Below are 110,677 nucleotides of genomic sequence, written 5' to 3'. Positions count from 1 at the left end.
GCAGTCAAAACACGAGGCATTGCAATTGTTTTTTTCAGCAGTAGGGAATGAGGCAAATGTTGAATTATAGTAGGATGTTTTTGAACAGTGGAGAGAAAAGTTTTTTTTTTCTGTGATTGCCTGCTTGTGTTGTATTTGTTGATTTGTGATTTTTTTTAGTCTTTTTGTTTTAGAATTTTGTGGTCAGCACTTGAACAGGAAAAGGAGGTCAAAATTAGAAGCTAAAATGGAATACATTTAGAATGCAAAATAGGAAAATATTATTTTATTTGCACAAAGATGGGGGTGTCCAACACTGGCTGTCCAAGCAGGTGATGGAAGCCCACTGGCTGGGCTCTTTCAGAGAGAGACCGGACAACATTTTAGATCTTAGAACTAAGCCTATAAACTACCATTCAGAGTTTATCTGATGTTGTTCACAGCCCTGGCTGTTTAATATTCATCTTAATTTCTGTTTTAAAAGATTTGATGGTGCCTACAGTATGAGGACAAAAATAAATTACTTGTTGAAGTTTCATTATTTTTTAATATTTATTTGTTCAGCAGATGGCCTTATCTGGAGTGGCTCCATTAAGTGCCAAGAAGAAAAGAGAAAAACCAATATGATTACAAGTAAGAGAAAGTACAATATCACGACGATAAAGAAAAGTGCCATTCTGGAAGAATAGAAAGTGCAGCACAGGTGTAAACACAAGAAATAGAGTAAATGAATTAGAAAGTATCATATCTGCAGGCATATACATTATAGGAATATCAACCATCAGGTAATATGCAAAGGAACAAGTAATAGGTTTATTCCATACTGAAAAAAGAGAAAACACAACGTTTCGGCCGTGGAGACTTCTTCAGGTGTGTCATAAGGTAATATGTGTTCTATGTTAAAAGATTAAGAGCAAAATATGAATAACACTACTAAGCTGAGGCACATGCAGTGCAATAACAAATGGGAGCTGATAACGACAGTTCAGGAGGGGTGGCAACAGCCAGCTGTGGGTAATTTGTAATCAGTCCTGATGTCATTTCCTCACCTAAAACACTATACATACTGTTTGTGATCCCCTTTTCTCCCTCGTCTTTTTTCATCCCATCTCCACCTCTGCAGCTGTATGGGGGTCCCAGCCACTTCGTCCTCTGGCCAGGAGGTAAGCCTTCAGCTGGGCAAGTTGAGCCCAAATCGTTTTGTGGTTAAAACACTCCAGAAACCTTCCAGTACACTTAATTCCTGGGTGTTTTTACTACCTGGGTGGGGTTTTGGGCAGTGTTATGTGTTTGGTGAAGTGGGGGAGGGGGCTATAGATGTACTGGGAGGGGAGGTAGGGTTGTGATAACAGCAGAGGGACTGACAGGCAGTGGAGAAACTGAAGTTAAAGAGCAGCATGTGAAAAGAAGAGAAAGAGAAGAGTCGATCAGCCCCTTTGGCCTCCTTACACAAGGCATCCAAACTAATGAGGCTGAAACACTTATTTCCTTTTTAGTTTCACAGCCCCAGACACCAGTGTCCCCTTCTCTGCATTCTGTTTGCACCTTAGTCATTTAACTGCCCTTCAGTGCCCTTAGTTTACTTTCATTACTCCCTTCAGAATCCTAGAAAATCCTTTGTGCTTTTTAAGCTTTTCTAAGGTTTTCAGAATGCAGCGGAGAAAAGCAGATTTAATGCAGATGTTCTGAAAATCAACTGATTTGCTGTGTAATCTGACCAGCTTGAAATAAATACCACTCAATAGCACTTGCCTCAGATTTATATAGGAACTTTCCCCAGGGGGAGCCATGATAAAATTGAGATTGAACTTTAGAGCTTTTAGACTATGCAGTTCGCAGCCATATTTCCTGTGAGGAGGTTGTTTTTTGTTTTTCAGTCATTTAAAAAAGAAATCCATCTTATAAAGGTGCAAATAACATTGTTATGCATTACGATACTACCAACTTAATTGTTAACTGCTGGTAGCTCTTGTAAAAAACAGTGTTTATGATGCAATGTAAATGAGAACTGATCCTACAAGACGATGTATTTTTTAAAATTTATTTTATCCAACATTACTAAGAATATGCTACTGCAAAGGTCAGGTATTGAACTATAGGATCATAGTAAAATAATTTTTTGTTGATTGTTACGATTCAAGGGCTCCTTGTTCTTTATGTTTCGGTTCCTATAACAGTTCTAGTTTTATTAAAGCAAAAGTAGAACTGAAGAAATGTGAAATTCCTTTCGGGAGCCATTCATTTGGCATTAAAAAACAATAATTTTCTCAAACTCAAACAGATATGCCAAGATTGTTAGTGGCAAAAGCATTTCTGGCTATGCATGAATCTGAAAAAAACAATTTCAGGACAGTTAGTGGTTCCTAACAACACCCTACCTTTACTTTTACTTTCTGGAGTAAAGGAAGGAAAGGGTATATTTCTAGGGATCGGGCTACATCTGGAGAAATCTTGCTTCATTATTAGTTTGTCATTTTGGTAAGAACGTTCTGCTGTGCTACAAACCGCACTCAGGCACTTCCTCGAAATGACGGCTCTGCTGAGGAGGTGCCACAGATGCTGTAAGAGCACAGATAAGCAAATGTGGTTTAGTAAACGCCCTTGAGCCCAGAGGAGGTGCTTCCTGAAGCTGAAGCTGTTGAGCTTTCATATGCCCGAAGGTTCAGCTACCAGATAATGGTGGCTGAAGAATGGAAAAATAATTCCCAGTGGCAATGTGTAAGCCTGTGTGAAACCTTGCTCACAAAATTGTAGATCAGTTCAGTCTGTATGACCAATACAAGTGAACTGTTTGGAAGCAAACAATGAGGTACAGACTAGATCCTGACATCCCGTAGAGAGCAAGATAGAAAAGCGATTTTAGGCTGATTGCACATTTAATATGTTGAATTCCTTTTCTTTAGACATTTTCACCCATCATATTATATACAAAACCTTAAGGGGCAATTTTTGGCTAAATGGAAAAAACACATTTTCTCCGGGTTTTAGCACAATAAACATTATTCAATGGAAAACAATGTCTTCCTATTAAAATAAAGCTGTATATAGCTTAAATACGCATATGCAAACTTTGGTAAGAAAATGTATCTTTTGCTGAGCACACAATAACGTCTACATTTAAATGGATCTTACAGTTTCTGCTTTGCACACACCACATTGTTGTTAGACTTGCACCATTAAGTGCTTTAGAAAGCTAAAGTTAAGTGTTAAAAAAATCTGTTTTCTTTAAAAGACAGTATGTTCAATTATTCCATCTAAGTCTTTTTCGACAGTCTCTAATCCATCTGCAAAGCCTGGACACTCCTGTAATTTGCCAACAAATAGCTATTTCAGATTGGGTCTTACTATTATTAAAGGGCTTTTGCTGACAGCCTGTAAAAAAATCACTTGTCTTAATCAACCATGTGAAATAATGCATTACAAAACCCTTTCCAGTTTGGTCCAGTGGAGAGCAGTCATTAGTCATTAAGTCTTGCAACAGTCCTGATATTTTGCAAGTAATATGGTTTATGATTCTGGCTCATCTGGAACATGACTGGAGCATGTCATAATAAAAATCATGAAAGCTAAAGCTAATTATTGGATTTTTATCAGATTTTTAAATTAATACGAGACAAAGTATTCTTTACAAAATAACTTGTTACTGTTTAGCTGAAAGAATGAGGCTGAGACTTTTATAGTACCCAGTTTTTTTTTCCAAGAGCACTCTATTAAACATGACAGGACCAAGCACAATTTCATGGGTCATTAACAACTTCCAAAACAGATACTTGCTTGGTCTGAATATATTTCATTTGGCAACTACCTCCCATCAATTCCACCAGCAGATCATTTACAAGATTATAGAATGGGCTTTTAGAAATCATTTTGCTCAACTTGGCAGAAAAAAAAAGTACTGTGCTGGAAAATTGCAAGAGATTAACAAACGACAGCCCACAAACATTTCTTCACAGCCACATGCTGAGGATTCAGTCAGTTAAACTCCTAAACCAATGCACAGAAACAAATGTGTCTTTTCTGGATGCATGAGAGTATTTTCTTGCAGGAAATGCAAAGCAAAGCTGTACTTAAAAATAATAAGAGGGGATGCATGGTACACAAATTAGCAGAAAAACACAGTTTGGCATCAGAAAAACATTTTGGTCATAGTTCATTAAATGACTTAATTAGATGTAAAGGGGATTAAAGAAACTAAATGATCAGAAACATTGCTAATGCCATTTTTAACCCCAGCGAGTCACTGTTTTGAGAAGCAAATATTACTAAAGTAAAAGTGGGAGAACTTGGTTTATAGCAAACAAAGCCTTTCTGTCTGTGCATGTGAGAGTATAATGTAACAACCAACTACAAGAGCAAAGAGTTCTCTTCTAGCCAGGAGTGTGACTCCACATTTATTAAACGAACATTCAGATTGCTTTATTTTAGACAGAATATTTTGATTTAATAGTAACTGATGAATCAAAAACATTCCAGGACCAAAACAAGAAAAGGATGTCTTCTATTCTACTGTGTGCACAATTCTATGCGATGTCTCATTCAGAAGTGAGTGACATACTCTCTTGTCCAGTTAACACTACAGACCAGGACGAACTCTGGCTTGATGACGCTTAAGAGCTCCTTGTCTTTACCATGCACATGGAATTATGGCTTTGCTTCTGCATTTATAGAAAAGATCTGTACAAAAAAAAATGTGGTCTTATGCAGTCATAGAAAATAAATCATGATTTTGTGGACGGCGGTGAGTTAGTCATTAGTCATTTAGCAAAAGCCAAATGAGATGTTACTAACTAAAAATAACAATTATTATATACACATACCATTCAGATTCACTTTGAACTCACAGTTAAATTATTCTAGTACAATAGGTGTACTGATTGTTTACTACTGACAAGAGCTGCCTGGCAGATAGGGACGTAAATCTTATCTGAAAATGGACACACAGTCAAACATAATCCCACTCTCTCCGGACAACATGACGCAGGAGAGTACTTAAACTCCATACAGCTGTTCATACAGCTGGGTGGGCTGGAGCAGCCGGGGTGAAGTACCTGTCTCAAGGCACAACAGCGGAGCCTTGAGGGGGGACCTGAGCTCACAGACCACCAGCTAAGCTTCCAGAGCTAGTCCTGAGACTTACCCACTGTGCTACACAAAACATCTCCCCTCTGAGGAGAGAAAGCAAAAATAATTAAATCATCAATTCAATGTTCATTGAATGAAGAAATCATTAATTGTTTAAATGTTGCTCAATCTGAACTTCTGTATAGAGAAAGAATACAGGTAAATACACACCAAATGGGCTTCTATGATATAGATTTTTTTAAGCTTTGAAAGTATTAGTTATTGAGTTCTAACTAGATCACTTAAAGTGTTATTCTAATGTGGAAAATTCTGTTTAATTGTAATCGGGCATTTATAGGGAAAGGATTGCCCATTAACGGTGTGTGGGTGGTAATATATAGTCACATGGTTATGTACTTATAAACGAAATATATACAGTACAGATACGGTGGAATAGCTGTGTAACAGGAAAAGGTGGGTGTTCAGTCTCACCTCCTCGTACAGAAATAGAGAGATTCCCCTTCCACACACTGCCTCTCATCTTCCAGACACTTGCAGTCGGGTCACCATGGTAACTGTGCAGCCGCTAGCTGGGTGTCTGCCAGCTCTCAGTGGGACTACCTGCTTTATGGAGCCATGTGCCCATCCCCAGCAATCGGAAGTTTTCCACCAGGTGCTCATTGATACTTCAATTCTAAATTTCAAGCATTTCTCCAAAGCAAAGCAGAGCACTTGGTCAGACAGACTAGTGTAGTACAAGTCCAGGCGGGGAGCTGCATCAGCATGCGTAGGCTGCAAAGGAACAAGTAATAGGTTTATTCCCTGCTGAAAAAAAGAAGAAAGAGAACACAACGTTTTGGCAGTGGAGCCTTCTTCAGGTGTGAAGAAGGCTTCACGGCCAAAACGTTGTGTTCTCTTTCTTCTTTTTTTCAGCATGGAATAAACCTATTACTTGTTCCTAGTGTAGTACAAGTAGAGAGTAGGCTTTAATGCATACCTTACTGTTCACCTGCGTCAAAGTTTCACTGCAGAGATAACAATACTTGATTCCTAAGATGAATAGCTTGCACGTTTAGCTCACTGATACATTTTCAAGTACGTTCATAGCTAAGTGTGGTTTCTAGGTTTGTATGTAGGCTTCCAATCAGAATTTCATGAAAGGTTCACACAAGCACACAAACTTGACTTTTAATCCCCCCTCCTCCACCAAATCAATGATAAAAAGCTACTTAAAGCATTACAAAACCATGCTTTAAAACCCAGCAGTGAATACATTTGAAAAATGACTCAGTGAATGACTTAATAAAATCCTTTGTTTGCATCAAGTTGACCACTGGTTAATTTTTTTTTTATGAAAAGACTTGCTTATTTTTAGTATTAATCTGCTCCTATTGGATTCATTGCATGTCTTTCTTTGAGATAATATAAAAAAGGAAATTAGTCAAGTATTTTGTTTTTCCAGAACTGCCTTTAATCTGTGAATTAATCGGTCGGATATATAAACGGGATTAAACCAATCCGCATTGCTTTCTTGTTTCTTGAACGAGTAGTCTTCAGCAAGCTGAAAAAAGGCATTTCATTCAGTATTTATACATTATACAGTAAGGAAATTGAAATTGTCATGATTCAGAGCATTGAGAATATTGAATTCTAAAAGGCTTTAAAATATTTACATCATCTTCATGCATCCTGAATGTTTTCAGGCCAAGGTAAAAGGCTTTGGAGAAGGCTAATAAGTCAAAACAGCATATTCCCTCTATAGACCTTTAGATATCCCCCTGGTGTGTCAGTTACTGACCTATTTTCTTGAAAACTCGTGGGAGGCATAAAAGCTTTAAAAGGGACTTTATAACATTTAAGAATGCAAAAATTCCATCCCACAGCAAGAGCTGTAATATAAATAATAATAATAATAATAATAATAATAATAATAATAATAATAATAATAATCTTTTGTATAAAATATTATATAACAATAAAACCCAATGATGGTCTGAAATATAATAATCATCTTTTAAGCACATGCTGTGCTTGATGTGGGCAAAAATGTGTGATAATCTGAGAATTGTTAACAAAAGCTCTGTGAATTTCTGTCTCTACATGAAATCTCTGCAAATCTTTATCTCAAGGTGTAGCGAAAGTGTTTAATGTGTTAAGTTGAGCTTTAGACTCCCAGAGGAAAAGACCTAGAGTTTCACTTTTTAATTGAACACCAGCTTTTCAGGTATTTTTAATTCAACACTAACAAGCCTGATAAATTGGACCTGCTCATCCACATTCCCAGCTATTCTCTGATAGCAGATGCTGTTTCTTCATGTAATAATCAAATGTTCATGCGTCACATCCACTGTTATATGTTTATCTCGTGGCTTAGTTTTAGCCTCTGGGAGCAGTCAATAACTCTGTGGGGGTTACTTTAAAAGCCTAGCATGTGGTTTTTAAGCAAATTACAGTCTTTTATCCCTTTCAAACAGAAAATAGATATCTTCTTTGATTCTCCATTTAAATTTCAGTCAAATGTTTGTGCACAAGAACACAATTCACCGTGTTTTAAAATAGAGCTTTATTCATCATTGGTCTACCATGCTTCAGAGATGCCCGTGTTCCTATGTATCAAACTGGCACAGCTGTCCACTTCTAGGATAAATTGAATGCACTCAGAAGCCCCTGATTATGTTCTGTTTACTGCAGTTTCTCTGTGTTCTGTGCTGTGTGTGTCATTTTGTAGACAAACTAATCCTTTCCCAGGTAATGCTGTGGGTATTATCCTTAGGTTCTGGTGACACCGCCATTCAAACCTTAACTGCTATTGATTGGTATTCAAGTGGTGTCCATTTATTTAGTCATTTCAGTAGCATGAGAGGAGACGATGCCCTCTTTGTGTTGAATTGGCCATTTCAATGATTTCTGTGGGCATACCCGTCTAGCCTCCAGAATCTTTTTCAGGAGTGCACATGGAGATCTGATGACTGCTTGAGCTTCCTAGATGGTAAATGCGGAACTCTGCATCAGGTCTGATTAACATAGTAACCCATTGCCCATGAAGCAAAATCATTCCAGAGGCATGCAAAAACATTGTAAGAAATTTTGAATTTCAATTCTGTATTTCCTTCATATTGGTCAGTACATCCTGGCACAAAATTACTTCATTCTTAACTCTTTATTACATAGTAATTACACATCTCTTTTAAGTACGCAATGCCACAATCCCCCTTTTCATATCTGTGCTATGAACATTAAGCGTTTGGCTCATTTCTTCAGTCTTTATCTACTTTTCCACAAAAAAAAAAACTCAGAAAATGTTCACTTCAACAAGAAAAACAATTAAGGGAAACAGTTTTATGCAACAAGTCGAATCTATTATTACCCTCATGAATTGCAGAGATACCACTCACAAAAAGTGAAATTTGGGCAAGATTAATAACAGCGTGCAGATACTCATGGCAAAATGCCAGCTGCTAATGACAATTGGAACAGAACAGGCAGGATCGAAATTCTGAAATGAATGATGTCGTGTATAGGACGCAGAATACATAATATTAGTAATGGGATTAGTACGAAGGAAAGTTGAGAATGTCAGCTTAAGTTATTGAGCTATAAACATTTTCAGCATTTTTGTAGCATTACAAAATTAAGAGTTTTCTAGTCAGAATGTAAATAAATAAACACCTAGGACACAGCGGTTTAAGATCCCCAAAAACGGCTTTAACAGATCCTTATTTGTGCTGTTTCTTAAACTAAAGGCCAAGGCATTTTGTCTCCATTTTTGTTTAATAAATTCTTAAAACTGCAACAATATTGAATCCACATCAAGTTAAAGTACCGTTTCCTGCAAAACAGAGGAACGAGACAAGCCGGCAGTGCAAAGATGTAAAATATGATACATTGAATTCAAGATTTGTGTTCAAAGCTTCCACATCTCTCAGGAGGAAGACTTTTACTGAATCCCAGAGACATTTCACAAAGTTAGGTTTTTCAAATACTATTAGGAAAGAAGGAAATGGCTCTCAAAGCTTTTTGTACCATTATCATCTCTAAAAGATTAACAACATCCCTTTATGTCATGTGAATGCTGGCTGAAACATACTAGAAGTTTGGCAAAATGCTATTTTACTTACTGATCTAATAACATTTTGGAAATCAGGGGCTTTGGAGCATTGACCTATCTGATTTTTGTTTTCTCTTTGTGTTCCAAAATGTATTGTTAAACTCGTGCAAATTCTCATTGACCACAGCACAGCAGCGATCGGCCACACAAAATCCTCATCCGGGTTTTAGTGCTCATTGGAGAGACTGGGGGTTGCTTGTGGTGACATTAACCTCCAGGACAATCCCAGCAGCTCTCCTGGAGTGAGAATCAAGTTTCTAGGCTCTAGGTCAAATAACCAGGACAAAGTTGGTGCAGCCCTTTTCACTTTATAAAAACACCTTTGTGTAGCCAATCACTTGAACTGGAGTGACCACTTATAACATTGTGTAATAACCATTTGTTTTGTAAACATCGATGTTTTTCAATTAGTTTTCTGAATGTCATGATAAGCCGTTAACTTAGTTCACATCAATTTGTGGAAGCCTTGAGGATAAAAATGTACTGTAGTACACCTCCTGTTCTGATTAACTTTGGTCTGATCTATGTCCCCACTTAACAGGTGTCCCTTATCACACAAGTGACAGAATTAAATCTAAGCTCTTTAGCAATTCTCAGAGGACTACAGTACGTTGCATTATGGTTTATAGGATCAAAGGATATGTGCTGTCTGTGGACCATCTTATACTAATAAAATAATCTACGACTGCCTGAACATTTTATTTTAATATGTCAGCAAGGAAGCAATAGTCAGCATATACAATGCTTACAATATTTCTGCTGGGGCATTTTAGCACACTAATTATAGCAAGTGTAAAGTAAAACAAATACAGATTTTTGTGGAAATGCTGATGTCATGTCTGGAGTTTAAGCGGTTTGTGCGTGAACAGTATATATTCTCTTCCTTTTATTGAGAAATTATTTTTGTGCTTTCCTGTAGTCTTTTTTTTCTGGTTTTACAGCACTGGCTTTTACATCAGTCAGATTTTTAAGTGAATTTGTATCAGAAATCAATGGGACTCCATAGCTACAGGATGATGCTGTGAGCCCAAACTGTGATGATGGAAAACATGCTAACATGCTAAAGGAATTTTAGTGTTGCCACTAGCAACCATCTCAAAATAGGATCTTACGGTGTTGAAGTCGAGCCTAATCTTTGCTGTTGTAACTTCATAATATTCCATGTGCCTGGAACTAGGAGCATCTCGAGTGCTAAGTCATTTAAAGTAAGATTCGAGGTGTAATCCTTCCTCTTGATAAATTGGTGCTCATGGCCATAGCTTCTGCATTCCACAAAAAGCATGGATTCTTCTTTTGACAGGTGTTGTTGCAAACTGTCTCTTTCTCCCTGAGGGTACGCCATCTGGAGTACCTTCATGCTCCAAAGGAGTACACAAGGCACATTGAGTTTCCCTTCTGCAATAATAGTACTTTTCTGGATTGGAATAGATTAATTTAAATATATTTGTAGGGACCCACTTCACCCACAGTGCATGCACACTCTTTTTTTTCAAAAAGAGTAACATTTCGATTTTTTTTTGTCTGTTTAGCATCCTGATGTGCAGCAGCTGTCCGGAACTTTTAATTCAGGGTTTTGCCATTTCTCACGGAGAAACAAGGCCAATAATTGAAGCCATACCTTACCTTAATACGTGGCTGCATTTCAGCTCTTCTTCCTTGTTTCCAAACAATACATACTGTACTACTACAAATAAGAATGGAAGCCTTGCGTTTGTCTTATATGTATTTGAATGCATACGAAACGCATTTCAGTGGAAAACTGACGATATGAGCTTTTTTGTTTGTTGATTCACAAGTCACCCTGAAGTCAATCTTACATGGTTCAAGTACAGATTTCTGGTGGGGCCAGCATGGTGGTGCTGTGGTTACCATTGCTATCTTGCAGCACTTGGGCCTCGGGTTCACTTAGTGGGGTGCTACCTGCATCTGTGTGGAGTTTGTATGTTCTCCCCATGTCTGTGTGGGTTTCCTCCGGGCACTCCGTTTTCCTCCCACAGTCCAAAGACATACTGGTAGGATCTGGCTTCCATAAAAATCGGTGCTGGTGTGAGTGTGTGTGTGTATGTGTGTGCCTTACAATGGACTGGTGTCCCATCCAGGGTGTGTCCTGCCTTGAGCCTGTTGTTTACTGACTTAGGCCTCGGCTTCCCGTGCAACGCTGTACTTGAGCAAGCGGACTACAAACTCAAGGATGCATGGGTTTTCTGTGTGCCATGCTTTTAAAAAAAAAGTTTCACAGGGTTATCCCAAAACTTGCTGCTAAATTTCTAAATGTGCAACAGAAAGAATGCCCAGGAACTCCGAGGGTTATCCGGCCAGATGGCTTCGTGAATTGTAGACTCATGGAATCTCGCAGCCTTGTGAATGTAGTGTCCGGGTAGAGGCCTAAGCCAGTTCTGCTTCTGGGGAATCTGCTGAATGTTCCCTCGCCTCCTTCATTGCCACGCCAGCAACAATGCATCGGTCTCTGATTTACAGGATTCTGTCCTGTATATCACCAGCTGCTCGAGCCATTTAATTTTCTGCAATGCCTTCAGAGGCAATCCATCCTGTGGTTTACATGGAGATGCTGAACCCTGGCCACACAGCACTATTTTCACCCTCCTCTTCAGGTTAGCACGTGAGAGACCTGGCGCTGTGACAGGGCTGTGTCTTGAGTTATCTGCCAAGCTCTTTGTGGTAGTGTTTGTGTCACCTTGAGCCCTCAGCAGAGGAGGCAGCATCCGGTATTTGTGTACAAAACCTAGCAGGCCTAACTCATTTATTTTCTTTCATTTGAAAAGTCAAAGAAAAAAAAAAGAACGGCAAAAGAATGCAGATGATAACTTAGAATCTTCTGTGATTTTTTTACATTTAAGAACTATAGATGTCTATGTACAGCATCAAATATTTTTTCTATATGATTTTAGATGTGGTTCACTGTAGTTATCTAAATGTGTAAATAGAAAATATGTGAATTTTGCTACAAACTTTATACTGTATGTCTGCCAGTGTAATACATATCCTTATTGTTCAAAGAAATCATTAAACTAGAATGCATATTGTCAGCTTTAAAGGGAAGACTGCAATATTATATATAAAAGTAAAAATAATAATATTTTTTAAAAAAACTTAAATATGCATTAAAAACATCTGCTCTCATGTCTCTGAACTAATACATCTTGCTCCACTTCAGATTATTTTGCTTTACTTATTTTTCCTATCTGTTAACAAGATACAATTAAAATGAAAATAGCCCTTATGTTCACTTCACTGCAGAAAAAAAAAAACAAAGCCATGTGTTAGATTTTAAAAACGCAAGCATCATTTATGGCTATTCCACAAGCCTTTCTAGATGGCTGTGTATAAATAGATACCATGTGATGGAATGAGCATTTCTTACTTGAAAGGTTTAGTCAAAGGCAGGAATAAACCATTAGATGAACTGAAATAAACCACATGCACTTCCCAGAGTATTGATCCAGAAAACAGCACTGATAATTCAAAGAGCAATGAAAAACCATAGGGAGTGAGGGAGCAAGAGTAGAAAATCACATAACAATAATCCCTAGAAACACTATCATTTCTTCAATTAATCCTAGAGCCCTTTGGGATTTGTTATACACAAATACTTAGCCATGCCTAGTACTTTTTGTGGTGTGAAAAAAAATATAAACCAAATCGTTAAAGCTACTCATTTTCAAGCTCTCTTTGAAACCACATACACACATAAGTCAACCCACTAACCTCTCCAAACAGGTCATGCAAACATTAACATCGATTGAAGGTGCTAACATAAAACATTAACACCTAATTGTTAATGCCCCAACTTACTTATGGTCTTTACAGAAAGATTTCAATTTTATCAACCAAACAATTCTGCTTTAATGAACTTTAGACCCTTGGAATTCAGAAAGTAATACATCTCAGAAAACAAACAACGGGAATTTTAATTCCAATTTAAAAAAGAATATTGTGTCTAGCAAAGCAGGGAGGGATCTCTGGCACTGAAATGTTCTGTGTATGAAAGACTACGGCTTCTTATCTAAACTGACATGTGCTCACGTGCTTTTTCTGGGACCGCCTTCATCATTTTTGTGTGTTTCGAACACTCTGCTGTACTCAAACAAAGTTCATTAAATCAGGAAGAGAAAGAAAAGGAGCTGACATTTTGCAAATCTCTGTGATGCTCTGAACATAGGACATAAGGTTGCAAAAGTGATTTCAATGGTGGCACAAAATGTGTACAAAATAAACCATTCTACACTTTTAATTAAATTATACTATACAAACTAACTGGACATAAATATAAGTATGATGATAAGAGGGGTATGCACCAAAACTCCTTGTTATCATTAAACTAATAGTTTGTTTCTAATGGTGCAAATGCCAATGCCATTGTCCAGTTTGATGATGGATGCCCTGGGCTGTCACCTTTAGATAAGGCTTGAAATATGGTTACATGTGTTTGGTTTTGCTCAGAATATAAATAACATTTGTTATAATCCAAGTGGCTCCTATGAATGAAGCATGGCAGAGTTAACTACTCAAGAAGCACTATGTATCCACTGCTCGGATCATTATATTATGCTAAGATCTGCCAGCAAACTTTAAAGGCTGGTGGTATTATACTGTACTGTGCACATTGTTCACACAGAGCCTGAAAATTGGGGTCTACAGCCCAGTCATTTCGCACAGTGAATCATATCCGCCATTATCGCTATGAAAGTGTGCCATTAGTAAAGCCTGTACAGACAATCTGATAGAAGGAATAAAAATACTACAATATGAACTGAGAATTCAAAGACTAGGCTTTACTAGATACTAGGCTGCATCTTACATTTCTGGTCGACTCATTGGCCATGTATGTTTGTGTAATTTATTGGAATAATTTAGTTTTATTACATGTCCCAGACATTGTGTGTTGAATAGGATTAGATGGAGATGGGACTCTAAATCTTCTGTTCAGCCACTGACTTCAGATAAGCTTCCTGCCGGTTTATTACAGAGAGTCCAGCTTACAACCTCTGTTGAGTTCAGTTCATTGACATCCCTGGTAAGCCTCAGGCTATGGCAAATGTTCTCCACTACTGAAGACCATGAACCTGAACGTTATATCAATCTGAGCACAAACGTTCAACCCCAGATCCTCTTTTGCAAATGAAAACAAATATTTCTTCATGAATGGACATGTTTCAGTGCCATGTTTTCCCTTGGCATTCAAACAGGCAGTAATATTACAGCCTAAATATGTCACTGCTGGCCTGATGGATGCAGCTTTCATCTCCTTCATTGTATTCTCTAAATGTTAACATTTGGCAACAGATTTTGGTTTTGAGTTAATGTGAATGTCTGAATGAACTGTATCACTATATGCTTGTGCAGACAGCCTGAAGAAAAGAAAAGAAAGAGAAAAGCTCCTAGGACAGAAAAGAGGAGGCACCGTTTTACAGCGTTGTGGGTGTTTGTTACGAAGTGCCCAGCCACACTGTTTCAACACTTCAGGATCCTTCAGGAAGCAGTTGGTTGCTTTTGAGACTGATTATGTGGTAGTTATTAAACAGCCTATTTTTGTGTTCTCATTTTCCCTAAATGAAATGCAATACTGCAGAATACAGCCTTGAATAAATAAATCCCAGTTCATCATCAGGCCGTTCTTAATGTTATCAGTAAAATTTCCCGTATCTAACGACAAAGCTGTTTTCCATATAAACACTGCCTCGCATTTTATTGTGCCAGAATGCAAAACTATTCTACCGGATGTTTGCTGAATCACTTCGGAATTTCTTCAGAACTATTAGTGTACCTTTGTCTAAAGCTTTGCAAATTCATTCCATGTGGTCAAGTTATCAAGCACAAGGTCTTCGGTAAAAGGAAGCCCCTGTCAATAAACCAACACTTTCACTTATACTTTACATGTGAAGACATAAAATGGGGTTTCCAGTTGAGCACTGTAAAAATCATAACACATACAGTACTTGCATAATTTTAATTTTTTCTGTCTGTAATCTAGTTTGATTTGAAATGCTAATAAATGAATGTTAATTATTCTTAAAATTAGTTTAATTATGTAATATACATAGACTGTGTCTAACATAGATGCCTATAATGTTTATTTTATTCATTGAGCTCTTAACAGATGTGTCAGTTTTAAACTACTGCTTCCTAATATTATTTCATCTTTGAGACTAAACGGTCTTTACACTCTTGTTGTGTAGTTTTTTTAGCGCAAAGCCTGTAGAAAACTCAGGTTCTTCTCAAATAGTATCTAGTGGTATTCAGTAAAATTCCATAAAAATGGAAAGGAAATTATGTAGCAACCACTTCAATGTGGCAGTTTGGATGAGTTTGCACTTGTTTCGTTTTTAATCTGACAGAAAAGACTTCAAACATTTCGTTCCTCTCCTGTTCCGTCACTAAAGAGAGAGGATGGAAGAGAGCAGCAACACCGGAGCATGGAATTCTCTTTTCTCTTGATCTAGAGGAAGGCTTGGAGCAGGAACATGCAGCAGGTTTGTCTGCCTTATAAATAATGTAAGAAAGACATTTTTTATTCCTTTGACCTGTTCTCTGGGAACAGAGTCTTATGAAATTTGTGTGAAGGGACTAAACCTTTCTTAGTTTTCAGCTCCTGCTGAATATTGAGTTGAACACAATCTTTGCATTTTCAAAAAATAAAAGATAACCTACTGTACCATTTCTGATAGCTGTACTTTATATTTTGCATATAAATTAACCTTGTGTTTTTAGTTATATATCCTATATACTGTACATAAACATTTACTGTATAGTATCATCCAGGTGGGGCTGCATATTGGTGGTGGTGGAGGGGAGTCCCTATTACCTGTAAAGCGCTTTGAGTGGAGTGTCCAGAAAAAGCGCTATATAAGTGTAAGCAATTATTATTATTATTATTATTATTATTATTCAATTATTATTAAATTATTAAGAACAATTCATACTGAAACCTTCAAAAGTCACATTTTCATATACAGTATGTCATAGTTTGAAATATATAATTTTAAATTACCCTTATTAAGATTAAATAACAGTGATGTATTGTAAGTTTGCAATAATTAGCCCATTAGTATGGCGTTATGAATTTACGTCATTTTAAACAAGGATATACAGAAGGGAAGAACAGTGGTTATATTTTCAGTTTCAGTCAATTACTGTATGTTGATGTGTATCAGCTTATTGGCCTGCTCAACGAATGCGAATGTCATGTAATCATATCATTCTATTAAAGTAAAGAATAAACACTGAACAATTCCTTAGAATGAAAATTGTCATGTAATGCCTCATTTCAATGCAAGAACACTATCAATACAAGAGAAAAGCTTTGATATTTCTCATGAAAAAGGTCAGTTGTGGGTCTACACATGTAAACTTATCGTTAATATTGTTATAAAATACAAAGCATATCTACTTCTCAAATCAGATTTCAGCCATAGAGATTAAACCCAACAGTTTATGCATGATTCTTACACGAAATATGTTTTTGTCTTATGACTGCTCCAGTTCCTATTCCGTTTATAGTTGGCAAAAGCTGCTCATCAAAGAAATGTATACTGTATAAAAGAGGTCGTAATTGTGAAGTAATATCTTTGTTCCCACTGTATAATTTAGTGGCTTCTCTACAGCTGGTTGACTTACAGTGCAGATACAATAAAATCTCGACAGCTCACGGGGGACACGATTGATTTGTGGGATCAGTACTGAAATCTCCAGTTTTATTGCAGCGGTTGAAATCTCCAGTCTTCTGTAGTTAACATCTCGGTGTTCAGGCCTAAAGCTGAAAGTAGCCAAAATTTTAACTTCAACATCAGCGCATTTTCCTTGCACATACTTTACTAAATACAGGAAAATGTTTCTTAATTCACGTATTTCCCCCTCAATATGGTAACTGCTTTTTATAATAATCCAAACACTTTGAAAGACTTGACATTCTGTCACACGGCTGAGCGAAAAACTGTTGGATTTCGTTTGGGTTAAGTCGGACAAAGCGTCTGTAAGGTGTCGAATAGTCCATTTTGAGTGAATCTGCCTGCCCTAAATCATTAACGTGGGAATTATTTTAATAAAATACCTTTGTAAGCGACATCTATCGTTTTTTTAAACACAGTAGGGCAGCAGTGTGGAGCACAGTGATCAGAGTATTGGAATGGTAGTTGGAAAGGTGTAGGTTTAAAATATCCCAGGTGTGGCACTGCTGATATACTGTCCCCTTGGGCAAGGTACTGCACAGTACTTCACTGGACGTGCTCCGGTAAAAAGCCCTGCTGTGTGAATATACATCGCTTTGGATTAAAAACGCATCATCTCAATACAACTGGAATTATATAACTCATCTTCAGTAACTCCAGAAACAGAACATATTCTTTGTTCGGCAGTGAAAGAGAGAACGTTTACAGGAGGACAAAAACTGCAAGAGGTGGAGCAGGAATTTAATGTCAAGAAGAGATATACTCTACCCTCCCTCGCCCACCCTCTCCCCGCAGAGCAGAACTAGTGCATATATGCTTGAAACTAACTAGAGGAAGTACTGTACCAGGCAGTAGTTGTTTGTCTCGCTTCGGAAACGGTGTCAGTAATGGGGGAGAAAAGAATCAAATGACTAGGAGCACATGGACTGACGGTCACAGTTTGATGAACAGCTTAAACGCAGAAGAGGATCATCTGGGACATGATGCCCCTTTCTGCATCGTTAATATATTGCCATTCAGAAAGAGGCTTGAGGGATAATTAAACCCCGTACACACGGCAGGGCAAGGGAAACCATAGCAGTCTGTCAAACTACAACGTGAAAAGAAACACCTGGATCTACGTTTTCTACGCAAGTGTTTTATGCCTTTATTTTTGATTTTTGGCTGGGGTTTTTTTTTCTATTCCTATTTCAAGAGAAAAATCAGGAACCCGATTTTTCGGACCGGATATGTCAACAGTAACTGCTTCGGTCTTTGATATTTCAAGGACGATTTTAGCTCCTGAAGAAGATGGCAATCGTGTCCGCAATCACACAGGTAAGCAATCGGCTGATGTCAGTGTTTCAAGTTACAGTTTGTGCTGAGATAGTGGTGATTTCTAATACCTGTTATATCTCGCCATCACCAAAGCAAAGGAGCTGTTGTATCTTTCACCTCCAGTTAAAAAGACTTAAGCGATGCGCGGCCAGGATGAAATCGATAACAAGATGCATGCTATCATACTGTACATCATGAACATGTTTATGATAAATTTGGATTTTAAACCTGTCCTTTATGCTTCAAGCGCCTTTTCTGCCTCTTTTTTTGTAGAATTTAATAGCAAACAACAATTAGTAAACTACATAGCTCCATAATGAGCAATAAATTGAAATAATTAACTTTACAATGAAGCGCAGGTGCTGGACAGTCATAAATCAACCGTAATCCTGATGTCTGGATCGGCCGGAGGGCGGCTTGCATTTTTAATGTAGGTTATTTGAAATGTAGGAATGGGGTATTTTAGTCTCATTGAACTACGGTCAAGCATCGAAATAATGTCCGTCTGATTTACTGGGCAAAATGTGTTTACATTCTCTATAATGAAGTTCATTCTGAACTTTATTTGTATATTAAAAATACGCCACAATTGTAATCGTTATTTATTCCAGCACAATGTAGTCAAAGTCTTTTCCCCTTAATCTCTACCTGTTAAATTTTTCAAAGGCAATTTAAACGGGAAGCATCGCAGAGCTTTTTAGATAAAACTTAGCGTGTTAAGGGCTTTTTTAACAACAGTCTAAGTACCGTAACTTTATATCAGGATCAGCAGTCAGTACTTAATACAATATAAAAATATTTCAATATAGTTCTGCAGTATTGACGATACCCTGTAGCATTCCACTGCACTGTCTGAAGGAGTACTGCGGTACTTTTAATTAGACTACTAGTTAATTCACCATATTTCTTAACCAGCAGTTGTTAGGATCAATGTTTCTAGCTGAATAGGGAAATTATTTCAAGTTTAAAAACATCATTCCGCTTAATAAATAAGTGAATAACCCTGGTTTTGATACAGGAAGCGCATACTATAGTTGCATTTGAAGCACACATGCATATTGAATACATAAATATATACTTTAGATACTGTACATACAGTACTTGATACTGTATATTCCACGTATGTATACGGTTAATGTCCGTTTGAGAGCATCTTGAAGTTCTTTAAGTGAAAGTTATAGCGTGCTATGTACTGCTCGACTATAATGTCAACGTTTTTGTTGTTTACTGCCATCAATTGACTCGGGAAATAAATGCAAATAATGTCTCGGTAATGCTTTTGAAACATAGTTCATGACTTGCTATGCAAAACCTTAATTACTTGCAATGGACTCGTGTCTATTAACATTTATTTTTGATTTCACTGGTCTGAATAACAAAAACAGGGGAGTCATTTGAATTCACAAGTCCTGTCCCCACCTAAGCATACCGAGAACACAAGAGGTGTACTAATTACAGCAGGCAATGTGTAGAGAAGGAGATGCTTATCAGCACAGAGAAGCTCTTGATTGTCGTATACAGTCGCGAAATTTAAATGTACACTTGACAAAAATGTTCATAACTTTATTGTGGTATTTTTTCTGTAATGTATATTGTATTACTGTAACATATATATATATATGATTTTGGGTAGGATGTAAGTTAAATCTCTTTTTACATATACTGTAACAAGGTGTTTCATTTGTCAAAATGAGATGTTAACGTTATATCAACGCAAAATATGCCAAATACAGTGAGTCCATGCTGTTCTGTTTGTGTAACAGCAAAGGATGTGACCTCTTGTGGCTTTTATGGGAAACTGCGTTTGTCGTGTTAGGAGTCTCAAAAACTGTTTGGTGGCCTGATTTGGACTTCATGAAACAAGTAAATACTATAAGAATCATAATGAATCATTGACTTAATGCTCCATTAGTGCTGAGTTGTGCGAGTAAAAATGTAACAGTTTGAGACCTGTGTTTTTTTTTCAAGGCACGGACAGCTGTTAAACAGTGACAAACTTTCTAAACCTCAGCTACGCAAGCAATTCTTTCACTTTTAATAATAAATTACCACCGTACACTTTTCTGTCCATTAAACACGGTGGCAAGTATTGAGATCATAAATGAAGCTGGAGCAACTGGAGGAAACCCACACGAACTGGAGGGAGAACATACAAACTCCACACAGACAGCAGCCCAGGAATTGAACCCGGGGCCCCAGCAGTGCCGTGCTGCCCCCACTGCATGACAAGATGAAGACATTCTTTGACGTATCTGCTAATATTGGCCCCGCTTTCTTTTCTTTTTTGTTTGTACCAGGGCAGTGCAACCCCATGCCTTTGCCATCACTGGGCACCCTGAAGCTGATCCAGGGTGATGGCACCAGCGTTGGCACAGTGATCTCCTTCCAGTGTCCCAGCAAGCACCGGCTCATAGGAGAGGGAGTCGTCTCGTGTATCTGGAGGAGCAACGGCACAGAGTGGACAGCAGTGGCCCCCACCTGTAAACGTAAGGAAAGGTCAAACAGGAGCCCTGTGAAGCTCGTTTCAGCCCCATTTCTCTTTGCCTATACGCGTGAAGAAGTATGTTACCCACCGTTTAAGCTGAATCGGCCTTGCAGGTCACATTAAATGGAACGTTGAGCCAGTAAAGACAGGATGTTTGTGCACATGAACCAGTTGTTTGGTGTCTACCATCGTAGTCTTCACTCCCGTGCTCGCAAGCCACAGGCAAAAGGTTCTAGCTTGTTCACAGCAGGAACAGATTGTGACGCCTGAGCGATTTCTCCTGACACTTATTCTGATCTTTCGGGTTTAAATGCTGCTCAGCATTTCCTGACAGGCACTGCAACTTTTGAGGTGCTTTTTTTATGTTAAAAGCCAATCATGAATGCACAGGAACGCGTTGGGTTTGCAGTCTGTTATGTAAGACCCCTTATTCTGAATGCTGAAAACGTCCAGGCAACCAAGTGAAGTTTCAGCAGGAAACCTGTCTAAGCGGATACTTCTCTGTGATTTTTAAGCAAAACTCAATCTGGCCGATTGCATTTAACAATACAGCATTAAGGATCTTATTTTCTCATCTGCACACAGAGATGGATAAAGAGTTCATATTTTGTATTTGCAGTTTCACAATCTGAAATATTCTGCCTCTGCAGGTCTCTGTCAATATCATGGGTCATGGAGTGTGTGCAATGTGTACTGAGTAGCTTTATTGTTTCTTGTTGTCTTCCATTGACTCAGAAGGCAGAAGCTTTTCAATACTTTCGTTTGAGGGCTTTTAATTTAGAGTCTTTTAGACAATTTCAATGACATCTTGACAAGCTGAAAGCAACGGAATGTTTCCTATAATATTCTGTTTTGACAGACTGTCAGCTCTGTTTAATTCATCTAAAGAATCCTTTTTAAACATATAATAAAAGTAATAGTTTGTATTTTGACATTTGTATAAAATATTACTACCTCAGAACAGATGAATCTGAGTAATGCTGCTATTTTCACCACAAACATAGACACATATTGAAAGGTTTTATGTCAGTCTCCAGATTTTTGTCAAATATAAAAATCATAACCACTTATAAATGCTGACCCTCAGATATCTGTATACTTGTGAATTCTACTTAACACCAATCTTGATAAAGTGGACCACTTTTTGTCAGATTGTAGATTTGTAATACTTGTTATATTTGTTATAAGAATGTTATACGGTAATTGTGGTGATGCAGATGTAGTCAGAACTACATCTGTGTTACCATTAAAAGTATTCCTTGACTTGCAAAACAAATTCAAAAACTGTTTTTATTTAAAATTTGAAAAATCACCCACACTGCTCAGGAGCGTGTGATTATTGATCAAAAAAGGCCAGTCCAGTTGATCTGGGGTAAAAGGGCAATTCACCTTAATGATCTTACTGTTCTTAAATTACTGAGAAGATTTGACATTGGTCCCATCAGTATTTTGTTTATCTTCTAAGATCCAGGCAAATATTTACTCTAGAAATCTGCCCTTGTATAATGGCAGGGCATCTATTTAATAATAACTAGCAATAGCTGTACTTCAGTTAAGAGGTTTTCATAGTGATAAAGGTCACTGCCCCTCAAGGTCACTGTGCCTCTCACAGAACTAGATCTTGGATTGTACAAATAACATTCAAATAAATCTAAATGATCTGGGAAAAGAAGAAGACAGATGTTTTTGAGTTTTGGATCATCTGGCAGGAGCACACGTTTAGTCGAATAGTTGGAGGAGAGAGTATTTTTCACATTGCCTTTACCAAATACATAAGAAAATAAATAGCTCTTTGCAGACTTTGACTTTTGAAGATTTCACATTCCTTTGAAAATAATGTGACAAAACAGAAATGTGAAAAAAAGAACATTGGCTGTTGAATCAATCAAATGGTATTCACTTCATTCATGAATAATGTATGAGTCACTTTGGAGGTTATTGGAAAAAAAAAGTCAAGCTTATTTCCCAACCTTTGTTTAATCAATATTCTAAATTTTAGCATTGCACGCAAGGTTTTAATAGTATGTAGAGACAAACTGTGAAGTTAACATATTTGTTAAGAAGTCCCCCTAAATTATAACCCTAGTCTCTGTTTCGATTGCTGTACAAAATAAAAGTAAGCAGAGAAAGAGGAACAATGCGTTTCCGGAATGGTAGACACCAAAGAGTTTCCAAGTTGTATCATGCAGGTGCAGAGTCACAGTCAAATGCAAACTGAAATATGTTGCATGCAGTAGCCAATGTCAGCTGAACAAAGATGGCACAGATCTGGAGCATCTGTACTTTCTGGCTACTGATTAATGATAGACCATCCCAACTTGCTACAGTACAGTATATGGTTAGAGCTTCTACCACTCCAGTGTTTTTGTGAAGCCATTTATATTTTTTTATGGTTTTTGTGGTTCTCTGCTCTCAATTCTGCATAACTGTGCCGACCACCTACTCCATTATAAAAAAGCTGGTGAAGATTTATGTGTGGGTGAAGGCAGTTATCACACCACAAACAAAGGTCTAAGCAGTTAGCAGGCTAGCTAAACTATACTGTACTTCACCATCCTTCTGTACTTTCTGTGCTATACAGCTTTGAACATTAGATTATAATTTGAGCAAAAGAATAAGAAAACGTTTTGGAGGAGATGTACATATGTGCAAATCCTCTTGTAGTAAATGGAAGCTATTTCTTTTTTTATTTTTGAGTCTTCTCTGTATGTATCAACATTTTGTGAAAATTCAGTCTGGTGGCTACAGTCTTTTGGATTTTGTTTTTGGAGTTGCTGGTATTATTACAGTATATAATCTACGTAACGAAAACTATCACCCTGTCTTTTCCCCATTACTTTTGAGGGAATAATATAATAGTGACATGGTTTTGTTGCTTTTTTAAAAGCTTTGTCTAGGTATGAAGATTTTGGATTTAAAGTGGCCGTGATTGCATCCATTGTAAGCTGTGCTGTCATCCTTCTAATGTCTATGGCCTTTCTGACCTGCTGCCTGCTTAAATGCTTGAAGAAAAGTGAACAAAGAAGACAGGAAAGGTGAGGCATTCTCGACTTCGGCTTTGTTTTCTTCATAGAAATTCTGAAGAACTGTCTGTTTGCCGAGGGCCTGCTTCAGCAGTGTGTTCAGTAATACTGTATATCCTTGTGAGAGCTCTATTACAGTATAAGGTCCCTATGTACAGTATGCTCTTCCAGTGGAGCTACTGTGACTGGAGCTGATTCTCATACATTGCTGGGTGCCAGAAAATAATATTATTTCTTCTCCATCGGAACAATATATAATTAATATAAACCATACAAATAAGGAGTATATAGTTCAAGTCTTCCTCCTCAGATCCTCTCCATTTTCTCTTGCTGTCATTAGCTGTCATTGTCGTGTAGCCCTTATTTAATCTTGACGTTAATTGAATTCTGCTCCTCAAGCCCAGGTTTGTACCTGTACATATTTTACAGACGCAAAGCTGTCAGTGCTGCCAGGCCCCTATTCTTCTAGACAGGCCCTGCTAGGACAATATGCTTTTCAATGTGCCATGGTGCAGCGGAACCAGGGGCAGCAGGAAATAAAATACTGTGTTTGCAGGGACATGCAGTCACGGTGCTCGATGAATTGCGAAGACGTGGAAGATACACAGTCCTACCATTACCGGCACAAGGGAAGAAACAACAACAACAACAAAGCCGGGGCAAAGACTGTAAGGGCCGACTTTAGAGACACAGGATATGACAACCAGGGTTTCTGCAGGTGAGGTTTCCGAGGAAGTGAAACAGACTTTCACCCACCCTTAAGTTCCTTAATGACACAAACAACTCTTGCTGATGGAAATCTGAAGTTGTGTCAAGTACTGTGGGTCTGGAAATGTTTTGAAGTTGCATCTAACGCAGACATCATTCTCTTTTTTTGTTATTGTCTGCAATGAATACAGTCATGGTTTATCACTAACTTGATTTGCAATAATTGGTTCATGTTGCTCATGCTCAAGGGCGGCACTGCGCACAGGTTGTATTGGGTACTTTACTGTTAAGTCAGTACTGACCCAAATTCCACTGCCTGTTGTTCTCCTTCTCTCATCACAGGAACCTTATTATTCATCATGAGATCAGGAAATGCACATTCACTGTGACTAGAATACTCCGCAGTTGCTGTTTACATTGTTAATATGCATGATGTATTTCATTACTGAGAGGTAGAGCCTATTTCAAACCTGGGCATAAAAAAAAGATTTTTATCTTTCAGAACAAAAACACTATTTGGTAAACCCACACACACACTCTCTCTCTCTTATCTTAATGAAGGGATGACAAAAATAGTTGCTCTTGTGAGCTGCAGAAAAAGGTTAGACGAGATGCAGTCCTTGCTGAAAATTAATGAGCTCGAAGGGAAAAACCAGCACCCTTCGCTAGTAATGAGCATACAAGCCCAAGTGGTACATAAAAAACACAACAGCACAACACAGCTACAATGAGTGGTCATCGATCTCTTTGTTCTGCTTCGCTGAAAGCTTGAAAACGTGCTATGAAAAAGTTTTTTAATACACAGTTGCTTAGAATAGTTGGTGTTTCTGTCTAATCTGCACTGTTCTTGTCCAGATTATTTATTCTCAGTTTCATAAACTCCAAGAGAACTGATGATTAATAACATAACATTCTCTGATTTCTGTTTTCTTGTCACATAATAAATATTATCCTTAATGAAACAAATTGTCATATAATAGATATAGCATAACTGAAACCATTGGAAAGTATTAAGTCATATATACAGTATATTAGAATTAGTTGATACGCTCATTAGCCTGCCGTGTCTGTATGTAGTAGAATGAATGGCAAGCAGTTGGTTCAGCACTACTAACAACACTCATTGTGCTGTTTTTTGTAGGTGTCATGAATGCCCACGTGAAGTCAGTGTTCCTGTCCCTTATAGAGGACATGAGGTACCTGTCATTTGTAAGGCAAAGAAAACTTGGATTCCAGGCATGTGCAATCCACCAGAATGTGACTTTGCAGCGATCAGTAGGAGGTCAGGCGAAGAACTCTATGGGACTTGCTGGCATCCACTTCACAACAAGGAGCACCACGTGCATGTCATGTCTGTGTGAAGCTGATCGCACACTATTTATGAGACCAAATTAGCCACACAAGTGCCTTAAACTGGATTTAACTTGACTCCAAGAATTACAGAGAAGAACAATTTGCACTTTTAATGGGAGGTCATGCCTAGTTGATAGAGGTCTCTTTTTCAAAATCTTTTCATTGTTAAGTTTCCTTTGAGAACTCGGCTAACTACCGCACAACGATTGTCCTTGTGTGTGAGGAGCGTGGACATTGTCAAGTGTTGAAATGGATTGGTGGTCTTTTTAGGGTTTTTAAAGGTTTTTTAGGGAAGAAGGTGCACAGAAAATAAAATCAAGTATAAGTGAGACTGTGAGCTAAAACTGTTTTGTGTTGAAGGTTCATCCCACTATCAACACCAAATGGAAGTGAAAGTCAAACTAGTTATTGCTGTTTGGTTATTTTGTCATTGGGTATGCTGGTTGGACAAAATGAATTATAAAGTAATTTGTAACTATAAAATATATCTAATGACACTGGATATGTAAAGGTTTCCACAGAAAATATACAAAAATAAGTCCTCTGACTAAGCAAAAATATTCATGCAGGCGGGTTTAACTGCAATAACCACAGTGGAGGAGAGTCATTTCTTCAATATTTACTGGATAACATTACCAAATTTAAAACTCTGTAACTGTAACTTAAGAGAATTACAATTTCAGAATTAACCTTGTTTGAACTTCTTTGATACCAGAGATTGGACTATCTTTAAAACAAGTGTAAGATGTATCATCAGTGGTGCTGTACAACTGGAAAAGGGAACGTGTGCAGACTATTGGCTGTATGACCCAGTTAAAAACACAAGAAATGCTGACTTTCCAAATTTTGAGTTTGGATTGTTTTCTGTATTTACCGGTTTCTGATCTCCTGCTGTTATATTACACTATCACTCACCTAGACAACCATATTGCTCTCTGTGGTGTCTGTAATAGGGAGTCACAGAGTGTGGTCTGTTCTCGGTATAAAATTGTATATCAATAACTGCATTAAGCCTTTCATTGCCGTACCCTGAAGTCCTTGATTTACAATTGATCCTGGATGAATCAGTCTGATTAAAATCTAAAAAGCAGACAGCAGAATCATAATATTTACAATATGCCTCGGAGCTTGAAGGCTCCCTTTTTAATTTCTGTTATAATCTCTTTCAGGCTGAAAAACATTTTGAGGTAGAAGTGTGCTTTTCACCATTATTTAGATTGCTTTTCAGACCTGTTCGTTCATAGCCCTCCTTGTTTCTATGGCATATTTTCTTTGTGGCAGCTACATCCATAGAAGAACAAAAATACACTTTATTCATGTCTTTACCTTTCTTCTCATGCAATAAATTGTGGTACTGAAACAGATGTCTTATTTTGTTATCCTACTAGGGTTTAGCTGTATATGCACTCGTAAGAGATTGGATGTTTTCAATGAAGGAACACGCACTACCCCCTACATTGACAGCAGTTATAGCACTTTTAGCTCGATTTTCTTGTCAAAACTCAGAAGTTAAGCTAAACTGGTCCTAGTCCATACTGGGCTGGAAGACCTCCAAGTGAAATGAGGCCTGCTGCTGTAAAAGATATACTGTACAGTGCATGAGCAGGAGGTGCTCTTCACTCTGTGCCACAAGGTGGTGCTGTCATTTGGACAATTCAATTCAAAACATACATCCCCAAGGCTCAATTGAAGCAGCACGCAGCACAACATGCAACACATCAAAGAAAAGCAGTAAAAACCATTTCACACTATTTCTATTAAAAAAACAACAACAGCAAAAGGTCCATAAAATGTTTATGAGAATGTACTGTAACAAAGTGCACGTGCATTTACAGAGGGGACTCTGTCCAAGAGAGATCATATTGCTAAAACTTTCTTTGCACTCATTATTTGGCAAGCTTCAGAACCACTAGAACAGAGCTAAATTTACTCCCATTGCGCTGTGGACAGAGACAATGTCTTCCTGCAGGCAAAAGGTCAGAAGACTGATGAAGGATATGAGATGGGTTTTCTATGATGGCACAGGCCTTCCTCAGCATCAGATGGGCATTAAGCTGTGCCAGGAGTCTTAAAGGCTCACCAATGACTTTGGAATTAAGGTTCATGATCCAACAGATAAAAAGAAAAAGTTGAAGTAGGAGATTAGCCAGGTTTTGGTCACTTTTTCACTGGCATTATTTGTAAGTGCCGGGCTGCGATTCCCAGTGAGCTAGCTCCATTCCAACCCAAACCACCACAATCTGACATGCTGCCTGTAACGAATCCAGGTGTTGAGGTATGAGGATCCTATACAGACAAAGGAGAATGTACAGTGGATACTGAAACAGGTGTCCAATCCAAAACGCAAGGCGAGTTCGTAGTCGGAAGCAAAAGGTAGTTCAAAAGCTGAAAGAAGCATCACAAGAGGGTTCCTAACAAAAGGCGAGGTAGGCGCTCTGTAGGAGAGGGAATCAATACCGAGCTGCGAGAAGCAAGTTAGGATGGTTTAAATAGCGCTGCGTGCCGCACGGTAGAGTGGGTGTTGATGGATTAACACGTGCAGCGGCGCTTGTTATTATTAACCCGCTGCTGGCACTGGTTAGCTCTTCTGTGGGTTGATCTCTGCTGGCTGGCGGTCGTGACACTGCCTTACTGTAAGTGGACGTCTACAGTAAAGTCTGCTGGATGTCACCCAGCAGACTTTGCTGCACTTCGGTAATGAATGAAGAGATTTTTCCTGAATCCAAAGCACTAGCCACTGAGATGAAAAAATACTGTGCAAATTCAATTCATTGTGATTATTTTTATGTACCTACTCCCATCACTCTTGCTTTGCTTTGCTATGAGAGCCTGCTTTCCTAAAATGCAATTATTCTGTCTTTATGTTGGGGGCGCGGTTTGCTCTAGGCTTTTCAGAAAACATTTCAGAAATGCAACGAGTCATAGGATGATCCCCTTTTGTACAGGCTCTCCGGCTGTTAAACCTATTTTAAAGCAAAGACTGTGTAACGAACCTTATATTCTGTGGCTCTAATCCAGGAAGTGGATGATGGGGTGGCCCAGGAGACATTGAGATTTACAGAGGACAAAGATTCAAAAAAAGGTATTTTTACAGCTGTCACTTAAATGTAGGCAGTGTCGGAGCACAAAGACAGTATTTTAGTTTGTAAAGGGAAATTTCCTTATGTTATATGTCGCCCATGAATGGGGAAGAGCATATCATGCCATGTTCAGAAAGCTCACGGATAACAGGGAAAAACCTGTAGGAAAGCAGAGAATCCAGCAAAAACCCACGGAGAGAACATGTAAACACACGAACAGAATCAAACCCAGAAATCTAGAGCTACCCAACTACAGAACTGGCAGCCACGGTCTGTACTGCCCTCAGAAGCAGGAAATGAAAGAAACTTTCATGTAGAATGACGCACTATTTTATTGAAACTTCTCGAAGTCTAGAATTAGGATCTACAGCTACAGGGTTTCGCGTCAGATAACTTTCTTTCAGTAAAGGAATAATAAAAAATAAGTCATGTCGGAAATTTGTTCCTACCAAAAACGTTCCTAAACGTAGAAAGGTCCTTTCTCGTTTTCTGCTGAATGTTCTGGAAGAATCCATGAATGTAAATGAAACACACAGTACCAGCAAACATTTGTGGACCTTCCGCTGGATACAGCCTCTCTCACCTCACCTCTCACCTATGATCTGAACCTCACAGTGCCTTCTTCCTTTCTTTCTTACCAAAAACCCAAACACACATTGAAAATCTACCTCTACCATACTGTACATGTCAAAAGATCACTCCCCATAATTTTGTATCCCTTTATTTTATTCTGTTGATGCATATTTTTGCACATAACCTGTTACCTTTTTGTTGTTTTGCACATTGCCTGTTGTTGTTTTTTGCACATCGTCTGTTCTTGTTTTTTTTGCCTGTTGTCTCTGTCTTTCTTTTGCTACACAACTGTATTGTTGTTGTTGTTTTTTTTCTCTTTGTACTACTTATGTCCGAGAGCTAGCTAAATAGCATTTCGTTATACCATATACCATGTATATGAGTGTAATGACAATGAACTTGAACTTGAAAGAGCAGGCATGGTTGGTTAGATCCCTTCTTATATACTCCAGCCATCCCATGTACCAAGAAGGCGTGCAATGTCATGGCACGTCAAGCAATGTGCGCAAGGCAGGGTACACCCTGGACAGGAAGCCAGTCCACCTCAGGGCCAGTGCAGGCCAATCACACATGGGGACAATTTGGAGGCCACGGTTGAAAACCGAGGGCGAAGATTTGGCCCGGACACCGAGATAACTCCCTAGTCCCTAAATGCCCAGGGATCTTTGATGACCACCGAGAGTCAGGACCTTGGTTTAACGTCTCATCCAAAAGACGGTGCCCAGAACAGTATAGTGTCCCCGCCACTATACTAGGGCATTAGGACCCACACAGACCGTAGCACCCCCACTGGTCCCACTAACACCTCTTCCAGCAGCAACCATAGCTTCCTAGGTGGTCTCCCATCCAGGGACTGACCAGGCTCAACCCTGCTTAGCTTCAGTGGGTAGCCAGCTGAGAGCTGCAGGGTGATACAGCTGCCGGCTGGCGTGCAATGTATTGGCCAATAAATTCTGTGTAGCAAGGGTACCATCTCCTGGACAAAGAAAGTAAATACAGCAGGGATCTCTGGGGATATGCAGACTTCATTGCTCACAACAATCATTATTATTTACGTGCATTCTCACAAAGGAGAGTCAATACTAACAGCGACGAATAATGTTTTTTTTTAATTCATTCTTGGTCTTCAAGTATTTTTGAAAAGTACAAATAATTTTGAACGCATTCTTTGAAGCAGGTTCAAGTATGTATGAATCATGCTGTTTGGTTATATCAAAGCAAGAGCGCTCGGATAATCGATTAATCACTGTAAACTAGCGGCTAGTTTGGAAGCTCTTAGCCCGCTCTTCGGGCATGACAGACTGCTAGCATAGTCAGCATGTCTGTTAGAAAAATGCCGACTGAGGTTGTATTTTTTTTTAACACTGCAACAATTTCCTTACAAATTAAGCATACAGCCTTTGTTCCAACCTCTGTGAAAAAGTATTTTGCAGTTCATTCTTCGTTGAAGGCTGCATTCACGGTCAACTTTCCGCTTTTTCACGCCACTCATTCCCTCCTCCCAGCACGATGGACCCCCTCTTAACCGGTGAATCAAAATGGTATTGCGTTCGTGCGCCGTCTAACGGCAGGAATATTGAAATGCAAGAAAAAAATAGCACCAAACAAGGTGGGATATAGCGAATATTGACTAATTTATGTTTTTACCTCAAGGGCCGGTTAAAACTGGCCCGCGGGCCGTACTATAAGAGTTTGCCCCACCCTGGTTTAAATACTACAAGGATCTCTTGCATTCCACCTTAACGATTTTGACACTTCTGAAATACAGTCCACCTTAAGAGATTCTTGTCGCGCCTGTGACGTACGAGGGCATTAACCCCACGTCGCCGTGCTGGGTTTCCCGGTCAACCATGATGGGAGGGACAGAATTGAGGAAGTTGTTGGGGGGGGGGTGAGAGGGGAACTTGTCAGAAAGACAGAAGTTGCAGGAGTTTTCCACTATGTCAGGTTAGTAAAAAAAAAGCTGGAACTATTTTGACTCATCTGGACTAGTTTGTGGGGGTGTTTCACGTACAGTACAGTTTCCACCTGGTGCCGCTGTACAGCTTGTAGCTGGGTTAAGCGTTACGACCTGCTGGGGGCTGTTGTTTGACCTTACTCCCCGAGCTGCAATAAGGTGTGTGATCACTGTAACGACCACGAATACAATTTGACTCTGTTCAAACTCAGTTTTCTTCTTATTGAGGTTTCGTTGCTGTGTAGAACAGCACCAGATTTGGCAACCTCGGCGTTGAACGAACTTTCAACAACTTGCAGAGTCTTTCAAAGTCATTGTAAATTATTATTTGACAAGTGTTTTGCACATAATATTACTCTTGAAATGCATGTTTTTTTTTCATTTCGGTTTTGCTCTATATTTATTTTCCTAAATGGAGGTACTCGTTAAGCTTTAAAGCAGTGCATATGCTTTGTCTGTTTTATGTACTGTAGTTACTGCGATGAGTCATAAAGGCGTTTTCCAGGGTGGAGACGTGTAGACACTTGGCAGTAATAACAAAGCTCGTATTGCACGCAGATGCACAGACAAGAGTTTGGCTTTATTGTATTGTACAATTATCATCTTTAAATGCAAGAGGGAAACAGCCCTGAAAATGTTTTTGTGTTCATGTTAACCATATCGTTACATGCTGGGTTCTACTATAAATATAATTCTAGATAAAAAATGCTCTGAACCGCAAATGTGTACATATAGTTTACAAAAAAAACAGCAAATGAAGCATTAGTAGTAATTAGGGATATTGTTTCCTGCTTTTGGACGGGACTTGGGACATTTTCGATCCACAGTTCTGCTCTGTTTCAATGCCCGTAACTATCACGAAAGACTAGTAAACTATGCATTAATAAGCATTTAACAGAAGGAGCGGAAGAACATCACTCGAATATACAGTAAGTGTGGGCTTTGCTGTATCACGAATCACAGACAGTTACCATGATCAGCTGCTTCAGGACACACCTTATCTGAGAGGAGACAGAAGACTGGACACGGAGCTTCTTGATAGACTTGTTCTGCAGCTCAACAGAATTTACCCACAAATTCTGACTGACAAGGAAGCGCAGAAAGTAAGTGTATTTTGCTATGAAGCGACTTACTGTAACAGCGACACGTTTTTTAGGACATATAGCTATACCGCAGCTCACTCTTCCCCAAGATGCTTTTTATATACACACTGCAAATTCGACCTTAGTGCATTTCTGAGTCAGTCTTGCAATATTAATATGCGTCTATATTTATGCATCAGCTACTGTATGTCTTGTTTTATGTTTTGAACTACCCTCACGATGAACGGATAGAGCAAAAGCCAGTAAAAATGGTATAAAAAGAAATCATATTGAGCCATTTCAATCAGCCCTTTACATTGACTTACTAATGCGTATGTAGTCGACAAGTAAGCATTAAATAAATATCTTATTTCTTATAAATATCTGGTGTATAAACCCTGTGATGCTGGTACCAGAGATCTACATAAACCAAAGAAATTATTTTGGTTGGACCTATGGGTACAGGAGGTCACTAGAAGAGATTCACACGTCCATTTGATTAACAGTGAGCCTGAGCCTTGATTTAGAGTCATCACTGAAAACATAACGCTTTCTTAGCTTTTGTTTTAATCCTGAATACCTTCTCTTGTATGTCCTTAAAATAATAACTTAATCCTCAGTATTGTAAAAAAATGTGTCAATTTCATCGTCTTGACATAGCTAAAAGCCTTAGGGACGACTATTGTTGGACAGGGTAGCATTTGTCATTCCCTTCAGTAGAAGAGTGACCTTTGTTTGCTCTCTAGTTCAGAAACTTGAAAGTCCCCACTGGCATCCGACTGGCTGAGCTCCTGACTCACTTGCAGAAGAAGGGAGAGGAAGCTTGTCACGAGTTCTACAGAGCTCTGCAGATCCACGCTGAGGACATCTACGTCAGCCTGCCAAGCAGAATGAGCAAGAGAGGTGAGTTTCTCTAGCCATCATCAAAGCTTCTGTCCTGTCGTTCTCTGGAAGCAATCAGGACAGATGTCGAAACGCTTGCCTGGTTCAGTTTTCCTGGGTCTGTTCTCCTGTCCTATTAAAGAATCTGGGTTTTTTGATTTCTCAAACCAGATCAGTTTCATTCATCTTTCATCCAGACTTTCATATCAGCCAGCTTCATTTGTGGAATTCATGAGTAATAGCTCATGAATTGTTTTTAACGTCATATTTCTATGCATGGTTAGATAACGTATCACATGGAGTTATTGATTTTTAAAACATATTCTTGTGAAGTGTAGTGTACAGAAAAACAGTAGGGTTTAATTCCTTGTTCACCCACATAAAATAACTACCACTCTGTGGCAACAGTGTATTTCTCTACCAAACCTTTTAATTTAATTTTCTGCACCTCTAATTACAGCATGTTTCTTACCAAATGATGTAAAATAGTACTGTAATCAAGGATTTGAAAAGAAATGATACATTAACAGTTGATGTGTTACTATTTAGCTGTGTGTTTTGTGCAGTGGAAATAACTGTTTACTTCTGTTCCCAGAAACAGCAGAGCCTAAAGGAACTAACAATCACCCAGACCTCAGAGAGAAATTTGTTCTTAATGACAGGGGTAAATCAAACCATATAATACTAATAATCCTACATTTTATAAGTGCTTGCATTCTTAAATTTCTTGAGCAGTGGCTCTCCAAGGAAGTCTGCCTTTTTTAATTTATTATTTTGTATTTTGTTTCTTTAGATTCAATGAAATACTAATTGATAGAGCATAACAGCAGGTTAAACAGTAACTCTGGCAACGTGTTTAAGGGTGAGAGAGATACTGAGAGTAACCCTTAAATGCCATTAACTGGTGTCTTAACACATTAGGATTCTCTAACATTTTAGAGTAGAGTATTAACATTTTTTCTGTTTGCTGTATGTGTTGTACAGTCCAGGATACATGAGACATAGGAAAGAGCCTCTTTTACTGAAGTATGTCACAAAAACAGTATGTTGGTTCAGTATACTGTATTACGTCATGTTGCATGTGGCTGCTGAAATAAATTTATAGTAATCTTGTCATAAGGAAAATTGTATTTTAGAAAAAGAAGTAATATGTTTAGAATATTGGATGGAAAAACCTTTATTGTTGAGGGCTGTGTCTACCGATACAAAATGATTTTAACAGGTAGATCCTATAACCTGTTTAAGATCTTCTTTCAGTCTTTGTCATCTGACAGAAATCAGCAGAATAGTCTTTAACTGACTCACACAGACATTAACATTTTAAACCGGGATTGAAATGTTTGATTTGGTATTAATTCAGCGTGTAGTGCCCCTGTGCTGAGTGGAAGTTTGATTAATGTATATCTTCTCAGATCGGTCCAGAGCCTGTAGCCCTGGAATATAGTTTTCAAAGGCACATGCATCTATAGATTAATTATGACACTGTGATTAATTGACTTCACGTTACAATATGTCTACAGTGTAGAGCACACAAATGAGGTAAAACATCACTTATAAGATGTTTATGAAGCTACCTGGCTTATTTAAACAACAGTAATGGTGAAAGCTGTATGCACTGGAGCAGTATAACATTTGGTAAACCCACATAAATCAGATCATGAAAGATCTCCTTCTGCTCATAACAGAATAAATCAGTGGGGTCCTATATGAGCTTAGTGTGACCTTTCACGTCTGTGCCTGTGCTACGAAGCTGTTTGTTCAAGAGGTCACTGTGACTTCACATTTCAAATGGTCCCCTTTGTTAATGTGCTGGACCAAATGTTATTTTGCTCCTTGGTGCGTAGATTTCATTCAGGATATACTGATAGTTGTTCAAACAGCCCAGTTAACTTGATAAGTATCCTGTACTTCCTGGCAAAAAGGCACACGAAGGAACCACTTCTGTATGCGATTTGGGTGTAAAGTCTGTTGTTGTGTTTAGCATGTAAAGGTCAATTAAATTAACATCATTATACACCCCCATAGTATCCATGTTGCTCATGCTAGGCCTGTCATCAGCTCTTGTTTTACTAACTAGTTTAATATGTAATAGACCAGGACAGTCAAACTGTGTTTGCCTTGCAGGTCCACTGTTCTTTATCAGTTGTTTCAGTGTTGCTGTTGGTGCAGCATTTCTCTACTATTATGGTGCAGGTGAGTCACTCTGAAATGTTCAAGCAGTTCCAACATGTGGAGCAATAGGTGCCTTATGATTAAATAATAATAAGTTAAACAATGTAATTTTTTTAGTTATAGAGTATGCATGGAAATATAACTTTTATAAAAGTTTCTAGACTTGGGAAGTATAGATGGGAATCCTTCCTTTGTTTTTCATTGTTTCATTTTTGCGTGAAAGATGGGTAAAAAAACATTTCGTGCCATCTTTCTCTGTAATGTGTTTGTGTTAGATGCATGGGTAGCTGTTTGCTCAGCGCAATGATCTTTTCTTTTCCAGAGAGTAAAGTTCTTGGAGATGCCAAAAAGATTTTGGGATTTACTGCCCTAGGACTGGGCAGACGAGCTAAAGAAGTATTAGTATCTTACGCCAAGGACAACAGCTCACGCCAGTAACACTCGCAGTGCTCATGTGCTTGATATCAATCAGTGGAAGCTGTAGTGTTGCTCTCATTGAGTCTGCCATTCTCAGGCCAACACTAAAGAAAATACGCTTTCTTTATTGAACAAGATGCAGTAGGACTCTAGTTGCTGTTTTTATGCATGTATATAATATATAATGTATATATTTATTTTACTGGTGCATTTTAATCCCAGGAGCCTTTTATAATACATTTGCTATAATACAATTGCTATAATATTTAAAGTTGGACATTGTTTTATGCAGGCTTAACGTTTCTATACTCTTCATAAGAGTATGCAGAGTGTGTCTCTTTTATATTTTTATCACCTGATCATCAAGATCTGCATTTTCTGAACTGTTCTGCAGGAGCAGAATTTTCTACTTTAGAATGGAACAAGGTTTAGTTTACTTAGTGTGTACAATTTGCACGCGATTTGAAACACATTTCTTTTCTAATTCTATAAGAACAAGCAATTCATTTTAGTAAATGGTTGAACAATCTTTGTTCCTGTTCCACAGCTTTGTAAAGACTGTATATTCCTATCAAGAAAATGACTTCAGACATGTTACTCAGGGCATGCACAAGGTACATGTTTGTTAGTAACTTCTCTGGAAGTTTTAGAAGGAAGTGAAAGGGTATTTTAAGTGCATTTCAGTTGATTACTCCTTATGTACATTTTTCCATATGCAATGCCTGGAATATCTAGTTAAAAAATGGTTGAGTTTATCTACAAGTTAATGCATGCTCGGTCTGTAACTTATTTTTTTAATAAGAAAAGCACAAAACGTAATTATCAGTTCCAAATTTTTGCAACGTCTTCCGGGTGCAGGGATCTTAGTTACATACGAAGCTAATTTTTTGTAGCATTTGAAAGTATGTCCAAATGTTATTTGAAGGGATTCTGATTTCTTCTATCTCATTGCTTTTGGATTTTATGAATCAGGAGAAACGTGTCTCTAATTAAGCATTTATGCCAGCAGTATCTTATAGTCCTTGTTGAATTACAAAGTGAAGACTTTAAACCAATGATTTCCAAGTCCTGATAAGACTTGGCATACGCTCTGAGGAATGAATTTAGTACCTTGCCATACCAAAGACAAGAGGCAGAGTTTGGTGCTATTAATAGTATGCTTTCAGATGCTGTCCTATTGGCAGGGTAGCCTGAAGAAGCAGGTGTGTGGACTGTCACAGTTAAATGCCAGACCCTTCTTATGTGCCTTGATTCCTCCGTGCCATGCTTTAAAATGCCTTTCCTCTACTGGATCAAATTCTTATATTTAAAATATAAGTAGAGGAAAATTTTGTGAATCCTGTCCTTGGTGAACTTTTTAAAAATAAAAAAAAATTAAGACAACCTTGTTTCGTGGTATTGCATTAAACCTGTGTCTTTAAGTTATTCAAGTTAAATTATTTGAAGATTTTATAACAGAGTTGCCCTAAGCATTTATTAGGTTAAGCTAGAGTTTTAAGCTCTGTTAATAATTACTTGTGATCATCAATCATTGTGATCTTATTAGTGCTTATATGGAAAGAATTTTTAAGTGCTGAGTATTATGTTTTTGAACAGACCATGTCCGAGAAATATTGGCTTACATCTGCTAGTGCAGCTTTATTGTACAATGGCTGTATATTACAGCTGAAATTAACTTCAAAGTCAAAATCTTTCATATTAAATTAGAAACAATGCAATTAAATACATTATCTTTGAGGGATGCAAGTCTCAATACTTTGTTCTGTTCTTATTATGCCTTCTTCTGTACTGCTCAAAATCTGTTTTATTTAAAACACTCCATTTTATTTTACATCACAGTACATTTGTACTTTCACTGCAGTAAAACATTTCTACCCATAGTATTGATAATACCTAATTCTGGGGGTGATGGTCAGCTTACCAAAAACAAGACATTATTTAAATTGAGGGAGAGTTCCTGTTTAGTTTTTTTAGAAGAGATTAGAGCTGAGGAAAAATATTTTAGCTAGTGTTTTAATCATTTCATATAAGCATCTCAGCAATTCAGATTGCTTGATGTACTTATATTAAGTCTGATCATATCCACATTGTGCTGTACCCCTGGTGGTATAAAATGATGTTTAAATCCTAGGGAATAGTGACAAGAGTGGATCTGATAATGCGGAGAGATTTGCAAGAATCACTGTAGCCAAATGCTTCAATGTTGGCTGACAGCTCGTGGGACGATGTTAAAGTCATTTTAACTCTTTCAGAAGATTTAGTATTGAAAGCAGAAAGATTAATTTGTTTGAAAGATTCCAAAGCACAGTTTTACCCATCCTCTAATTAGCAGTTCGTTGGAAACCAATGAATCCTTGTCTTTTCTTTACCATTTTAGGAAGGTAAAGGTGTGTGAGAGGGGAACAAGGTGACTTGACAGAAAACAACTGCTATCACACAGTTTTAATTCATTATTAACTGCTTACACTTAAATAGGACTTTTCTGGACACTCCAGTCCAAGCACGTTACAGGTAGTGGGGACTCCCCTCCACCACCACCAATGTGCAGCATCCACCTGGATGATGTGACAGCAGCCAGAGTGCGCCAGAGCACTCCCCACACATCTTGTGCTCTTTTGAGTCTTACTGATGATGCATGATAATATAGTATTCAGTATATTAGTGGATAAATATGTAATAATATGCTTTATTGTATAGAGCACCTTTCATAAAACAGGATCCCTGTACAATAAAAAGATAATAGTTCTAGGAATGCAAGTCTGACCATATCAGTTTTAAGGCAACAGACAAGACACTCAATTTTATCGTGCACCTGGGCTGTGGAAAGAAAACGTCACCGTCCAGCTTAGGTCCATAGTGGGAGGAAACTCAGTCCTCTCCAGTTTACAGTAGTGCTGAGGGGACAAGCCCAAGAACAGTGTCCAGGGAAAGCCACGTAAGTGTGAGTTATTAGGTGGCCGGGACCTTTAAAGCCAAGAGCAACATCTTTATGTCCCTGGTAAATTCACCAGGAAGCCAGTGCAGTGAAGCATGTTTGCTGGAACGAGATCTAGTCCAAACTCTGCCTGCCACATTTTCAACATGCTTTTATAAGGTGTTATAATTCAACCTAGCAAACAGGGTTTTCCAGAAGTCTATGCTTGAGTACTAAGACCACAGAATTCAGGTAAGGGTTTCATAAAAGCTATCTAAACAGAAAATGAAATCCCAAAAGTCTACCCTAATTAGTCATTCACTTTTCTAGAGACAGTGACACTGGTGCCTCTGCACCAGGTTAGTAAATATGATGCAGGTTCACATGGGGATCCGTTAAGGAATTTCCTTTAACTTCGTTATTGTAACCAACAGCATAGACATTGTTTCTCAATTTATTTAGATTCAACAAATTACTTTTTACATTAAGGCATATTTGGAAAAAAGCAAGTCACTGATACAAAATACATAAAACAGTATGTTATCAGTGTTTCTCACCCAGTGGTCCACACTGAACAAACCAATATCATTAGAAACTGATGGAAATTATATTCAGACTGTCACGATTAAGAGCTCTTGAAAATGCCATTTGAAATCATTATAATATCACATCACATCATTTTAATAGGAATGTATTTGTTCTACAATAAATGACAGCAAATTTGCTTAAAGGTAGAAAACTGTTTTTTTTGTCATTTCTATTTACTATGCACACCTAATGACTTTCAAAATAAATATATATATATAATTAATAAAACAATCTACATTTGTTAATGGATAGCTAAATGATGCATACATGTTTCAAATATGTACTGTTCATATAATGCATATATATATATCTTTACCCTATTAATTTCTTTACTGCTAATTAAGAGTTAAAAAGCATTTTTATTTTATCACACTCTTTTATACAGCATTAAAATCTATCATAGAAACTGGAAAAAATGTAAAGAATCTAAAAGATTTTGTTTTTAGTGAAGTTGAAGACTTTCTAAAAACATAGATTTGTCATTTTTAAAGCTACAGATTATTTGACATCATTAAAGTAGTTTAATATGATGTGGAAAAATCAAATGATTAATATTGGTAATCGATTTGTATGAGTTCATACCGATATACATTTAATTTTGTAGTTATTTAAAATGAAGGCAGACAGTTGAAGAACTTATATGGTAACGCTAGAGGGAGCCCTTTAGTCAAAGAGACTGATCTGTTAAAAATTCAAGTCAAAACTGCTGGAGCTATTATATTCATCTAACCTTAAATTGTAACCTATTAGTTGAATATATATTGCAATGGGCCTAATTTAAGTGAGTGTTAAAATGTTACCAGTACATTGCTTATACAGTATGTACTGTACGTACAAACTGGAACAGAATTAATTCATACATGGAAAGTCCCTTGGATGTCAAAAGACCATCCAATTATATAAATCTATAATTCCCAAATCCACTATGAACATGCATTCACAGACCCTTTGTCTCAGGAATTCTACAGCACTTCAGATTCTAAATCAGTTTACATTTGTTCTTTGAACTCCAGTATTCACCCACTAAACTCTATATCAATCTGTGCTGATTTAGAACATCAAATCTGGACACATTTTGAGACTGTAGGCTTCAACTGCTTGTGATTTGCAAAAAGGACCACTGAAGACTTAATTTATTCCAATTTGTGTTGCATAGTTCAGATTGCAGCATTTCAATGTTTAAAAAAACGATACTGAAAAATATAACTTCTTCATATTCTAAGAATATCATACAGATGAGGCATTAAATCCTATTTTAATGAAATAATAGTCAAAGCAGTATCATTACTAAAATGACCTTGAAGAAACAAGGTTTTAAAAATGATTTAAATATTTTTACAGACAAAAATGAGATCAAGACGAACATAACTATCCATTGTCAAACTGTTGTCGTCTCTCTGTTGCCTTTGATTCACAGATGGTTTTATGATCACTATTGTTGTATATTTTTCATAAAAAAACTCATGACAAAGATTTCCTACACATTTTAAAAGGAAAGTTTGAACCTTCTACATCCTGTGTACATATCCTTTAAAATATACTTCTGTTGATTTTCAGAAGCATAATCAGCTGTCAGTAAAAACAGAAAAAGACAAACAAAAGTTCTGCAGTTTGCTCAGCTTGTGTCTCAGATAAGGACTGGTGACCTCAGCATTCATGAATATCATCTGAAATGGTGAATTCCACTCCTTCTGGCCTCTGCCAACAACTGGGAAATACTGTACTACTGAAAGGAAAGAGATGCACTGATAAAACAACAGAGGTTTTGTTCAGCTTGAATCACAACAGCCACACATTCAGAGAGATGCTATTTTTAAACGTGTTTCAAAAGACTAATTAATGAGGTTGCTAATAAAAGACCATATCCTTCATTAGTGGTCAGATCATCAATTGTTCTGTCCTTTGGGAGAACACAAATCCTTTTTTGCCTATGAATGCTGTTGAACTGTCATTTCTATGATTATCTGCAACTTCAAAGTATTTTAGCGTACAGCTTGCCATAGACATGTTCCATTGCTTTGCAAATTACATTTAAAATCCATACTGTATGTATACTCCATATGATTCTACATAATACATGTTGCCATTTGAAATATGCAAAGTAAATAAAACAGTTGTATGAAAGTTCTTGACAGGTTAGTTCTTGCTGAAATATCCTGATTGAGAGAACAGCATAATGATTAAGATATAATGAGAGCTGTAGCACAAAGGACTGTTTTATTTCTGATCCCTGTGGAGTTGAAGAGGCCTTGCAGCTGTGAGTCATGATGTTCAGCCACTAGAGGTTACATGCATATCTGGACAGCTTTTGAGACAGCAGGCTGTTCAGCTGCTCGTGATTTCAAAAAAGACCACAGAAGACTCATATTAAGAAGGTTCTAGACTAACCCACAGTACAGTAAACCCTTAGTCTCGCAGACCTTTCTTTAACGGACTTTGGGTTTAAAGGAGAGTTCTGTCTGTAAAATCAGAAATACTGGACTTGCCCCACAATAACGGACAAAGACTGGTGAAGTGATAGCTAGCCTGGATAATAGACTTGGTTTATTCTTAAACATGAATGGCAAATAGCAAAATAGAAGAAATTAAAGTAGAAATGGGCTGTAGCTTTATATTTATAACATATACTATAATTTATAAATATAGTTATAAATTATAGTATATCACATTTCCCTACGGGATTAATAAAGTATTATCTATCTATTTATGACACCATCCATTACGCAAAAACAATTCCAGTACAGTAATGTACACGAAAGTAACACAAATATGTAATAAATCTCAGTCAGATGGAAAAATAAACAATAAATAGCATATTTTGCACAGCATACCTTTAAATAGGTCTAAAAAGCATACATATAAAAAGGCACCCTATAGGGGAAGGGCAATTGGTATAGAGATACAGTAGGGGAATTTCTTACAACGGGTGGTTTATGTGTTTTGGATATTTTAGCAAATTTTATACAGTAAATTTATGACATGAAATAAAGAGCTGGAATATTTCTAATAAAAAATATACTGGAACTATTTTCACTGACTGTGTTGATTGCAATAGGTAAAACAATAAGTCAGGAGATTTATTTAGTAACAATTTAATCAGTAATTTATGGGGGCTGTGAACACTGCCTGTGTGCCTGTCTGAAGGCTGTTGGACATCACCAGGCTGAAAAAACTACATTCATGATTTAACAGACATTCACCAAGAATGGATACCTCTTCCCACATACAGTGTTAGTCTGTTAAACTGAGAGTTTGCTGTACATTAATGCACAAAAATAATCTTAAGTTCAAATATGCAGTTATACACAAACTAGTACATTGATTAAGGACGATTCAACCTAATCCAGTTAAAACAGCATTACACATTCTGACGTTATCTCAGGTGATAGGTGTCCTTCTCTCTTACCAAAGTGACCTATTAAATATTGTAGCACGCCCACTCTTTGTTCGGGGTACTGAACCGATGGGGTGATTTGATGCCTAAGTCGGTGATGCTGAGTTGAAATACAGAGAAAGGACATCTCCACTGAAATGCTGTGATCTGTAAATTACTTTGTGTCTTGGGCCATAGGTTACTGGAGGAAAAACACAATAAGGCTCTTGGTAAACACTTCCACACAGTAAAAGTGCCACTTCTACACCTTTCTGAAATTACCTGGCCACTGGGTTTGCTTAGCTTTTAACGTTTGGTCTTTGAACCCCAAACGCCGTGATGAAGATGTTTACAACCACAATGATGAAGACCAGTCCGGTGGCAATGTTATTGAGATGGTTCAGCCTGACTTGCTTGTTTTCATCGTTCAGGTTGTACCGAACTGCAGAAAAGGGAGAAAAATAAAAGCATTTTAAAGTTTTTTTTTCCATCTGTATTCCTGAGCAGTTCTCCCGGGTTTCTCTCAGGGGGATGCTTAGGAAGACAACAGAACGCTGGGCATAATTTCTGAAGAAATGTATGTTATTTTGGTACATCCTTTTAAGAAGTGTTTCAAAATTTAACGAGGCAGTTTATACCTTTCAGTCTAGGCTCAGGCTGGCACACTAGGGCAGTGTTTGGCATTGCTGCCTTGCAGTGGGGTCAGTTCCTGGGGTGCTGTCTGTGTGGAGTTTGCATGTTCCCCCCATGTTTATGTGGTTTTCCTCCAGGTGCTCTGGTTATCTCCCACAGTCCAAGGACATGCTGGTAGGTTAACTGGCTTCTGAGAAAACTGGCCCTGGTGTGAGTGTATGCATGTTTGTGAATGTTTATGCCCTGCAATGGACTGGCGTCCTGTCCAGGATGTATCCTGCCTTGTGCCCGTTGCTTCGAGGGACAGACTCCAGCCCCCCTGCTGCCCTGTACTGGATAAAGTGGTTGAAAAATGGATGGATGGATTTTAGCAAAGGCTCAAGTCCTGGGCCCTGACGCATCGTATATGATAACTGTGCTGTTCGGCTGTAACCGATGTTTAAAAATAGTACGAATTAAAAGCAGCAGGTTCCTCATAACATTTCAAGGAGGCATCCTCTGATGGCCCCAGCCTGAAAGAAGGGACATAGTGTGCAGAGTAGCTGCTTGAGTGGTGCGCAGCAACAGAGCGCAGACAGATGGGGAGGAATGTGACGCCATGGCCGATCCTGTAACATGCTCCATCAATAAAATACTGTACCACGTCCTGTCCTCGCTAAGGGTGGAGCACACTTCACACTGTAAATGCCAGGCAATTACAGCCTCAACTCAGATAACTCCTTTCTTCTACTAGGAGTTCAGGATTTGGTCAGGATATTAAATCAAGATTTAATACAGATTCATACAGAGGCATTCAGTACAATAATGAAGCCCTCATCATTCTGTTGCTGAAGTACAGTATGTTTTTTCCTACTATCCTGGACCCCCTGATAGGACGCCTTGCCAGAAATCGAGGCAGCTTATTTGTGGATTGCTAACTCTTCTTCCGTTCAGATAGTGTTTTCCTCTTGCATGCTGCTAAATTATACCCACGGGCACCTTCAGTGCCGCAAAGATGGAACAGTTACTTCAGAGTCAACCTGCAAAACTAAAATTTTCCTGCCGTTTTCACAGCGCATTGATCTGTTACTGGACACTTTCCAGAATCCATTACGAAATTTAAATGCACGGACTGCTCTGCAGGGATTCTCACTCACCTATGAAAATGAGGAGCACCCCCACAATGACCTGCAGCGTGAGGGATATGCTGATGAGGATGATGAGGGGGATGTAGAATTCGAAGGAGCTGCCCTGCTCGATCACGGCTTTCAGCTGGGAGGCGTTGGCCATCAGGAGAGCCACATCCAGCATGCTCTCTGCCGCGCTCTTCTTATTGGCGTAGTGATTAATGTTGATGGGCCCCGCACTGCGCAGAACACGGCCACTACGCGACCCCTGACCCGAGAGAGAGAGAGAGAGAGAGAGACACACGTTAGCACCATAAGACTTGAACCTTTTTTTCTTGTTTTTTTGTCCCTTTAATTTGGTCACGCTAATTTTGCATACCATTAGCACAGCGTTATCTTGCTTTCACGAGAGATTTTCTACTGTTTTTATAAATATTTCATCATAAATCCCTGCGCTTTAGCTATGATGTGCTGTAGTGCACTTACAGTAGCTCTGTTTAACTACGGTATAGTAGTACTAAGTACTAAGTACTACGTACTGAAATATATAGTTTTATATGAGAGACCTCTGTACTGGGCAACAATAATGATGCTGACACAAAAGATAATCTAATACTTTTGCTAGTAATTTATTTTAGATGGTCTTTTTTTAGATGGTTTATTTATTTTGTGCAACCACAGATGCATTTTATGATGCAGTAGGACTGAATACATACATTAGCTGTATTTTTTTAACATATGGTTTCATATTACTTTCAATTGAAGATGTAATGGAAAGCGTAATGGGACTGTGGGTGCCGCTCTCATTACTGCTGGTTCTGGACTATTAATAAAGGCCTGTCATTGAAGAAAAGTACAACTGAGCAACTGGTTAATTCCTCTGAACTAGTGACCTGGAACATGACCAGTGTTTACTGCCTGTCAGTCTGGCCTGCAGTTAATGGGGTTACTGATGTACGGTACTTGGAGAGTGGTCAAATTGCCCTATTCAAGCAAAGACTTGTTTACTAAAGACTGGAATTCAGAAACATTCCATTCAGCATTTCCACTGTATCTTCTTAAGGGGCAGTCTTGCTTTTTCTTACGAATGAGAGTTGCAAGACTATAGCTATTCCAAAGAGAACACATGTAAATGTCTGGGCTCAGATGTTTTTAGAATTGTATTTTTGAGCTGAGACATTTTCAATTGCCTGCATGCATACACACGGTACCTACTGTCAACCTTTCTCTTTCCCAGAGACTTAGAAAAGCTCCATTAAGCTCCATTTACCCTTTAGGTTAGTGACTTAGAAAAGCTCCATTAAGAAACCATACTTATAGCTTAGCCAGATCAAGTCAAAACCTTGACCTGCTTCAACAATCGCAAATTAAAACCCTGCTGCGCAGTGGGAGATTTCCTTCTGAGCAGAAGAACAAAGACTCTTACAATCTTCATAGCTGTCAAGTACTGGGGTTTGAATTGCAATAGAAATTGGGCAGGTTGAAGTATTCATTCTGATCTAGGCCTAAGTCAGTTTGAAAACATTCTAGCATTTTTTAGTTTGTCCACCTGCACTACCACTCTTAAAGATCACAAACAAGGGATCACAAAGGGTTAAGGGTTTTGTTCCACAGATCATTTGTGGAATTTAAAAAGTGGAAATCCCCCGATGTCAGTGGGTGACCTTTCTGTTGCTTAACTGACCAAAATAAGGTTACACATTACAACATTCTTATCGTCTGGATGTCCATCTACAGTACCTTTCCCTCTTAAGCCTTCAGATAATGAAGGTCAAAGCAATGCTACTCTTCTCAAACCAAATATTGCTTCCTAAAAGAACTGAGACCTAAACAGTCTTACCTTCAAAAATATGCCAGCAGTACAAAAGTGCTTTTGAAAACCTCTATAAGCACAGGTTGACACCTGAAGAAGGCTCCACGGCCGAAACGTTGTGTTCTCTTTCTTCTTTTTATCAGCATGGAATAAACCTATTACTTGTTCCTCTATAAGCACAGATTGCTTCACCCAGGGATTCACGTCTGATGGAGATGAATGTTGTATAAGTATACAGCTGTCATTAAATGTTTACATATTACAACAGACATTTATAATTAACACATTTCTTAATAAGAGACATTTTTAATTTTCTTTTAATTTCAGGAATTGTTTTGCTTGCAAAACTCCATGAATGTGAAAAGAAAAATATTTGTGATGTGATGCTATAAAAGTATTGTCTACAAAGGTGCTTTAAATATCAGTATGCTCATTTCTAATTTTTTTTTCCAGAAGTTATAAATTTCCACTGCATTATGTAAACGTCTGATGGTAAATATATATTCACTATTAAAATATTGTTTTAATTCATAAATATAAAGCTTGCTAAATCTACAAATATTAAGTATTAATCACAATTGGTATATACACATTTTTTCATGTACCTATAAACTAGGCTCAGGGTAGGTTTTTAGCAAACTAATAAAAGAGTAACAAAGGATGGGGACTTCCGGTCAAAGGCAGATGTCATCTTGTGGGCTTGTCCTCTCGATGAACCTGTGCGCCTAGTCCAGTTACTCTTATACAGTAGGTCTCCCTCCAGTTAGTCACATGCTATTTAATAATAATAATAATAATAATAATAATAATAATAATAATAATATAATAATAATATAATAATTGCTTACATTTATATAGAGCTTTTTCTGGACACTCCACAAAGCGCTTTACAGGTAATGGGGACTCCCCTCCACCACCACCAATGTGCAGCCCCACCTGGATGATGCGACGGCAGTCATAGTGCGCCAGAACAATCACCACACACCAGCTATCAGTGGGGAGGAGAGCAGAGAAATGAAACCAATTCATAGATGAGGATTATTAGGAGGCCATGACTGGTAAGGGCCAATGGGAAATTTGGCCAGGACGCTGGGGTTACACCCCTACTCTTTACGAGAAATGCCCTGGGATTTTTAATGACCACAGAGAGTCAGGACCTCGGTTTTACGTCTCATCCAAAGGACGGTGCCTGTTTACAGTATAGTGTCCCCATCACTATGCTGGGGCATTAGGACCCACATGGACCGCAGGGTGAGCGCCCCCTGCTGGCCCCACTAACACCTCTTCCAGCAGCAACCTTAGTTTTTCAACTATTAGGACTTAGTATATAATGCATCAAGTGAAGGGAACATGTCCGGGAGGGCTGGAAATATCCTGATTTTCACTCCCATTTGATCTAAATTACTTAATTGAACACATCACCTGTTTAATTGATCGGAGTTTAATTGTTCCAGGCCTTTAGAAATTGATGACTTAAAGGCTACCCATAAAACCTGCTGGACTGGGGCTCACCAGGATCAGCATCACTGATCCTGCAGACTGCTGGGCAAATCAGTAATCATTTTCCCTGATCAGAGATAGAGCGTACGCTGGATCTGAGGTTGTAAGGCAGATTGCTTTAGAAGACACGCGTTTCCAAGAAATATATATTTAAGTTTAACTCTTTAATTGACAATGCTAAAAAGGATCAGCTTTCTTACATTACTGAGTACCTTTCTTAACTCTACAAGGATTATATTAGCTGTGGAGCGGGTCGTGCTTTTTAGGAAGAAAAAGACCCTTCTTTCTTCCGAGTTAGAAAGTGTACGAAAAGCAAATTCTTAACTTTGGCGTCAGGTTGTGTATACAATGCGAACAATGATTGTGGTTTGTAATTTTAGAACTTCCACAGCAAATGACAGGTTTCAAAAGTAATACTCTGATTGTCAAAAGCTGATAAAGGTTTACTAAGACTGAAAACATTTCTAGATTATAATTTGCATATAATTATACTTTGTTTAAGATCATCTTTATTTAGGGACATGTACCTTTCCTTTTTATACTGTTAAAAACGGAATAAAAGCATAGCAACATGGAGATAAATAGTGTGGTAACACATAAGGAGCTCTGTTAAAACACAGCACAATAAGAAACTGCAGCGTGGAAAATGCAGTTACAACTTTGGAGGAAAGGGTAGTATATAGAGCAAACCATGGTAAATGTTCCTATAGGATGTTACAGCTGTCTGTGGAGAGTTTGTGAAAAAACAGTAACATTTCTGTGATGAATGAGTGTTCCATTAGCTTCCAGCGGAGACATCGTCTTCAAATACTTTAACAAACAACGATACATTTGGAAATGTACAGTATTTGGAAAACGTGGATCCATATACTTCTGAATTCTGTTCTTATGGACAGCACCACAACACATTCTAGTCTTTGAGTTAAAGGTCTCTCAGGGTTTTCATTCCAGCTCTGATCTTCATTACTAGCAGGTGATTTGACTTCTCTTCCAAACCTAACTGCTACTAACTGCACGCTAACTGAAAGGTTCTTGTAAGCCAAACTCCAGTTGCTCAATCTGCAATACACAGTATCTCTTGCTTTTCTGGGAGCACAGTTCCTACATTACACCTGTAGGTGGCAATGTACCTGAATGGCTGTGGGAACTAACCCACAGAGCAAAGTCCACTTGGATCAGCTATTTGTTTACACAGTCAAGGCAGGTCATTGCAATCAATCGTGGCAGCTCACAATTTCTTAAATTTGTACAGAAAAAGCAGTATAAAAGATCTAGCTATTTGGAAATGGAGAGAATTCTCAACATCTATCTTAAAATCCTGTGGCTCTTTATTCAAGGAAAGTACTGTGCTTTCCAGGTCTAGCACAGGATGTGTAGTTAACAAAGAACCGTTGTGCACAACAGCACATTAATCTGCCAAAAATTAAAAACCACATTTACTCTGAGACAACTCGCACATAACATACCAAGAGACAAAAAATAAAATCACTTGATGTGAACATGTCAGACAAGCATGTCTGCCTATGTATATATCCCCACGAATGCAAGGCCAGTTAGGCACTTTGAGATAGCAGAGAAATAAGTAAAATTCAAGCGCAGTATACTGTGATGAAAGACTTTCAAAATGTAAATGACTGAAGATTAGGGACATATCTGAGGAAACTAATCAACAGCATAAAGCTGACAGGGCTCTTAAGGAGATATAGTTTTTTATATAAATATTAAACACACTCACTTCTTCTTAGTAACTGGGTGGACAGGCAATACATTCATTTCATTCATTATGAATTGTGTCTACTGACATCATTTGCATTTGTTAAAAAATGTTTTCATACTTTGGCAAGTGTTTTCATTAAGAATATTTACAAATTTAAGTTGAGCATAATTTTGCATCCCTAAAATGTAATCAATCCAATTGACTCTTGCTCTGCACATGATATTTATTATAGGAGTCTGTATGCTTATTTGCAGCTGGGGATGCAGTGCTATGAATTATTCAATACTTCTATTTTGTTTGTGTCTTGCATTCATCAGATCATGAGGAAATGCTTATGTGAATGTTTTAATTGCATTGAAACTAAGTAATACACCCTTGCAAGTAAAATTGAAATGTAGCAAGAGAAAAAAGTGATTAAATAGCATGTGCCTAAACATACAGGTCACTTCTTGATGGGGACTTTTTCATCCTTTTATTTGTTAATTTAATATTTTTTGCAAGACAATGCAATTAACAAGAGCATACGAAAACTAGAAAGCACCATAAGAAGATTGTCTGTAGAAGCAGTTCTTCAGTGTTTTTTTTTTTCAGGATATGACAGATAATATATACTGTTTGATGACCTCAGTTCTTCCATTAAAAATATATTTTTGGCACTCAGTGTGTCCAGAAAAGTTCTATTCATCTATACGACACAAAAATAGCCATTTTCTGCCAATTCTGACACATTAACAATCTAATTACTGACACCAGGATGAAAAGGAATGCTTTTGCTCAACGCTAAAAACAACCCAGTATTTTAAGTATTTATTCCCAACATATTTGGCCAGTTTCTGTGGGATGCTAAGCTTTACTTTAGCTATTTTACACTTAGTAGCTGTTGACAGGTTCTCCATAGTTACCCACAACTCCTCTTCCACTTTCTGCCAAATGACATACGGTATTTTAATAGCCTGTAGAATGCCAAGAATAAACTAATATTTCTAATTTTATATGAGGTTATGGGGCTTTAAATTGCCCATCTGTTTTTGCTGAATTTACTGCATGATATCTTTGGATAACATGCTATTTCTGACTCTTTTCTGAACACTAAAACACAAAAGCACCCTTGGGAATGTTTTTTTTTCCCACCAGGTAACAGAAAATAGCAGGACTCAAAAGGTGACTTCAAACCCAGTGCATTTTTTTCCCCCAATGGAGATATTTAAGTTTTTCCTCCAAAACATCCTGTAAGAACCTCCAGTGTGTGTTGTTCTGCTGTCTCGTAGCTGTATTTTTATCATAATGACACGTCTGCCTTGTGGAACTACACTTCTGACAAAGACAGCTCTGGGGTGGCTCCATGATACTGTACATCTCAGCTTCTTAGCCTCTGCATCTAGGCAGCTTCACTGTAAGCAACAATACCCTGCTGTTTTGAGAGCTTCTTATCTCTTCCTTTTCAACTATCCTTGGACAAAATGTGAGAAACACTTATTTTTAAACACAGCATGGAGTTTTCCCCTCCTTTAATTTCCTAATGGAAATTAAAACGATTTTGAAGCGGGAGTGCTCTGATCCTTTTACTCTGTTATCTTTTAAAGTACAGTCTTTATCCGGGCAAAGCTGTAATGTAGTCTAGAATTATGCCACGTATTGTTTGTTTTTTTTATTCAGCAAATGGCAAATATGGAGCTTAGGAAACCATTTTATAGAAATCAATTGCGGGTTTAACTGGCAAAAAAATAACCAGAAGTTTCTTTTTCCAACTGAATAGTTTATTATCTTTATCTTTTAAGCGCTTTGCCCGTGGCAGAGGCACAAAGGACCCCGCTGTATTTCATCAGCCTGAGACGCTTCAGGACCGTCAGGCTACTGGGGGCTTCCCTTGCCCAGTTCCCTTTGGTACTTAGCATATAAAGAGGTGTTGCAGGAATGTGGGCAGATGGGGTGACAGCACCCCATTTCCAACTCTGTCTTACCTCGGATCTCATCCCTCAGTTCCAAAGCCCTGGGACCTTGTAGCTGCGATCTGGGATTTTAATCTTCGGTTTTTAAACCTGACCTTGGTCCTGAGAAACAGACTTGACGGCATTCAAGTCAGCCCATTCCCTACAGCTGCCTCTCACTCAGAGTGTAAGCAGCGCATTTAAACAGATTCTTATCTGTACTGCTTCTAACGTATGTTTCAGAAAGATATCATTAACAAAAACACATAATGCTCCTTTAAGATCCAAGGTTAGGTCTGAATTTTTTTTGCATATTAGTTCAATCCTTGAATGTTATTTATTAATTCCTGGTCTTGAATCCTTTTTAAATGAAGGATTAAATCATTAAACCAGTAAAAACAATATTTTTCCTTTTTGTAGTCTATTACCATACTAAGAGACTGTGTATGTTCACAACGTCTGTTCAATCTGACAACCTTTTTAGGAAATACAAAACTATAACAGTAGAAAATGAAAATAAAACACTTGTCAGCTTTTTTGTGGCAAGTTTCTAATCAGTCATTATTTTTGTTAAACCCACCCTGTTACTTGATCTGAGTTTGTCACGTTGGTACAGTACTCTTTAAATTAATGCAGCATAATGTGATTCAGAAATATCTAACATAACATTTTTGGGAATTCATAGCTTGTTATTTATGTAATGCATGCCATATGCAAATAGTATGTTTTTATATCTCCTGGCTCATAGCCACAAACCCTGCCACCGCACACAGGGGAGAATGAGGAGTTAACAGCAGGTTCCTCTAACCCACCCACCTTTCTGCTGCTTGCCTTCAGCACATCACAGGTAGCGCCGCCCTGTACATGGTGGGTTAGTACCAAATAGTACCAAAACTTGTCCCTTGCCAACAAAACTACATGGCTACCAGTGCCTGGGATGCTGTATGAGTGGCCGAGGGAGCCCTGGTAGACTAATTTCACCATCTGTTATCCGCTTGGGGAGTCCCAGTTTTAGTCGGCTAGTAACATGCTAGTTGGCTTGCCAGTTAGTAACATGCACAGTTGGCTAGTAACATGACCCAGGCTTGAATCCTCAGAAGTGTATTGTCCAACCTCCGCACGGGAAACCTCCTGTTCACTCAGGAGGCCCACTCTAGAGGTTTTGTGCCGTTTTCAGCTTGGAACAGCAGGAACAGTAGTTCCTGAACTACAAGGAAATGTACGCAACCCAAATCTCAATATGTGAATATGCAATTCCTGCTTTATTTGGTTCATTTTTTTGCTTACACTTTAGATGTGTAAGTGTTTTTTTCATATCTATATGTATTCACGTTTCCATTTAATGGTGCTCCACTGCTTCTGCATTTTCATGTGAAAATGCAATTTGGCTTGCACTGAATTCTCCAGTGGTAGGAGGTCTGACCTTGTAGCATAGCAGGATTCCCTGTTGTCTGTGGAGTGAAGCCACTTGGCTCTGATGCTGGAACCTCCACTGTGAGGCTGTGACTGTCACAATTAAAAACATTAATTTAGACATCAACTTCAATTTGTGTTACCAGAAAATAAATTAACTTGACATACAGTAAAAGACCTAGCAGAAGAATAAAAGGCGAATATATTCACTTACAGACTGCAGTGCACCACTAACGAAAAAGGCACGGATGTAGCTGTTCACTGCACACTGAAATAACGGAACACAAATACTGATGCTAGAATATAAGAGCAAGCTTTTCTAATGTGTTCGAAGACAGTTTTTAAACCTTTAAGAAAGTAAGAAAAAGAGAAGCCTGTTTTAAAATCAAAGGTGGGTTAACTATTGCCCAAGAGTAGTTGAAGCCTTGTTTCGAAGCTCTCAAAGCTGATATGGGGCTCCGCCCTTGACTTGGACTCAGCTGTACAGCAGTGGTTTACAGTTTTGCACTCGCTACAGGCCAAGACATTGCAAAGAACGCTCAGTTGACTTTTATCCACTCTCCCTCCCCGCTGCTCCTGCCAACAAACTCATGTCAGCAACTTTCTGGTCAGTTTCCTCCACCGGATACTGGTCATATTCCCAGAAAAGCTCCTTTATGTTAAGATCGGTTTTGTTACATAGGCTAGCACAATGAGAGCTGATCGAATTCTGGAGAATTTTCCTGCCTCACTTGAGCAGATGACTTCCTTTTCTTCGGCAAAACAAACCTACCCAGCACATAATACACATAAATATATATACTGTATATACAAGAGGGTGAGATGGAAGATTTTGGGGAAGGAAAACAACAATGGGCCCAAAGCACAGACACACACATACAAATAGCTCTAATATTGTGTCCCTTCCTAAGGCAGAAGCAGTTTAAGAGGGTCTGCAGGTAATTATTGACTTTCCAATGAGTGTGACATATTGCAAATTATTGACTTATTGAGCGTCAAGCATTTTGTTTTATCACAGAAGTCTGAACTGCATCAGACACACAGGCACAATCACTATATACAGTAAGTGTGTGGAAAAGCATGGCTCATTAAACAGCTACTCTTTCAAAAAAAGCATAAGAAATAGAACATATGAAAAATCTCGCATTGTGTGAAGTAACAAATATCACTGTTTTGTTGTGAACACAAGATTGTTGTCGCTTTTGCACTAGTTTATGTTAATTTACTCCACTTTATTACAGTTGAATCAAGAAGCAGTAGCAGGACACTAAACTGGAGGGTTTTATAAGAATTATTTTCCTTCACAACAGTTAGGCTAATCAGACTTAGATGAGGAGCTCTGTGGTGACATAATACTGTTTATAGCAAACCGAGACCAGTCCAGCAAGGACAGAAATCGGTTTGATGACATCAGGAGTATTGAGCAGGATTGTCACACTAAGCATCCTGTGGAGTCGATTTCTTCCTGTGCTGTTGGAACACCGCACATACAGTATCTTAATCAGTTCCAGGCTGTTGGAATGCCACCCCACCTCGCATGAATGAAATGAAATGTTGTTATTAAAGCCTTTCGGGCCAGAGAAATAACTTTCACGGTCTGGCATGCAGGACCGAGAACATTCCCCAAGCCATCAGAAGAGAGATTTAGGTAGACTTTAGACAAAGCTGCCCGTGTCTGAGAGTGACATCTTTCATCTGCACCTCAGCAGGGGTTCTAATTATGTGAGGGTCAATAGATCCAATTCATGTCACATCACTTTGGAGTTGCTATGAATAATTTATTTTCCTTCGCGACTTGTTTTTCCCTTCAAGTGATTTATAAAGCAAACCAGGCCTAAAGCCGTGTTTTGTAAAGGTGGGTTCGGAAAATGTCTTTCACAAATGCAGCACGTTTTATTTACTTTTCATGAAACGCCTGCATACAAATGACCATTTAGGAATTCAAAGCCATCACTTGAAAGCAGGGGCTCCTAATTGTGGAGGCCAGGGTTGAAAATCTCTTTTACTTAATCAGCAGCTAAAGGCTGTGGAGCAGTTTTAGTTAAACCATATTTGGGTCCATTTTACCCTGAGCTAAACTTAAGGACACATTGAAAGCCTTTGGATTTCAGGCACTGGATACCCCTTATTTTAACACAATAGATTTCAAAAGAACATAAGAAATGTGAGAAAGGATTTGACCCATCAGTTGTTTTTATCTAGTTGATCCATGGTCTCAGCTATTCCTTGATAGAAGAGTATCAGCATCAACACCATGGTAGGATATCCCATAACGCTTTGTGTAAAAAAAATGCCTCCTGTCCTCAGTTTTTTATGCACGTCCATATAGTTTTCACTTGTGTCTTCCGGTTCATGTTTTATTGTCGATTTCCCATGCCTTAATATTGTCATTGGCTTTGCGGATTTTGAATAGTCAGGTCTCCTCACAGTCTTTGTTTAAGACTTAAAAGGTTCAGTTCCTTTAGTCTGGCACGGTAGTATATTCAGTCCAAACCCAGGAATGTGATGCTCCTAGTCTGGGCTGAGTCTCGAGCAGCAATGTCTTTTTTGTATAACATGGTGACCAACATCATGCACACTATTTTAAGTGAGCTTCTGTAGTACATTGGATTTACCATCATGGTCTTAGTATTGAGGAACCTGGCAATAAAAAAAATTAACATAATTTATCATTTTGCCCCCGTTACACCCACCCCAGGCAAATATACTGTATCTTGAGGATTCCAAGGTTTCTTTAATCAGCCACACTGTGATTTAGTCCACTGTGCTCTGTTTCAGCCTACAGTTTTCTGATATCACAGTTCAGATTTGAACCAGTGACCTTGAGACTTGAGTATAAGACAAATCCTACACCAGGACTGGAGCCTTTTACTCAACTAACCAAAAATCACTATCTCTATCTCTAACCTTCGCATTTCCTATGCTCTGGTCTCATACTGTTATGTACTTTAAAGTGCTTCATTTTAAATACCATTACATTTTTGGTTTCTTTATGCGGAAGAATACAAAATGAATTCCTGTCATTTTTTTTTAGTGACGTACTAGAGGACAGACAAATGAGATATTAATTATTCACGTCCAGTCAAACCAATAAGCTATTGCATGTTTTATTTTCTAGCAGTTTTCATCAAATGAAAGACCAACAAAAAGGTTTTGAATGACAGAACTGGAAAACAGAGCCCTGTATTACACAAACCCAGATGCCTACACTATGGGATTTTCATTATTTCACAGGACCCAAGGTCACATAGGAGTTGAAACATTTTACAGCTCTAAACTACCCTTTTCCCTAGTAAAACAGACCTCAAAAGTAATTGCAGAAGTAAAAATGAACTCTTAGATTATGGGGAAAGGAGTTGTCACTTCTCCATTGCATTGCAAAATCAAATCTATTTTTCTCAGCTTCACAAATGCAGAGTAGCAGGTTTTCAGATGTTTGGGAAACAATAAGACAATACACGAAATCCATCAAAATTGCATAAATTACTGCTGCTTTATTTCACCAGATTTATATCGGTGTTATTATTTATTCAAATATGCAGAATATAAAGAACATAAAACGTTAAAAAACGTGGGGAGGACATGCAGTTCAGTTAGCCTAATCTGTAATTAGTAACTAATTGAGACAAGCATCTAATCCAGACTTTACTTGAGGGAAGGCAGGGTGTCAACTTCAAATGTTAATTCAACTTCGACTAGTGTGTTCCTCACTCTCACAACCTTTTGTGGGGTTTGAAGATACTATAGTAACATCTGCTACGATATTTCAAATTTCAAATTGACTCTGAAAGTGTACTAATTGGTGTGGTTATTATTTTTGTGACATCCCACCTCGGCTGAAAAGGGTTGCCTTTTCTTTCTAAATCCTGAGTGAACCACTATAAGGGAGCACTTCTGAAAAAAGTTACAAGATATTTAAACTCTTGTAGCTAGTTTTGGGGGGGTACAGAGGAATTAGCTATTTCACAAGTGAAAACATCTCCGTTTCCACGACAGCAGAAAGATGTTGAAAGTATAAAGGTCAAAGGTAAGCAGATTTATATTTTCATTACAATACATAAAGCAAGTACATGCTACACATTACATACAGTATCTCTACACATCTCTACATAGTACAGATCATCCAGGTACATTTCCAGGCATACAGGACTGTCCTACATTGACAGGTTGAAGGGACAGAATCCTTTTAATCGGGCGAAGAGAAGACTGCAAGGGGACTGCATTCAATAGCCTCACAGGTCCTCACTAAGCCCATCTAACAAGACATCTACGGAATCTGCAGTGAAATACAAACAGGACGACACAAGGGGAAACTAAGGCGATTATGTCTGAGAACGTGAGGGAATTCTTCACGCAAAAGGAAGGCAGCAGAAGTCTACAAAAAAGCCGCTTCTAATTTGATACCCTAGTTTCCTTCAAGGAACCAAAAGGTCCAGATGGGCTAAAATTCTCCTCTTGTTCGGAACCTGTCTTATATTCTAGTTTAAATGACAGATTTTGACAGCACGATGGCACAGGGGTGAGCATTGTTACCTCGCAGTGCTGGGGCCCTGGGTTCAATTCCAGACCCAGGGTGCTACGGTAGATGTGTGGAGTTCATATGTTCTCCCTGTGTTCAGGTGGATTTCCTCCCACAGTCCAAAACCATTCTGGTAAAATTGGACCTGAGTGTGTGTGTGTATATCTGTGTCTGTGTGTCCCGTACTATAGACTGGCGTCCCACCCAGGGTGTACCCTGCCTTGTGCCCATTGTTAACCAGGATAGTCTCCACCCCCCCCACGCCCCTGAATTGAAAGAGGCTGTTAGAAAATGTAAAATATATCATCCATCCAACACAACTTCAGTGTTGTTTTTTGGTCTATCAAAATCGCCACAAAACAAATTCTTCAGCTATAGCTACCCCCACAGGATCTGTGGCACACGGTTCTTGCAGAAAACTCTCTAGTCACCACGAACGTCTCAGCTTTTCCCATATTAAACTTGCGAGCGTGTTTTCATTGCCTTTAGGCAGGCTCTTCCCAAAATGTAAAAATGACAGAATTTGACAGTAAAAGTTTCTAAAACCACTTCTGGCACGTAGGCGGTTTACAATTCCCTATTTGTTCTGGCTAGCCCTAATAACCTGGTTTAGTTTTTTTTTTATTCATTAAGTTAACTTGTCCATCATTTTCTTCTCCATAAACTTAAAATTGCTTTTTTTTTTAATTTACCGACAAAAGTTGGAGTCTGTCCTCATTCCAGCATTTCAATACCAAACGGAGCAGCTCAAGAAGAGGGGTTTTTAACTGGTCATGAGGAATCTCGGCAGGTTCTTTTATAAAAAGAGCCCTTAGCCTTTTAGTCTAGTGAAACTGTTATCTGCACTCATTGTACACACGCAAAATGATATAACATTGAGCGACTCAAAGCAATATTAGGCAAATTATATATACCCCGTAAAAAAATGAGTCTATTTCCAGAGTTAAACAACTATATATGTAGAAACGAAGGAATAAATTACATATCTATACTTTTTTTAAAGACGGAATTACTGGAATTAGTTTTTCCACTAAAGCAACTGCATGCACTGCCCTGTACGAATTCTACTCTCTCTTTGGCTGTATATCATTTTATTTTAAAAATAATAATGGACGAAATGCACATACAGTCTACTCAAAGGTCTCATCGCGGTGTCTGTTAAATGTTTTATTTGACATCCTTGATTATTTTGGAATGTTATTTCCCTGAATTTCCAGAAACATTATCCTTCTTCATTTCGTTAGCTCTCCACGTTTTGCAACCACATGATCCCGTACAAACATCATTCCCCTTGCAAGCACGGTATTTCCAATTACGTTATCATCAGACAGTGGCCGGAGTGAGAGGGGGGGAGCTCACCATCACGACACCGGACAGTGTCCATAAACAGGTCACCGAGACAGCCGATAACCGAGACGAGATTCAAACACTAAAAACGAAAGTAACACAAATGCCTGTCGTCGACGTGTTGTGTTTCACATTATACATTAAAAATAATCCTTTGCGGTCAAAAGCACTAAGAATGGCAATAGTTATAACACTAATGCACAAGTCTTCGGCCTTAAACTGAACACCGCCTACACACAGACACAAAAGGCTCAAGGCTGGCAAAATGACTATTTTTCCTGATCGCCCTTTGTTTTCTTGCACTTGATAATTTAACCATTTGCTCATCCTGTAACAACTGGTGTTACAGTTCGTCAGTCCGGCATTTGGAAACCCGGCATTTCCCATTCAAAAAAAAAAAAAAAAAAAGAAGCGTTCATTCGCGGCCACTACGGTTTTGTTTACGGCTTACCGGTCCGGTGAGAAAGTCTCCGCTGGTTCCGTCGGGACGTCCGTTCATCTCCATGCTTTCATCCATCTTGTGTGCGGGCACAAGGAAACTGTTTCACATTCGCAGTCCACCGTAAAGGGCTGAAGTCGCCTTTCAACTTGCTCACCGCGGTGCGATAACGGGTACGAGGCGAAGTTCGCTGTCGCTTCCTCTACCAATGAGACGCAGACGCCAGGCAGGGAACTGAATGCAAAAAAAAAAAGGCAACCGAAAGTAACTTCCCCTGTCAGCCTGTATCTTTTGTCGAAATACGAAATATTGCGTGTCACTGGCGATTCCTCTACAAGCGTGCTTACACGGGGCAGAATGATGCAGGATGATGGGTTATAACCGTCTAGCCAAGGTGACTGTCCTGTGATAATGCTATTATTACTAAACGTGGTCTTTTTTTTAATATATATATAAAAACCAAGGAAGAGCCTGAGCTAGCTGTTTTAAAAAATAACCCCACACCATAACTAATCCTGCACATTGGTGGTGGTGGAGGGGAGTCCCCATTACCTGTAAAGCGCTTTGAGTGGAGTGTCTAGAAAAGCGCTATGTAAGTGTAAGCAATTATTATTATTATTATTATTATTATTATTATTATTATTATTATTATTATTATTATTAATCATAATAATCAAAGTCTTTAAAATGTATCAGGGAGGCGTGTGTAACTTGAAGTGTTACCACTTTAAAACATATTATATCGCATGGGCTTCATACATAAAATAAAATCTATATTTCTTTTTCCAAATAGGCAGCTTGTCTTCCCTACATGTTATTTCACGAGTATTCACCATCAAAATAAGATTATGGTGCAATTCCCACAACCTACAGGAAGGAAAGAGATACTTCTGTTTTCTAAATCTTGTGATGGGAAGCTTCCTCACAGATTATTTCTGTTTTTTTGTATCAGAAAAATGTAAAAAGTGATTATGAAGAATGTGACTGGAAATTGTCGCATTCATTTTAAGGAACATTACAGATATAATGGTGTTGAACAGCACCTGGCTATTGTGAATACACTGTCATCACAGCATCGGTTTCTTATCAAGAACTGATGCTGTTCTGTAATTAAGTCTGTACACTAGACACTGTGCTAAGTATAGCAGGCGATGTCTGCAACAGGAGCAGCCAGCACCTCATCCAACCTCGGACCTGTTGGCTTCACTGTTCCTACGATTGCTCACCACGTAAAAATAATTGTCACACGGAAGTTATACACTGCGGCACGCCTGCTATATAAAGTTGGAGAAGAGGTGCCAACCGTGTCTTGAAGAGCTTGGAACTGGACATCCTTTGCCTGTAACACACCGGTATAAAGGGAATCTGAAAGTCAGTAAAAACGGTCCAGGTGTGATCTCATTGTGGCCTGCTGGACCTTGAAATGACCGGCAGCAGAAAAAATCCGTGAACTCCGAGGCTGGGCTGTTGTCTGACTTTGATTTTTTTATGCCAAATAAAAAAAATTCAAAAAGACATGATGCGTTCCAGTTAATAATAATGTATGATGATGATGATGATGATGATGATTATTATTATAGATGCATGTACAAAGTGATACATGAGTCTTTCATTCAATAGAAGAATGAAAGACTCGTGTATAGAAGTGAATTGTGAGTCAGACCTTTTCCAGGAGTGCTCTTTGTGAAAAAAATAACTCTATTTCGACACTGCTCCGCCCTCCCACTGTATCTGCCAGAACCACACGAAGCGCTTAAAAACAAGGTGTGTAGCGCCACCTATGTCCCCAGAGAAATACTACAACGGGTAGCGACAAGGCGTCCACACGGCCAAGAAGATGCCTTTCTGAAGCATATTAATGCCACCCAGAGTGAAATATGAATCTTCTTCGTACTAAACTATGGAATAAATGCAGACATCTGGTATTACTAACCAATGCTAATCCGCCTTTTACAATGAATCGACATTTCCTGCTCTTGGATGCTCTTAAGTCAAAGAGTTATGTACAAAAAGGTTTGTAAGATTAAATTAGGTGCTCTTATTATTTTTATTGAAAGAGGCATACTTAGAAAAAAAACTGTCATTATATTTTTGTTGTCTGCACCCTCTAACCCTTATAGACCAAAATGAGAAAGCAAAATGTTCCTAAATGTTAAATTAAATTGCTCGAGTACAAACTACTAATATGTTTGGTGAGGCATTAGAGAGATTATATTCTACACCTATTGGTAAATAAAATCTTCTTTAATAAATGAAATAGCAGATAAAAGCAACATTATTCTTACTCTCATCTCAGCGACGCCTTGCTTGTATTAATAATAAAGACAACTTATTTTATTTTCACCCAGCCTTTTTTTCTGGGCCAGGGAAACTGGAAATAAATTTTGCCCACTCCCCCTCCCCCGTTCTCTCTATATATTTAAAATACGGGAATTAACATCACTTAGAGCTGTCATAGAGAACGACTAAAAAAAAAAAGACGCTTTCAACACGCACGGCATAATCCTTTTAAGAAGACAAGCGGAAACCGATGTGAAAACCTAGAAACACGGGCAGAAAGAAATTCAGATTTTGGTGTTGAGAACTCTGTAGTGATGACCGTCACCCGCATTCTGCAAAAATGCCAGCCCAGGGACAGGACAGTTTGACCCACGCCAGGCTGAACTACGTGCTGTGTCGCTGGGTCTGAGAAAAGTTAATGGGCAACCCCCCCCCCAAAATGAGTGCATTTGCCCCCCTCGATACACAATAAGGGAGAGAGGGAGCAGGCAGCCGGAGCTACCCCGTCGGGGTGTGGCGGCGAGATCAGCTGGGGGCGGGCCTGACGTGGACATGTGGGCGGGGCCGGCGCCGGGGCTCCACCCCCCTCCCTCGCGCCCGGGCCTCGGGGACTGACAGGAAGCGCCCGTCGCCATTGGGCGCACGGCGTTGCTAGGGGCGTGGAAGCGACGTGTAAAAATGGGAGCCGTAGCCGAGCGGTTTTCGTGGACTACCTTGAAAATGCCGGAGAAGGAGACAATGCTGGAAGGGTTTTTTATTTTAACGCGACGAGGACTCTAAACCAGGCTTTGGGAGGAGAAGGAGAAGGAGGAGGAGGAGGGGACACACAAAAAAGCGAAAGAGAGAAAGACAGACAGTGTCATGCCGTGTTCTGGGCTTGTTCTCACCCACGTTGCTCCTTTTGTCTTCTGGGATTTCGGGCGCTTTTTGCTGAGGCGAGAAGAGATTTAAATACGTTTTTAAAATTGCGTGTCGGCGGAAGACAGGAAGACCAGCAGCTGCGGCTGAAACAGGGCTCCCCGCTCTCGGTGAAAAGGCTTACTGGAGGATAAGAAAAACCGGCCGTGGCGCAGAAAATTTTTATTTTGTTTCTGTTTTTTTTTCTTCCATGAGACGTTTTCTTTTTCTTTGGAGGAAGGGAAGCCTATTATTATATGTTGGGTTTTTCCTCCCCCTGAGTATTTAGCCTTTGGTATTGGGAGGGGGAAAAAAAGGATTTTTTTCCTCATTTTTCCGAGCTCGGTATGCACGTTTGAAACTCACATTTCCTCGTCGTTGTTAAGGTCGTGCCTTTGTTTAGGTTCATCTCGCCTTCAGCCGAGAATCCGTCTTTTTTGCGAGCTGGCCAACTATGCAGTCTCCCTTCCAGATTTCGTGCAGCCCGTCTGAGACAATCGCGGAGGCCACTTGAGCAATAATGAATAATACAAGCTTTTTTTTTTCTTCCTCTTAGCGCATCCCAACTGTGCACTTTCAGCAGAGTAGATGCGAAGCCGCTGATAGGAAATTAAATTGGAGGTGGCCATAATATCACAGGGGCCGAGGAATTGCATGGTATGCTATGTCCAGGTCGTCGTTTATTAGGAAATAAATACAATTTTGCCTTGGCTCGAACTGGATGTATACGGAATTGATATAGTGATACCCATGCTAGCGAACTGCGTCAGTGCAACCCTGTGCTGCAGGTACTGTATTGCCATTGGAGAGCGAACATGTTCAAGCCGTTCTGGGTACATCCGAGATAAATGCTGAAATTATTAGCAGAAATGGAAACCGGGGGCGAATCCAGTACAGATCCCCCGTTGGGACTTAAATTCCCATCTGTTCCCGGTTCCGAATGTGAACTTCACATGCATATTTATGAAACCAGCAGTGACAGTAATGTTAGTAACATGGACACTACTGCAGTGCCGAGAGGTGGAAGCGATCCCAGCGCCTACCCTCCGTCAAACTACCAGCGCAGCGCCCATCAGAGGTTCATCAGGCGAAGTTTGTGGTTCTCCGACTCCGACGAGCAGGCGTTTGACCCCCCGGAGGGCGAGAGCCGGTGCAAGGTCCTGAACATCAACTTGCGCACCATTGTGGGCCGGACGCTGGGCGCCCGGGGGGCCCTGCCGGAGGGCCCCAGCACCGAGGGCCAGGGCGCCCGCAAGGACAGCGCCACGGAGAGCGCCAGCGCGGACGAGGAGAGGGAGAAAGGCGAAGCCGGGCACAAGCGCGTCGCCCCGGCCCCGTGTGAGGACGCCAGGGGCCCGGGCAAGGCGGCCAGCGACGAGACCGAGGAGGAGGCCGAGATGAAAGCGGTCTCCACGTCCCCCGGGGGCCGCTTCCTCAAGTTTGACATCGAGCTGGGGAGGGGGTCTTTCAAGACGGTCTACAAGGGGCTGGACACGGACACCTGGGTGGAGGTGGCTTGGTGTGAACTTCAGGTAACAGTCTAGTTCTCCCTCGATGGGGAGTGTGGGGTTTGCGCATTTGGGTTTTTAGATTTCATGCCACTTGTGCCATTTCATGGCCGTGATGCGGTAAAACCGCGATTGATACGCTTGTAAAGTCATAAATGAGCAGCCCAGGAAATCAGGAGCTCCTCAGTTGTTGAAGCGGTCCGATTCGGGCATGCAGAGGTAAAATGCAGTATTGTAGCTGCTGCCCGTAGGATGGGCATTACGTTTAGTGTGTTGCTGTGGTTTTCAAAGGCAGAAGAGGGCTTTACAAATATGTTGAAGGCTATGCATATCCGGCGATGTCGGTGTCGGATTTCAAGTGTCAAGTTCGCATTTGTATTTCAGGAATGATCAACTGCAAGAAGTGAATGAATTTGACCTTTGGCATGTTCATGAATCTGTAAGGTGCTGAGCATTTGTAATGGTGTATGCGGATGGTCGAGTTCTCAGCTGTTCAAGTCTTTGAATCATATCTGCAATGTCATTTTAATAGTAATACTCTTGTTATGCGCCTATGACACATTTACACATATACATTTTGTTCATGGTTCTGTGAGGATGTCTTACAGATCCTAGTACAGAACATATCTAGTTAATGTAACTTGCAACATTGTAGGGAAAAGAATACACCTGAAGGAAGTGCTATACTGCTGTAGCTAAATTTGCTGTTTAACCATCAAGCAGGTGGCAGCATCCCACCTGGGCTTTGAACACGCGACCCTCCGCTCTGGAGTTCAGAGTTGAGCTGATAGTTCTGTTAAGTACTTCATGGTACAGCTGGGTGCAGCTTTCCATGGCCTGCTTCTCCTTGTCTAACCTAAAACCTAATTCAGTGTGTTGGGATCCTGACTGTGCCCAATAAAACCATAAGCTGAGATACTTTGGTACTGTGCCTTGAATAAATCTTTGTGACATATAAAAAGATCAAACTTCAATGTTGCTTCGCTCTAAAGCCAATTGGGTTATTTACCCTTTTCGGCCCTTGAGTTTATCAGAGGAATGACTGGCTTTTTCACAGAAATTCTGTTCAGGTTAACTAAATCTTCATAACTACAGTTTGATTGGCAAATAATTGTCCATTGGCAACTTGCTGCAAGTCTGCAGCACCTAATCACTGGACTTAATATGCAAATAATGGGCATACATGTTGATATCTCACATTGGTACCTTTCATACTGACCCATTTTAATTCTTTCCCATTGCAAATCAGTTTTAGAACCCATGACCATTGTCCTCGATTTAATGATCATGTTGCATAAATGTCGCTGAAAGGGATTTTAAGACAATAGGTTGTGCTGCTGTGAACTAGGCAGTTGCTGTGGATTCATTTCAATAGCAATATTGAAAGGAAGGATTCAGAACTGTGTATACAGGGATCAATTAAAATATTTGTTCAGCTGGGCTACTGTTGTCTGATTGGGCATGGCATTTAATTTTGATTTTGGTTTAATGTTTTATTTAACCCGATAAGCAAACAGAGAACAAACTCTCATTCACAAGAATGGGCTAGAGGCAGTAGCTATTTATACAGCATAGTTTTTACTGGAGCAATGTAAGTAAGATGCTGTGCTGGAGGCTGGAACAGTAGCTTCCCATCTGGGATTTGAACCCACAGCTCTCCAATCTGGACTCCAGATCTGTAACCATTACTCCACACTGCTGTCACAGGGGGATATGTGTGAGACGTGGTGATCACCATTCTGTGTTATTGATGCCGGAGAGGACACTATTTTCTCAGAAAGGGGTTCACGGATAAAGAGAATGTGTGAGAAACCCTTGTATCCAACACTTGTGATTCTGAATTCTTTCCTGAAATGTTCACGAAGAGTGCTGTGTTATCAGCGATGTATAACAAAATACACTGTCATCCTTAAACTGAAACACTGTAGATTGCCTAAGAAGCATCAAGGTTTAGATCTGTGTTTCCACTGCTGAATAGATCCCTAAATTGTCAGTCTGTCCACCGTAATCTGTGATTCCACTTGACATAGTTTGCACACAGTAAGAAAGATTAAATGATTTAGGATTTTTTTGGCCTTTTATACTGTTATATACTGTGTAGTATAGACAATTGTGTAGTACTGGGTGACTGTTTTGGTTTGTATTTTTTTAGTTAATCCAACTATTGTTTTTTAAAATGTAGAAAAGAGCAACTTTATTCTAATCCAATTCAATCTTTACTTGACTACTCAATGTTTTGAGAGATTCCTCTGTGAACCTGAATAAAAGCTTTTTACTTCAGCAGTTTCTCTGCTTAGGTTAAATCCATGACATTCTAAAATTGCACAATGTACATATTTTACATTGAGTTTTTGAGATGTGCATGCTGTTCTGTCCACCACAAAGTATTTTATATTGCTCGCTTGAAGAAAGAAAACTTTTCTCCTTTTATTTTAATGAGGTAGTCTCATTGGTCCACTGTCACATGAGCCTTCAGCCTAGAAGTGCTAATCTGGCATTGCTTTTCAAAACCATTGCTTTTGTCTGTGCTCTAAAACAGATGGGATGTATCTGTGTTGGGCTATAGATCCTAATCCTGTAAAATTCCTGTAGAAGCCTTTTCCAACATCGTTACACTAGTATTACCCGAGGATGTTTAATGTTTGAAAAATTGTCCTTAGAATTTGTTGCAATCAATTTGGTTGTAACAGAATGCTAAGTAGTAGAACACAGGTTTTCTTGTAAATTTCCTTTCAGTGGGTCTGCTAATGTTGCTTAATGTATTTGAAGAAATCATGGGTACAAATCTATTGGTGACCATGTTACCATATTTGTTTTGATCCTGAATTAACATAAAAACAATTTAATGTAAAGATAGTGTTCTGGAAATAATGGAATTGTGGCTTTTAAAAGGCTTTCATCTTAAGAAGTATTAATTTCTACATTTTTTAATGGAGTATGGGACTCATTTTATTTTATTGGGGTTTCAAATGTCAAATTCTGTATCGTTGTGTATATAGTTGCAATGAACAGCATGCTGTTTTATCTTGCATAAAGAATTCTTCTGTGAAGATAATATCAGGTGTTCCATTACAGAACATGTGATGATAAAGTCCCAGTCTTACAACTGAGAACATTATCTTCATGCTTCCTAAAATGTTTTTCAGTACTTGTAAGCCACTAGTATGGTTGGTTTCAGTTAAGATACTTCTTTACAGTATCGGAGGAAAGAAAAAATCTGCCAGTCTACCTTTCATAAAAAAATACTAGGTTTACAGTAAAATTAGCGTTTCAATAGGATCAGATTATTTCCTTTTGACATCACTAGCAAAATGCCATTTTTAAAGGTACTTAAAGTCTTGTTTTATCAGGGTCTGAGGCATGATGCAGAATTTTGCAGGTAACAACTTCAAACACTGTTCAGGGCAGCAGAATCCTTTTGATAATATGTCGTCTAGACGTAGTGTATTCTAAATGAGGTATAGTTAGTGATCTGGTTGAATTTGAATGCTGTGTATGAAGCAGCAGGATTTATCAGCATTCCTTCCTTGCGGTTCATATCATTCAATGACTGTTTTACATCGGGTGGATTTGATGGACTATAGATACAGTACATGCACAAGCCCATCCTGTTTGGTTTTGTTTACATTTTGAATTGGTAATTTCCAAATACCTTGTGGAAACTGAGGTACATTTGTTTTTGTCATTGTTGTTCTGTCTTTGTGTGGAATGAACACAATTAAGAATCGGTGATTGTAGCATTGTATGTGATTTTTGGATATAAAAAGCAGTATGGAGTTTCTTCGATTACTTTAATATTTTGAGTCTAGCACTGGGAGGAAGTTGTTTTGAAATATTAAACAATGTGCTAAATTATATGTATGTTGCAATTGCCTTTTGGGCTGTATACAATAATTGATGTGTACAGAAATACGTTTGGTATGTAACTTAATGGAAAATTGGTGCTTATTAGATTTGTGGTGCTTTCTATACTACTAATTTACTTCTATCTTTTGTCACAGCAGGAAATATTTCATTCTGTTCACATGAACCCAAGTAAAAATTTATCAGCTCGACAGTACTTCATATAACTGATCAAAGCAGCCTGTAAAAGATTTAGTGCCATTGTATTTATTTATAGTCTGGTATCATGATCAAAAATACTTATGTTGTCATTTTTCAGTTAGGCAATGAATTTGTTTTAAGTCATAAAAATGTCTTCACCTACAGTGTTTTCTAGAAATTATATCCCTCAGTGATCTTAAACTGTACCATCCATATTTTGAATAGTTAAGATTTTATATACATTGAACAGCTCACAAAAGTGTGGCAGTTCTAAGATCCAAAGGCTATTTGTAAGTATACCACTAAAGAAAGACCACACTGATTCTAGAAATTGTTAATGTCTTTATTTTAAAGTCTGTAAATGTTACAGATAATGCCTTTGATTTACAACAGAGCCCTTTTAAAGTGTGTGGCTGTCCTGTTTGTAGAGTTTCATGGTTTCCTTTGTCCATAGTAAAAATAGCAAACTGATTTATGCCAACACTTTAGCGTGTTGTAAAAGAATAGCATTCTTGTCTGTGGCCTTTTTATACCATAAGCTCCTAATCAGAGAGTGCATTGACTGCCGGTTGCAGAAGTATGAAATGCCACCTTGTTGAGTTTTCACCGAGCTTCATCAGGCACTTGCAGTGTACTCAAATGAACTGTCCCTAACAGCAGTTCTTTCAAATGAACCACCGTTCAAAAGCGGTCAGCTGGAAGTAGAGATGTCCTTATAATGACACTTGTAAAGATGACTATTTTGCATATGTACTGGGCACCTCCTCTTTCTTATACTGGAAATCTTTACTGTAGATTAAATATTTCTTATGGTACCTTTATTATGAGATGGATGAAGTGCAGCAGTGCATCATAACTTTCTGGTGCTTACGCAGCAGTGCAGTGAGTGATGCATCCTCCACTTATTTACTTTGACATAGTTGCATATATAAACATTTTTATTGGTCAGTCATTTAAGCCATCCATTAAAGGAAAAAAAAAACTTCTTGCATGTAGTGTTATATGTGTAAAGGCAGTGTGGCACTCATACTTTTTGGTTAGCTTGTGGTAACGATTCAGACAGTGAGTCAGTCTTTGTATCACATATCTATCTGCAGAAGCATGTCATTTGTAATGGCAAAATACCTCGGTGTAATGGTAGGTGTTGTATTTTAATATCCTGAATTTAATTATACATTCAAATCATGATGTATCCAATCCTGTAATTGTCATCATTCTTTCCCTTTGGCAGTGTTGCTTCTAAGTGCTTACCAGTGGGTCAAATTAAATTTTGACAATTTTGATTTAAAGTCAGAGCAATGAAAAGTAGGCTCAAATGATCCAAAGAAGACACTTTTAATATATGGTTTGGTGTGGAAGTGAATCCTTCATCACTGTCATAACCCAATTGCTCACCTGCTTGAAATGTGCTCTATACAATTTGTTTGATGCAAGACTGAACTTGCTTTAAAAAATACCCTTTTAAAAGGACCACAGATCAATTTTATACCTACTTTGAAATTAAACAGATCTTTTTTTTGTCAGATATACCTTCAGCACTGCTACTGTCCCGTCAAAAGTATTCTGTATGAATATTTGGGACCAACATGGTCAATTAAACCCTTAACTTGTGTGAAACCCATCTTTATTTAAAAGCTGATTCTATAGTAAATGTAGAGAATAGTGACTCATGCATGTACCTGAAAACCTGCTTACTCAAGACACAAAGGGGCCAGCACTGGAGGTCAGGAGGCCTTAGCTGCTGTATATTCCCTGTCTCAGCTCCCTGACAGAAATAAATGAATTGAAGACGGGTGTTCTGCATAGATACTGAAGGCTTGGAGATGTCTTCATAGTAAGGTTTTTTTTGTAGATGTGGGCAGCAGACTATGCAATCATAACAGAGCTGCAAAACCTAGAAATCAGCTAATGGTTTAAGACCATATCCTGCTAAGCAAAAGCCACACTACAGCTGTGAGCTGGGTGCAGCAGTGTTTTTTTTTTCCTATTGTACCCATTACCAAAAGAGGGGAAGCTGAGTAGCCTATGTTTGCAGTTAATATAGGATTGATGTTTAGTAAATCATCCAGAGAACAAGCGTTTAGGCTAAATTATGATTCCTCCACCTGACCAATGAGTCATTTGCCACTCAAAATGATGGCTGCTTTGCTGCTTTTAATAAATGTCAGGTTAGCATGTGTAGATAATGTGTATATATACAAACATCAGATAAATTGCCTAGAACGTCAGTAGATCTGAGTGTTTATTAATGTATTGTAGGTTTTCCCCTAACAACAGTGTCTAAATTAAAACTGTCATGCTGAGTTATTTTTTCCACCGCAAGTACAGTTTCTTTAGAGCTTCAGAACGTTCTCTGAAACTCCATTAGCCTCTCATTTAGATTGATCAGGTCTTTGGCATTCATTTAGACTGTGCATCTATGACTGGTTCATTCTAGACATCTTCCAGTGTAAATGTTCCTAATTTATCTTTCAGTGCTTTGAAGATTGGAAGTATGTTCTGCATAAACCTGAGAAATACGGTGTACACATTAGGTGAAGGACAACGTCACTGTCTCACAGAAGAGGACACGACAATTTATTGTGCCACTTTAGTGCAGGAATCCATTTGCAGTAGATGTGCATGCAAGTACAAAATTTATCATATGGTACTAAGTAACAATGACTTCATTTACTGGAAGCTCACAATACAGGAAGGGTCATTTTATTTCTACTCTTTTTCAACTTTGATTTCTTGAACATTGATTATACTTTTTAGCTTTTGAAACTGTAAACTCTGCAGTGACTAAATATCCCTGCGATGTTGCCTTGTTATGCAAAGTGCTTTTCAGAGTGGTTTGTGTCTGCACATGTATTTATATAGGAGTTGAAAACTGACCTGAAGTGTGTGCTTATCCTTTGAGCCCAAAAATATATGTAAGTAAAGTAATTGGCATATATACGTCCCCAGTTCTCAGAAGTTTGGCACCCACCTCCAAAAAAACTTGAATCAGACTTGATATGCCATTTTCGTTTGTAGTCCTATGTGGACTAAATAAATGCCTCATAAAAAAATCTGAATTATATATAAATCTTCTCACAGAAGAAGCAGTAAAGTTGTCTTTGCATTCATCTGTTCCCAGAAAGGCCCTTGCCCGCTTACATATTGTGCTCTGTGATCACAGGCTCAAGTTTTGGTTATGTTACTAGCCCAGTGTGGGGTGGGATTAGTTAGCAAGCAGGGCTCTCTTGGCTGCCCATGACACAGTGACCCCTGTGGCCTCCTTGGAGCTTGCAGTGCTGTGGATAGAAGTGAGATGCATCTGTCACTTAGCATTCATTGTCCAGTACAGGACTGTGTTGAATATGACATGTTGAAAGACAAGTGGCTCAAAGGTGTGCAAATCAGAGGAGTCTGCTTACATGTCCTCATTCCCCTGCCTGCAGTTGCTGGGATCATAGCTGTGAACCAGATGTGCAAAACGTGCCATTGGCTGTTCCAAATTTAGTTGGGTAAAATGAAAAATTTATCAATTTTAAAATTAGAAAAAGAAGAAAATTGTTGTATATATTCATAACCATATTATATTGCATTGGATGTAAAGACTATTATGTATGCAAATCAAGACACTAAAATAGCATTTAATACCTGACGTTGCACATATAATTTAATGTCTGAGAAGTGGAAATTGTTGCTGTTCATTATACAATCCAGTACTTTACAGCTGCGCATGGAATGTGTGAATGAATTCTTTGTACTGTCTGAAAATTGTCTATAAAATATTTAACAATATTTGGTAGGATTTTATAGAAGACTTGGCTGTGAACCATTAGCCATTAGTCGGGGAGAAGGCTTAGCGTGAACGAAAAGCCTTTCTGAATGATAGCATTGTTGAAAAAATAAATTTGGTGAGAATGGGTTCAACGTCATGGAGTATTTTGAAGCCCATGTGCTCGCTTGCAGGGGGATATTTTTCAGCTCGGGAGATTTCAAGGGTCTACCTTTTCAGCTGATGAAGTGGATTATTTGGAATTAGTTTCAATAAAAGAGCTCCTTTCACTCCCACTCATGATTTACAGTGCTTGGTCTCCAGGGCATTAAATGTGCTGACTAGACCTTGTCCCAGTATTCCCATGTCTTGGGAACACTGTTTTGCTGCTGTATAAGATAAATCAAGGGTCAGTCTGGGATAAAAATGGACCAGCTCTGCAGGTTTGATTTTGGGTGTCTTGATTAGAGAGCCGTCACTGATGGAAGACCAATGTAAAGACACACTTAAAGGTACATTACAGCACAGAGAGGAGAGCTAAGTGCATTTTAACATGTTTCTTAGTATTGTGATACATCTTGCAGTCATGCAATACAAATTTCCTTTGGTTCAAATATACTTAATTCGTCATTTGAGCTTTAATGTGCATTGTTTTATAATAGTGTTTTACTGTGTATATTAATGAAGTTCTAAAAATATTAAACTGCTCTGCAATGCTGGCATTGTGTCTGATGTTTGAAAAGTACAGATCATCCAGAAAGTGGAAAGGAATAAAACTTTGCATCTGAAGGGCAGTGAAATGCAGTTACTGATAATATCTTAGTGAGGCAAAGGAGCCTCTGAGATATTGCTCTAGCGGTGATTGTGCAGCAAAAGATTAATTTTAACCTGAAAAGTAATACGTGATGCTGTGAAAACGGAATACACTGTGCCCCACGTGGCCATGCTAAAGGTTTTATTTTCTCATTCAGCTTGCATTACATAAACGCCAGAGGCATGTTTTATATTAGATTACATGCTGCTGAATGTTGATCTGTGTATGTGGTGGAAATCTGATCTGAATCCTGGGGTGGTGGAGATACAAATGTATGTAAGGCCTGCATGCTGAAGGCTGAAGTCGCTTCTCACTGAACCTAGATTTACTGATTACATTTTTTACATTCTTTGGATAAATTTCGGTACTTTTTCTTTCATTTCTTTTTTTTATATTTCAGTTAAGGAATACACTTATGTGCTATTTAAAAAAAAAAAATGTTCAGGCCAGTAAATCACTGAGAATTTGGAATGTACAGACTGAAGAGGCCTGACTGCATAAGTACTCGTCTTTTGAAAATAACTTATGAACTCATGGACGAATACAATTGAAGTGACACGTCTGTATGTTTTTGTACTATGTCGGCTGATAATAACATAAAGAAGGGAAAAGGTAAAGTCTCTTAGGACCATGTTTTTGTTTTCTAAAATAGTGCTACTGGTGTGTTTAGAAATTCTTCATTTCCCATTTAATAGGAAAGAAGCTTAGGGTCATAGATTCTAACTGGGCCCAGAACATTCCAGGTTGTCAGGAATTTGTTTTAAAACCATCGGTTGTCCTTGCAGAATTGCAGTAGGAGTGCGATAGAGATGTGCAAGAGGGTTAAATGCGGAGTCTTACCCTTCTGATTGATTAGACTTAAACCAGGGAGGTCCCGGGTTCAAGTGTGGTAATCGCCCCATTCTTAATTAAAGACTGTCCTTCCATGTTATGCTGTTATTTTATAGGTACTGTATAACTGGTGAGCTGTAATAGAAGCCTTTACTAAGTATCTTGACCTTCTAGGTGAGTATGATAACATGAACATGAAACAAGGCAGTAATTGTTACAGAGCACTTGAAAAAGGTGACTAATTAAAATAGGATGTGGTTTGTATTGTTAAGCCAAAACAGACTGAATAGTAGGGAGACTGGAATTGTGCAGAGGTTTCAGAAATGTTTCTAATTCTTTTTTCAAATGCCTTTTAATGTGGCACATGCTGCCCTATTAAAGTTTGCTGTCTACCTAAATCTACAGCGGCAGCAGTAATCTGTGCACTGTTCAGTATGGTATTATAAAACATATAGTGAACTGTCTGCTTTTTCACTGTATTCTTAGGGTATTGGTGATGTTCTAGTCTTGTTTTAATGTTTTATTGTACCTCCCAGTATGATTCGAAATTGCTAGAGGCATATCATGAATGTGCTTCCAAATTTAAGATTGTTTTTTTTATTATTTCTGTGTGATTTATAACTTCATGTTTAGCAATTTGTACTTTGTGAGTTTGTCGATCATCACCTATGACTGTATAACTCTGCTAGAGTGCCTTTACAGTTTCACAGTGCATGTATAGATTAAATGCATATACTGTAGAAAGAATGATGAAACATGAGAGCTTTAATACTTTGTAGAATACATTTTTTTGCACATATGAAAGGACAGTGAAAACAACAGTTTACTTGGCCTTTTTGTAGAGTGTATAATACTTATTCAGGTATAAGTATACCTGATATTTTGTGAAGAATGATTCTGTGTGTAAATATAGAATAATATTATATAATAGGAATAAGACTTAATATGAAATAAGATATTCTGGAATCATGGCTCATAAAATTGTGATACCACTTTATTCATGTTCATCAAATGATCTGGACATCAAATCTCTGAAATGTTTAGCATAAATCTAATATTTAGGTTTCAGTTTGTTCTGTTTACCGATTACATTTGGTCAAATATAGGCAATGGTGATTAAGGTTGTACGCAATTTAAGGGTGCTATAAGCTAATTTTTTCATCAAAATGTTTTTTTTGTACTGGTGAAATTTAATTGTGTATATCAAATAGTTTAATATTCAGTATTTTTCTTTTGTTGGTAAATTAAAATGAAATGGGAAAACTCGCTTTCCTTTATTGCAGCCATTTGTATTTTTCAGCCTGAGATTGCAGCAGATTAGTGACTCTAGAGAGATGCTTTAGTATTTCCATTTTGGTACATAGTGCATTCATAAATGTCCCAAACTGGGGAGCTATTAATCCGTTGTGGGAAACCTCAAAATTCTTATGGATATACAGTACTGTGCTTGCTATAGCAATGCACAAGTTATTTTCAGTTGACGGAAGGATGTTTTCACATTTTTTAGGCCTTTTTGTAGAACAAATCACCCTTTTAGTATGTGGCAGTTCAACATATCTTGCATAAGCATGTAGTACATTGGTTCTCATATTCTTGTCCTGTTTTTCAGCATTAAGTTAAAAATACACAGAGCGCTTGTTTTGAGTTTCTATGAGCATGCCTTTAGAAACAAGTTTTTTTTCATTTTAGTTCTTAAATCATTTTTATTAATATAATTCAAGTACGTGGCTGCGTCAGCATGCGCTGGTTGCAGAGGAACACGTAAAGGATTATTCCATACTGAATATTCAGCATGGAGTATACCTTTACTTGTTTCCTTTTATTTATGTGGTATTCTTTGACTTCAGACTGTTTTTCTATGAAGACACACTAAATAATAACATGCGTGTCTAACTTCGTACTGCTGTATGTTACACATTGTTCACGGTTAAAATGACACGTCTGTTTTTAAGAAATGGTAATAACACCCATTCCCTTTTTGCTTTGGAAAAAAACTCAAAATCATTAGTCACTTGCTGCCTCAACAGAATAGTGTTTGCAAATTTTTTTGGGTTTGTGCTGTGTAATGGAAATGTAATGTTTTGTTGTAAATTCTGCAGGTAATTCTGAGAACTGTTAAAAAAAAATCCCTTCTGACAAAAGGAGAGAGGACTATTTGTTAAAAGCCTGGAACAGCAAACCTGTCTCCCTGTCAGTTATCTTTGAGCTTCATTCAGCTGTCTACAAAGGCTTTTTAGTCTGTGCCTTAGGAAAGTCCATGACCAATGGACTAAAATGCAGTCCTAGGCGTTCTACGTAACAAAAAGCCTCGAATAGCTCTGGAAAGGCCTGAAAGCTTTGAGGTTGTTCAGCATGACACAGAATGTCTTTCGAGAGCTTTCTCTTTAGCATTACTTCTGGCCAGTCACAGACACTGTAGATGTCCTAGACCCTGAATTACACGGGTTTTAAGGTTTAATGTTTAAAATGTGTGCCAGCACAGTGCAATGTGTTCTTGAGGTTTAACAGAGAATTTGAGATTTAAGTGCATGTGTACACCACAGTATAGATTCTTTTACTTATCATATTAACCTTTGAGTCTCATAAGTACAATGCGCACATAGCCAGTGTGCCGTGATATTGCACAAGAGGAGCATATATTTCCCATGGAATTGCATGTCCCATTACAAATATGTCTTGTAGATGGGTCATTAAGACTTACTTATACTTTAATTTACCAATGCTCAGTAAAAAAATTCTTATACCATCTTCAGCATGAAATCGGCCATTGTTCAGCAACTTGAATACTGTAAAATGACATTTTTCTGGTGTGCTGCAAGTCATACAGGATCTGTAGAAAATTCAATGAAAAATAAGTATGCTTGTGGCATACAGCTTCTTGCTTTTATTATTAATTTCCCATCAAGAATGTTTACTGCTTGGATGTGGCGATTTAGACCAAGTGTTTTTATAAGAGAGACTGTCTTGTTTTCCTTGTTATGGTTTTTTGTTTTCCTTTAAAACTTTAAAGAATAAAAGTATGGCTTGATTCATTGTCGCAGTGTCTAATGAGGTTTAGCTTGCAAGTGTGGCTGGGATGTTGCTGGTTTAGGTCATGTCCTCTTCTCTACCATTAAAAAGATGTAGAACTGGAGAGCACCAATGCATTTTTTCCAGTACAGTGCTGTTTTATTCTTAATATTGCATTTCTGTAAAATCACTTTTGTCTCTTGCAATAGAGCATTTTACATTTATGATAACCTTTATACCCTTTTTTGTTTTACAAAAACACATTCCTCTGAACAGACCAGGCATATTTTAGAAATATCCTTGCATATTATTTTGTTAGTTGAGCCAATGCAAGAAGGAAATTGGCAAAAGAAAAAAAGAAGCAGAAGTAGGGAGATGGAAGTTTGCTTGCAGTTCAATCTGATCTTTTATGCAGATGACATTTATCAAAACTCAGCATCGAAAACCTACTGGGCATCTGTTAAGCCATCCTCACTGAGATCAGACAGCAAGGTTGTATGGTTAAAAATGGTAACATCTGGGAATCCTACTGAGCTGGAAGCAACAAACTGCTGCTATAGTCCATTTCTTGTGCATTTACTGTAAAAATACTAAATATGGTGTAGGACACTCCTGTACTTTAACTGTTGAGGTGGTAGATTTTGCTTTGATGAATATTAAATGCAGTGTTTTAGGATGTTTTTCAGGTTTTCCAAGAGGTTAATTGGTTTGACTGTATTCCGAATTGATGCTTGTTTTGATTAAAAGCCTGAAGAAACAACAGTGCAAAGTCCTGTTGAAATCCACTGGAGCCAAAGCTTGCTCTAATAGAGTTAGATATTTAACTGAAGTGGAGTTCATGGAGTGTAGCACTGATTATACATTGCATCTTGCTAATGTCACAATCCATTTTCTAAACTGGGTGTCTGATAAAAGGCCATAGTGTACAAAGAGCTTGAGATTTTATCAACCTGTGCTTCTCAATAGGGATGTTCTTAAAGGTGCATTAGGGCACTAATATATTATGTATTTTACATGGGTTATATAGTTATCTGGCAAGAATGACCATATATAATGGGCACATTAAAGTAAAATAGTAAAGTACTAAATAAGAACATAAAGGGCTACTTAATATATAGGACTTAATAAAGTGAGTTCAAATTATGACTACAGCAGTGTTAGTATTTTTATGAGAATGGTTTACAACTGTTATAGAAACAACATTAATACATTTGCATGCATACATGCATAAATGCCAGTTCATTACATATTATGAGGCCTGTATTGTCATGACATTCTGATTGAATGTGTTGCTGTTGGGTGAAATTAATCCATGTTGGTACTGCTGATATCTTGTATTAACCATTTTACGTGACTGACAATGTAATAGTGAATTATCTTTACTGATCAGACGTTTACATAAAACAGCATTACTTTAAAGGACTGTTGGTCTTGCAAGTTATAATGCGTAACTATGGTCCTCTAGCTATTACCAGGAGCATTGAAAGATTTCCATAGGAAAACTATAAAGCATTGTATATGGATTTATTTCATGACTGCTTTTGTTGGATCTAAATATTAATAAAACTGATACTGTATCTCAGAAGGTTATATTCCCATTCTTCTGCCTTAATGCATTAGTTTAAGTAAAGCAGACCAGCTTCTTGTCTTCCAAGAGCTGATCCATACAGTTCAGTAGACTTGTGGAATACAGTACAGTATGCATAATAGATTCATGGTAGTGCTGCATTATTTATAAGGTGTGCTTCTGAGGAGTGCTGTAAAAGCTCCCTTAAAGACTACAGTATACTGTTAGCAGTTTTAATGAATGCTGCTCTTCAGAAAAGGCTCTTTTGCAGAGTTACTATATTTAGCCTAACATTAATTAAAAGCAATTTCTTTCCGTGACAAGATTTTCATATTATTTACAATTTCTTTTTCATATCTACTTGAAGTGTGTGTTGGGTTTTTATACAGTGACGTCTGTGAGTTTAGAGATGACTGCAGCAGAGCATGTAAGGCAATAGAGATAATGGCTGTCCTGTAGTCAGCAAATTTCAACATTGATGCAATTACAGCAGGGTGACTGCAGTGATGTATTGACAGAGGTACCCCTTTACCACCTTTGGAACCCTGAACTGATTATGACTTTTTTTTTCCCCCCACAGCAGCAAGTTTTGATGTAAACCATTTTTTGGTATCCCAGGGCTCAACAATTCCAAATCTGTATTTTAGCTTTAGTATTTCCTAGGCTAGTTTAGAACAGGGTCTCAGAGTCAAATCCTGGTGTCTTCTGATTTTTACTCCACATTGAGTAGTCAGTTATACAGTTACCCGGATTACTTTCATAGTTACACATGTGTAAGGTCTTTTACAACTGCTTATGCAAAATTTTAATTTAAAGAATGTTACCCATCAGTGACTTCAGAGTGTGTTTAGAAATCTTACAGTTATGAAGTTCAATACTTAGACCAACTATATTGCAGAGTTCAGATAGAACAAAAACTAAAAGACTCAATTAAGCATTCCAGGAACTGAGTTCAAGATCCCAGATTTATAATTTAAAAACAGCATACTAAACATAGTGCAGAGATTACATAGTCCATATTTTCAGGAATACCGTGCATGTATAGAAATGTGTTTGCTGAACATCTGTTTCCTGTTCTTCCTTGTTCTTACAGGATAGAAAACTCTCAAAGGTAGAGAGGCAGAGATTCAAAGAAGAGGCAGAAATGCTGAAGGGCTTGCAGCATCCCAACATTGTCCGGTTTTACGACTCCTGGGAATCTTCACTGAAAGGAAAAAAGTGCATAGTGTTGGTTACTGAACTGATGACATCAGGGACATTAAAAACGTGAGTACTGAAGGCCTGATATTCAGTTTGAAAGGAGAGCTGTCAGTGTTCGTCTTCATTTACTTTTCAACATGACTGATTTTCATGAACATGAATATCTCATTTTTTTTTCTTTGTAGGTACTTGAAGAGGTTTAAAGTGATGAAACCCAAGGTTTTGCGAAGTTGGTGTCGGCAGATTTTAAAAGGCTTGCATTTTCTACATACCAGGACACCCCCCATCATTCACCGAGATTTAAAATGTGACAATATATTCATTACTGGACCCACTGGATCTGTAAAAATTGGTGATCTTGGGCTTGCTACGTTAAAAAGAGCTTCTTTTGCCAAAAGCGTCATAGGTAATTAATAAGCAGTTCTGTGCTGTCATCTTTATTGGTTGGATGTGATATTTATGTACAGACAAATGAGTTGAAAGTGTTGTTGAAGGTGATGATTATTAACATAAAACTGGCAGTGTCCTGTGTAGAGCCCTTAGAAAATGGACAGCTCCATCTGTGGTATTCACAATATCGGGTTTCATAATGTCCCATCACCACTTCTGTGCATCAATACAAGCACAAGGCTTTCATCCCGTTTTATTCTATTTCATGTTACATTACTTATTATGTCATTAACACAGCAATTAAATTGCAAACCAGCCGTTTTTGCCAAACTGCCGAAATCTTCTAACAGTAATACCCGTGTTAACATTTCTGCAAGATAACCTTCTTTATTCCTTAAACATCAAATAAAATCTGCTCAACTTCAGTTTCTTCCAAACCTGGCTTAAAGTGCTTTTCAGTCTTTTTTGTAAGTCCTGGTACATATACAGGTGAAAATGTATACCTATAAGTTACCTTTAATTAAAAACACTATTGCAACTTGCTGATGTTAGCTTTGCAATGTTTAACTTTCAATTTCAAATGGGGATTTTAAGAAAAGAACTATACCAGGTTCAAAGTAATATTTGGAATGTTATGAAAGCATTCACCTCATATTTTGTCTTTATGAGGTCTCGGGGAGTCTTTTGACATTTTTTGTTCATTTGTAGGTACTCCTGAATTTATGGCCCCTGAAATGTATGAGGAACACTATGATGAATCAGTGGATGTGTATGCCTTTGGAATGTGCATGCTGGAAATGGCTACCTCAGAATACCCTTACTCAGAGTGTCAAAATGCTGCCCAGATTTACCGCAAAGTCACAAGTGTAAGTTAAAATAACCTTCTGGTATAGTAACACCATATTATGGCATATGTTATGCATTAAACTTAATACTAATGTGTATTTAGACATAGCCCTCCCATCTCCTTTATTGGTAATATCTGTATACAGGTCTTCTAATGTTGTAGCAGAAAGATACAATATTGATGTTTTTGCCAAAGCCTGGATGCCAGTTTTCATGATCAGAGATTAGAAATGGTTTCCTTATAAACCTATCCACAGCTTTTCTTTTTGTAGGGGGTGACATAGGTTTAATTTGTGAAATTTTCAATGGGCCTTGTTATACATCCATTTTTATTAGTGACATTTCTGACAATTGTCGGTTTCCTGTCCTGTAATGTCACTAATACAAACATGTTTTTGTATACACAGCTGCTTTTTGTTTTGATCAGTATAATCTGAAATCATGCCAGAAAACCATTACCATGGCTTAAAGAATGGTATATGCCAATTTTAGGGAAAAAAAAACTTACTGGCGTTAAAGACACATCCTGGATCACTTAATTTCCCTAGAATCTATAGTACAGTATAGAGTCCTGTGTGAGGGTTATGCAATTTGAATCTTCAGTCATTAGTTCATTCTGACCTGTCGGGCTGCTATTCTGTTTACTAGTGCAGTGGCTCTCCTGCTAGCAAAACTGCATCAAGAGTGGCTCCGTGTCACTGACTGACATGAATTCTCAAAGGCGTTGTCTTCTGGGACAGAGTGACCTTTTACGGTCTGTTTGTCCAAGCTCTGAAGTGGCAGGAAGAGGGAGCAAGGTCCCAGTGCTTTTGTGTTAGGCTGTATGTGTATTCAGGAAACGGAAAGCACATCCTCCGTTTTCATTGTCATACCTTGGCTACTGTAGTTTGTGTTTTCAACTGGTTTTGTTAAGAGCTCTGTGTACAGCTGTCCACATCCCATCAAAATTAGTTTGCAGTCAATATTTTCATATGCAACAGTTTCATGTTTATATGTAAGTCGCAGGTCAGTGCTTTGTTCTTGCACCACAGTAATCTACAGTACATGCACCACAACCCTAGTTCTTTTTCTTTAATTTTTCTGTAATTCGTTAACTTATTCTGGAAAACTACACACAACGTGCTAAAAAAGCACTTGGATTTGAAAGCTGTTTCAACACTTTGTCCCAAGAGAGAATTTAGTGTATTTCAGTGTAATGTAAAAAGTGCCTAGTCATTACTTAGTCAAACTGTTACAGATCATATCTATTCTAACAGTACTTGTGTACTTATTGAGGGTTTTGTGAAATTTGCCACCGTTCTTTTTTTTTCTGCTGTTAGTGTGTTGTGTTCATAGGGACCCAGGGCAAAGAGATTTGAGGACTGATCTGAAATGAGCAGCACAAACAGGAGCACGCATTTTGTAACTAGTATATGTTTAACATGTGTTTTTAACAGCACCTGCCCCCTCTGAGGATTTCTGCCTAATTATGCCTCCTGATAGAAGAGAATAATTATTTGGAAAGGTTTACAGGGCCATGCAGAATCCTCTTTAAGATTTTGATATTTCCAATTAAGAGAGAAATTTAGAATTTAACTCTTGTCTGCTTTATGTGGATATCTTGCGTCTTTTCTGGAGAAGGAAAGGTCAGACTTGCATTTAAATCGCAGATTTTAACATGTTGGGGCATTTTGAACAACCTTGAGAATATGCTTTTTCTTCTGAATGTTTACAAAAACTGATATATAGCCCATTCTTAATTATATTTTAAGTTATGATTTGCATAGAATCAGTCATGCTCATTTGTTTGTTACCTGTGCTGTAAGGCTAGAATCTTCCATGAGGGTGAGAGAGTGAATCATCTGTTTTAAAAAAATCAGCATATCTCTTTGCTCTTCATGTATTGAATCTGAAAACTTGAACAGAAAATGTCAGGATTATTATTTTTCTAGTTGGTATACAATGGCAGAGATTGGTATTTTTCCAGTCAGTTTTATGACCCAGAAAAAAAAAACGTAATTTGACTAAAAAATAAAAATTAAAGCGCAATATATTTTTGATTGTAGAATGTCATGCTACACCTAAGTGATTCACTTTCTAGTATTATGCTCTTTTAAAGTTAATATATGACTGTATATTAAGATTCCACCTTTTAAATTTCTGTGAATTAAATCTAGGTCATATCTAAATATATTTAATCAAATGTCATGTTTAATATATGGATAAGTGTTCTATTTATAGTATTCAACAGAAAAACACCTTTAACATGGAGGTATTTACCTTTATTTTGGCCTTCCATATCCTGTTAACGTCTTGGAATTGTCTGTTTCCCTAAAGGGTGTGAAACCAGCAAGCTACAACAAGGTTACAGATCCAGAAATCAAGGAAATTATCGGAGAATGTATCTGCCAAAAAAAGGAGGAAAGGTCAGTTCCAGACTTGACAAAGAACAAACACCTCTTTCATTTTCCATAATTCATTGCTATGCCTTTGACTGCAAGCTTGACAAAACCTTAGAAATCTGTATTCTCATCTTTAAAATTGTTTTAAACCTTGCAAATGTTAATTATAAGCATAAATTTGCTTCAATGTGTTAGATTGAAACCTTCATTTTATTACATTTATTCTCAGAACATTTTAAGACTTTAAATTAATAAAACAAAGACCAGCGTTTAAGGTTAATTAAAATTCATAAAAGAAAAGGCTTTGGCCAGCAGAAACCTGTAGCTTTTGTAACTGTGAAAGAATCAGTCTAGCACGTACAATTTGGAATTTGTGAATTATTTTTTTTTTAAAAACTGCGTGAAGAAAATCCATCCCTTATCACATACAGGGACCCACTGTCGAGGCCTCTTTTGCCAAACCTCTCGAATGTCCGCAGTGTGGAAATCTGCACTAGAAGCAACTTCTCTGCAATCATGTAACGAAATAGTCGGTTGTAGGTGAAGGGTGGATTTAGTTATCCGTTGCTTTCTCGTTGAAAAGAAAAATGCCGAAAGAACTTCGACTCTAAACGGACGCCTGCTCATCTGTGAAGCATAGACCAGTTAAAGTAAAACACAACAGATTTTGTAGGTTAATACTACAGCCTTTATTATAATTGTTAAAATGGCTCATTGTGAACTGACCCTTTAAACAGCCTGTACCATGTGTCATATGAAGAGGACAGTGGCCTTTCTTTTTTTCCACACTGACCTCGGTAATACACCTGCAATTCTTTGTTTTTCAGGTATTCCATAAAGGATCTCCTTAATCATGCCTTCTTCGCTGAGGACACTGGGGTGAGGGTGGAACTTGCTGAGGAAGATGATGGCAAGAAGTCTTCGATTGCTTTGAAGCTGTGGGTCGAAGATCCGAAGAAGCTGAAAGGGAAATACAAAGACAATGGAGCCATTGAGTTTAGTTATGACTTGGAGAAGGAGGTCCCTGAGGATGTTGCTCAGGAAATGGTGAGCCAACTTAACCCAGCTTGTATCACTGTCAAATAAATAGGACTTTCCCTTCCCATAATACAGAATGGGAAAATACATATTAAAGTTGACTGTTGTAGTCTTTGTATTTAACATAGTTTAGGTGGTATTAATAATATAAACTAAATCCTTTATATCCCAGTTTCATTATTTTTTTAAATTAATTTACAGCTCTCTGTAAAACATGCCAGAACAACTGGGATCTACTTTCTGATCTAAAAAGCAAGAATGCACTTCAGTCCAGATTCAGGTTTTTGTAGATTGTATTGCAGATTTCTGAATTCCATAAAGCATTTTCATGTTTTCTTTACAGGTTATAACGCATCCTAAATCAAAAGATAAAACTATTTTTGGAGTTCCGTAGCTTATTTTTCACTGGCTGTCAGATGCATCACTAGATGTTTTGATTATTAAGGGAGGTCAAGCAAAATAATGGTATATTGTATTATTAAGGTAAAAGAGAGATGGCATTTTTTCATCATAGTGCTAAAAGGGATGGTATTCTAGTGTACTCCTCTTTAAGTTAAGTTTTTTCAGTAATTGCATCTGAAACATATTGTCTTTTACATCTGAATTTGTGGGTAATGAAATGGAGATGGAAACTGCTCTTGGGCAAAATGCCACAAAGTCTTTCAACAGAAGGCAGAAGCTCTGTCAAGGTACCTCCCACATCCTTGGACAGACCCTTCATTCATGGGCCTCCAGCTTGTGTGCCGCAGTGCTGAACTGACTGTTTTATTTTTTCTTATTTCCTCTGGGAACTACTTTTACTTATCAGCTGTGATGTATTTGAACTTTAGCTTCTGAGGTATGCCAAGTGAGAATACACAAGACATCCTTCATCGTGTACTCTACACTACTTGTGAGAACAATTTGCACAGGAAAATGAAGTATGCATTAAGTTGAAGTTAAATTAAGATGATCAGGTAACCAATACTAGATGGTGCTTCTTGCTTCTGCTTTAAGGCATTTTTATTTTATGCGCAATGTTTACTTAGACTATTCTAAAGTACATTGATTTGCCAGGAGTAGGTCCTTACAACAGTAGGATGTTAAGAAAAAGTGATGCCTACAGTATTGCACCAAAGTTTAAATTCCTCTGTAATCTGGTACTGTATAGCTTGACTTGAGACCTCTCAGAAGGAATATGCTGTTTATGTAGTTAGAAAATGGATTTAGGTAATTAACTTTTCCACTGTAATTTCACTTATATAAGGAGAGGGCTGGGAAAGTGTATTTAAAAAAAAAAATATATATAACTAAGTGTTTAATAAGGTTTGTGCTTGATCTTAAAGCACTTTAATTGCTACACATACAATTTAAATGTGTTTTCTTGTCTCTGCTTTCTAAGGATTTGATTTTGCTTTTTGTTACTTGTAGAATTTTTCTGCAGACTTTTTTTTTTTGCAGATTGACTAGGAAAACAAGGATGAAAACTTTTTCAATAGACACAAAGCCGATCTCGAACTGTAATTATTTCCATGAAGTAGGAAGGTCTGCAGATTTTTAACAGCAAAAGCATATATTCAGTACCATAGGCAAGGTGGAGATGGCCAAAGATTTTTTGCTGTGTCATTGTAGGATAGTTATCCTTATTCTCCTAATTAGGCTAGTCCCATGTGTGCCCTTAAAATTTGCTTTAGAAAGCTTGAAACGATGATTGAGTGCCCTTGTTTTTAATTTTCTATTTTATGTCTTTAGATACTTGATAGTCTGTTTACAAAACAGCATTTAACTAATAGACTCTTATTTTTATTACAGGTTGAAACGGGTTTCTTTCATGAAAGCGATGCTAAGATTGTTGGAAAGTCGATAAGGGACAGAGTGTCGTTGATCAAGTGGAAAAGGGAAAGGACTATCCCAGTGACGGAGAGTGAGGAGCAGAGCGACCGCGAGTGTGCAGAGAGCCAGAGGAGTCAGCTAGTGCAATCGCAGATCCCGGCCAGAGGGTTACCGTGTGCTGGCCAGCCCGTCCTCTTGGAACCAGAGGAACCCGAGTCCGACCAACATGCACGCCATTGCAACTTGCCTGCCAGCGCCACATCTGTAACATGTAAGAAAGTGCCGCTGAATAGCAATACGTCTGATGTCACAAAGGCATAAAAATAACTGCTCCAGGAGGGCCTAAGCGTCTTTAATTGGCCTCCATTAGGACACCACGTCTTCATCTTCAAATATGCCGGTTGCTTTCACCCTCTAAATATGGAACAAAGAAAAAAAAAAGCATGTGGATGAAAGTGTCACCAGCCCCCTCTGCTACCAATGAAGGGATCGTGTTAGTAATGGATCATTTTTATGTGATGGTTAATGTCATTGGAATTGCTAAGCAAGGCAGGGTTTATAATGGTTCAGTCTTGGCTATAAATACTTTTAATAATGCTTGTTCTTGTAGTGAAAGTATACTATCTGGTTACTTTGAAATCTTTAGAAAAATATAAACATAAACGTTATTTATTTATTTCTAAACATTTTTATTACATCTTTTACATAGATATTAGCTGTGCACATTTTATGTGCCTGCAAAATTTTAACTTGGAATAAATCCTTTGACACCAAACCCCTTTATCTGCCTTTTTAAAGTGTGCTGATCCTTTGAAGCCCAGTGAAAATAGCTATAGGTAATTATCATATGAGTCATAATTCTGTGACTTCATAGTCCTTTTCAAAGGTTGCTGAAGGATTTGATTCCTCAGGTTGAGCTTGCATCAGCACTGTATTTTTACCTCGCGGCCCACAAGCTGCACATAATGTATTCACGCAAGGCTTTATCACATCAGCCTAACATATCTCTGCCAGACGCTGTTTGCATGCTAATGCGTTTAAAAGCTGTGTGAGTCTCTAGTGGCTTGAGACTCCATGCAGTCTTTAGAGTAATACATTTCCCCGTTTGTCAAATGAGGCAAGTGTGAGGGGCTGTGGGAAGCACTGTTCCAGGTTCATGATTAAAGAAGCAGCACAAGGTTCCTTATGTGATGGGAGTATCAAGTTCAGTGCTTTGACAGAGACTTGGAAACATTCTCACACTGAAAGATGTAATAACTTGACAATCCTGTTTGTGGATAGAGTTACATGCTCCCTGAAATTGATGTAATATTGTATTCTGTTTAGTTTGCATTTTTTAATTATTCTATGATTTTTTTCAGGTATGACTGTATAGATCATGCTTGTCTGTAATGATTATGTACTTGTATTTGTACACGTTAAAAGGATTGAAACGTTTGAACTGGCCTTAAACAAATCTCAGGTTAATCCATGAAAAATCTTTCTAGGTATAATGAAGTTAACATGAAGAATATACTGTTATGCCTATTCTTTAATGTTCTTTTTTTTCTTCCTAACATTCACCTCCTGTGCTCCCAGCTGATGGCACCTTTGACAGTGGCCTGGGCTCCACAGTGTATTCCGACTCTCACAGCAGTCAGCAGAGCGTGATCTACCAGACTCTTCTTGACCCCATCTCCTCAGCTGGCCAGCAGGTCTGTAGCCCCCCGATTAATGATGTGTCGGCCCCTCCCCCTAGCCTGCACCAACACCAACACCAACAGCCGCAGCTGGGGCCCTGTCCCCAGCCTTCAGCAGTGAGTAAAGAACGGCACTTGAAACCGTGCTTAAGACTGTCACAACACATTACACAGCCTAATGTCACACCCTGGCCACTTTCAGATCTTCCAGAAACCAAACAATAACATCTCCTGCTGCATACAGTAGTGTATGTGATGTGCTGTGACAAACATGGCCTTGTTAAAAAATGATTCTGAAAACAAAAAGTGTTATCTTCAACATGTTACTTTACACATTACAATTTGAGCTCTTTGGTGAGATTTATCATGGTTGCGCCAGGTTGTTTTTTAAAAAAGAATTTGGTACTTTGTTTTAGTTAATTTCACTGCAAGCATTAATATTTATTTTTAAGTGTAAAGGGTAAAGATGTTTGTCCTAACAGTAACTAAATTTGTTTTTCTTGTTCAATGCTGCTTGATACAGAAAAATTCTAGTGCCCCCACCATAATCACGGAGCCTGTTATGTCAGATGTTTCCTCCGATTGTTCTGACGACCAAGCGTCCTGTTCACATTGCCCAAACAGGCTAGGACTGAACCCGACATTTAGACGTGGAAGCACCTCTTTAATCGAAGCTCCCAAGAGCAGCTGCCTGCACCCCTTTTTAAGAGCGTCCGATGTGAAGTCTGAGCCTTGTGGTTGTCGGAAAGGGTTGCAGGTGCGGTCCACTCGGAAGGCATCTCAGAAGTGTGCATGTGAACTCTCGAACAAAAATCCTGCAGATGTGGCTGCTCCAAAAGATCACCTTTCTCTTTTCAGTCCGATTTTTGTGCAGCACCTTGCCTCAAAGTATGTGGATTTTCGCCGGCACAGTGATTCTGCTGTGGCATCTTCATCAGCAGCCTCCGTGCTTGCAGATTCCTTCGCAGCTTGTTCTACCCCAGCTGGGGGAAGTGGTTCCCGAAATAGAACTACTGGGGAAACAGTGGAGCAAAGGCGTTCAGAATTAGATCACTTCCAGTGTCCCATTCAGTTAAGGTCTAAACCTCCTTATTGTCAAGCCTGCTTGGCACACCTCCTGAAGTCTAGAACGGATTTCAAACATCCTGTACACACTCTGCTTCCACCTTGCTTCTGCAGTAAAATGACAGAGTGCTCAGGCACACAGCCCTGTCTGTCAGCCAGCAGCAGGAGCAACCCAGATGTTTCAGACCTTTCTTTGTTGCGCGAATCTTTACATCACATAATTAACCGAAAGACTAGCTCCGCTTTTCTGAAAGCCCCCAAGCTTCCCGAATGGGGATCATATCGGCCTTCTGGTAGCCATGGAGAGGCTGTTGTGCATGCAGCTACAAAGCCGCAAGATAAAGGCATCTGTGGGAAAACCAGACTAAGTGAAAAGGCCAAACCAATGCCTCCAGCTGCCCAGAACAGCAGGGGCACCCAAGCCATTGAAAACAGACTCAGTATTATGGTAGGTCAGATAAAGAAGCTTGGTATGTGCTTAGCTCTCACCTGTTGTTCCAGTGGGTGAAGTGCCTGTAGAGTACTTACATATGGGCTAATTGCATTGAACTCCTTTTGCTCCTCCCCTGCTTTTGCCAAATGGCAACACAGTTTTTCATGAAAATGCCTTCCTTGTGTACAGTGACCCTCAAAAGAGATCCTTGTTTTTACGGACTGGAACTTCTCTTATATTTTTCCTGTTTCTTATTCCTTTAAATCTTGCAAACCTGCCCTTAACGTGTCTTGAGTGTCTCCTTGTCTTTCACAGTAATGGGAATGGCCTTTTTCCCCTAAACCCTTCCTTACACTGATCCTGATTTAAAAGAGGCAATTCAGTATTACCAGCTGCCCCTCGAGACCCTTGGTGCATTACAGTATAATATTGAGTAATGTATTTTTTCATAACACTTTCTACTATTAAGAAATTAGGATTTTTTTGTATTGATTCTGTATTATTCCTGGTACCTGTTAATATTTAGATTAAACACACATGATTTTAAATATTTTAGATACCAAATGACATGTATATTTTATGCACATTTACTTATTTCCTGAAATGTTTCATAAGTCATTTAAAAAAAAGTTACGTTTCATTTCTCAAAATCCCTCACAAATCTTGTCAATTGACAGGGTTTCTTTTTTGCTTTTCTGTTAAGTTTAAGATTGAAAGCAATGTGCGAACTTGATCTTCAGGTAATTCCAAGCAGATGTCTCTGGTACAGTTTTGTTTGTTCACCTGTAGTCTGAACTCCTCTAAAATCAGGAAGAAGCAGAATGAACATTCTTGTTCCGCTATTATCTTTCAGCCTGGTCTATCTGTGGCTCAGAGCACAGCTGCTGTCCTCCCACAACAGGGTCACCAATCATACCAGCAGCCAACACAGACATTCGCAGTTGTCCAGTCAGCTGCAGGGCCCACTGTCCCACAGAGCCAAGCAGCCTCCACTCCTCAAGTCCAGCAGGTGAGGCAGTGCATAGCTTGCACTCAAACACAGATGGCAAACCTATCGATTACACAAACCTTCCCATTTGACGAACACATGATCCCACTTCCTATAATCTATCGACTTGTGTAATGAAAGAATTACAGTGTGTCCTCGTGCTATGTTGTCTGAGGGCATGGCATTAATCTTTGTGTCAGATGTTCACCATATTGTTCAACTGTGAGTGGTATGGAAGTAGTCTCTGTGCACATTTGTGCTGACTTTTTGCTTTTTTTATTTTTAGTCTTCTTACCCTCTGTTTTCATTTCTCTTAGTTCCAAAGCTATTTCTACACCGCAACATTCCAGTCTCAGGTAGATTTTTGTTCCTCTGATTCAATTTAACCGTGTTGTTAAATAACTGGTTCTTTCAGTTACTAATATTTTGGTATTTGGTCATTTCAGACTGTTTCCTTAAAGCAATGCTTGTTATGAATTGGGTGAAGGGAGAAAAACAGTGCGATCTGTGAAGAATCTGTAGAAAAAGTCTTGCATTAACTTGGCTTTTTGCCATTATAAATACACATTTTAAAATGTTCTAAAAAAATTCTTAAAGCATTTTGTTAGGAAGGATTTGGGGATATGAAATTAGCATTGCACATGACTCTAAAACCAGAGTGAGTATGTGGTACTTACTGTACATGTCCCCAGCATCCCCACCCAGCTTAATCATTTGACCTGTTACAAGCTCTGCTGATGAGGTGTGTCCCTCGCAGATGTCTTTGTAAGACTAAAGACGGGGAACATTGAGTGCCCTGGGAATGCTGATCCAAACGTGTTCTGCCATTTGTGGAAGATCAATCACAAGTCCGCTTGTGACTGTAATCTAAGCTCAGTTTCAACCACATTTACATTTTTGTTTTCCCCCCCGGGTGATTTTTTGGTGGCATCATAAGAGCGATTTCCATTAAAAAAAAACGAACTTGAGAGGACATGTCAAGTGCAGGATATGATGCATAAAAGACTTCTGGTGGGAGGAAAACTCAGATGTATAAGCCAGCCTTTTAATTAGACACCCACGTGTGACCAGTGTCTTTCTTCTCCCCAGCCGTTCACGCCGGCACAGGGTCCCGACATGCAGCCTGTGTGTCCCAGCCAGCCGGTCTTACAGCATGTCCACCAGTTCCAAGCACAGCAGTCCCAGGATCAGAGTCAACCGACCCACTCGCCGCCCCCACTCAAACCTCTACAGATCTCCACAGCACCGCTTCCCCAGTATGTTCATATCCCTCCCACGCAGGTAACTCTTCTCCCATCCTCTCACGCTCCGTGGTCCTCAGTTAAGTACTTTCTCGTAGCGGGGCTATACACTGAGTTTTTTTAGTCCTCGTGATTAGAGAACCTTAATGCTTTTAAGAGGCTCTGTCTTTGCTTTCTGAGCAAAATAATGAAAGTCGTGTTTATGGTTTTACAGCAGCTTTATTCTGGATGTGGGAGCTCATTTATTTAAGAATGCATTAGGCATTTAAGAAAATCTCCCTTTTAACTTGTGTGGAACCAGGCTTTGAAATGGATATTTACAACATTTTCTGCTTTCAAAAGGTTTGTGCCCTTCTTGTCTACATATTTCATCATCTCTTTACTCTTTTTTTTTTGCCTTTTCCAGTTCCCTCAGCAGTTTCCTGTTATTCCAACAGCAACTCCTCTTGCTGGATGTGAATCTTTCCCTCCTCCTTCTCTTCCTTCTCACTCTGGCTTCCCCAGCACCAGCGCCCCCCCTGTGCCCACCTCTTACTTCTCTCCAGGACAAACAATAGCAGCCCCTTCAGCGAACGCCACTGTCTCTCTTCCTGCCACTCAGATAGCTCCCACCATGCAGCCTGGGATCCCAGCTCAGGCCCCCGGATCTGTCGCCTTGCAATGCCAAAGAGGGCCAGCTCCCATGCACTTGCTTGCCATGGCTGTCTCTGGCATTTCAGTTTTGCAAGCTCAGCAGCCGATAGCCCAGATCGCCCAGCAGCAGGTTTATCCTCCTGCTCTGCAGCAGATTGTTAACCCAGAAGTCCCTCCTGTGCAGGCTACTCATATAGCACAGAGTGTTTCTCAGCAGCTTCCTTTGAGCCAGCAGGTGCTTCAGCCCAGCTTAAACCCACTGCCTGAGCCTGCTCTACTTGTTTCTGAGCCTTCTGGCCAGGTAAATATAGAAGGGGTTGCTATGCAAATATTTTAAATATTTGAAGAATGGCAAATGAAGTCCATAATTTCATTTTCAAGACTCAACATGTTTTCTGATTTTCTGTATATACCATGTGCATGACACGGTCAGTGAAGAATAAATGTCTTTAATAACCATTTTGAACAGACACAAAAAGAGAGCCAGCAGTGGATATTGGTAATTTAAGGACAAATCTTTAAAATCAATGTTGTCTATATTGTAAGCTGTTTCATGCATGGGGCATTTCTTCATTAAATTTAAGACTTGGAGTAATAACTATGTTCACTGAGGGAGTTTCCCAGCAGTGAAGTGCAGAACTTGTCATTTTGGTCTTTATCATTTTTAAAATCACATATTATACCCCATATTGCCTTTTTAGTCAAAGAAAGCATTTTCATATTTAACTTGCTTTTATAAAATTAATATGCCTTAAATTAATATATTGTTTTCCACAAATGCTATTTTTCTCAATCCCCCAATTACAACAACCTTTCACACTTGTGTGACGATTTATCAGAATGTGTGTTAAGTTTTTTTTTTTCCTTCTCCATTTCAGATAAATATTGGACAAATCCCATCAAACTATCCCTTAGATTCCAGCTTACAGGTTGAAGCCCAAGTTCCAGCACCAGTCCAGTCTGCCCAGGCCCCTGTCCTGTCTCCACCTATGAAGATCTTGCTGGAAATAGGACCTACAACAGCTGGCCTAGAGCAAGCACTGCATCCCATTAGCACTCAGGCAGCAGATGCCTCTACAGTGTCCCAGCAAAGCAGAGACCGTGGACCTGTAGCAGATGTTTGTAAAGAGGTACAGGTGTTATCTGGTGTTTTATGGCCATGATTCTGCCATGCATTGCCTTTTTTATTTTTTTTTCCCCAATCCTCTGCTTAGATGCTTTTCTTTTTAATTAAACACCTGAAAGTAAAATGTGTAACCTTAAACCATTTAGCAGATGATCAATACTGTGGGGGTTCGTAAAATAAAGTGAGTTTGCTACATTGCATTTTTTTCTCACCTTATCTAGTTTGGCAGGAATCTAAACCGTCTTTTTAGATGTATGGCCTCATTAAAAGGGATTTAGCAAACATATACAAAAGATACTGCTAACACATGAGTATGATTACCATAAGTTTGTGTTCACAAAGTTGAGTGTCTCTTATGTTGAAGTGTGCAGTGGAAATCATTACCCTATCATTAGCACAGCTACATGCGCCTGAGTAATGAGCGCATGTATCTCAAGCGTAAGTCGTATGAGAGCATGTTCCATGCCACAAGGTGCACTTGAGGAAAATGGCTTCTAACTGTAAAGATGCTGTTGACTCCACCTATTGTAAATTAGGCAGCAGAGATTGAAAACATTCAGAGACGTGTAGGATAGACAGATGTTCTTTGGAGAATATATAATATTCTGGAAAGTTTTTAAAAATATTATGTTGTTGGTATCACTGCCACCCAGACCTTTTTCTTTCTCTCTTTGGTAATGGCGCCCTACCCTTGTGAAACGGAAACGGTACCATGTTCAGAGAAACCACTTGTGTTTCAGGGCAGTGTTGTATGTGAACTATCTCGGCATGCTGCTTTTTATTTTTCATCATTTTAATATAGAAGTCTTTTATTGTGCGGTTTAGTACAATATGATGGTTGACGTATAGAGAAAGTTCTGTAAGTGGTGAATAATATAGAAAAAGACTATCCCGAGTCTTTAACTATTTACTATTTGTATTTTTTTTTATCTAAAGCTTGTCTACAAGCCATTTCTGTCATTTTTGGTCAATGCCCATTTTTTGTTTTGCAATATTTTCAGGAATCTACACCAGACAAACAGGTGCCTCTGCAGAGTTATTGCTATGATAGGTAGGTGCTGACAGGAGCTTTTAGTTTTCTACTTCTGATACTGTGATCAAGCTTTTACTTGCCTCTTAATTTTTTTTTTACTTGCAAAATATTGAATTCAAACTTCCTTTTTGAAGGAGTAGAGTTAACATATAACCTTTTTGCCATCAGTAACCAAAGTGCATGTATTGTACTGACTCTGAAAGGTCAGCCATGGAGTATTTCAGAGATTGCGGATAACTGTTGGATTCAGCTCAAGTGAAATTTTCCAACTATCATTTTAAGAAGAAAAGGTTCTAAATATGCTTGTCGGCCCTTGTTCTGAGTAGTGTGAATTCTGACGCCACTTCGGGCAAAGAGATGAGCGATGGCTGTGAAGGAGCCCAAAGCAGCGGGAAGCAGGAAGGCAAGTCGAGGAAGCATCACAGGAGGTCGACACGAACACGCTCACGGCAGGAGAAGATGAGCAAGCCCAAACTGACCATTCTGAACGTGAGTGTTGCTTGTTCAGTCCTGTTCCTGGGCCGTCTAGCTTTTGCTCCAGTTGAGTTTTACGTCACATGCTGACTTATATCTGCTCTCTATTGTGAGGCATTTTTTCCAATGAAAATGTGCTTTAAGCTCTTGCCAAGTTGGGTGACAGTTGTAATTATCGTGAACCCTGTGCTGATCAGCAAGAGTCGGGACCGCTCTTATTCAGGTGTGCGAGCTGAAGTATGACGTATTGGACTGAAACAGAAGGGAAAACAATGACTCTGTGGGGGTGTCTAATACCTTGTCATTTCCACCTGTGTCTGTTCATCATCAAGTAATAAGCTATAAGTAAGGGCGCCAATCTTAGGTTAGCATTCTCATGAGAGACTGTACTGTATAAGTTTCTATGGCTGAGGTTACTGTAAATGCACTTCAGGTTGGATATTTTTCCATTATTTCCAAAACCATAGCAGTAGAGTGGCAGAAGATTCAAACAATCTTTAGGTCTGTCAGCATTTTAACGAAAAGAAGGAAAATTACCCATTCCACTTGAAGCAGTGATGCATACGTTTAGTAGATAAAAACAGAACAGTAATCTTAACTATGCATTGGGAATGAACAAGTGACTTTTGGGTGAATGTAGTCCATATCTTCAGGTAACAACAATAAACTCTTCTAAAGGCAGCTAGATTTCAGAAAAGCAGAATAATGTCAGGAACCTTAATCTTTCAGTATGTGACAGCTTTTATAAAGAAATTATTTTTTGGAAGGTTTTTAGTCACATTTTGAGAGAACACAAAATGTGTATATCCAAAGAAAAGTAACTTTGAAGTAAATTCCAGCTCTTTTAAAAAAAATAACCTTATGTTAAAATTTATTCATTGACCTTTCCATTTCCCCTTCCTTTTTATTATTAATGAAACCAGTTATATTCATCTTCCATCAGGTCTGTAATACAGGAGATAAGATGGTTGAATGCCAGCTGGAGACGCACAATCACAAAATGGTGACGTTCAAGTTTGATTTAGATGGGGATGCTCCTGAGGAAATTGCAACCTACATGGTAGGTTTTACAGGTGCCAGAAAGCAGATTGATTTCTAATGTTCTCAGTTTTTTTTTAAAAAAAATCATTCTAATGGTAATTTCCTTATTATTTTGAAATTGAGATTCTATTGTGTATAGGGTTTTCAATCTGTTACCAGACAGATAGGTTGTGATGTGGATGGATTTTAAAATTGGCATAAGGACCTCGCCTGAAACTGTGTCTTTTGAAATCCAATTAAACTTTTTTTTAACCATGGTACAGTTGAAAAAATCTTAGGGTGTGCAGCCTTCTCCTGAGATGTTCCCGTCTGGTGTTTTTACACATTGAAGTATGTGCTTTGCCTTTTCTCTTTTTAAAGGTGGAAAATGATTTCATCTTGCATGCGGAGAAGGAGATCTTCATTGAGCAGCTGAAAGATATCATTGATAAAGCAGAGGATATGCTGAGCGAAGATACAGAAGGAGAGCGAAGCTCTGACCAGGGAACAAGCCCCCAGCAGGGCCATGTATCAGGACTAGAGCTGGGAGAGGTGGGAAAAGAGTTCAATGTGTAGCCTTTAGGTCCAAAGACATGATGCATCTCCCTTGGTTGCTTTGATGATCCTTGTATGTATTTATGGCAGAGATATCACTATATACTGCAGAGTTTTCAATGCAGCAATGGGGAGACTATGCTCAAAATGGAGTCCTTTCCTCCAAAGAACATTTTTATATGATCAGTCAAGAGGACCCCTTCTTTTCTTCGTTAACGTGGATGCTCTTTATTTCAGTTATGCTCAGTGCTTTGACAGTTTAATCTAAAGATATTTTCTGTAATGTACTTTTCTCTGCTTGAGTTTTTTTTTAATTACTGAAATGACAAGCAATTTCTGTCATTTGATTAGAAATCTTATCTTTACAAACTAGGATCATTAGTGACGCATTTCTGGTTTTTTTAGAATGCAACAGCACAGCAGCCTCGTACCAACCAGCCAGTTTATCAGCAGAATGGTAACTACTGTATATTTACTTGCTCTTGGTTGCCTTTTTGTTGTGTGATGGTGCATACAACCCTTAATTCTAAAAGAAATTAGGAAAAGGCCACTGCAGTGAGATGTTAAGATCAAATTGATGAGTAATACGGCTTACTTGTTTTTCTGGACTGCCTGATCTTTTTCTAATCATGTTTATTCTTTATCATTTGATGCATCTTCATTGACTTTTCTCATCTTTTACAGTACTTCATACTGGCAAGAGGTGGTTTATTATTTGCCCAGTTGCTGAAACTCCCACAACTGAGGAAAAGGAGAAGTCGTCAGCAGTACTGACATCAGCAGCACAGCCTGCTGCTTCTCAAGGTAAAATTGCTGCCAGAGAATAAAGCCTACAAAAAGTGCTAGCTTTATTAAGAAGAGAAAACCCATTAGAACAGATTCTAGCCTTCAGCTTTTTAATGATAAATATGTTAAAGGGCTTTCATATTTGTTGAAGGTCATATGTATATGGGAAGAAAACATAGTTGTAAAGTTGTTTCGTAAGGCTTAATTTGGCCTGTAGGTCAGAGGAATTATGTGAGGGTGTGCATCTGTGTGGACAAATAGGACAGCGAAGAGGGCAGTTATGTAACGGCACCATCAGGCGAGTACTGTGCTTCTATGAAGGACGTGCATTGTGTGTTATTATAGATCACTCCTGCTTCTTTTGCACTTGCAGAAAGATGAGTTGGAATGTGATGCTCTCAGATATGCGGGATGTTCAGCAGAGTTTGCCAACAATTTTTTTTTTTTCCCGCTTCTAGAGCCAGAAGCCCAGATCAATACCACAGCAATGCCACTGTCCACAGTGGCAGCTCAGGGTTCCACTGAGGTCTGGGATGGTCACAACAGCACACCCCCACCTTTCACTACAGGCGCTGCAGATCGAGCAGTTCTTCCCTTGTCTGCTTCAGTAGTATCCAAAGGTACCCAAATTAATGACCTAAAGAGCGATGCAAGGGAGCTTGAAATTCAGCAGACGCAGCTGACTACTGCTGAGGGACTTCCACGTGAAATTCGGAGCTCCCTTTCAAATGATGAACCTTTCAGTGGTCAGCCCAGCACCATGTCACCCATTCATACCGTCCAGCAAGTGACTGAAATTGCATGTGCTGCCTCCGTTGTTGCAGATATCCCCTGTTGTCCCATCGTGCCACCTCTCTCTTTAGATATGACAGCTGTTCAAGCGGTGCCATCTCCGCCCCTGTCGGCAAAGGACACCAGCCATATTTCAGACCTTCCAACCAGTCAGGCTGAAAAACCCCAGCAGCCTGTGGTACTGCAGCAGCCTTTTGCAACCTCCGTGCAGTCCTCAATGGCAAAATCGCCCTCTCAACCCCAGAGCCCAGCTCAAGCTCCCCAACATTATTTGCAGCAGCAAATCTCAACACCTGGCCCGTCATCCACCCAGCAAGCTTACCTGGTGGAATCCGATGGTGAAGGCCCTCGTCGAGTTGAATTTGTTGACAACACGATCAAGTCGCTAGATGAAAAGCTGCGCAATTTATTGTATCAAGAGTATGTCCCTATGTACCCGGCCAGTGGGACATCTGAAACTCCTGGATCTTGCACAGAGTATATTCACTCTCCGCCCATTATTGAAAACGCAGTGGTTGGAACTGAAACTTGCACGTCCAGCCTCATGGGGAATGGGGTCCCACCCAGTGAGCCTGTAAGCTGTGCTGTTCCCAGCCGAGTGTCTGCATGGTCTGGATTTGAGGATCAGACTGTAAGTCTCTCTTTTAAAATTGTGTTATAGCAGTAACAGGGCAGAATAGAAAATTGTGATGTGATATATTGCTTGTCAGGTGTGTCTCTCAAGTGCTGCTCATCTTCTTTTGATAGTTTTTCCCTATCCATGTTTTGAAAGTCAGGTGCTGCGCTGGTTGTAAAATTAGGCATGTAAAAGTGCTTTTCACATTTAAACTGGTTTTGGTTTATTTGGTCTCCTCAGATCAATGTGTTGGCTGCAAAAATGTAAAACACCTTGCCATGACTTTATTAATATCACTTAATTTCACAAGTGAGCCTGGTCCTTGTGCTTTAGTGGTGGATGAAGTGAGTCCCTTCAACTTTGGTATCAAATAGTGCTATACAAATGCAAGCAGTCAGAATTATTTGATCATCTGACATGCACTTAGACAGTGAAACCCATCCAGGATTGGAATGTTCATCAGGTTAACTAAGGATCTACAATACTAACATTTGATCAGCCCATTCAATACTTTTTGCTTCAAGGTGTTTGTGCTCTGTCAGTGCTTTTAAAAGTCATGTATTTCACACCAACAGTTCTATTTTTGGCTGTATCGCAGATGTCCAGACAAAATCAAGCTTAGGTCATCTACCAAAACTGATCTCACCCTTGAACTAATGATGGAAACTTATTGATTGCACTAATTGCATTTAATTGTGCATCCAGCCAGTGAGTTGGAGGCAAGGTCTTTTATATCTCAATGTCATATTCCAATGTATTACTGTCCCAGGCACAAATTACTCAAACATGCATATGGAGAATGTATTTATTACAGCATGACTACTCTTTGGTTCCTAAATAAAAATGGTAAAAACCAAAAAGTAAATGTTAATTATTTACAGTACAGTGCAAATATACTTTGACTTTTCTTTCAGTTTTGTTATAAGTGAACACTGAAACTGCATTTAAATTTCCTTATCTGTACTGAGCTGTCTTATATGACAGTTTTGATTGTAAAAAAGTACAGTTTTGAAATATGACATATCTTATAATATGTTTCCCTCTCAAATTCTCAGGTATTAGAAAAAAATGAAATGAAATCTCCAGTAGAGAGCGAAGGTAGGTTGACCTTAGGAATTGCAAAATGTACAGTTAAACCCAATGTATTGTTTAAAAAACAAATGTGGTACATTTAAATTAATTGTAATATTGACCTGAAAACTCCCTTCAGATTTCAGCTCAGCTGTTTAAAGAAATAAGTCTCAATCACCTATTCAGGTGGCTTGAATTTTCATACAGTATATTTTTCTCTATTAAATAAATTTAATTTAGCACACTCTGATTTTATCTTCCATAACTCTAAGTAATAAACATGTGAACTACTTTGCAATTTTATTGGTGTTTTCATTTGCAGTGTATTAGACTAAAAAACCATGGCAGTCACAGATGGCACTGATAGAGCCTAATTGCCTCTCATGGGTCTCTGTGACATTATACAGCATTATCAACAATGTATGGGTGTTCAGCATTGTCAATGGGCCATTTTAGATGTGCTCAAAATGGATACATTGATTCCTAAGGACATGAAGGAAAACTGCAGTCAGGTTCTACATAACCAGACATTCACCTTAATTTGAGACCTTAAATTGACCTCACTACATAAGGTCTCCACTTGTGTGCTAGCATTCAGATATTGGTCTTGCTGAGTGCAGAGTTGGTCAAGTTATTCACGCAAAAGAAGAACTGTTCAGTATGAAAAGCAAATTGCACCAATGCAAATTGGAATTGGTTGGTGCTCATGCAGCACACAGTAAGTAGAGAAGTATAGAAATTAAATTACTACCCTACATTTTTTACAGGGATTCATCCATTAGTTAAAATTTCCCTTTTCTACACGTCACAGTTGATAGAGAGGAACATACTGTAAGTTTTTTGTAACTTTGTACTTCTGTTTTTTAGAAAGTGGAATTAAGAAACAGACTGACTCTGCAGCTAACATACAATCTATTTCTGGAAACAGCCGATTCCAGGTAACAAATTTATGTGGAAATGCCTCTAGCGTTCTTCTGACAAATGCTAGAAAATTCCTGTACTGAATGTTGGTTGTACATGATTCCACTAGTACTGCACTGCAAGAGGGAAACTCATTTTCATGTATACAGTTTGAACGGCAATCTTTTTGGTATTTACCCTTTATTTGAGATATGAAAACACACAGAGCTAAAAACCTAGCATCTTTAACTAAAATAGGAAGGGAAGGTTTCCATGGGGCTTATATTGTCACACCCTGCCCCCTTTCCCCCTGAAGCACGGTGGCTGAAATTCTTTTGGTCAAATGTGGAATCCACTCAAAAGAGGTTTGTAATTAAAAGCTATAAGCCAGCATCACGTGGCACTGCATACCCACAGCCATCCTCAACATGTTAAACAGAGAAAAGCTGTTAGCCTGTGAGGCCCTGGATAAAATGAATAAGCACATTAACAAATCAGATATAAACACACCTCTGTTAAGGACAGCCTTAACAACCTTAATTCAACTTTGATAGTGTAATCTGAACTGCAGTAAAGCATTTTATGTCGATTTTCATTTCTAGCCATACTGACATCTGGGGCTTAACTTTTTTTGGTTTTGTTTTAAAACTATCTATCCTGCTGCAGTTTGTGTAACTGCTTATGAACCCTTGTCCTGTAGGACCCCTCTGTCTTCTGGTTTTTGTCCCTGACATATTCTTGATTGCGGGCAAGGAGTGTTTTTTTTTTCTTTAGAATTTGCTTTAAACTCTCATAAAGTTGATTTTCAAGTCAGCCCTTACTGGTTTCTGAGCTGCAGAGCTCCCCTCATTCAGGTATGTTGTTGCCTGAAATGTAACCAAGCAAGTCTCTGCAGAGAAAACCCCATTATGGTAATGTTTGAAAACATGTCCATGTCTCCATTCATCATAAACTGATCACCTATTAATAGCAGTTTCATCAGAAATAAGGGTAAATAAGTTGAGGAGAAACTGCATAATTCTGTATATAGAGGTTGTTTGAAACATTATGCTTTTTGGGTATTTTTGTGCAGAATCTGGTAAACAAAGTGTAAACTAGCTAGCTGATCTAGTAACAGTTGGTTAAAACTGATGAAAACCTGCACGCAAATAGGTTCTCTAGGGCCAAGGGTAGAAACCACTTGTGTGTATTTAGTGTCTGCCAATGTTAGTCATACCAGTGGTGTTCCTAAAGCTGTTTTTTTATTTTAAAGTATTTCTTTCTCTCTTAGATTATCCCTACTCCTCCAGACATTGTGAAAAAACTGGAACGAAACCGAAAGAGCAGAAGCACTTGTGCGTCCCCGATACCTCCAAGTGCCAAGGGTGCTGACAATTCCCAGGCGGCTGTGCTGGCAAATGGGGAGTCTTATTCGCTTCTTGAAAAGGAAGATCTCGCAGAGCTGCGGTGCAGAGACAACCACATCACGTCCGATGAGGTCTCCCCCGTGACGACCATTGGCAGGTTCTCTGTGGTTAGCACCAAGGATGAGGTCACTTTGAAGATGCGCAGCAATAGGTATTCAGCACCACCAGACTTTTACCAGGATGTGCCTCCTTCCAGCCCCAAGCTGAAGACGTCCGTCCCACGAGCTCAGACCGCAGTCCCTGTTGATGTGACCATCCACAACCACCTTTCTTCAGACTCTGGAGAGGAGAGTACTCCATCTAAGATACCCACCACTCCGCCTGCAAGTCTAGGTGACAACTCTGGTGGTGACTTAATGAAGAAAGCTGTGGCTTTCCTGAGAAGAACTGGGAAAAGCAGTAGTATCCAGAGTTCTGACTCTCCAAGCAGACAGGGTCCAAACGTCCCGACAATAAACATCTCATCCTTCCGCTCCCACTCCTCCTACATTAGCAGTGATAATGACTCCGAATTTGAAGATGCTGATATAAAAAAGGAGCTGCAGAAGCTGAGAGACAAGTATGTTTAAGAGCAGCTATTTGTGGCTTATTTTTCAGTTGTAAATTGTTTTTTGCTTGGTGCACAATTTTTATATAATTTGAAGTAAAGGGTAAACAAGTTAGGGATACATCTGACCGAGATTTTCATCAGTATGTGTATTTGTTTTGATTAGAAAAGTCTATTTTTACCATTAAAGGGGGATCCTGTATTTAAAATGCTTTAAAACACCTTTTACCTATTTTCACCAAGGAGCATGTTCAGATGGAATAATGTGATGCATTTTAAGTATATTTTGTGTCTCTCTAGGCACATGAAGGAGATCTCGGAACTGCAAGCTCTTCAGAGGGGGGAGATTGAGCTCCTTTATAAAAAGCTTGGGAAACCTTTGCCCCCAGCTGTGGGTTTCCTCCATGCTGCGCCACCTACTGGCCGAAGACGCAAAGCCAGCAAGAGCAAGCTGAAGGCTGGGAAACTGCTTAACCCACTGGTTCAACAGCTGAAAAGTGCTACGAATAACACGAGTGAGTATGAAACCAAAACATGTCGGATTTCTAGAATGATTGCGTTAAACATTCAGATTCATGTTACTTTCAATGAAAATAACAATCATTTGAATTATTGATTGATTATTGATTATTGAATCATTAAGTTTTTCTAAACCTTCCATTGAAAGCTTTTTTTGAACTAAATTACAGTGCCTATGCAACTTCAATCTCAATATCGGTGATTGCGGTCTTGTTTCTGTTATGGTGGAGAAGAATGCAAACCTCACACTATACAGTATGTATGCAGATATACGTATATGCAGTACTTTCAAGGATCAAAAGCACTCATCTTTCTTTTCTGAAGGTGAGCCTGCTATGAATCCGCCTGCCTCTTCGGCTAAAGAGTCCAGTCTGGCAGACAGCACTGTCTTTTCCACGGCAAGCACTCTGCCTCCCTCAGCATCTGTTATTCCCGCAGCAGAACCTGTTCAGACACAGCAGCCCTGCTCAGTCAAGGGGTCGCTGTCCTCCGACAACATCTACTGTGGCTTCCTCAGTGAAGGGACAGGGCCGCACAGTGGCCTTGGTCAAGGTGATTGTCTCCCTGCACTTTAGAACAGAGCAGAATGGAATACAGTGAGCTGTTTTGTAATCCCTGTCCTGAAATCTGTGGTCCAATTACCTTTGGCTTTACAGATGTCACATGACACAAGAATCAAATAGATTTGACATTGAATATTTTTACTGTTGTCGCTGTAATCCTATTTTCAGTGGTGACATTACATTATATTACAGAATGAAAGGAACAAATGTTAAAAGTTCCTTCTTTTCTTTGTGGGCATTCAAGAGTAAATTCATAGGTAGGTTGCCCACAATGAAATACTGGGCCTGACATTTTTGGTCAGTGTTTTTTTTAAAGATGTGCAGTTGAGTTTATTCTAAATTAGTCTTTTTATAATTCATCCTCAAAGGTAAAATGCATGCAGGATTTTAGATGAGTAAATGGAACAGCACATTGCAAGAAATGCTGCTCTAAAAGACAGTTGATCAGTTGCGTTTTGAAGCACTCCTGTGTTGTACGTTTTTGGCAGGTTGACATGAAAATACATAATGGTAATGAAACATGAAATTCTGTGAAATGTGCATTTAGAAAACATACCTTGAACAAATCAAATTGCAGCTTTTAAAGTGTAATATATATATATACACAGCACATTAGTTATGGGTATTTATAATGTGGCAAGAAATGTTAATGAAGAGCCTGTGTTCTGCAGAGTCAGGGGAAAATTGTATTTTATTGGTTTTTGGGTTTTGATGCTATCCGTCAGTATTAGAAGTAGAAAGGGATGTTACCCCAGTATCATACATGTTGCTCACTCATTCTAACATGTACAGTGTGCCCTTATGCATCCTTAATGCACCTTCCTGCATGCAATCAGCTACCTGACTGACATTTTCTTGGCTGTGTTAATAAAATTCTGTGGGTTATTAAAAGCCTAATAATGGTTTAGGGACTCTGATGAGAGCTGTTTTGTACTTCACAAGTGTTTTTGTTTTTTCTTCCCTCTATATTCATTTGCAGGCTGGACGGTTTACCACCAAACGTCTGAGAGAGTGACCTATAAATCTAGTAGCAAACCTCGTACCAGATTCCTCAGTGGACCTGTGTCTTTGTCCATCTGTTTGTATTTGTTCTTTTGTACTTTACTTCATTCCATTCCTTTTTCCTCTTCAGTTTTTTCCAGTTTTATATTTGGGCAGGCTGCCTGATTATTATTTTTTCCCCACAGCCAGCTTTTTGTTTTAACCTTCTCATTTTCTTACTTTGAAGCTCACTTATTCTTTCATTTGCCATACAAATGCTTTCGTGCACTGCTTTTGGCTCGCAACTGGATACCAAAAGCATATGTGGAAGAGCTCATCTTCTCTAAACAGGCGTTTGACATGGAATTTGATCCTGAGTGTACCAAAGCCTTTGTATTTTGTGTACTTTATGTTCGAGTAATACTTTGAGTTGCAATGTGGCAAATGTGCTGATCTGCAGCCCTTGTGTCAAAAAAGGGAAGAATCCAGGCCTTCCATTGAAGAATGGTCTCTTTCACACATGTTTGGACAATGAAGACATGCATGTAACAAGCTGATACAATACTAGGAGGTCACTGGGAATAACATCTCTATAAAAGGGCTGTATTTAAAATATTATTCTATTTAATTCTACTGTTTAATTTGTTGCCTTACTTGCATGATGAAAATGCTGATACAGAAGTGCTCCAGCTAGTATTTTTTAATTTCTTTATTATTTATGGCTTAATGGAGCATTTCCATAGAGTTTGTTTTACTTTTTAATCTTTTTTATGTGAGCTTTAAGGGATCCTGCCCCCTTCTTATGCCAAGGTGACCATTCTTTCTTTTAATATGCAACTTCTGTGAAAAGTGATCTGGCTGGAGCACTAGTCAGTTTTTTTTGTTATCCAAAATGGCATCCTCAATAAACACATAGAACTTCATTGTTAGTATAATTAAGTAGATATGAGCACACTAGTATAGATCATGCTCTTGAAGGTCAATTGTATTGAAAATTGAGAATTGCATTTTGTTTTGGAAATTCTTAGGAATACTGTTCCTCTTTTGCTATACCTGACTATCTGTCAGTTTGCCTTTGTGTGCTTTGACTAAGCTCGCAGACCATTAATGATTTACAGGCAAACCCATTGTGAACATGTAAAGATATATTGGTCCGATAAGGTACCATAGTGGAGGTTTGTTCCCTTTGAGCTGCAGTTTTTTTTTTTGCTTGAATATTGATGATCATGATTTATTGAATTGAAGTTAGAATTTCATTATTTTACAAATCAGTCTGAATAATGCATTTGCTGCTTAATTAAAAACAAAGACCGATTATGGCACAATTCTTTTGGAAGCTTTTGTTCTGTGGTCAGTGGAAAAATGCTATTTGTGTCATCTGACAGTCTCCTTATTTTCTGGAATACTATATAAAGAGACGCATTAATCCAAACACTAAAAATATATAGTTTTGTCAATGTTACAATTGTGTATAACACTGAAATTGTCAAATATTAGAAGTTATTGTTGAAATTGAAAGCATTACAGTAGTCTTGAAAGGGGTTTTCAGAAGGGGAGGAAGAAATTGCCAGTTTCCCTAGCTATTAAAGATACAGTACTTTCTACCCCATAGTTAACTGTTGTAGTTAGTTTCTTTCCTTTTTTGCATTTTAGAAATCTGTGGCTGTTTTTAGTGCACTTTTTTTTCTTATGTAGACATTTAACACATTTTTAAATTAAATTGTTGTATTCTTTTATATTCTGTAATTTAACTGAAGTTTTTTTTTTTGAAAATGAGATTTTCATCCTTTTTTTTTGCCTGTGGACTTTCGGAGCAATATATCTTTATGGAGCTACAGCTTCGGAATGTGGATTTTCATGGTTTCAAAATTCCTACCACATATGAAGGGCACAGACCTCTCCTTTTGTTCTAGGATGTCTGTCAGAATTTTATTTTTGGAATGAATGCACAAGTAGCAGGTCCAGCTTTTACCATCTAAATCACTGACTAAAACACCCTTTTCCCCCCTTTTCCTCTTTACACTTAATAATGGCTTTGTATTGCTTTGAAACAGCTTGTCCTCCAGATCTGTTGTGTTCAGTCTGTTAAGGCCTAACTGTCTTTGTCTTGTATTGTTTTACCTTGTAGGGTCTACCCTGAAACGACTATGTCTAGGCAAAGAGCGCAGTAGTAGTAACTATCCCATTTTCTTTCTTGGTCTTTTTCCACGTGGCATGAGCACACATTTTGCTTTGCACCAGAATCATGGCAGTTATTGAAGCAGTTCCTGTGAAATGTACTTGACCACAGGCTGCGTTTCATACGTGTCATAAGTGGGGGGTACTTTTTCGGTTTTGGTTTTAGTGCATGACCAGTTGACTGCTTTACAAGTAAACGTCCTGGAGTAGCGATGTTTGACTTTTTATTTTGTATCAGCATTAATTAGTTTGGCATTTTATTGGTGTTAATCATTTCAATGAACCGGGGCTGGAATGGAAGACCACTTCGCTGCTGGTTTCTCTGTAGGAAAGTCTGAAACCAAATTGTTTTCCAAATGTGTTAAGTGAAGTGTTGGAGGTTCAAAAGGGTTTTAATTAATGAATAAATGAACTAGATTTAATGCCTAAAATTTCTGTTGAATAAAACTGGCGTTTTCTGTTGCCTTTATCATGTATAGCACTAGCATTACCTCTTTGATTGTTTTCTCAGCCTGTGTCATATAGTGTTGGCAGATCCATCAATTTATATACAGTATACGTATATTCTAAGGAGAATCTCTACCCCCACAGAGTCTTATTCTAGTCCAAATGTGGTTTAGCTTGACACATTATTGCATTTAGCCCTTATTTACAATTTAAAAGAGCCTTGCCTTCCAACTAGCGTTTTTCTTAGCATTGGGAGTTTAAAATCTCCAGAGGACCACGTCATGGTTTCAGGTTTTGTAAAGTTATCGAAGCTGAATTGCTCCTAGTAACGTTTCTGTGGCCTTGGTTCGGTTTTGGTTAACCTCCCTGTTAAGTGCGCTTTCAGACTTAGCTGTAGTTCTGTTGATCCAAGGGGTTAAACCAAGCAGCGAAGTGGTTCAGGGAGGTATAAGCGAAGTGCAGAATTCTAAGAGGCGCCTGTCTTCCAGGGTCGTCTAACGGTGGCAGCGCAGCTGCGGGGGCGCAGAATCCACAGCCGCAGGCCGTGCCAGCAGCCCCTCCGCAGCAGCTCGCCGGCCTGGCGCAGGCTCAGGCCAACAACAGCAACAACAAGAAGGGCACTTTCACGGACGACCTGCACAAGCTTGTGGATGACTGGACCAAGGAGACCATCGCGGCTGCCCACGCAAAGCCCTCCCTCAACCAGATCAAGCAGAAGAGACAGTGGCACGACATGGATCCGAAACCCAAGCCAGCTATACTGAATGAGGTGAAGGGAGAAGAGAGGGCATTGTTAGCCGAGGTTTAGCAATAAACCTGTGTAACATTAAAATTGACCAGCACCCCCTACTTAATGTAATTTCTGTATGAGTACGTTTTTTCAGGGATTGATAAGAGAATGTCATCGTGTTAATATTTTCTCTGCTGCATCAGCTGCTTAGTGGTATGTGTCTTAATTCACGGGAATCTATTTGGAAATCATACGAGTCATACATGTAGGTAGTTTGCAATGGAAATCCTTTGAAAAGTGATGTGCATGGCTGTAGAGTGTAAATTTATTGGGGAAATCGCAGTCTGCAGTAAAACTACATTCTTGACGATTTAATGGGTATAATATTTCATAACTGTTAAATGTTTAAAATCTGTGTCCTTCTCTCTGACAGGTGAAATATCCAAGTGTACCTGGGACAATGAAGTACCAGATCCCCCTTTCGTGCCCCATGACGGCTGCCCTGGCACCTGGAATTCAACCAGCCTTGAATGGCAATACAATTGCAGGGATAAAGCCTAACTATTTAATGCCAGCCTGCCAGTTTGGAGGAGTGATGCCAGCATCCATGTATGGAATACAGTGGCCCGGGATAGCTGGGCCAGTGGGTCAAGTTGGAGTACTAGGTGCCCCAGGGGTGGTAGCATTTCCTTCCATTGGCAATTCTGGTTTGCAAGTCTTTCCTGTGCCACTACAAAACCCCATTTTGAGCCCGCCGAGCCCCAACATGAGGACTACTTAGCTTCACTTTCTGTCATGGTCCATTGTTTCAAAAGCTTTACTCTGGAGTGTACTTGCTTATAGATAACACTTGTGCTGTTGGATATGGTTCTGCTGGCAACTGATGTAGGGCTGATTGAGCACATAGCCATACATTGCATCATGCAATCACTGTGAAACATTTTCACAAAGATTAAACGGTAGTTTGTTTTGGGCAATTGTAGCTTCTCAACTATTATTAAGACACTTTATTAATTATATGCTTGTATGTTAAAACACTAGCAACTGGAAAAAAAATGTATAGATGTTTTGAAGAACTTGAACTTATTCTTAGTTAATTACCCTGCAAGAGTATAGTGCCTTGAATCATGCTTTTCAGTTTCTGCTGGAAAGAGGTATGTAAATGTTTGAAAGATTTTTTTTAACTTTTTTTGGCATTCTTTAGAAATAATTGGTTGTTTACATTTAAATGCCCTCTCAACACTGCACTATAAATGCTGTAGATGTGTTTATTTCGATGTGGGGGAACAAACAACACTTTTTTTTTTAACATTTCAGTTGCTGTCTCCACCTGAAACAGCAGACTTGCCTTTTGATTTCCCAGCAGGGATATGTGGTTATAAAATTTCAGAACATACACTTTCACCTGCTAGGTTGGTGCAACATCCTGCATGTTGTACTTAACAAATGTACAGTCAGAAATGATTTGAAGATAGTTATAAATTCTAGCTTTTTTTTTATTAACAGTGTTCCTTATTCATGGGATCAAATTTTGCGGGCACAATTTAAAAGCTCAGTTCCAGATATCTGCAATGTTTTGAATGCTTTTTTTCTTTTTAATAAAAGTTATTTGCGCTTTTGTTGAATCTACTGAATGTTGCAGTAATGTTCAGATATTATAGTGGCCTTTTGTTAAGCCTTAGTAAAAAAAATGGATATCTGGAGCTTCTTTCCACTCTAAGTTTAGAATTTGAAAACTGAGCAGTTGCATAAAATAAATGCATTTACAGCTATTACTTTAGGGCACTACTTTTGTTTCTTCATCACTATTTATTATTTTGGGAGCAGTGCAATCACTAGTTTTTGAACACAGTAGTTAACTGTATAAGTTATTTAGCTTTGGTTTAATGTACATTAAATTTTTCAATGCTGCTAGTTTGACTTCCATTTGTGTAGTTCCTCAATTAGCGAAGAATGCAAGGTGAAGGACACTGTCTGGCTGCAAACCCAATAACACATTTGCATGACTTCATGTACAAAAGGTCAGGAGGAAGCTAATTCAAAATACCAACTACTGGTATTGAACAAAAATTACACAATGTAACTTCATCAAAGCATTGGTAATATTTTTTTTTGTAAATTTATAATGTGAAACAGTGTTATCACTATGTCAGAGCAAATGTGAATTGTGGTATTTTTCTGGGGCTCTTACCAATAAAGACAAACCTTTTTTTTCCTCTTCTTTCCAATTGTCCTCAAACATTTTATTCATTTGTCCTCTTAATGTGAATCTTAGGAATGATTTTTTTTCTCATTTTAAAACGTTGTACAGTACTACATCTTTCTGTTAATGTTCTTTAAAGTGATTAGCTGATGTAAATGAATCGGCTAATCGTTAAACACTCTTTTGAAATAGTTCTTGATGGAGTTGGAAACTGGAGGCAAAACCACTACCATTTTTTTTCTGCTGATATAAAAGCCGTTTCACTTTATAGACAAAATGGCACAAGATCGTTAATGAACTCTACATGTGAAATCGATATTTTTGCTTTTACGATTTGTGTATTGAATCGAAAAAATACTCTACAAAAATATTGGCACAGGTTTAAAAATAACACTGTAGAAAGTAAAATGTTTAGGCACACTTCTTATTCTTTCATGCAGTGATGATTTTATACCACGTGCTGAAAGGCAGTGATGTCTTGTTCTGCCAAGCTGTGAATTGTATAGTTCTACTGTAATTATAAGTGTTCTCTATTTTTTTGTTCCTACCCTTTTAATATGTATTATTCCATCAATTCGGTTTGAATTGGATTTTTATAGAATATTATGCAGAATCTTCTGCCTTGGCAAATTTTCAGTAGTAAGAGATTTCTGTTCTCGTTTGGTTTCTTTATATTCATGTCAGTACGCTTCATGAGCAGACACAAGAACCTATTTTCAGAAACATTGATGCTTGCACTACAACTTGATGTCAGGTTTGCTATGGCCTGTTTAGTCCTCTTTCATGAACTGACTCCGTCAGTGGCACTAACTCACAAAGATTGTAAATGTTTAAAGAAAGAAATAAACATATTTTGTGCTTGACGAAGTTTGTCTTGTGTACTGTTTTTACCTTTTTATTTTTGCTTTGTTGTGGTTGATGGGGGAGATGCTGTGTTCTGCGTCCAGTTGAATGAGAGGAAAGTCACGTTTTCATTTTTACTTTATTATATATATATATAGAATGTATTGAAAGAGGGCAAACCACTCTTTTGAATTTTAACAATGTCCCCACAGTAGCAGGAGGATCTTTTTCTTTGACCTCGTAGTATTGTGACATAGTCAGCCATTGAATTAGGCTATATCACTACAATAGGATGCACTCAAACAGAGAAT

At 38.6% G+C, this 110,677-nt stretch overlaps 4 protein-coding genes across 18 annotated transcripts; 3 read left to right on the top strand and 1 right to left on the bottom strand.

The window, feature by feature from the left end:
• The first annotated feature begins 17,401 nt into the window (after nt 1-17,401).
• On the top strand, nt 17,402-27,079 carry LOC102693493 (sushi domain-containing protein 3). The gene is made up of 5 exons (XM_069189479.1): nt 17,402-18,150; nt 20,448-20,636; nt 23,523-23,670; nt 24,215-24,376; nt 25,508-27,079. The coding sequence occupies exons 1-5, from the start codon at nt 18,063-18,065 to the stop codon at nt 25,725-25,727; spliced, it is 807 nt and encodes a 268-aa protein (XP_069045580.1). The 5' UTR covers nt 17,402-18,062; the 3' UTR covers nt 25,728-27,079.
• A 4,136-nt stretch (nt 27,080-31,215) lies between these two features.
• card19 (caspase recruitment domain family, member 19) lies at nt 31,216-37,265 on the top strand. 2 transcript variants are annotated; one of them, XM_015348024.2, is made up of 6 exons: nt 31,216-31,319; nt 32,293-32,432; nt 33,158-33,314; nt 33,889-33,957; nt 35,418-35,486; nt 35,788-37,265. In XM_015348024.2, exons 1-6 carry the CDS (start codon nt 31,313-31,315, stop codon nt 35,901-35,903), a joined length of 558 nt encoding a protein of 185 aa, XP_015203510.1. In that variant the 5' UTR covers nt 31,216-31,312; the 3' UTR covers nt 35,904-37,265. The 2 variants fall into 2 exon arrangements, with proteins under 2 accessions (XP_015203510.1, XP_015203511.1); XM_015348025.2 differs by lacking the exon at nt 33,889-33,957.
• Nucleotides 37,266-39,234: 1,969 nt separating this feature from the next.
• ninj1 (ninjurin 1) lies at nt 39,235-62,804 on the bottom strand. Of its 6 annotated transcripts, none has more exons than XM_069189475.1 (4): nt 62,716-62,804; nt 59,185-59,406; nt 44,527-44,764; nt 39,235-43,199 (listed from the first exon to the last, which is right to left on the bottom strand). In XM_069189475.1, the coding sequence occupies exons 2-4, from the start codon at nt 59,248-59,250 to the stop codon at nt 43,057-43,059; spliced, it is 447 nt and encodes a 148-aa protein (XP_069045576.1). In that variant the 5' UTR covers nt 59,251-59,406; nt 62,716-62,804; the 3' UTR covers nt 39,235-43,056. The 6 variants fall into 6 exon arrangements, with proteins under 6 accessions (XP_069045576.1, XP_069045575.1, XP_069045577.1 ...); XM_069189474.1 differs by lacking the exon at nt 62,716-62,804 and adding an exon at nt 60,476-60,629; XM_069189476.1 differs by lacking the exon at nt 62,716-62,804 and having other exon boundaries at nt 39,235-41,110; nt 43,040-43,199; nt 59,185-59,479.
• A 123-nt stretch (nt 62,805-62,927) lies between these two features.
• LOC102692886 (serine/threonine-protein kinase WNK2) lies at nt 62,928-110,386 on the top strand. 9 transcript variants are annotated; one of them, XM_069189470.1, is made up of 30 exons: nt 62,928-63,881; nt 78,964-79,136; nt 79,256-79,476; nt 80,169-80,326; nt 82,623-82,711; nt 83,515-83,734; nt 85,517-85,808; nt 87,116-87,231; nt 87,740-88,729; nt 89,568-89,723; nt 90,020-90,058; nt 90,792-90,983; nt 91,545-91,877; nt 92,455-92,706; nt 93,704-93,753; nt 94,062-94,224; nt 95,153-95,269; nt 95,611-95,781; nt 96,190-96,241; nt 96,469-96,588; nt 97,029-97,993; nt 99,034-99,076; nt 99,917-99,987; nt 101,220-101,914; nt 102,203-102,417; nt 102,746-102,973; nt 103,964-104,062; nt 106,094-106,138; nt 107,079-107,359; nt 107,754-110,386. In XM_069189470.1, exons 1-30 carry the CDS (start codon nt 63,198-63,200, stop codon nt 108,099-108,101), a joined length of 7,578 nt encoding a protein of 2,525 aa, XP_069045571.1. In that variant the 5' UTR covers nt 62,928-63,197; the 3' UTR covers nt 108,102-110,386. The 9 variants fall into 9 exon arrangements, with proteins under 9 accessions (XP_069045571.1, XP_069045569.1, XP_069045568.1 ...); XM_069189468.1 differs by having other exon boundaries at nt 91,350-91,877; nt 102,863-102,973; XM_069189467.1 differs by having other exon boundaries at nt 91,350-91,877; nt 102,860-102,973.
• The last annotated feature ends 291 nt before the right edge of the window (nt 110,387-110,677 follow it).

Source organism: Lepisosteus oculatus, chromosome 4, assembly GCF_040954835.1.
Source record: "Lepisosteus oculatus isolate fLepOcu1 chromosome 4, fLepOcu1.hap2, whole genome shotgun sequence".
NCBI classification, from domain to species: domain Eukaryota; kingdom Metazoa; phylum Chordata; class Actinopteri; order Semionotiformes; family Lepisosteidae; genus Lepisosteus; species Lepisosteus oculatus.
This window is presented reverse-complemented; position numbering and strand designations above follow the sequence as displayed.

Bases quoted from the DNA above. Each gene is read 5' to 3' on its own strand.
- LOC102693493 (XM_069189479.1), top strand. From the start codon at position 18,063: ATGTCAACAGTAACTGCTTCGGTCTTTGATATTTCAAGGACGATTTTA. The intron at 23,671-24,214 runs GTGAGGCATTCT...CTGTGTTTGCAG, and splicing joins GAACAAAGAAGACAGGAAAG to GGACATGCAGTCACGGTGCT. The intron at 24,377-25,507 runs GTGAGGTTTCCG...TGTTTTTTGTAG, and splicing joins GACAACCAGGGTTTCTGCAG to GTGTCATGAATGCCCACGTG.
- card19 (XM_015348024.2), top strand. The intron at 33,958-35,417 runs GTAAATCAAACC...TTTGCCTTGCAG, and splicing joins ATTTGTTCTTAATGACAGGG to GTCCACTGTTCTTTATCAGT. The intron at 35,487-35,787 runs GTGAGTCACTCT...TTTCTTTTCCAG, and splicing joins TCTCTACTATTATGGTGCAG to AGAGTAAAGTTCTTGGAGAT.
- ninj1 (XM_069189475.1), bottom strand. From the start codon at position 59,250: ATGGATGAAAGCATGGAGATGAACGGACGTCCCGACGGAACCAGCGGA. The intron at 44,765-59,184 runs GTAAGCCGTAAA...CTCTCGGGTCAG, and splicing joins GAGACTTTCTCACCGGACCG to GGGTCGCGTAGTGGCCGTGT. The intron at 43,200-44,526 runs GTGAGTGAGAAT...CCTTTTCTGCAG, and splicing joins GGTGCTCCTCATTTTCATAG to TTCGGTACAACCTGAACGAT.
- LOC102692886 (XM_069189465.1), top strand. From the start codon at position 63,198: ATGCTGAAATTATTAGCAGAAATGGAAACCGGGGGCGAATCCAGTACA. The intron at 94,225-95,152 runs GTGAGTGTTGCT...ATCTTCCATCAG, and splicing joins CCAAACTGACCATTCTGAAC to GTCTGTAATACAGGAGATAA. The intron at 96,242-96,468 runs GTAACTACTGTA...CATCTTTTACAG, and splicing joins GCCAGTTTATCAGCAGAATG to TACTTCATACTGGCAAGAGG.